The sequence below is a fragment of the Oppia nitens genome, unplaced genomic scaffold (genome assembly GCF_028296485.1).
Source record: "Oppia nitens isolate AA-2021 unplaced genomic scaffold, nextdenovo-longstitch-racon4-pilon3 scaffold6_pilon_pilon_pilon, whole genome shotgun sequence".
In the NCBI taxonomy this organism is placed as follows: domain Eukaryota; kingdom Metazoa; phylum Arthropoda; class Arachnida; order Sarcoptiformes; family Oppiidae; genus Oppia; species Oppia nitens.
Window position 1 is genome coordinate 1,932,306 of NW_026533250.1, and position 122,450 is coordinate 2,054,755.

The following is a 122,450-nucleotide window of genomic DNA, read 5'->3' on the forward strand; positions in this document are numbered from 1 at the left end:
TGTCAAGATTGTGATCCGAGAAACACATAAAATGCCATTTATTACTAAATTATAACATTAAGTGGCCGTCAAATTACAACTGCTTCTCAAATATAGACGTTTTGATGAAAATTCAATTGTAATCTATATAGTGATTATTCACTCAAATTATTATAGATTTATATTATTATTTCTTATATAATTATAATAAAATGTTTGTTTATTTAGTAGTTTTAATAGATTTATTAATCAGTTGTTTGGTTGCTCTTATTTATTAAATCTTTTATTACTCAATATTTATGTAATACAGTAAATAAAATAGTTATTTATATTACATAAATATTTTGTAAATTAAAATTATTTTATTAACTTATAAACTACAAGTTATAGTAATACAGTTTCCTCTTTATAACATAAAGTATAATTGTATTCAAACTATTTAAATATTTATATTTTGTAAATTATTTATAAATTATTATCATAATTTTTATTTAATTTAACTAAAATATTTATAACTATAATCTAATTTATATTGAATTGTTTAAACATTTTTGATTAATTATATATGGTATATAATTTATAATGAATTGTTATTAATAATAATTTTAAAAATAATAAAATATTATTGTAAATTATAACATTTTATACTTTACAAACTGTAATATTAGATTTAAATGATATTAGATATCATTTATTAAATTATTAATAGAAATTAAAATAAATTCTAAAAATAATTATTACTTTTTATTATCTTTTAATATTTTAAAAATTGTATTTAACTTAATTATTTTAAATCAAATAACATATATGACAGCAAAATACAATAATAATATTAAGTTAAAGATTAATAAAAAAAACGTATTTTTAATATTGATATTACTTATAAATTTTAACAAAATATATTAATACATAAACAAGTAATCAAATATATTTATTTATATACAATATGATAGAAATTTAATCACTAATAGTAAACATAATATCAATGATAACATGTCATACATTATGTTTAAGATATTACTTAATGAAAGTAAAACTCAATTATTGGGTTTTCATTTTGTTATTGTATTTCAAATGAATATTTTGATGGCTTTTTGATTCAAGAAATGAAATGAAGAGTTGTTTCTTAGAAAACGACAAAATGTTTTTCAATCATTTATAGGACTTCTTATTATTATAAAAAGTTTGCTTTTATGTGGTCATAGCATAACATTAGTAAATCATCTGAAAATAACATCAAATGCTACTATTTTCAGACCTATTACTACACTAAATCTTTACATTTATTTATTACTAGTAATATAATACTAAAGTTAATAATAGTTAATGGAATTAAAATTTAATATTAACTTAAATCCTATAACTATTAATATATTATTATGAAATTATATTATTATTATTTTATTATTAATTAAATAAAAGATGAAGTTTTTTAAACTAAAATATATTATAATAAATTGTTATATAAATTATTGTACTGTTTTAATAATGTATTTATTTTATTTCTATAATTATCAGCTTCTTATTAAAAAATGAATTTTTAATATTACATAATTATATATAATTAAAGTTTTATAGATATTCTCAGTACTGTATATATTTAATAACATAAATAATATCATATATACTGAATATATTAATATATTTTTTCAATATTCAAATAATAAAGTAATTGGAAATATTATTTAATATATTAATTAAGATAATATATATATATATATATATATATATATATTGGATACTGTTTTAAATATATTTAATACTCTGAGCGAATAAATTTCGGTAATAAAAACAAAATTAATTTGAAAGAAATGTTATTTTTATTTAATTAATATTGAAAATAATTATTAAATAAAAAATGTTTAATATCTTTAAATTTAACAAAAATATTTTTTTAAAAATAATTGTGTCTATTAAATGAAGTAATGTATTTTAAACATTTTATTATTTATTTTTACAAATAAATCAGACATATTATATTATATATTATTTACACGTAGTTTACAAGTTATAAAGTAATAAACTAATAACAAATACGCGATTAGTATTTGTACTGTTATTACAATTTGACATTTTATAATGATCATTTAATAGCAAATAATCTTAAGTTTATATATAAATAATAAATTTTAATAAACTTAGTTAAATCTAAAAAGAATTGTTAAATATTCAAAAAATATAATAATAATAATAATATCAACTAAATAACAAAAAAAATAATTTGATATTTTATACTAAAGCTTGCCTAACATTTCATATCAAACTATTAATAATAATGTTATTAGCATTATTATTAGAGATGGGCAAATAGAAAGTTTCTAATAAATTTCTATAGAAATTTAACTTTATTGTTATACTATGGGATATCCATATCTATAGCTATTGTAATAATATATAAATAATGAAACATACTACTACTCATATAACATTATAAAGATACACTACTATAAAAAATGAGATACCTATTTGTAAAATAATTATAATTATTTAATAATAATCATTTTATTATATATATATAAGAATTTAAGATAATTAAATAAATTAATTGTTACTCTAATTAATAATTAAAATATTAATACTAATATTTAGTTATTACTTGTAAAAACAATGTATTGTTACATAATAAGATATATCGAGAAAAACAAAATTAACATGGGGATCCCATAGATAGAAATTTCTTTTAGAAACTTTCTAGAAATTTCTCTTTTTTGCCAACACTAATTGTTATACAATATAATGTTATTATATTATACGATATTTTTATTTAATACAGTATAACTTTATTATAGTTTTTAAAATTTTTTAAATAAATTAATAATATTATTATAAAAACATTATTACATTTATACTTAATAATTTTAGAGAATGCTACCATATATTATTTAATTATAATATCTTTATTAAATTTAATATATAATTTTATAGAAGTTTTTTTGAGATTAAAAAATGTCTTATTTATTAAATTTTCAAAAATAAGATTTAAAAGTATATATATTTAGAAAATAATGGATATATAATGAGTTAATAAATAAAAACCCAAATATTTCCTTACCTTTAAACGATATAAACATCAAAAAGTGTTATATTTTGATGTATTGATAGGAATATTCATCGTAACTCTGGTTTTTAACATAGAATTAATAGAAAATGTTTTTTAAACACACAATTGTACTGTTAGTCTATGGAAAAGGCAAACACACTTGTGTTCAATTGGTTTTCCACTGCAACTCAGATAACACACACATATAATGACACAATAAATATAGTAATAATAATACAGAGCAGAATCGGTTCCACAATTACAGACAATCCAATGGTTAAAGCATTCAATATTAATACAAAATCTTCAACTAAATATCACACGTCATGGGTATAGCATATATACATTGGGTACCAATGCATAAGTGCTTATATACTGTTAATAGTTTACGCTTTTAACAATATGTTTCTCAATTTAGACTTCAAAAATAGTTTATATTTAATTTGATTTTAAGTAAAAATATTTCATTTTGTATTTATTTTATTATTGTAAAAATTGGCAATCTATTTTTGTTATAACAATAATATAATAATTGAAAAAATATATTTTAAATTAGTTTACAATGTTTACAAAAATCTATTTATAAAATCTATTAAATATCTATTATAATTATATTAATTGTTGAATATATGACCAGAAATGATGATTGTAAATAATATTTTTTAATATAATTTAATATAAATATTCTATTTATATTTTAAAATAAATTGTAATCTATAAAGCAATTTATTTACATAATAATATTCTGGTCAAAATAAACAATGAAAAATGTTTGATTTATAATAAATTATAAAAAATATTATTTTACTATTTTATTTAAAAATAACAAAACAAAACTATAAAAATTTATCTTTATATTTTAATATTTAAAAAAAATATTATTTAACTCGAAGTCATTTAAGTTATTTAATTAATATGTAAACTTTATATTAGAAACTAATTATTAGAATATATATATATATATATTTAATTTAGAGAAGTTTTCAATATGTTATCATAATTTTTATTTTATTAAATTCAATAAAATACATATACATTATACAGTAGTATGTCTTTCATTGTATAATATTGATACATTGTATTCACACATTTATTTTATTATTCATTTATTACATGTTTCACAAACAAAACAATCTTTTTGATGTTGTATTATTAAAGAGTTTTGAATTAACCATAAAAACCATTTAAATATTTAATATTATAATTAGTTTAAAATAAAAGAATGAATACTATAAAAATTCCAGATTTATAAAGTAAAAATGTATTGTTATTCAAGCAAATCTTATTTATTTATTTATTATTAATTTATTTTTATAATTATTTTGCAAATTATAACATAAAAGATTTTATTAGATTAAATATTGTTTATATTGAAAATTAGCAAATCTACTAAATAGTCAAATACTATAAATTTTTAAGTGATGTTTATCTTGTATCACTTTATATATAAATGTTGTATTTGTTAAAACAATAATATTACCAATTTATTTGATGATATTGTTTGATTCAAAACACACGACTTGTATTGTAAATTACATTTTACGTAACGTTTAACTGTTTTTCTGTAGTTTAAGCACTTTTTTCTAAGGCTTTGAATATATTGATTGAAAAAAAATATTATAATAACATGAATTTTGTTGTTAAAACTACCGATTTTTTGATCAAAGATTTTAAAACTTCAAAAATGTTAGAAATTGTTAATAATAAGTATTACCGTATAATTACCTGTAGATTATGTTATAAAAATTTATGTTATTGAACACATATATTTATTATGTATAATTTTTTTGATTTATGTTTTTTAATGTAAAACTTTTATTTTAACGCGCTAACAACAAACGTGTGCCATCGGCACAAATCGATGTATACCTTTGAATCCTAAAGTGTGCCGTCGGCACAGAGCAAATCAACCAATCAGAATTGATCGAATTAAATTTAAACTATAGTTGATTTTAAAAATTTATCCATATGTTAATAAAGATTTATTTTATGTATGTCTTTAATAAGCAATTATAAAATGTTTAAATTTTTTCATTTATACTTAGTCACAAATTATAAAATGGGAAAAAATAGCTGAAGATGGTGATAATTAGATCCAATTATCATCTAATGGCAAAAATAGCTGAAGATGATGATAATTAGATCCAATTATCATCTAATGGTAAAAATAGCTGGAAATACTAATAGCAAATGTATAATTTTAGATCACAAGCTGATTTTACCATTAAATGATAATATGATCTATTCCTCAACTTCTTAAGCTGATTTTACCATTAAATGATAATATGATCTATTCCTCAACTTCTTAAGCTGATTTTACCATTAAATGATAATATGCTCTATTCCTCAACTTCTTAAGCTGATTTTACCATTAAATGATAATATGATCTATTCCTCAACTTCTTAAGCTGATTTTACCATTAGATTATGCTTATGGGATTTGCTAGTATGAGTTAACAATTTATTAATGACTGTGAAACCGTTAAACAATTTAAATTATTTCTAAATTTTGATTGGTTTAGTATTAATTCAATATCGCGAGCTATAATAATCGGGAGCTAAGGGTAAAAATAGCTATATTTTACAGGTCTAAGAGCGTTAAATTCAAATTGGTTATTCTATTAATTTTAAGACTATAATATAAAATTAATATAATTATTTGTAATTACACGTAAATATTAATATTATGATTACATTATAATTAGATTTTTTAAATTATCATAAAATTATTTTTATAAAATTATTAAATAACCGCTTTTTGTTTCTTCTAAATCTTAATAAGATTATTATGTGGTTTATATTATATGATTATAAACTTAATAGTGTATACACTAAATATTTTATAAATTTAATTATTTAATTTTGTTTTTGTTACTCTTATTTGTTTATCTTTGTTAAATTAAAAGCTACATTAATTTAATATAAAATAAATATATATTTAAATATATTTTAGAAACATTTTTCATAAATAGATATTTTGTAACTTATAATTATAGAACTTATATATACTGTATATAATTTAATCAATAATTAACTCTATAAAATACTTTAATGATTTAATGATGATTTATTTTAAATTATAAACAATATATATATATATATAATCATTTAATATCAAATTTCTACTTATTATCTGACATTTTAGCAAAATATAAATGTTATTTTTTATTAACTTACAAAATAAATAGTATTACAAATAATTATTTTATAAAAACATTAAAATTTAATAAAATTTGTTAATTAAGATTAAACTATAGTATATTTAACTAAATTTTAAATTTTTAAACAAATAACTATCTATTATACATACTTTATTTAAAAATCTTTTTATTTAGATTCTAATTCTACTAAATCTACTCAACTTTTATAATTTTTTATTATAATTTGTCCAATAAATAAACTTATTATTAAGATTAGTCTTATTATATTTACAATAATATATTTTACATTATACATTTGCAGTAACTTTAATTTAAACTTTTTAATTAAAATTAACATTTGTTATAAATTAAATTAAAAGAAATTAAATTTTTTAAATAAAACATTACATTATCTAAGTTTTTTATAATAATTTTTTTTAAACTTAAATTTCATTTTATTTTGAATTTTGTTGATTGACCGAAGGATACCGTTTCTATCAATACTCGTTAAGTACTCATTCAACGGTATCTGACAGTCCTCTCAAAGATTGATAGTTTTTTTGTCTATTTTTATCGGACGACAGATTTATAATTTGTATAAAAATAACAAACATAGAAAAAGTTTTAGCAATTTAATGTCTAAATAATTTAAACAAAGTATAAATTAATTAACATATTTATATTATATTTAACAAATAATATTGCAATAATATATATATATAGTATTAATTTATTTAAAAAATTATTTTATTCTAATTTTTATTTTCAATAAAATTAAAAAATAATAAAATTATTATTATTCACTATTTTATTATTAAATGGGAACATAAGAAAAAATCTTATTAATGCACAAAATTAGCATAAAATTTATTATGAGTCGACAACTTTTAATATTAATATATTACATTAATATTTAAGTGAAAACTATCATAAAATATAACATAAATTTTATGGATATAATTTACATCTGCTAAAATGATATTTTCTCATGTTTTTGCTAAATATAAAATTATAGTTTTTTAATTTATAGTTTCATCAATTGTTAATGTTTTCAAATCCTTAACTAATAATGCAATTAATTAATAATAATAAAAAGTCACAAAAAGTCATATCTTATAGTATAATAGAAGGCTTATTATACATTATAAATATTATATACATTATAGAATAATTGTAAATATCTCTGAAATATTTCCAGTAATATTTATTAGTCAAAAATCTAGTTTCACTTAACTTATAAAATTATAAAAATTGATTTTGTAGTTTATTAAATAATATGTATCCATCAAAAAATCAGTATATAAGTCATTATTAAAGCATTTATTTTAAACGATAAAGAATATTATTTAAGCATAAGGTATAACCAAACAATAAAAAAAAGTTGTAACAAAAATAAAATAATAACTATAATATAAGATAAATACTATTTATAAATGATATTCTTAAATAACTTCAATAATGAATAGAATTTCTCATCAAAAATATACAATTGTGTTGTAAAGTGTCGAACAATCGATTTTTTAACGATTCAATTGTAATACAATTGGATTCTTATTGAAATCCAACCAAAAAAAAAATATTTTTTATCTATAATTCAATTCAATATTCTAATACATGTTTTGTATTTTTTATCACACAATCACATAAAATTGAAAAAATATAAAACAATAACAAATTCATATCTATAAATATTAAAATGGGATGCATTGAAATAAGTTATAATGATAAATTAAAAGTATTATTATTATTATAATTAATTAATAGATTATATACTGTATTATTGATATTAAATATTAAGTTTTAGTAATTTATTTTTTTATCTTATTCTAAAATTATTATTTTATTTATACTAAAGTTAAGTAATTATTAGTAATTTTGTTCATATGGTTATCAAATAATTTGAGTTAATATACTGTAAACATATACAGTATTTGTATCACCCGAATCCATAAATTTATTGTTTATATTAGCCATATTAGACATAATGTTGTAAATGTCCATGGGCAATTAATCAATTTGTTAGATATAATACTTATGACACGTTTGAGTGTCACATATGTTTACGACAAGTCTAATAATAATAATAATAATAATAATAATGAAGATTTGAAGCTTTAAAATAACACATTAAACATGTTTGCTATTTGAGTTGAATACTAAATAAAATGATAATTTACTACAGACTCTACTGAGATATTTATATTCAGTTTATAATACTATGAATTAGTTATTTATATAAAATATTTACTATTAGATTATATAATATATACTTTATTATAGATTTTATGAGTATATATCTGATAACCAGAGACATGATTTTCTAGTAAAAATTCACTTTGATTTTTGAGTGTCATTTCATATAAATACATTTTTAGACAAATCTCAATATATAAAACAAAATGAGACACAATTTATGTTCCTATAAATCCTAGATTTAAGTGTTAGTCTTAAAAAAGTCCTTAATTTTCATTTTTAATCATAAAAGTCTTAGAAATGAAGTATTTTTAAAAATTTATATCAAATTAATATAAAATGCTTATTATTAGTGTATTGATTAATAATTTTTTATACTCTATTAAATAGTTGTTATAATAGTTGCCAAAAAAGCCAAATAGTTATTTTCTTATAAATATTTCAACTGATATAATAATTATAATTCACTTGTTTTCAGCATATTTACAAAAATGATTTATATAAATAAACTAATTATTTCTATTGTTAACAAGTAATATGAGTTAATAACAGTTTACACATTTTATATAATTTATATAACTATTACTTTTTGTTTTTACATATATTTGTGCAATATTTTACAATTTAATGCTTATATTTTTTTAAAAAAATGAAATAATTATTTATGTTTTTATAGTTGTTAACCCAACAAATAGTTATTTATAGTTATAATAAAATTTCGGAAATAGCGTCCACTGGTCAACTTCGGTGGATATACTAAGTCCCAGTTATAAGCGTTGAATCGACAAAATAATTTTTTTAGTTGGAAATCAAGACACTAATTATTATATTAAAGTTTAAACAAACCAATAATTTAATATACAATTACTTATAATCTATAATTTTGTTTTACATATTTACTATAAATATTATTGGATAACATTTATAATTTTTTAATAACCTAATAATATACTAATAGATTGTGACTTTTACTGAAAAATGAGTAAAGAATCTTAATCTATAAATAACGGATAATAGTATTCTATGACTAAAAGTTTCGACTAAATAAATGTTAAATCAGTTTATTTTTATACAATATCTCATTCGCGTAGATTTAATTGCGTAAAATTAACAACACTAGCTGTTAATCACCAAAATTATATCGATATCTTAAACTACTTGTTTACTGATTGCAAAGTGTTTTCAACTTAAGGTAAATAAGTTTTTATTATTATATTAAAGTGTATATTGTATTTTGTTTTATTAAATATTATTTAATAAAATTATTATACAATTGTAATTATTTTATATTATATATTTAATTAATGTATTAATAATTTATGTTTGTATTAAAATTTAAATAAATTAAAATTAACAAATTATATGATATTATAAATAAATAGATAATATATTATAAAATTATAAATAGTATAAAATTGATATATATATATATATATTTATAGTAAATAAATAAAGTTATATTAATAGAAAACTAGTAATGAGTTAAGTAAAGCCAATATGAGATTGGTCAATTTGCTTTTATAAATAAAATATGCAAATTACATAAAACATTAAACTAATCCAATGCATTTAATGCATTCAATTTTAATGCATTTATAAATTATATATTAAATATATATAATATTTATAGATTGCTTTAAACTTAATACATAACTCTATTTTTAAGGGATAAAAGATAAAATATGTAAACATTTATAAAAGTCATATTTTATATGCATTAATATTTATAAATATATATATATATATATATATATATATATATATATATATATATATATATATATATATATATATATATTATATTAAGTACACTAAGTACATAAAATACAGAAAATAATATAAAAACGGCATTTATTACACTTTATATTATATTGCGTAAAGATTTTGCTTTTAAAGGCAAACTGTTTTCAAATAATCATAATTTACTCGATGAAAGTTTTATTGAAAAACTATTTCAAATTCAATTTGATTTATAATTATTATCATAATATGAATGATATTGTAAATCAAAAATACTGTATTTATTTTCATCAGCAAAATATATATATAAATAAATAATATGTGAAAAGCAATATTCCCTTCACTGTAACTATGAAACCATTGAACTAATCTTTAATCCAAATCTATAATAATATAGTATATTAAGTTTTTATGAGATAAATATCTAAGATATTAATATACAGTATATTTAAAATCAACATAAATATTAATATACATATTATACAGAATAACCCGTTTATAACAAAATTTTTATTACAAATATAGAAATAAATTCATAAATTTAATAATTATAAAAAACAATATAAGTAACAATCAATTGATATCAATGGGTCTTAAATTGAAATTAGAAAAACATTTGAATTCATTTCCTAATTTGCGGTTATGTTTGGGTTCAAAGTGATGACATTCTTGCAGATGTAAACATTCATCGATGGTGTGTCTCATGACAGAACCCGTACAGAGGAGTATCTTATCATTAGCTAAATAATTGATTGTTTCGCTAGTCTTTCTTAAGCATTCATCCGAAAGAAAAGGTGGATCAGCAATGACCACATCAAATGACCGTTCTGTAAATCTGTCGATAAATGAGTTATCCAGTGGTTGATTGTAATCATAAAAAACATAATTTGATGGATATTTCATTTGAAACCGTTTGTCAAACTCAAATAAAATCAATTTTATCGATTGATTAATACTGTCTTTAATTAACTTTCGATACAAACAATCAAATAGTGTCGGACATGATATACAAGCGATTGACTTCTCGGTCATCTTTTCCGACTCATGACTACTCTGCAGATTCAATGCGTGTATCACTTCATCAGATAAATAGTTGGCCGTCTCTTCCGAGTACCAGAACTGACTTAATTGCTGTCAATAAATGACTTTTTAATATAATCAACAATAAATCCATTCAATAGTGATGTATAACATCACCAGTCAATACCCAATTCTCCTCAAAGTCTGTCTCTTCTTTATTACCACTATTTTGTTTGGCATAAGTTTCGGTGTAAAACTCTTTCAAAGCATTCAAAGTGTGCTCCGATAGCAACAAATCGGGATCAGTTGTGACCGTTATATTGTCGACACTATCTTCAGCTGACATTTCAATTCAATAATTAAATTTTATTAAATACAAGACTCTTTGATATTTAAAAATCCAAAGACGTCTTTCAAGTGTTTATTGACAACAATTGAAAGCACGTGTAGTGACTGTCACGCCATCCGAAGGAAGTGTTAGTATTAGTAATAAACCGGAATTTGTGGCAAATATTTCAGAGTTTGACTTTAAATTTATTAATTATTAGTAAATTAATAATTTATAAGATTATTAAAATAAAATTTATGAAAAAATATATTTTAAAATCAATCAAATTCTTTGATTTTTGTCACAATTATGTCAAACATTTGTTGACATTCCTTAAGATGTTTTTCAATATTGTCTTTAAGATCAGATTGAATCCAATAATCTTTATTTTTGTCAATTAGAAGGATCACAGAATTCAACGCTAATTTAGAAGACGATAATATCCTTAAAGCTTTAGTTGTGTCCATAAGAGAGCATTTGATATATTCATTAGCGAGAAGTAAGCAATGATTCAATATATTGACCATTAATTTGGGATCTTTTTGCCAATCATTTGATTGAACAGCACATCTGTGACACTTTTGTAGACATTGTATTACTTTTTCGCTATCATTCACTTTATTATTCATAAGTAATTTAGCGTAAAGTCTCCATATTTTAGTCGACCCATTACTTGTAGCTGATATCCGTCCAAACAATTCTTGTGCCTTTGAAGCCAATTTAGCGGCTGATTCACCGTTTCGATCATTAATACCGCCACAGATAGCAGAGATCAATATCTCGGCAATAGAGTCGTCAATATATTGACCTTTGATATCAATAAGTCGGTGCCACGATTGAATCACTTCAGTAAAAGCTCCGATATCGACACAAACAGCAATATAATTGTCCCAAATCTTCCACTCGTCATAATTGCATTTAATGGCTTCTTGTAATGTTTTCCACGAACGGAATTTTTGACCTAATTTTATATAAGCTTTTGAGAGGTTATTCCAGGCCTCAAAACTGGAGGTTTCAAACTGAATATATCGTCGATAGCCAGTAGCTGCTAACTCATAATCTTCGGTAAACATTGCGGCGAATGCTAGTCTCGACCAGACATCTGATTGCATTGAATTTATTTCAAGAGAAAGTTTATAATATGGTATGCAATCCGAGTACTGTTTCTTTTGGAAGAAATGGTTTCCTAAACATTTCTGAGCCCTTGGAAACTTATGGTGCGATAATTCCCACGATTTTTTGTAAAATGATATGTCGTCCGTTACGTCGCCTAACAAACAATACAAAAGTGGAGTTTCTTTTTCTTCAATTAGTTCACGTATTACAGCCTCTGCTTTGTCTCGACGACCAATTCTGTCATTATATTTATAACTAATTAATAAAAAAAATCTATTTTAAAACAATAATACCTTTGATAACAATCAATCACATCGTCCCATAAATTGAGTCTCAGATATATATCAAGAGCTGACTTATAGACTCCGAGTGAAACCAATATATTTGCTAAGTGTCGCTCTGTTATCCAAAATGGGTTCGTAGGGGAGGCATAAAAATGGTCGGATCTCTTAGCAATTTGAATAATAGTTAGTTTAGATTCGCGGACAGAATCAACTAATTCATTGATTTGTGTCATTGAACGCTCAACACGTCTTCGTTTGTTTTTTTCAAGAAGACTTCGCATCAATAGAGCATTTGTCATAACCGACCAAATCTTAGTCTTTGAAATTAAAAATTCTAAATAAGAGTTTACCTCTTCTGCTAACAGTTCATCAGATGGCGAACCAATTCGTTGAACAGATTTAATATATGCCAAAATCAGTATCTGTTCCGATGGCAGTAAAACTAAATTATCTAAATTTTCATTGTCTTCAATCGCTATAAACTTAATCTTCTCGAGTAAAGTGTCGTCATTTAGAGCCATATTTTTCGGTAAATCAATAACTGTTTCAGACGTTTTTGAAGACCCATTTATACCACTGTTTCTATTGATTTCAATCTTCAATTGCGCGACCGGTTTCTCTTGAAATTGAGTCCTTAAACCTAAAGCACCGATGAGTCCAATCTTAAGACCCGACAGTTCTCTAGCCTTCTCTAAATTACATTTAATTCTTTCAATATCTCCAAACCATAAAAATATATTTAATAATTCATTTAATAATTCAATTTTCAAATGTAAACCAATATTATTATCATTGGTATCAATAAACTCTTGTATTTTCTTTGAATCGGTTAATAATTCATTAAACAATGAGTCGGACGGCTCTCCGATTGTAATTTGATGAATGAATGCGGATCTCATTCGCCATAAAATCAACGATATATTAAATTTATCACTAATCAGGTCTTTCATTTGATGGAAAAGACATCGCGATAATCGAAGAAGTGATACATTTCTAGCCATTGAATAATAGGTTTGGCCGTCGATATCAAGACTATAATCACATTTATGTATCAATTCTTTAATAAATTCAATACATTCATCAAATTCAATGTCTTGTGTTATGAAAGACACAAAATTGTCGAAAACATATAACTCGAGACAAGAAATACCAAAAAAGGTAATTATCTGTAAAATCTGGTCTCTCTTGACATTAAACTTGGACTCAATTGATGATAAATTATTGGAAAAATCATTCAAATTTATGTCTCTTAAGATATCTTTAACAATAGATCTGTTCAAAAATGAACAATATTTGTGTCCAATAATATCATCAATTAATTGTTGTTCCCATTGATGGCAATCGTTGGCCACTTCTTTGAAGAGATGGACTTCAAGTGAACCAATTGTTTCATACATTTTGAGGTCAATTGATATGTCTTGAAGTGATGTTCAATCAAATCAATGCTTAAACAGTGAATCACATAATAAACACGTTTTGATGACAGAGTCTGTATGCGAGTCACGTGACAATCATGTCGTCATTGTTTGAATGCTTTTACTTTACAAAACTATTACTCCATTTATGTCATTACTAGTTAACTACAAGTAATAAAATGTGTATCAATAGTTAACACGTGCAACAATACTTACGCGCTTATAGTTTATTATAAACAGTATATTTTATTTAATAAATTAAAATTATTAATAATCGCATTAAAAAGTAATTGTTTGCGTGACATAAATATGACACAAACATTGAATAAATTATATAGTAGTATAGATTAATCAAATAAATAGTTTATAAAGTTATATAAAGTTATATAAAGTTATATAAAGTTATATAAAGTTATATAAAGTTATATAAAGTTATATAAAGTTATATAAAGTTATATAAAGTTATATAAAGTTATATAAAGTTATATAAAGTTATATAAAGTTATATAAAGTTATATAAAGTTATATAAAGTTATATAAAGTTATATAAAGTTATATAAAGTTATATAAAGTTATATAAAGTTATATAAAGTTATATAAAGTTATATAAAGTTATATAAAGTTATATAAAGTTATATAAAGTTATATAAAGTTATATAAAGTTATATAAAGTTATATAAAGTTATATATTTAATTAAGTTATAATTTTGTTTTAAATAAATAATATTTTAAATATTCAATAGTTTGCTTAATAGTTGTATTTTAATTATATTATTAACAATTATTTAATAATACAAATATTTATATTATTGACTTTTTAGTGATGTATAAAAAAATGTTATAAAAGATGATAAGATATTTGATGATACAATCAGTTAAATCCATCAATAAGTTGCTGTCTTTGGTCTATATTTGTGGATCAATTGGTTCACATATCCAACTTATAAACCAGGGTTGCGTAAGGTTTTCTATATCAGTGGGGTATAGGGGGGGGTAAACAATTTTTAAACAACTATTTTTGCCAAATTTAATTAAATACTCTATAAATTCAGTGAATAAAAGAAAATCTAATTAATACTCTAAAAATATTTTATTAAACTATTAATATTTATTTAACGTTATGTTGGTATCAGTATTGCAAGTATGGGTAGATATGGGCATTGCCTTAACTGCGGTGAGACATGGGAAGCTTGCGGTCAATAATTATCTCGAGAACCGTTGGTCAGATCTTGCGGTCAAACATATAAAAGTTCTAGAGAATAAAAAGTTAGAAACTAAGGTCCACTTGAAAAAATTTTAGGTCCACCAGGGGGCCCACAAAAAAATAAAACATGAAAAATTTGTATTAAATAAGTGGCGGTCAGGGAGTATCTCGAGAACCGGTGGTCAGATCTTGCGGTCAAACATATAAAAGTTGTAGACAATAAAAAAATAAAAATTATGGTCTACTTAAAAAAATTTAAAAACCCTCAGGAGACCCACAAAAGAATTTTAAAAAATCTATGAAAAAAGTGGTATTCAGTAAATATCTTGAAAACCAGTGGTCAGATCTTGCGGTCAAACATATAAAAGTTGTGAAGAATAAAAAGATAGAAACTAGGGTTGACATTAAAAAATTTTAGGTCCACCAGGGAACCCACAAAAAAAATAAAACATTAAAATTTTGTACTAAAAAAGTGGCGGTCAGTAATTATCTCGAGAACTAGTGGTCAGATCTTGCGGTCAAAAATTAAAAGTTGTAAACATTTATAAATTAAAAAAATGGTTAATAAGAATAATTTTTGGTCTACCAGAAAACCCATAAAAAATATAACATTTTTTTATTAAATAAAAATATAGGTTTTAATTTTTTGTGAGGTTCAAAAAAATTTAAATTTTTTTTAATTTAAATTATTGTTTACTTTTAAATTTTTAAAAACTTTTAAAGGTTTGACCGAAAGATCTGGCTTCTAGTTTTTCAGATAAACAATGATCAATATTTTTTTAATACAAAATTTTCATGTTTTATTTTTTTTGTGGGCCCCCTGGTGGACCTAAAATTTTTTAATGTCAACCCTAGTTTCTATCTTTTTATTCTCTACAACTTTTATATGTTTGACCGCAAGATCTGACCAATGGTTTTCCAGATATTCACTGACCGCAGCTTTTTTAATACTATATTTTCATGTTTTATTTTTTTTGTGGGCCCCCTGGTGAACCTAAAATTTTTTCAAGTGGACCCAAGAGTCCAAGGGTCCGAGATTTTAGGTATCAGATCAGGTACGAGTCCGAAACTTTTCGCTCTCTAATACCAACCCGTATTACAAGTGCTGATATACTGTATATAGTGTATGCATTTGGGAATGTATTCGGTTAGACAGGTATTCGACTGATTAGTTTATATTAAATATCTGATAAACCATACATTCAATTTAAAAATGACCAAGAACATAATTGTAGATAATAGTCAACTATTTTATGTCAATGTTATTATCTAGTTCGTTTTACAATCAAAATTGACCAATTACAATAATGTTGAGTATAATATTATCTACAATTATGTTCTTGGTCATTTTTAAATTGAATGTATGGTTTATCAGATATTTAATATAAACTAATCAGTCGAATACCTGTCTAACCGAATACATTCCCAAATGCATACACTATATACAGTATATCAGCACTTGTAATACGGGTTGGTATTAGAGAGCGAAAAGTTTCGGACTCGTACCTGATCTGATACCTAAAATCTCGGACCTGACCTAACATAGGGTACAAATTTACCTGACCTGACCTGACCTGACCTGACTATGTCTGTCCGAAAATAATTTTATCAAAAAACAATTTTATTCATACTATACACACAACAAATTTCTCTAAATTAACTTTAATTACTCGGAATTAACGATAACTTATAGTAGATCTAACTTAGATTCTAATAAAGTTAATATTTTATTATTTATTAGATCAAAACCATCATCTTTTGTAATATTTTATGTTTAATTTATACAAATATTTCATAAATAATAATTTAATAAATTTTGTGTTTGATTGTCATATTTTGTAATAATTGTCGTTTAAATAATGAATAAAAAATTTTCTGACCTGACCTGACCTGACCAAAAAATTTTGGTGTTCGGACCCGTACCTGACCTGACCTGAGCCCTAACTTTTACCTGACCTGACCTGACCTGAAAAATCAGGTCAGTTTTCAGTCTCTAGTTGTTATCATAATAATTATTATAAAATATTTTAATTTTCATTTACAATTGATATCACGTGTCACCCGAAACTCAGGTCTTTAAGCGGCAGATATATGTTTGGACACCAATACAAGTGTCGCACATTCAGTGCTTATATAACTTAATAAACTATTTATTTATTTATCAAAAAAACTTGAAGTTTTGTTTACTGAAATCTATAATGGCTTTTTGAGTCTGTCTGTCTGTGTGTGTGTGTAGCATTTCATTTTGCGAATTTTGAAATTCTGACTTCAGATTCGGTTAGAGGACTACTAATAATGTATTGAAAAGTTGCATCAAAATTTTGATATCTCTTCGGGAACATAGAAAAAATGGCGGCCAAAGTAAAGAAATTTTTAAGAAAATTTTTTTAAAGTATAGATTTGAATAAAGTATCAAAATCAAGCATAAGAAATATGCATTAAAATTTTGATATCTCATCGGGAACAGAGAAAATGGCGGCCTAAGTAAAAAATTTTAAGTAAAAATTTTAACTTTTAGAATTGTATAGGTATAGAGCATCAAAAATAAGATATAATAGCTCAAAATTATTTTTATAATTTTTCATAAATGGCGGCAAAAAAATAGAAAATTTTATTCAAATTTTAACGATTAGAATTTTATAGAGCATCAAAAATAAGATAATAGCTCAAAATTATTTTTATTTTTACAAAATATAGTTGCAAAAGTATTATTTTGGCATACTGAAATATTTGATACCCAACATGACTATTGTTGAGTATATTTTGTCATACTGAATCATTTGATACTCAACATGACTATGGTTGAGTATATTTTGTCATACTGAATCATTTGATACCCAACATGACTATAATTGAGTATATTTTGTTATACTGAATCATTAGATACCCAACATGACTATAATTGAGTATATTTTGTTATACTGAATCATTTGATACCCGACATGACTATAATTGGGTATATTTTGTCATACTGAATCATTTGATACCCAACATGACTATTGTTGAGTTTATTTTGTCATACTGAATCATTTGATACTCAACGTGACTATTGTTGAGTATATTTTGTCATACTGAATCATTTGATACCCAACATGACTATGGTTGAGTATATTTTGTCATACTGAATCATTTGATACCCAACATGACTATGGTTGAGTATATTTTGTCATACTAAATCATTTGATACCCAACATGACTATAATTGAGTATATTTTGTAATACCGAGTCATTTGATTATATGTCTTAAATCAACTGACAATTAATTGGCGAAGATAATATTTTATGTCGTCAAAGTTTTTTTTCTGATAATGCTTTCTAGCATTCTTAACTGGTTTTTTGTTTAATACCAAATTTCATATAAATAAATAAAAATTCGGTGCATTTGGTATCATAATTGGTATAAACATGTATTATATAAAAATTAATAGACGTATTAATAATGACTAACTGATAATAATTGTAATAATATCTATTTGTGTTATAAATTGGTAATGTCTATTTAAATTACAATTAATAATAATGCAAAACAGTATTACAAATATATATCATATTTTTTTAAGAAAAGGTAAAAATACATTTAATAACTAATACAACTGAATATAATATAATTTTTAATCATTGATTGCATTCACATGTTTAACACAACTAATACTGTTTTGCCTAATATTATATTTTTGCTAATTTTTATATAATAGAGTTATTTGTATATATTTACTGTTATTAATAGTTAAAAACTATAACTTAAAGCAAAAAATCTGCAGTATTTAGTACTTTATATTCTATTTTTACAGTTTTAAGTTATAATATTTAATTATATTTATATTTACTAAAAACACAAAATATTTAATTAAATATATTTTGATTCACTATATATTAAATTTAATACACAGTGTATGTCATCAGTGAAGACATTTCAAGTGGTGATGAAATGCAGTATAACTTATAGTGACGTCACTTATACTACACTTATATATTGACGTAAACATTGAAAGTATGTTTTGGTTTGGATTTAATTAGACTTTTTTGATGACATATGTTAAACAATGTATTTAAGGAATGAATTAATTTTAATATAAAGAATAGAAAATACTAATATCAACCAAAATGGACATCAATAACGTGACTAAAAAAATAAATAATTAGTAATATTTAATATATTGTTTTATATTATTAAATAATATATTATTATAAAAAATATTTTATAAACTAAAAATACCGTATTACCTCAAATAAAATTTTTAAAAAATATAATATTTTTATTAAAATAAATATAAAAATGATACCGTATTACCTCAAATAAAATTTTTAAAAAATATAATATTTTTATTAAAATAAATATAAAAATGATACCGTATTACCTCAAATAAAAATTTTTTTAAATAAAATATTTTAATTAAAATAACTATTAAATATATAAACGTACCGTATTACCAAAATACAGTACATATTGGAAAAACACATTATAATTGAAAAAACACATATGTGTTGGTAATACGGTACATATGGGAAAAACACATTATAATTGAAAAAACACATAATATGTGTTGGTATTACGGTACATATGGGAAAAACACATTATAATTGAAAAAACACATATGTGTTGGTAATACGGTACATATTGGAAAAACACATTATAATTGAAAAAACACATATGTGTTGGTATTACGGTACATATGGGAAAAACACATTATAATTGAAAAAACACATAATATGTGTTGGTAATACGGTACATATGGGAAAAACACATTATAATTGAAAAAACACATAATATGTGTTGGTATTACGGTACATATTGGAAAAACACATTATAATTGAAAAAACACATAATATGTGTTGGTATTACGGTACATATTGGAAAAACACATTATAATTGAAAAAACACATAATATGTGTTGGTATTACGGTACATATGGGAAAAACACATTATAATTGAAAAAACACATAATATGTGTTGGTATTACGGTACATATTGGAAAAACACATTATAATTGAAAAAACACATTATAATTGAAAAAACACATAATATGTGTTGGTATTACGGTACATATTGGAAAAACACATTATAATTGAAAAAACACATAATATGTGTTGGTATTACGGTACATATGGGAAAAACACATTATAATTGAAAAAACACATAATATGTGTTGGTATTACGGTACATATTGGAAAAACACATTATAATTGAAAAAACACATAATATGTGTTGGTATTACGGTACATATTGGAAAAACACATTATAATTGAAAAAATATATTATTTGTTGGTAATACGGTATTAATTATTATTTTTTATTTTATGATAAATTATATTTTTTTATTTTATAATAAATTAATTTTTTTTTATTTTATAATAAATTATTTTTTTTATTTTATAATAAATTAATTTATTTTATTTTATAATAAATTAATTTATTTTATTTTATAATAAATTATATTATTATTACATTATTTATGTTTAAAAATGTGTGAATCAATGGTTTACTAATGCATTCCTTAATAGCAAATCAGTAAACCATTGATTACTAAATTAAATAAAAAACAATTCAAACCTTATTTGAAGCCATTGTTGTCGTCAATGTGTCCACTGATGTCTAATCTAATGATAAAAAATAAAATAATATTTAATTAATTGTTAATATAATTATTAAATGTAATTAAACTTACCGTTGATTTCGTTCCCAATTGTGTTGATCCGGTGGTTGTCTTAGTTGTGACTAAATTGTGTTTTTGCGCCAAATTTTTTGACTAATTTAACAATTGTTTATTAGAGGGCATATCAATAGCTCACTGATGAGCTATTGATGACAAAAATTGATTAACAAATAAACAAATAATTAATTGTTTTATAAATCCATTCCTTATTAACACAATTCCTTAAATACATTGACTTTCATATTTGACGCCTAATATTCTTCCTGTGACTCATTTGTTGTCTATTTAAGAGATTTTTATATTTTAGTCGACATTTTTAAAGCCAAATCAGAAAATTTGTTGAGAAGATGTACACCACTTCTAGTGTAAGATTTGATACGATGAGTGGTCACAACCAGAAGTTGTCCACATATTCACAGATCGAGTTGAGTGTTTCGGCCCGAAAACTGATCAATCGGGACATTACCTCAAAATCAGATCCACAATGTATTTTGTATATAAGACATGGATTAAGTGACAAATTTATTGAAATCGGCAGAACAGAAGTGATTAAAGACAATTTAAATCCCGATTGGATCAAGAAGTTTGACATTCAATTCAAGTTTAATGAAAGCCAACTCTTGAAGTTTGAACTTTGGGACTTTGATCCCATCTCTGGCAATGAATTTTTGGGTCAAATTGCTGTCGAGTTGGGCGCTATTCTGGCCAAAAACGGTGGAACTTATCAACAAAAACTAACAACTGGTGGACGACAACCTCGAAGATTTGGAGGAGAATTATTGATCAGAGCTGAAGAATTGTCTGCCAATAAACAAATTGCTTTGATTTCATTTTCGGCCTCCAATTTAGATAAAAAGGACTTTTTAGGTAAATCTGATCCTTATTTGACACTTTCGCGAAGCAATCCCGACTCTACCTATAGTGTGGTCCATAAGACTGAAGTAATAAAAAATACATTGAATCCTCAGTGGAGACCATTCAATATAAAAGCCCAACAGTTGTGTGGAGGAGATTATGAAAGGTCTATCAAAGTAGACTGTTATGATTGGGACGAAAACAGTGCCCACGACTTGATTGGCACTTTCGTGACAAACTTGAAACGACTGTCTGCCGGCTCATCTCAAAACACTTATGAGGTATGTATTGAAATCTATTAAAAAATTATTTATTTGTTAATTATTTTACTTTTCAAATGAATATTTTTACCAATTCTTTTAGTTAATAAACGAGGAAAAGAAGAAACGTAAAGGAAAGTCATACACCAACTCAGGTGTTGTTAAACTGAATAGTATTTCCATTACACAAGAAGTCACTTTTATAGATTATATTCGCGGCGGAACTCAAATGCATTTTGCTGTTGCTGTTGATTTCACGGCATCTAACGGTGACCCACGAGATCCACGCTCTTTGCATTTTCTTGACTATAGTGGACGTCCCAATCAATATGAAATTGCTTTGAGATCTGTGGGCGAAGTTATCAGATCATATGATACACAGGGATTGTTTCCGAGCTATGGATTTGGTGCTAAATTACCGACCGGACACGTGTCACATATGTTTCCCTTAAATAATAACACATCGCATCCCTATTGTCGAGGCATTGAAGAAATAATTGGTTTCTATAAGTCAACTTTAAATGCTATTACACTTCATGGACCCACCAATTTTGCACCAGTTATTAACAATACCACTTCAATAGCACAACGATTTCAAGATGGAAAGCATTACTTTATTTTATTGATCATCACTGATGGTGTTATCTCTGATATGTCCGAAACAATCGATGCTATAGTAAACGCCTCAACTCTGCCCTTATCTATAATTATTATTGGTATGTATTTTAAATACATTTTTTATTTAAAAATTGTTATTAATTTATAATTGAATGTTAATACAGGTGTCGGAAATGCCGATTTCAGTGCAATGGACTTTCTTGACGGCGACGGCACTACAATTGTATCGCGAGGCAGACGAGCCGTCAGAGATATCGTACAATTTGTACCATTAAATCGATATGTTAATAGCAATTGGCAACAAAATCAGTTTGAGTTAGGAAGGGCTGTATTGGCTGAAATACCGACTCAATTCTTGCAATTTATGAACTCGAAAGGCTTTAAACCATCGCCACCGGGTCAGGGATCAGTACAGACCGGTATATTTCCAGAACCAACCGGCAATGAATCGACACCTATTTATCCATCAATTCCTTCTGAACCAAATCAATCTCATTTTTCACCAACAAACCAGAAGGGTCCGGCACCTCCTCCTCCATCAACATTCGGTTCTTATGGTACACCAACAGCTGGTGCGCCTTATCCTCCAAACACGACGTCTATGTCTTATCCCAATATACAATCTGGTAACCCTTATCCACCAAATCCTACACAATACCCTCCCGGAAACCCTTACCCACCAACTACTACAGCTTAATACCCTGCAGGAAACGCTTACCCTCCGACATCTACACAATACCCGTCTGGAAACCCTTACCAACCAACTGCACCCACCCAATACCCTACTGGTAATCCATACCCAAATATCGGTCCTAATCCTTATCCAAGTCCAGGAAATTCTTATCCGCCGACTGGTTCAGGCTCTTATCCCTATCCACCAGCAGGTAATTCTCCATATCCTTCCAGTACCACTAATGCCCGACCTACTGCACCACCTAATCCCTCATATCCCTCCTATGGTGGTCCCAATCAACCTAGTTATCCACCGTATTAATTAGTCTTTTAATAAATGCTACAGTCATGACAATAATCACAAATGATTAACCGATCAAATATATTAATACGACTGTGATATTAATTGAGCCATAAATCCATAAATATTTACTAAAAAACAATTCAAATTAATTGAAAATTTTTTATTTCAAGTTTATCTCTGATGCCAATTAAGTTGCTTTAAACTTAAATATAATATAACCAAACTTAACTAAACATGTTTTTTAATTATACAGTATTTATATTATTTGTTAATATTGTTGTTGTGTTGTTGCTGCCAATATATCTCAAGTCAAATAAAGATTTACCAATAAATAAATTTGCATTTAATATATTTACAAATCATCTAAAAATAATTTATGATTTTGATTGAATAAGCATCACAACTAAGGTAATTAACTATTAAATATAGCAAATAAATGGATATTTGTTTTACTTTATGATATTTAGTTTACGTGAATCCATATTATAAGTTCATTATGGCTTAGTTGATATTAATGACCGGATAGTATATGAAACCAAATATCAAATAAAATATAAACTATTTTAATAATATTTTTAATTAATATTTAATATTAAATAATTCTTTAAAATAGTGAATTTAAAAATGATTCATATTTTTGGGTTTAGTTTTTAAAAGTGAAATATAACCTAAAAGACAATTCCTAGACATTTGACTGTTATAAGAGCCCTCAACTCATATGATTTATATCAAGATTTTTAATTAAACTTAGCTGACATTTGACTGCTATTTTTATGTACAAACTCAGGAGTAAATCATATAATTAATAAAAGAATTTTGAAATATCTTATATTTCATAAAATTTGTAGTTATTATAATAGTTAATAATTGATAGAAAATTTAAAACATTTTGCCTATGATTACGCCCACCATAAGCATCAAGAATGCTATTGCCAGCAACTGTGGAGTCCAAACTAGACCTCCATTATATGCCAACTTATGCGACACATCGGTCGGCAGCGCCTTATTGTCACCCGATATCTGAGATATGATTCCACTGCGAATCCTATGTTTTAATCCGTCCTCTTTTAACTGCAAATTCTCGGTCCGAATAGACGCCAACTCTTCCCGTAAACGTTTGTTTTCGTCCGCAAATTTTTTCTTATCATCAATCGATTCAAAAGGTTCTTCAGCAATACTCTACATTAATTAATTCAATTAATAAATTTATCATTAATTTTGCCATCAAATAATAAATCTTATAAAAAATTAGCAAACATTAATATAATACTAAATTATAAATACACTAAATAAATAAAAATAATAGATAATAAATAAATAATACAAACAAAATAATAAAGTATATAAATATTTAAAATACGTTTATAAATAAATAATTTAAATATTAAGTAAATAAAAATCGGACGACAAAAGCAGTAATAAAGCCACAAATAAAAGCAACGGCCACAGGAATTATTTCAATGATTACCGCAGAGTTGGTCGAAATGTGCGATGTATTGAGTGGCAAAGCATTGGTGGCCACAGAACTCGAGCGGACATTCGTGTCATTATCAGTGGTCGACATATCAAACACACACTTTAATTTCGAGTCCATTATCGCTTCGGGATTCACTTCTTTCCACTAAAAAAACATTTATAATAATTATAATCATATTTTGATATAAAAACGATTTATCAATTAGTAAACAACTCATACGAGCACATCTTGATTGACATCTCCTTCGGGAGCAAACATAGTCTGAACCATAAATTTATGTTTATTTTTATCGTTCAGATTGTCTAAGTCTACGGGTTGTAACATAACGGCAATAGTTGTGTTGCCGTACGCTTCGATCAGACCATTGTTGGGACGAACGCAGTACCTCTTGGGCGCCGTTGTCTTCACTTTGAAACACACCCTACGGTCGCTTGGATTCGTCAGTTTTAGGTATGAAGTGACCACATCTGTAAACGGACCTAATAGTAGACATAATGACAAATAATATTAGATATCATGTCATCAAATGTGGAACCGATTCAGTGATAATATGGTTTTACAAAACTCAAGTACACATAACGTCACGTATTTGTGAAGCAAATGCATTGAATAGTCATTGTTTGAGTCAACAATGTTTGACATTATGTGATGACTCGGTTTACATCAAATCATTCATTTAGACAAACAATCGGTTGATTATGTCATCGATGGACATACCTTTGAAATGTAGTTCCACTTTGGGCTCAAGTATGAGCACCTGTTCCTGTTTGGACATTGTGTGGCACTTTAATGACCAACTCGTCACTTGTAAACAGTGGTTATGTCTTCAAATGAGTCAATGAAATGACAGACAGTGTTTGTGAGGCATTAGTAATGCATTACAGCATTCAATGCATTCAATCGACAAATCCGTTAATATTAATACATTCAACACAAGTCTATGTATAGAATGCACTGCGACTGCGCATACATTCAACAAATCATACAAACATAACAAACACACGCTTTCATTGCAAACACGTTGTGACCGCAGTTGACATTAAAGTGGTCACTAATTGGTCTCACAATGCGTCCCCTAACCGATGATGAAACTGTTGTACTTTTTGAAAAACTCACCAAATAGTAAGTTAACTTTTGATGGCAAACATTGTTTCATTGAATGATTGATTTTATAGTATTGGAGATAACGTACGACTACTTATCTCCCGACCCGACGGTGTCTACTGTTTTCGTCTACACTCTGATCGGGTATTTTACTGTTCAGAAAATATGATAAAATTAGCCTCAAATGTGGGTCGCGATAATCTGGTCTCATTTGGCACCTGTTTCGGCAAATTCAATAAAAACAAAAAATTTCGTTTACATGTGACGGCACTTGACTTTATCGCACCGTATGCTAAGGTATATAACATAACTGAGTACTACTTATATACTTATCTTTAATATATATATATATTTAATGATTAAAATAATTAGAATAAAGTATGGCTTAAACCAAATGCTGAACAACAGTTTCTTTACGGTAATCACGTATTGAAGTCTGGTTTGGGAAGAATTACCGAAAGCACCGGACAATATCAGGGCGTTATTGTCTACTCCATGAATGATCTACCGCTTGGTTTCGGTGCGACCGCTAAATCTGCACTCGACTCTCGTAATGCCGATCCTATGACTATAGTTGTGTTTCATCAGTCAGACATTGGAGAGTATCTACGAAATGAAGATCATCTCGTATAATGTGGTCATCAATGCATTCATTTTATTAAAAAACAATTTTATTTAATAAATTTTAATATACAATACAAATTAAGTGATCAATTTTATATTTAGCATTTAAAGAAATTAAAATATATAAAGTATATGGGACTAAATAAATTAATTTTTAGAAAATAAAGATAAAATATTTGTTTTTTGTACTAAATATTTAAAAAAATTTTAAATCCTTTTATAAATCGTGTGTTAACTTATAATTTGGAAATATCTAACTTCTGAAAAAATTCGCATTAATAGCAAACAAGTAAATGTATAGATATTTATAGTTTAAACTTTAAAGTGCAGTGTTTTAAAAAGTACTGTAAATACAACACAACTTCAGTTATTTTTATATACCGATAATTTAATACAGAAATGACAAATTAACTCAAAACAATTTTACTATCAATTTATTAATAATACTAAAATTTTACAATTTTTAAAAAATTATTTTTAAATATACATAAAAATAACATCGGGTTAGTTAATGGTCCCAAATATTTTGGCTTTAAATTATAATTGTGTAATAAAATTCAATTTAAAATTATAAATTCAGTTATGAATAAAATATCAAAATATGTATTTCAATATTTCTAGCGATTCTATATATTAATCATAGGAATAGATATCGGTTGGACTCCTAATTGTGGACTTCGTTTTTGTTTGCACGTGAAGTACAACACTGTATTAAATACATTACGGTAATTATACAGTATTATGCACGCGTGAAATAAATTTATTTATTTTAAGTTATAGAGTCTATAGACTAATATCTATCATAAGTTTAGATATTTCCATTATCTATTATTCTATCCATCCCTTGCTTTATTCCTCACAAACCAACCCATCCCACACACACACACACCACTTCCTAACCTCACACCCCACCCCCACCACCACCTAAACTAAACCAAACAAAGATATTATAAGGCATTTATTGCACTATAGAAACGAAGCCCACAATTAGGAGATAAGCCTAGATATCAATCCAAATCATAATAGTTATCATTTTGACAAAATAATAAAATATTTTATTAAAATATACTTATATAAATATATACTGTAATAATTTTTATAAATAGCACAAAATAATTATAAAATTAAATATTTACAAAAAGGTTTTAAAAGATTTTTATGATTTTCATTCGGGGAATTAAGCGAAGAAATATTGTAAGTAATGAAACAGTTTTAGATTAATTATATACTGTATTAATTACAGTTGATATAACATTTCTGAGTCTAATTTTAAATATCAATTTAAATGTTATAAACAAAATATTTGATTTTAAATCTATTATAAATAATATATTATTAAAATTTATAAGAATTTGGTTTAAATATTGATATATTCTAAAATTTAAAAAACCCATATTTTAATTATTTTAGACATATTTTATTAATTATTTTTAAATTCTTTTAAAATTATAATTCACTTATTATAATAATAACAATTACAGGAGATTATAATTAATAAAAACAGTATTATAATAAAAATATTTAATTTACAATATGATTATAAAAATCATTTATTTATTTAAAATAGTGTACAGTAGAATAAATACATTTCAATTAAAAAATAGTAATATTTGAGTACATTTTAAATGTAAACTAAAATATAAACATTTTTTAAATATTGATAATCATAATTAACAATAATATGTATTATATTGAGATCAAAGTTTTAACTTTTACTAAATCATCAGAAATGAATTCAATCTAAAAATATTATATATATATATATATATAAAGATGAGATAGTTATTTGACTTTAGTTTTAGATAATTATTAGACTCGTAGTCATTGATGTTTAAAATTACTTTAAATAACAAGTTGTATATTACGTTATGTGTAGTTCATAATTATTTATCAAATTAATTTCAAGGATTTTTGTTTTAATAAAATTTACTTTATGTTTAGCTTTATTAGACAAATATATTGTTGCTTTAATGTTGAATAGATTTAATAATAAAAATAAATTTTATGTTTTTAATGCATAATAATTACGAAAAATGAGTGATCAAAGTGATAGTATTTCAGTCAGAAAAAGACGGACAAATGAGTCTGAAATTACTAAAAATGTGTCCAAAAATTTTAATGATTTGTATTTATATGACCCGTAAGTGTTTAAAATAATATAATAAAATAATATTATTTGTTATAAAAGTTTAACATTTATTTAATAAGCTGTCATACAATTCAAGAATCATTGCTAAGTAAACCCAACTCTGATATCAATTCACACGGATTTCTTAATTTAGCTCTCATTTTGCTGGTATTTATTTGTTTTAATTTAAAAGCATTTTAACATTTATCAGTTTCTAAACATTAATTTACTTAAAATATTTTAACATTTTATTTGTACACAAAAGCATTTAACAAATACAGTAGTTTTATAGTAAACAATACTGAATATAATGTGTTATTAATTATTGCATATTTATATTTTTCTAATTCTAGACCTCGATTTTATAATTATTTTATATTTTTTTATAATAACTTATAAATAAAATCGTATGATTACACAATATATAGTAAACTAAAAATACAATATTTAGTTAAAGCATGTGTGTGTGTGTGTGTGTGTGTGTGTGTGTGTGAGAGAGAGAGAGAGAGAGAGAGAAATAACGGTTAGTGAGGAAATTGTTAGTACTATTATTATATAGTGTTTGCTTTGTCATGTTATAGTAATGTATACATTTAGTAATGTATATCCCTAGTTGTAATATTTTTAAAAATTTTATAATAATTTATTTTTAGTATTAAAAGATACAATAATTTTTATAATAATTTTGTAAATTATTGTGTAAATTGAAATAAATGTTTTGATAACAACTATACATAATATTAATAATATGATGTATATTACAGTACAATATAGACTATTGTATTATTGAAACCACTTATCAGTGTTGGTCACCACAAATGCTTTCATAGAATACTATATTCTATTTACTTTTTATTTGAATGAATAGAAGTACTATAAGTATAACAATAGATTTGTTGGGTTTGAGTTGACATATGGTTTGGCATTATATTGAATGTATATTACAGTATATTTAGTGTCAAATTTATAGTCATTCAAACTATTCGGACATTTAGTTTAAAATAAAATTTACTTAATTATTATTATTTTGTTAATTACTTTATGTTAGTTGTGATATTAAAATTTAAATATTACAATATAATAGGTTTATAATAATAACTTAATATCTAAATTATATATTAAGTAGATTTTAAGTATTAATTCAGTGAATAATTAATGAATTATATGATAGATATTATCCAATACAAGAGTGGCCTTAAATAATTTGATAACATTTGGAGTACTCGTCGATCCATTCAAATGGATGCAAATATTTGTTGAAAATCCTTTACAAAGACCGACATTTATATTGATTTTAATGCTTAATATATTTTCAATTATTTCTGTATTTATTGAGAAATATGTGGTGATTAAGAAAATTAGTGAAAATAAAGCTAATTATCTTATTATAGCAAATATTTTTGCAATTTTAGTCACACCTTTAATTGTCAACATATTATTTGAATGCAATCTATTATTAATATCATTGGTTTGTGCCGTATATTCAATAGTTATTTTAAAGTTAATATCATATCATTGTGTAAACCATTGGTGCCGAACATCAACCAAATATGGGAAACCAATTACAAGTCCTATTAAAGTACGTCAAGAGTTCATCAAAGCATTCATTAATAACAATAAAGTGATTAAATATCCCAATAATATTGGATTCATAGATATGTATTACTTTTTGTTTGTTCCCACACTTTGCTATCAAATCAATTTTCCTCAAACTTCACGAATACGTTTGAGATTTATATTATTGAGACTCATTGAAAACGTAAATAAAATACATATATTTATATTAATTAATTATCTAATAATTATATAATTTAAAAAATATATATTAGCAATTATTTTTATCTATTTAATATTTAATTTATGTTAAACATTAAATTTGTAAATATATAATTTATTTATAGTACAGTACAATTATATGATTATTATGTTAGATTATTTTTAATGTTATTAATTATTTTAATAAAAATATTTGTAATATACTGTACTCTATATAGAATATATTTTAATATAACTTAAAATTATTATAAAATTTTCTATATTTTTCAACCTATAATATGATTTTTCCATTGAGTTATGTAATTGCGATTCTTTAAGAATTTTATATAATATGCTGTAATTTCTTTAAAATATTCACAAAAAAATGATTTAATAATTAGTTTTAAAATATTAATTTATTAAAATAGTTAAATTTTATTTAAAAATAAACTTATTTTTATTTATTAGATTTATGAATATTTATTGAATTATACAATAATTAATAATACTTACATTTTATATTACAAAATTGTTAGATTTGTTATTATTAGTAACTTTAAATATATGATTTTTATAAGAATATACTTTATAATTATTTTACTATAATATTAAATTATATAATATAATATTAATAAGAAAAATATATTATATATAATAAAAGTATTGTAATATTTCTTAATTAATATTAACTAATATTCAGGCGGTTCTCTTGCAAGTGATAATTGGTTTAATTCAACAGTGGATTATTCCGGGCGTTCAGAACTCATTAGAGCCCTTCAATAATATGGAATATTCAAAAATATTGTCGCGATTGCTATTATTAGCCGTAATATTTTAATTACTTATATAATATATTATTTAATTAAAATTTTTCATTAAACTTATTAAATTTAATAATAGATTCCCAATCATATTGTTTGGTTAATTTTCTTTTACTGGTATTTTCATTCAATGATGAACTTAATGGCAGAAATACTGAGATTTGGTGACCGAGACTTTTATCACGATTGGTGGTATGCATTATACTGTGTATATATTATATTATATATATACGGTATTTTAATTAAACTAATTTTTAAATATATTTTTAAATAATTAAATATAATAAGTGTTTATAAAATAAATTTCAAGAAATTGCACCAACAATAAGGAAACCAAGACTTTTTCAAAAAAATATACTTTAAAAAACTTGAATGAATTTTTAAAGAAATTATTTTAAGCATTATATCTTATTTGCATTAAAACTACTTTAATATATTTTAGACATTTAATTAGACTTTGACTAGATTTTCTTCAAAATATTTTTTTAGAAAATTTAATGTAAATAACATGTAAACAACAAAAAAAAATCTATATTTTTATTGTAGAAAGCAATGAAATTTTGTGAAATTTATTTTAATAAACTCTAGTATTTTTTGTTAGTTTAATGTTTTACTAATAATTAGGAATTCCGAAAGTGTTGATCAGTTTTGGCGAAACTGGAATATTCCGGTCCATAAATGGTGTAAAAGACATCTTTATAAACCACTTCTAACTCGTGGTTTTACCCAATTTCAGGCATCGTTAGCCGTTTTTATAGTGTCGGCGTTTTTTCATGAATATATTGTTTCGTTACCTTTAAAAATGTTTGAAATTTGGTCGTTTGCGGGAATGTTATCACAAATTCCGTTTACTATATTTGTTTCACTATTAAAGGGAAGAGCGGCTAACTGTGCCATTTGGCTGCAACTTATCATTGGACAGCCTCTCGCTATACTAATGTATTATCACGACTATTATGTTACAGAAATAATTAACCAAAATGTGACTGTCTCATTTTTATAATAGTTCTACATTTTATATTATATCTGTATTTTATACTTTTTTTTTTAAATAAAACATATATTAACTATTGTGACTAATCATTTGTTAAACATAAAAATCAAGGTTTTATAAGATTATTAATTGCTGTAATTATCATATAATTAATATAAATATTTAGTTACACAATAAATTAGTTGACATTGGTTAGTGAATATAATAAATATTATATACAATAAATACTTGTATTATACAGTAGACAACTTTTAATTGTTAACTATTTAATATATTTTGTATTATATAATATATTTTTTAATTTCTATATACTGTAGTATTAGGTATATCATAAAAAACAAATTTAAACTTAATTTAATGAAAATGTACTGTAATTCAAAAATATTATTAATCTTTAGTAATATTCCTAATTAATTGTATAACTTATATATTGAATCGTCATGATTACCATTGAATATATTTATAATAGTGATTTTTAATTTGACTATAATTTATAATGTTGCGAACATCACTTTTTGATAAACATAGTGTTTATAAATATCAATTCATATTTTGGTATTTGTTTAAACGTTTAATTTATATTATGAAAAAATGTCAATAGATTTGTCAATTATTATAGTGATATGTATCGCAAGTTTATTACTATTAATTTGGTTTATAGTTTGTTGTATCTGTAAGTGTCTGTGTTGTGAATGTTGTTGTTTTTGTTATCCAAATGAATCACTCGTTTAAAACATGAGAGAAAACTAGTTTATCGGATCATTAAATTTGATTTTAAGTAAAGACAACAATCAATTGCTTCATTTATTGATCCATCGATTGACTGTAAAGTTATATATATATATATATACTTACAGTATATACTGTATATATACCGGTATATATACTTTCAAATGGTATGTAATTTGATGAGACAATTGCCTATTTGTCTAACAAAATAAAGTGATTCCTTTGACAGTTAAAGAATGTGTATATAAATTACAAGAATAAAGACTAAAACTTTTTTATTGTTTCCCTTTTGTGTATTTCTCTTATTAAGCATATATAAGATATGTCAATAAGTAAAATGTAGGTACAATACACTCAATCTAATCGTATAGAAAATAAATATACAGAAAAAGAGACCTATTATTGAATAAGCAAACAGTCAAACATTTGTATTTGTTATTATTGTCATATCATGTGTTTGCACAAACCAAATGCTCCTCAATATTGAGATAACCTATTGTCAGTGTTTTGAGAGGGAGAGAGAKAGAGAGAGAGAGAGAGAGAGAGAGAGAGAGAGAGAGAGAGAGAGAGAGAGAGAGAGAGAGAGAGAGAGAGAGAGAGAGAGAGATTCTAGTGTCTGAATCTGTAAATTAAATTATTTCATTGCATTTATGCTAATATATCACAAAGTTTTGCTCTATAGTCGAGAGATTTAGTGTTTATGACACCGATAGTAGTGATACGGTTGAAGTAATTCTAGGTATTAGTAGAGATACTTATACTAGTAATACATATAGTGTTATACTTTTTAAAATGTAATGTTTAGAGTTGATCCCTATTTTGCGTATTGATAGCCGTCTCGGATGCGCCACTTTGTTAGCAATAGATTGAAGTGAAAGCCGCCACTAAACCTATTAAATCCCTCCACAGTTTGACATCGACTCGCATTTAATCGATTTGTGTCTCCAGAGAGAGTCCCATCTGCGCCAAACCAAAACCGGGATCAACCTCTTGAATGCCTCTAAATTCAATTTTCTTCATCACTATTGATTCTCTCTCTCTCTCTCTCTCTCTTTCTTTCTCTCTCACCTCACATCTATCCTCCCTCTCTATCCATATCTTATATCTTTTGAGTAATAGGTATTTCAAAGTAATACAAGACTAATAACAATGAAATGAAGCACATCTTCTTCATTACATGTTTTTTAAGAGATAGAGACAATCAATTACATAAAAAAGATAAAAACATTATATTATAGATAAAAACAATATTTTTTATTTAATTATTATTGTTTTATATACAAACACTATTTTTATATGACAAAACAATTATTTATTATTGCTGTCAATTTTATTACATTATAACATTACTTTTATGTGAATTGAAAATTGATTTTTATAAAATTATAATAAATTTAATGATTTGTATATTTATTATAATTAGGAAATAATGTTTGACTAGAAGAGAAACTATGATTATTATTATTACAATTCATGAGATGGTCCTAACATTTAGTGGCAAAAAACTGTTTTCAGAGCTAATCTCTTGTGAGTACTATATGTGCGACACGTGTACTCTTCAGATGGGTTTACCATTTGATGGTATGACTTGCGAAGAGCCACAGGCTATGACTATAGAGGAAATAAGTTATCATAACATTACAAATATTGTACTGCACTTCACTTGATCCCATCACTAGTTAATATACAGTATAAATAGCACTGAGAGTTAAAGTATAGTTAGTTATACTGTATATGAATTTAATTATATAAATAACACTTGGAGTGGAGTTAAGCCAATCAACACTTACATCATTGTCGGCACTCTTTGATCGGTTGGTTTCAAACATATTATTTGACTTTTATATGATTTGCTTTTGAAATTTTCTTCTTCATTTCAAAACAATTATAATATTTTACATATAATTCTCTTTCGGATTAGACAATCAATAAAACTAAGCGTCCAAAACATGATTAAGATATGCGATGTAACAGATGGCCAGTCGAAGGATCTCTATTTTGGATAATTTCTTGTCCGGTGGTAGGGTTGGCAAGAGGTGTCTCAGATGTGAAAAGGCAACATTAAAGGCCTCGACCCGAATCCGCTCTCTGGTCGCGTGAGCCAACCTATACTTCTGAGTGGCTCTTCTTCGGCGACGTCTTTCCTCACGAGTCAGGTGTGCCATCGGTGTGGATGTGTTACCATTAGTCGAGTTATCCTCATTGAGAGCACCAGCACTGGACCCATGTCTGGCTTTGTATGACTGAGTCTTTCGTAGGCTTGTTTGACGCATCTGTTGATGTGCTTCACAGTTGGAGACTATAGATGATGGGCTCATCATTGTTTGCGCTCCAGTGGGTGACGACCCCATGTATATACCATATGGCACTGGCGTTGTGGGCACACCATTCAAATCGTCACACTCTTGTCTATTATCAGTACATCTTCTGGAAAATGACATAACATTTGTGTTGACATTAAAATTGGTTGAATTACTGTTCTCTATATTAGCTGTCGATGTCATGTCAAAGGAGTACATCTCTGAAGATGTGTCGCCTAATTGGCAAACAAAAGCAATTTACTGATACATCCGCTTAACATATGGCACATCACTTTCAAACTATTAATTATTATGATTAGTCACTTAAGTATAAATTATATACTGTATAATAATATTAACTATACTACTGAATAATTGACTTTTTAACACATTTAACCGCAATTAACATTTCAATTATAAGTTTGTATTATAAATAAGATAAAAAGTTAAACTCAATTGTCTACTTATTTTCTTATATTTACTGTTATATTAAAGTAATTCATATCTAAGTTTAGTTTGCGATAAAACAATTAATAGTAAGTTTTCAAATATTTATTTAATACACTTTATATAAATTGCGCTTAAATTATTATATAATTTTTTTATAAGAGGTTTGATTTAATGTTATCTTAATTGGGATGAAATTAGATTATATATTATTATGGAAAATATTATATAACACTATCATAAATGTCTAATACTTAAAAAGCGTGAAAATTAATTTTCAGTCAAATGTGTTGTTATTATAACTTCAATTGTCTTTTTATATTTGGCCGAAATTGCCGTCAATATCACGCATTTGGCGTGTCTTCAGTTAATGAGTTGTTCGCTATTGGTTTTAGTGGTGATCATCAGCGGTGAGACCAATAGGCGAACAATATATCGACTGAAGACACGCCAAATGCGCGACGAGTGATGTCATCAATAATATATTGATTTAATGTAGAGTACAGTATAGAGTGGTATATAATATATATAATGGTTTGGTTTACTTCAAACCACAGCTTTCAAGTGAGTCATCCCATCTCTAGTTTGTAGTGTAGTCTATGAACCGTAAAAACGGAGTAAAACTTTTCTGTTTGGTTTGGATTACAATTTAATTTTTCAGATTTTAATTACATTATAAAGACATTTCAAGTTATACCTTATTATCATTTTTTAAGAATATTGATAATATTTATGTTCAAACTTATAATAGATTTATTTTTATTAATTATTTTTATAAAAATAAATTTAATATATTAAAATCCAAAATTTCTTATTTTATAAAATTAAAAAACTTTGTTATATTTAATATTATAAGTTAGAAATAATTTATCTTATATTAGAATTTATTAATAAAATACCGGTATACAAATATAAAATATGATTAATTATAAAAAAATATTATTTTATGTATTTTAAAAATTTGTTTAATAGTTATCTTATGAAATTGTATATCAAAATATTATATTGTATCTATATTTTCAATATAACCATAAAATGTAAAAATTAGTTACTTTTCTTAAAACTAAATTATTGTTCAACAAAAATAATTTGTAATATTTTTTAATTATTGAAAAATCACAGATAATAATAATTTTCTATATTTATAGCCAAAAATTTTCATGGATTCTATAATACCTTACAATACAATGCAAGTTATACGTCATTTAAAGTTTTAAAAGTATACATTAAACTTTAATGATTAAAGTGTAAACCATTTAGTCAGGGTTGCGAAAAGGGGTAAGGCCATCTTACCCCCTGAGATCGATTTTTAGGTTTTACCCCCCTGGGGGCAGTTTTTAATATCTAATATGATTATCTAATATGAAGTAAATAAATGCCTGTCCTGGCAATGCCTAAATAGATGCCATAAATGCCTGGCATTTTGGGAATCTATTTTATTGCCACATTAAATTGCTAAAATCAACTGTATTTATAAAAATAATATAATTTTTTGTTTTTAACGTGTTAATTAAATTTACAATTAATATACTTATTTCCAATGATATTACATTTTAATTAAAGGTATACAAAACAAAAATACAAACAAATATATCGATAAAACAATGTTTTATAAATTAATTAATAATATATAATTAAAATAATAGGTGTCACCACATGAAAATAGATACCCAGGGCAGGCATTTGGCAAAATTGGCATCTATTGTTTATGCCTGCCACATTTAAAACCCTGAATATGATACTTAATAATTATAAAATTGTTTCACTACCTAAAACAAAATCTTCTAAACTTGAATTTGAGTTCTATTAATATTTTAATATTTATATTAAATATTTATTTTATGTTTAATCTTTAATTATTGTATAAATTAATCAAGAATATTATTAGTATTACATTTTTTGTAATGTAATTATATAAAAAAATAAAATATGATTTTATATTTATTTTAACAATTCAATGATATAGAAAAATAAAAATTTGTTTTTAGATTAAATTTAAAATAATAAAAAAATTTATAGGGAATTTACTGGGAATTTATTGAGAATTTATTGGGAATTTAATGGTAATTTAATAAATTTTATACGCAATTTAATGGGAAATTACTGGGAATTTACTCAAATTTGGTAGAAATTCTCGTTTAAAAACGCAATAAAAAATTGTTTACCCCACTCTATACCCCAAACTTTTTCAAACTTTTTGCTATTTTACCTCCTTCTATACCCCACCTGAAATAGAAAACCTTTCGCAACACTCCATTTAGTATATCATAGACTATATCAAACATTTACAAACTTATTAATATGTCTAACAATTAGATAAACTAAACAATTTAGAAAAAATGTATTAAATATTTTATATAATAAATTTTGTGTAATTTTAAAAATTTAGACAAAACATTTAATTATTAATTTTTAATAATTACTGATTTAATGATTATCAATATTTATCCAAAATAAAGAATTTATTTATCTTTTAATTAGTTATAATTTATTATTACCACAAAAAAATTGTTATAAAACTATTTAGGGATCACTCGAAAAATTGACAGAAATTTCATGTTTAATATCTTATTTAAACTTATAATGCGTTAAATTTTGTTAAATTTTTTAGTTTAATCCATAACTCTAGTGATATAAATAGTAAAATATTACTAAATCAGGTAAAAAGGATCTTAAAAACTGTTTTTATGGTTAATTAAATTATGTTAAAAATACATTATTTTATAATTTTATTTTGGATTAATCTAAATATATTAATTGATAAAGTAATTAATTTTAACTTTAATTTTAATGAAAAATAAATTGATTTATATATATTGAATCATTTTATATCAATTTATTGTTAGATGAAAACTCTTAACTTAGAGATACTGTATAATACAGCGAAGTTAATCACAATATAAGCATTTTTTAGCGATCAATATTGACGTCTAATATACTTAAAATGTTTAGCTTTAAAATTAACTTAAATAATTTGAAATACTATTAAAATTTTAATTTAAATCAAATTGTTTTCGTTTAAATCCAAAATTTATTGTAAACTTTTATATAGATTTTACTAATTATTTGATGTTAAAAAACTTATTAACTCATTTTTAAATATAAATGTCATGTCATGTTTAATAATAATTAAGTCATATTACCTGTCAATCAAATTTTATGTCTCAGTTATATCATTAATAAATTATGAATAAATGATAAATTAAACGGTATTTAATACTTATTTATTAAATTATATAATTATTTTATATGTTTAACATTAGATGTCACTTTAAATACTTTGATACTATATTTTAAGATTCATGAAAAAGTTACATTACATTAGTAATACAGTATTTATTTTAATAAATTATTATATAATTTGTTAATTTATGTAAAAAATAAATTTATATTTAAATAAAAATGTGTGACAAATAGTGAGTAATTTTTTTAATGATGTCATACACACTATATATGATATGATAATTGGCTTATAAATGCAATAAACTATTTTGAGTCACATCTAAATTGATTATTAGACGATTTGCAATGACTTTAAAAATTATAGTGATCTTGAAATTAAAAAAAAATAATAATAAAGAAATCTAAAAACAAGTTTTTTATTAAAAATTTTAAATTCAATATTCAATAACTTTCACTAAATAGTAAAAAAAATGTTTTTCCTTGAAATAACTGACTAAACAAAGGATTACTGTTTTATTTATACATTTAGTCCTTGACAGAGACAGAGACAGAGACAGATACCCTCCAGTACTCATAAATTGTGGTTATTTTACAAAACACTGGATTAGTATTAGTATTATTTAGTATTTTTTTTGTATTTAAATGAATGTAAAAATAATAAATTATATAAATGATTGAGTAAATGACAATAACTTTAAACTAATTGAAGATATCATTTGACAAAAATGATATGTCAGACATGAATCTTAAAATAAGTTAAACTTATAATCAGTCAGTTATTTAATGCCATGAAATGAAAGTTAAAACAAATAGATATATAACTGAAATATATTTTCCAAGAATAGCTGTCGTTTGATATTCATTGAAGAATTGATCCGAAATATAATGCCTGAGGTGTTGTTGAGTGACAAATATAATGACAAATATAGTGACAAATATAGTGATGAAAAAAATATCAGATAACTGTTTAATTAAATTGTCAAACAAATCTGTCCTTTCATTGAATAAATGATTTAATAAATAAAAAAATGTTTGTTATTATGTTATTATATTATTTTAATTCCAAATTCGTTAACAATTTTATCTGTTTTTGCTATCTTTTAATTAATATTTTTATAAAAAAATATATCATAAAGAAATTATTTATATTTTATTATTATTCTAATATTTCATTTTCAAAAACATGTATTTAAAAATATTTGAAAACAATAATAATTATTTATTTATATACATATAATAGTAAATATTATAGTATATAAATTTATTAATAGTAATTGCTTTTATGAAAGGAAATAATATCATAATTCAAAAATAGCAAAATATAATAACATTTATTTTACCATATTTTGTAAAAATTAATTGAAATTTATCTAAACATTTGTATATACATTACTACTATTAAATATATATAATCTATGAATGAAAATTGTTTTCCTCCAAATACTTTACTGTATATATAGTATATAATATATACTGTATATTATATACTGTACTTAATTGGCATATATTGTATAAAAATACATACACTTTATACAGTACTTATAGTACATATAATAAATGCATTTAAACTAATATTTTCTAAAAATATTTATATTTTGCTGAATGTTTGACCCGTTTTAGTGAAGCAAACAAACAATTTTTATGATATGATGTCATTTCATACAAAGTGATGGCATATGCGCTGAAACATTGCTTCCGTTGATATATTGGATGACTATTATAGACAAACTGCTATATCAAGGGTTATATCAGTTTTAGTGCCAAAACGGCCCTTAAATTCAAACTAACATTCATTTGATAATCATTTGAAACTTTTGTTTGAAAGTCTGTATATCTCTGGGTTTGTGGTGAGGACTCACTGACGAGTCTACGCATTGGCTCTCAATTTAATGAGTTGTTTATGTTATGTATGAGTTGTCTCCTGTTTTAGGGTGTGCTTCGTTAGCAACACTTGTATTCATTTGACTAAAATTACTATTATTATTGTATTATTGTATTATTGTATTATTGTATTACTATTTGGTAACCAATTTCTCAAACAAACTCTAGAATTCTTTCAAAAGCTTTTACTATTTATTGAATGTAAGCATACATTCAACGCGTTTGCATTGAATTTGTGTTTCAAAGTGAAGGCGTCTCAAAATATTTTCAGTGAATTATTATTAACTGGTATTTCAACTAAACTTTAAACAACAAACAATCACTAAACACATTAAACTATAATTTTAACTAAACTTTTCTTTTCAAGTCAACAACAGTTAACATTGTATTGTTTGATACAATCTTTTTTTTGTAATTTAAAACAACTTAATATCAATTGATTTTTATTTTTATTTTCATCAAAAAACCTCATCAGTAAGTTTACAAACATTAAAATATTTTTTTTAATTATTTTATTTTTAAATATTTTTTTATTTAAAATATAATAATTGTGTAGTTAATTGTATGCAAAAATGCCTCAAAGCAAACATCTAAACTATTATGGATTTCTGGGCCTTTTTGTTGCCGTAAGTTATCCTTTTATTTTCAAATATTTAATCATTTTGTATCAAATTGTTTTGTATCAAATTAAATACCAAATTAACATTTCATACCAAACAATCGTTTATTAATATTTAACTAATTTTAAACAAAATGTTTGTAAATAATATTTATTATAACAGATAACTGCTTTTCAGTATAATTAATTGCTTTATTTTCAATTTACTTGAAATATTAATTATAAATATGTTTATTTGCTTATTTTATTATATGTTTGGTTTGAAAATTTATACAAAATTGAAATATATTATTTTAGAGCATATTTGTAATAAATTATATTTGAGAAAATATAAGCAAATAAAATATTATTGAATTTACTAAACATTTTTTTTTGGTAATTTTACAAAATACTATAAAATATACTTAAAATTATCTATTTGTTGATAAAGTATGAGTCAATAAAAAAAATAATATTATTGGTAAAGAAATCAAAAGCTGTAGTCCATAATTAAAAGTATATAATATATGATATACTATATATCATAACTATATTTTATGTAATAAATACATATAAAAATAATGATAACATATGAATAATTTGATTATTGATATTATAAAATAATCTGAATTTTATTATTGAAAAATATTTATAACTTTTAACAGATAATTAGAGTTGGCAATTAAATATGTTTATTAATAAAATTAATTTGAATGTCACATAACGTAAACAGTATTGAAATTAATTTGTAAAATTATTGGGACAGTTAGCATCTGTGGCATCGTTTTTCATACTGAAAAACAAGGATTGCACGATAGGAAGGGGTGAAGATTATGCCGATTATCTCGAGATTATTCAGATAACCGGAACCATTACCGGTGGCGTACTTTTTATACTCAGCTTCTTCAACATTGCCGGTGTCTTATATGACATTAAAATCTTATTTTTTGCGGCTATCGGTAATTAGATTTTTTTTTTAAATAATCTATTTATTATAACGTATTAACTAATGATTATTTTACAAAAAAATAGTTGTTATACTGGGAGTGGCGGGTGTTATGTTTTGGGGCGCATATATAGCGTTTACAGAGCCATGTACTGGATCAATTTTGGGAATCAACTCATCTTTATTTGAGAAAAATGCTGTCAATGCTAAAGATGGACATAATATAGCAATTTTGGTGTTGGATGTGTTGGCCGGTCTTATGCTTACATCTATTGGATTCACATTTGCTAAACGTCTATAACTTTAAAGGATATCACTTATTGTGTATTCATTACTATATTATATATTATATGTATATTCTTTGATTTTTTCTCAATGTATTTCATTTTATACATAAATTAATTTCAAACATTTTAATTATACTTAAATTTGAATATTTAATTACTGAAATAATTTTAAAACTTAATTGTGATGTAATTTTATGTGAATACAATTATAAGATTATCGTCCATTCAAGCAAAAGTGCAAGTATTATATAAAAGTGCTTTAATTATATTAACTCGCATTTTAACTAAAACCTCTTATAGACTACTATTAGTGATAGCAATAGCATAGAAGCCTTATATTTGGATATTTAGCTACAATAGAGCATATAGTATGTAATATATAAATAAATACCATATATACTAAATATATATATATAAATATATATATATATATATATAAATCGATATTCTTTGCGTTTTTGGCTTCTGTTAAAATAAATAACTTATAATTTATTATTATATATAATAGTGTTGTATTAAAGCAAACTATTATTATATAATAATAATAATAACTATTGAATGTACAGTATATTACAATTGCTTTACTTCTGTTTTCTATTTTTATTACATTCGAGATATTATTAAACAATATATAAGAATATTCTGTGAATTTTGATTACACGTATTGTATTTCAAACAAAATCTCTTTCATAGACATTAAATCATAGACTCACAACTCTTTATAAAATTATTATTATTTAATATAATAATAATATGGTAATAATATTATATGATTTAAGACTCAAAGTATAATCACTGTTAAACTTTTATATAATTTTTAAGCTTTTAATAATTAAGTTTCTTTTGTCATATACTGAATTTAATATTTTTAATCGTTAAATAAACGAATGATTGTCATGTATTTTATTGTAATTACATTATAATGTACTGTATATTCTAACATTTTCAATTAATTGCATTTTATTGTTGTATTAAATGTGAAACTTTCAAAATAAATTTACCATTTAAAGGTATAGCTTATGATTGGGGGGTCTGAGAGCTAAACATTTATGGTGTCGTGTGGGCACACTTTTTGGAAACGTCTAAAATAATAAATTTTAACAATTAAGACATCTATCTATGTTTGAAGTTATTTAAAAATATTATTTAATTTGTATTAAAAACTTATATTCTACTCATATTAACGAATGCTTATCAAATTATTTGAAATATTTATTTAAACATAAAATTATACTTAAGATTATTCTCTTAATAAATTACATAACAAATTGTAGTGTTTATACTGTAGTGTAAAATATAAATCATTAACAATTATTGTATGCACAGAATAATTTACCAGTAACAATTAGTCAGCAATCTTTATAATTATTTTATTACATAAAAATAATATTAAAAGTGTATTTGATTATTATAAAAAATATTAAAATTATTATCATTAATATTATTATTGAAAATATTAAGTTTTTTATTTTTTATACATGACATAATCAGTATGTATAATAAGATTAGCACATAATATACATAAAAATATATAATATACTGTCGTTGCTATTAATAACAATTTATTTAATAATTTGTATACATTAGACACAAATAAAGCAAAATAAATATCAATTTTTATTAAAGTAATGCCATAACATTTATATCATCACTAATAATAACAAAAAGAAATCTATTTTTAGCTAACTTTGCAAAATATGATACATTGAGAGTTAATAGGGATTTGATCGCGTGATTAGTTTGCTCTTTGAATTTTAGGTCAAATGTCAAACAGTCTTAAAATAGTATAAAACATTACAGTATTTCAGTTTAAAATATTAAATCCATTTATTAATTTGTTTTAAAAGAAAGCTGAATATTAAATAAATTTATATTTAGTTTTAAACAATTATTAATTATTAAATGCTAAGTTATCTAATACAGTGAAAGTCTAATACAATATTATATATAATATTAGGATTGTTTACGAATATTAAATATGTATTCTCTATACTTTAATAATTAATATATTTATTGTAAATTTATATAATATTGCAATCATACAGTAAACCTATACTTATACACTGTAACTAATTAAGATTAATTAAGATGTTTGTGATTATTAATATATATATATTAAAAGTATTTAATGTTATTTAAATTTATATGTAAACGTAATGATTGAAGCTTAGACTTTGAAACTTTAAAATAGAGTATCAAAAATTTATAAAAAAAAATAGTAAGCAATAACAATAACAATTACCATAATTTTAGTTTATATTAATTTTTACTTAAATAAAACAATTTTCTAATTTTATTTTTGTATTTAAAATTAATTAGTTATTGTTTTTTACTTTATTACCTAAAATAGTTGTTTTGCTGAATCCAATAAAATTATTTGAAATATACAATTAATATACAAATGCATACAAATATGGTTGTAAAGGATGTGTAAATTAATCTATTGTACGTTTAAATGTCAAATATGTTTACTCCTAAGGTTTATTGTGTCAATATTTGACATTTTCAATATAATATTATAATTTTAACGACAATAAAGACACACAAAAGAATTTCCTGTAAATTAATTTTTATTTGATTTTATGTTCATTTTCATACAATTTTTATTTGCTTATATAATTATAATGTCTATAAGTTTTAAATGTCAACAATATTTTATTTAAACTAATTTTTTAATTTAATTAATTTCAATTTTAAAACACTGTTTCTCTTATTAGTTATGATATAAAAAATTAGTGACAAGAATACATCTTAGACTTTCCTTCAGTAACTTAATAATAGATTTTTTTAAATATAAATATTTTTGAAACTATGGCACAGAATGTAAGTCCAGTGAGTGTCAAATCTTAAAATATTCAACATTTAAATTATTGAAAATCTCTTCTGAAAACTTTAACTTTCTATTCATTTTAGACATCTGTTAAACAATAGAAGATATGGATTCCTGAGATCACATCCTTGTTTCGCATGATTTCAACAAATATTTTATTGAAAAACAATCTATTTTTAAATTATTGAAATTTTTTTTTATTGTAACCAATAAAGTAAGCTTTATATATCATTTATATATATCATATATTTTTATATTGTATTCTTAAAAATATTGTTTACATTAGTGGTGTTTCTAATATAGACAACAAATACTACATAACATTATATCAATACATGTGTTTGACTCTATAGACAGGCGTTAATGATAATTAAATCACTAAATTTTTATGAGATTAAATTAATTCATTCATTTACTTGTGATTAATATAATAAAACATATCTTTTAAATTAAATATCATAATTCATAAAAATTATAAAAAATGATATATCTATGGATACCTGAATACAAAGTGAAAATATTGATTAGAAACGTATAGATGATGTGTTTTGCTGACAACAGTTTCAATGATATTATAATTAAATAAACGTTATCTTCAAAACATTATCAATCAAAGTTAGTCATCACTTGCTGTACTTCTATGCGATTGCGGTCCACTAACACTAATAGGACTGTTAGCACTCGTACCACTCTTGAATTGTGACTGACATATAGGACACGGACCTCCCAAATGAAGGTCTAGCTGTAGTGTTGCGTTATGTTTGATGCCGTAATCACTTAATGTACGTAAATCAGCCAAATCTCTGCCATCCATAAGCAATCGTTGATCACATGGTGAGATACCCTCCTGTTCATGAATCTTAACCTTTACTATTTCGATGGTCTCACTTGGATCGACTTGTACTTCAATTGTCTTATTCGACAATGTTTTGACAAATATCTTCATACCATCTCTAAGTCTAAGAACCAGATGTCTGAGAGATTCTGTGTGTACGTTATAATAACTTAAAGTCTTATGATCTTCAAGTTGTAGTCCAGCAAAGAACAGCAACTGATGGTCGATAGGAATGTCTTCCTTCGAACTTATCTTTGTTTTTACACTTTCTATAGTGTCATATGAAAGCACATCCAAACTAATGACAGTTCCATAAAATGTGATGTTTAGTGTCTTGCCTTCACTTGTTTGAGAGGCGGCACAAACAGTTGACAAAGAAGATGAAGAACAATGAGGATGAGGTGAATGAGGATATTGATGCAAATGATGGAAGTGTTGATCACACATATCTTTCGTTCTTTTACTGGGTATGTCTTTCCATGAGGTGGTCGTCGGTCTCTTTCTTCCAATGCCATGACCTTTGGACAAATGACAATCATCGTCGTCATCATCGTTAATGTCAATCTGTTTCTGGATCTGCTCTAAGGTGTGTTGCAATCGATTGATTTGATCATTAAGTTGAATGAATTGTCTTTCGTGATCACTAATACTTTCTTCATGTGTTTTCTTTGTATTCTTCAGTTCACTGATCTGTTCCTCATGAATACGTTTACAACTCTTTAATTCATTGATTTGTTTCTGTTGGCTGTTAACCAATTCACGCAAATCAGACAAACAGTTGTGTTCTTCGACTTGATTTCTAAGCAAAATGAGTCCACAGCCCTTCTCGCAGATGATTGGTTTATATGGATTGAAATCACATTCATTGCAATGAGTTTGCAATAACTCTAATTTTACCACTGATTTGCACCCAAACGATGCTATTAATTGTTTAATTAAATATTTAGTTTTAATATTTTTTCAAATATTTGTTTAATAGAGAATAATGTAAACATGTTGTATAGAGATTTAATTAAATTTTATTAATAATAATCAATAGCTTATATATTTAATAAATCAAATGTAAACAAACTAAAAAAACTACGGTAATTATAAATCAAATAATTTTGAAATCATTTTAATTATATAGTAATCGTATCCTTTCAAAAAGTTATTGTAAACGTGTGCAAATAATTTATAGTATTATTATTACTCAATTAATTAATTAATTAAATATATTTGAATAAATAGGATAATGGATTTTAGCAACAGTTTCAATGCTTTGAGGACAATCACATACTGGCTAACTATAAGATACTAAGTAATCAATGAATAAAATATAAAAATTAATATTTTCATTACAACACTATCTCAATGCTATTTATTTATGATTTTGTGATAACTGTATAAATATGTATACATTTATTTATATCATATATGTTGAAACTGACTTTAAAGCTTAAATAAAAGTAAACCAAATGAGACATTAATATAAAAAATAGTTATGTAGTAATTGAAGTAGTATTTAGTAATTATAATTATGATATAAGAAAATCCTTGTTATAAAAAAATTGTGTCATTTTTTATATGATAGTAATAATCTAAGTATTATGATATGGTATAAGATATTATTTTTATTATTAATTGATATAATTATAATAAAATTCAGTGAAACGATAAAAAGTATAAATAATGTAAAAAATATCGATTACAAACCATATTCACATTTGATGTCCAATTTGGCCAAAAAGTTACGTAAAACCCGTGGCGCAGGTTTCAGGTTTGTTGAGTTGAGTGGCTGTCTATCGACGGGACAATTGTTTTGTCTTTGAAGCCATTCATTGATACAATCGTTACAAAAGGTATGCTCACAATCGGGTGCCTGAACTGCATCTTCAAGAACTGAACAACAGATCTATTGGTTGGACAACAAACAAGTCGTTACAGACAAAGACAATCAATTGATTGTTATATTCAATTGCTATGACTTACTGGACATTTGAGTTCGTCGTCCACTTCGGTCTCAAATCTGATCAAATCGTAACCCATTTGTCGATAGTTTTGTAGCAATAGATGTGATCACTGTATCAATTGGTTTAATCACTTGAATTAAGAATTACTATTAAATTGATTTCAATAAAAAATTAAATTAAATTAAATCAAAACAACAAAATAACAGAATTGAAGAGTCAGTCAAATCATCACATTTTTTGGTGATATCTGTAGTCTTCATACCATATATTATATGATCAATGGTTTGGTATTTGTTGTCAATTCAGACCAATTGATGACAAATACAATCCAAATATCTTTTACTTTAAACTGATTTACTTTATATTGCATTCCCTGTATTCACTCTACAATACTATTCAATACAATAATACATTCTATTAATAATACACTACAGTATAGTCTACTCAACACTTCACTCAATACAGTCCACACTTTTTCATTAATCATTTGTTCAAAAACAACGTTACGGGTAGTTATCCACAAAGGATCAAATAATGTTACTCCTATGGTATCAGACAATTGGGGGACAATATGTACTAAAACTTGATATACATAAAGTACAGTGAAGGCTATGTTTAAAGTTACACTATTTTTGTATTACTTTATATGCGATATATTTTCTATTAATATAGTATTAACTGATTGTCTATTGAAATAATACTACACTATTGACAATACATTTCTACTGTAGACTAATCTTATGACTGCAGTATTAATACATTACAGGCATTACTAGTCTGTGAATAGCATAGCATTGATTTTGATGGGAACGGGAGGCCCAACACTATTGTATGACCACTGCTTTACTATGTATTTAAACTTTAATTATATAACTCTTTAGTAAAGCAATCATTAATATGTTTGCAACGAAACGACAAACTTTATAAAAGTACTGATAGTTGTATTGATAATAAATAATATGATATACATATATGCTCTCAATTATTGCTATCAATTGCTTTTCAAACCGGTCTCAACACAAACACAACTGAATTAATATTTTTTTTCAATCAGTTTATAAGATTTTATATTATTTTAATGTTGAAAGATATGATTAAATGGTTGACACAAACTAGTGATTCACACGATTTTTTAAGTCAAATACCCATAAGTTAAATGTTTAAGTAATTTATTATTTGATATATTTTTTTGGAGGCGCCCACTATCTGTCATAAGCTAATTGTTGAGGTCATCATTGATTGCTTTGATTTAATCCACACTTTTAATGAGTTTAAGTTTAAGGTGTGATTAAAAACAACATATGTTAATGAATATTACATAAAATGTTATGCAATTTAAATAATATTTTTGTATTGCTTAATAGTACTGTAGTTTTATATAAAATTGATCCAATGTCATTTTTGTAATAGGGATTACTATTTACAGCAACTTGTTTTTTAATGACATACATATACAGTATAATACAATATTGTTTATTACAAATAATAGAAATACTGTACTATATATACATATATACTGTACATAAGGATATTATACTCTAATATACATTAATATCATTGTACTATATATTGTGGTATATGTATGACTCGTTTTTTCAAAATAATTAAGTAATTATTGCAAAGTACTGTACTGTATATATAAATATTACAAATGATATTCAGGAACTCCTGAAAGGAGTCCGTATATGCATTCTATAAGTCTGTCGGTCTGTCTGTCTGTCTGTCCCACATAGGTCAGTGGTTCGAATCCAGGCTCTGCTACAATTTTTTTTAATTTTTTGATTTTTTAAGTTAAGGAGTTCGTATGGAAATGCTTTTGAAGCATTCTCAACTGGTTTTAAAATAACATTTGTACAGTACATGTACTGTACACTCTAGTTATTATTGATATAAATACATCATATATTGTATATACTATATACGGTATATTATATCCATAGTTATACATTAAATAGATAACTATTATATAATTTGTTTTTCTATTTGTTAGAAGCAATAGCTTGTAGTCTAATATATAAATTATAATCAAATGTTTCGCTGTATTGTTGCCAATAAAATAATGTCAATCAATGTAATCCCTTGTGAGTCACATTTGATTACTATTTCTATATATTATTTATTATTATTTTTTTGTTTAACAATTAACATGAATTGTAAGATAAAATATTCATATTTTAGTAGAAAATTGTATTAAAGCATTGAATCATCAAATAGTGTGATAAAAAAAATAAAAAAATGACTATATTTAGAGTTCGGGAAAATTTCCCAATTATTTTATTTTATATAAATTTTGAATATTATCACTCAATCTATGGAATTTATACTTATTTTAAAATATTTCAATAAAATTTTATTGTTGGTATTTAAGTTTTAGTACTTTTAGTTTAGTTTAGTTTAGTTAGTATTAGTATTAGTATTAGTATTAGTATTAGTATTAGTATTAGTATTAGTATTAGTATTAGTATTAGTATTAGTATTATAAAATATATTTGATCATCAAAAGGGTTAGAAAAATAAAATAAAATATTTCGTTATTATTCTGAAAAATTAGAAGCATTTTATTTACTAACTTTCATACCTATTAAAATTACCCCCAATTCTAACTATATTTGAATTAATAACATAATTGCGTGTATAATATACTGTAAATACGGTACTGTATTATAAAGTATATTTGTGTGTTGATGTAAGGTATGTAAACTATGTATTTATTTCTTATTAAATGATAATAATAATAATGGTGTAAAATATCTCAAATTCTAAGAGTTAATATTTAATTATTTGTTAGTGATTTGTTATTTTTAAAATATAAAATTATTATAATTAATTGCATGTTGCTATTACCAAGGCAATCTTATTTTATAGAATTTTACAATTAAAACATGTACCGTAATTATGAATTAAAATGGGATAAACATATACATGAATTGTAACATTAAATTTATATTGAGAATGGCTAACAGTTAGACAATATAAACTACTGTATAATTATAACTATTAAATTAAAATAATGTTAACTTATTTAATAGGAAATGTATTGGACTAACTTTTATTTTTACCGGTACTAACACTTTCCAATAATAGTCTACCGGTAATAGAAAAATATTTAGTACTTTATAACTACCGGTAATAATATTTTATATAAAACTCTATATCAAATCAATTTGTTTTAATAAATATAAGATTAGCGCAAATATGCGAAAAAATATTTATAAGATAAACGCTTAATATTTTACTTTATTTAAAATATTGTTATAATATAAATAAATTTACATTGATAATCCTAATTATTAAATATAACAAATATAACAATACATTTATCGTATGGGAATCGGTGGTGAAGAATAAGCAGATAAAGAAGCGGCTGAAGACAAACTTGAATATGCAGTGTCTGTGCCGTAATCTGCAGTGGATTCGGGTTCGGCATTATTCTTGAGTTCCTGTAATGTATGCAAAAATCTTGTCGACTCATCTCCTTTTGGTGTCGATAATTGCTGTTTTATTATAATCATTACCATAAATATAATTACTGTTTATATAAAAATCAAAGTCAATGTCATACCTCTCCCACATCATAGATCCAAATCTTGCCGACATCATCGCCAACAACCACTTGATTGCCGGCATTATTCCAAACAATACGATTTAAGGCTGGATTTCCGTCAACTATTGTCGAAGCGGTTGGCAATTCGGTATCGTTATTAAGATTCCATAAATCGATTCTTCCGATACCATCAACACTTGCAAACAATGCCGGATGTATTGGACTCCAAGAAACATCATACAAATAATCACAATTGTCCTCAAATGAATACAATGGTTTACTCTCTTTAGTTGACCATAGTTTAAGTGTCCAATCAAAGGATGACGTAAGAAAAAGATGTGAAAAATCAATTTGTGAGAGCGCTGAGTGACAGTCGACACTAGTAACAGGTCCCTGATGTCCATCAAACACATCTAAAATACCGGCTTTGGTTCCGTGACGGCAAGCGGTATATACTGATCCTTCTTCGCTGCCAATTATGAAATTATTATAATCTCCTAAAGGAAAAGACATTGAAGACACAGCAACAGGTCGTGACTGCTTTTGTTGACTCAATTCCATAGTGTCTTGTGGTTGGGATAACATGTCTAAGCTCCAGGAGCACAGCTTTCCATCAGTTGAAACACTAATCACATTGTGTGAATTGGGTGTTCCGACCACTTGAATACAATAAACAGGATGAGTGTGCGCTGACGCTGATAATGGACTCCTTTGGACTGGTGTTCGCTTATTAGACCGATTATCCCATAAAACAATTTGTCCGGAATAAGTGCCGCCAAGTATTAAATTTGGATGAAATTTTGCAAAACATGTGGACATTACCGGTGATTGACAATGAAATATATATTCTGGAGTAGACTTTTTAAACTTCATATTCCAAATAAGGCAAACACCGTCCGGTTCATTGGGATTGTCCTCATTGTTATTATATGAAGCAACAAGAAGTTCGGGATATTGTGTCGACCAATCAAATGAAGTGATAGTACGACCCTTACACCATCGCTCGTCATAAAAACAACGATTATATACTAAACGGTTTCCACTCTTGTCTTCGCTGTAATTGAGTTATAATTTTAGTTTTTTTTTAATTACATGATAAACGCGTTAACAAACCTTTCATAATCTTCACGAGCACCGGTATAGTCGATAAATATATCGGATGGTTCATTATAATACAGTGCTCTTTCGGTGACCCTAACTGCCCGATCCATAAACTTTTTGAATTCCTCTTTCATCATAATATGTCTTTTCTCTTCTTCGGTATACTCTTTCTTTACCGGCTTTTTCTCCTCTTCTTTGTTAATCTCTTGCATAGTCTGTGCCGGTCTGACCGGTTCGACGTTCGGTAAATTGGAAGACCTATTGTATGATTGCGGTGGTGTTCCAAAGTAAGAGCCATCGTTTTCATCTTCACCAGGAATGTCATCATATGTGAGGACTATTGAAATAAAAGAAATATTTAATATTATAATTAACGGTAATTATAATTAATGAAACAAATTAACAAAACTTTTCCTTCCAATCAATAAAATCATAGAATAATCAAGTCTTCAGGTATTAGAAACTTTAACCAAAAAGTGTAGAGAAAATGTTGCAAATCATGCATTCAAGGAATGGGATCAACAGTAGTAATAGCAAAGGATTGATAGGTTTAAGGGATGTGTAATATTGAGTTAGACATACCTTGGAACTCGTCATCCCATTCTAAGACATTAAAATTATCTTTTTAGTGACAATTCAATCGAGTTTTTGAATCGATTTGTTATAATGAAAGAAACAAAGAAAATATTTGTAAAAGTATGGGACAATTGGCACCACATCTCGATATTATATCCAATCAATTAGAACTTAGCTTTTAATATAAATAATAAACTAAATCTAATTCAAACAATACATATCTAATAAAACAATAACCACTGTATTTATCGTATATTTATTAAAAGCCATTTTCATACCTTCGTCCCAATGAATCACTGATTTTGTTGTTAAAGTGTAAAGAGTGTGAAAAAGTGAAATTAGATGCGATTATTATTAGCAGTCAATCAAATCAAACAAAATTATTATTAATTATCATATGATTGGTGTGTGTTTTGATGGAAGGAAAGCTTGGATTGCATTTGTTTTTTGTCAAATGAGTTAAATTAAAATATCAAATCAATACGTATTATAATCAATAATAGATACATACCATAGTAGTCGAGAGGACCGCCTGTCAAACAAATCAAAGACAATAATATTAATATTTTTTAAACATTTTATCATTTAATCAATTATAGAGTTAATGAAACAAATGAAACCTTTCTTTGATTTTTGATTTCCAAACGGAGAATCAAACGATGCTTTTAGTAGTGATATTAAGATATAAATAAAGATTATAGTAATGAGTATTACAAAAGTACTGAAATCATTATTAATTAATTGCAAGACATTTGTCACTCAATCAGTACCTCCTCTATCGGTGTTGTGGCCAATAGTTTGTGTTTGCTTCTCATAAGTGACACTCTCTTTGGGAGCAATTGATGTTTGATTCAAATTAACGATTGAAAAGGTTTTCCTCTCGCCTGAAGCTAATTGAGCTGTCGATTGATTTGTTGGATCTTTTAGTGGTGAAGATAACTGATTGACATCAAGTGAAGACTTAGGTTGTGCACTACGGATGTCATCTATAGATTACATTACAAATTAAATTCACTCAAAACAGTGGCAAATAATTTAGTTTACAGACACTCATGAGTTATCATATATTATGGCTATAATTACATGCAATTTAATATATAAAACAATTTTATAATAAAACCCATTATTTAATGCCTAAACCCATTCCCAACCCAACCCTACATAACCGTCAAATACATCAAATAAAATATTCAAATAATATGATATCAATGGTATTACCATTAGTTTGTAATGAAATCCCAATATCCTTAAGAATTTTGTCCACTTCTTCCAAGTCCTTACTCGATCTCTTAGTGTCTGATTCTTGACTCTCTTTCTCCCGAATCCTTCTGGCCTTCTCTTCCTTCAGTTGTTGTAATTTTAATCTCTTCTTCTCGAGTTCAGCCCTTCTGTCGGCCATATTGTGTGAAATCAATTAAATTATCACTGATTTGGTTATTATTATTATTGTTGTTGTAGTTGACAGACAATGACAGTACAACTCCTATTAAAAGCTTATAATAATTATTAGATATAAATAAATGAGTGATTGTTATAATAAATAGTGTCAATAGTTATCTGTTAATTGCCGTAAATTCGGACCTTTTTGTTCAATGAGTAAACAAATTGTCAGTATTTTCTGTGTTTATGTTAATTATTAATTGACATCAAATGTGTCGCCAATAGTGTTAAACATATGAATGAAATGCACACTAAATGCATAATTTTGTCGTCAAATGTTATGAGAGGTCGCTATCAGTGTTCAGTGTTTAGAATATTTTTTAATTTATTAAATAACATTAACAAACTGTTTCAGTATAAGCAAAACCAAAACAATAATGGCAGCCACACAATTATACCTTATAATACAGTAGTCTATGTATATACGCGTAATATTATTAGGTATAATGCTTAGGGGCGGAGTTTATACAAAACATTAAGTATTTTTTATGTATATATTAAGTGTAATCTATGTGTTTGTGGTGTGTCTGCTATTGTTTTGGTTTTGCTTGTATTGAAACAGTTTTTTGCTTTATATTAATAGAGTGAGTCATTCATCACTTTAAGTCACTATCACTGAAAAGGCGCGTCTTTTAAGTATATTATTCATTAGATTAATCATATAATTAACTATTAATTTATATTTTTATTAATTTATATTTTTATTAATTTTATCCAATCATATAAGTCTACTATTAATAATATAATATAAAAATTTTATTTTAAATTCAATTCAACTGCAATTATGACTAATTATTGTCACCAATACTTCAACTTTTAAATAAAAATAAATTATTTTAAATGATTAATAAAATTAATATAAATTAGATAATCATTTAATAACTAATTTTGAAAATGTTAAAAATACAATATTCTGCATAAATGCTAATATTATACTACAGTAATATAATTTACAATAAAAATTATCTTATTTAGTACTTTAGTTATTTATATATAAAATTCATACAATAATATACATATGTTTCTATAAGTTAGTATCATGATCATTTTACAATAATTATTGACAATTATAATATTTTGAAAACTATAAAACATTAAAATCTGTAAATTGTTAAATATTTTATGTATTTTATACTAAATACTATAATCTATATTTGAGAATATTTTGTAAAATCATTTGATGACAAAATATAAATACATTAATTAAAAATATTTAAATACTAATGCATTACTTGATACCAAAATTAATAATAAGTTGGAATTATTATAAATTATTATAATTATTACAAACTTAATTAAAGTAAATATTTTACGATTATTATTATATTTCAAACTGAAATCAACGTTAATATTAATTTATGTCAATTTTACTAATAATATGATATGAATTTATATTAATATCCCTCAATAAATCATTTTTTCAATAGAAAATTCTACAAAATATTAATGAAAATCTCAACCATATATTTGACGTGAAATTCAATTCATTAATAATTTAATCGCTTTTTATTAATAATAAAATTACAAAGATATTAATGAAATTTTATTTTTCATAATAAAAATTATTGTTTTATTTAATCAATAAATAAACAAAATACAATATAATTTATTACATGTGTTAATATTTGATAATTATATAATCAATAGATTTAATGAATTAATGTTTGTGTAAATTAAGGAAATTTCCATAAACTTCTAATGTGTTCACTGATATTTATATAATAAAACTAATAATTAACTGTTAGGTACAGTAATTGAACTTAATTTATAATATGATATACATCTATGAGATACTCACGCATGTATTAAACATTTGAGATAATAAATATTATATCAAATAAGTTTAATAAGTTTTAAAATATAGTTTTTATGATATAAAAAGTGTAATATTATTTTAAATATATTTAAAGTGAACAAATTTAATTAAATTATATTTTCAACAAATAAATTCTGTATTTTTTATATTTTAATGATAAAATTAAAAATATTTAATTCAATATTGACTTAAAGATATTATTATGTAATATTAACTATTGAAAAAACATCAATTGCAAATTTTAAAAATTTATTTTTAAGTTATAATCAAATTAATGGATTAGCTATCATTTGTTTTATTATAATACAATTTTTATTTTAACAATAAAAAGAAATTCAAAATATTTTAATATACAAAATATATTTCTTACTATAATAGTTTTAAAGTATTTTTTTATAAAAAAAATAATTTTTTATTACTTAAACATTAAATTACCGTAGTTGTATCAACAAAAAAACAATTTTTAACTAATAAAATAAACAGTTAATAATTGATTGATTATTAATTACTAGTGATAATGATAATTTGTAACAACTTATGTTATTAATTTAATTTTATCGATAATAAATCATTTTTATCGGATATTAATGTCGTTTCCGTATACTAATCTAAGTTATATACAAAAAATTAATTTTATATTAACATAAGTATTTTGATATACTGTATATTGGATATTTAATCGATTTTATTTTTTATTTATTTAATTTATATAAACAATTTTTTATTATATATTTTTAATTTATTATTTAATGTTAATATAAAGTTTCCTATTAAATATTAATAATACTTTATATTAAATATATATATATATTCCTATTCAGTTATATATTTTAATGTATATATAATACTAATATAAATTTATGTATGCTAAATAATAAAATTGAAAAATAAATAACAATATGCTATTTTAAATGTACAGTATATTATAAATTAAAATTGAGACTTCGTTTGATTATTATGATTATTTTTTTCAATATCATTATTGATTGAAAAAACTGTATTAATTTGAGGCAATGTTTCACTATTTATATTATCAATGCATTTATCTTTAGGCCACGGAAGCTCTATGAAGAAAAAGTAGGTCCAAACACCTACTATGGCACCGATTACAGGCCCAACAATACCACCCGACCACCAATAGTTGCCATTGAGTGCACTAATATATCATAAAAATTAATAAAAATTAATAAAAATTACTGAATATTTATGTAAAATAAAAATATATATTACGTGAAGGCATGTTTGCCGTAGATAACCATAGCCGAGAATATTCGGGGACCCAAATCACGCGCGGGATTTAGTGGCGCGCCTTCGTTGCTGTTAAATGCTATGGCGTGACAAGTGATTACAAATGCCAAACAAAACGGTTGTAAAGGTTTCGGTATATTTAAGTTTTTCTCATCAGTTACGGCACAGACAGAGAATAGTAGAGAAGCAGTTCCTACGACCTGACAAATTGAACGACTCATTCAATTAGTTTATAATGATTTATGGGTCACAGCTATCCCTCCATTTAATCAATGAAAATATAATACCTGATCTATTATAGAGCCAAATAGTGTTACGTACTCCTGTGGATATGTTGCAAAAAATTTACCGGTACTTAAATTATGGCCATAGGTTTGCAATTGGGTATTATTTCTAATTAATATGTGATTATTTTGTAACTCTATTACATCAATATATACATAATAAATAATTGCCGGTGCTATTATCAATTTATATATAAAAAAAAATTATTACTTTCAAACTTAAATCTTGTATAAATTGAAATACCTATTATTGCTGCCAAAATTTGCGCCAATATATAGGGCATCACTTTTTTCCACTGAAATTTACCAATTGTTGCCATTGCAACTAAAATAGTATATTAATTTATTAAACATTCATATATTTATATAAATAAATTAACAACTAAAAGCTTACTTGAAACAGCAGGGTTTATATGACCACCTATAGTACATATAAAATAGCAATAAGTTATAAATATTATATATTATTATTAAATGTTGTCAAATATTGATTAAAAGTACCGGTAATATTAAAAGAAGCACAAAGACCCACAAAGGCTCCAAAACCCCAACAAATATTAGACGACCAAAGATCAGACCTAAAGTTTGGATCATTTTTTGGATTATTACTTGTTGTCACTCCAGCTGAACACCCAATTAACTAAATTAAACATTTTATTTATTAAAATTTCAAATATTTTAATTAAAAAAAATTAAATGACTAACCATTAACATAAAAGTGCCGATAAATTCAGCCAACAATTCTCGTAATAAACATTTCCAATGAATTAAATCATTTTCGTTATTAGTTTTGTTAACTTTAAAAATTTTCATATTTTATTTGCAATAATGAGTTGTTTTTTTTGTTGAAGTTTTCACACTTATAATGATTTTACTTATAATGTAAAACACTTCTATATGTAGTTTATATGTAATAGAAAAAACATCAATTAATAGAGTATATAATTGGCTAAAATCTTTAAAACAATTACTGTATTAAAGTATATGATAGTAAATAATTTAATGACATTTTATAGATATTGGGCTATCATAGAGTATAATAAATAATAATTGATTTCTTATCAGAAAATGTTATATCAATTTATATATATATATATATATATATTTCTATTTTTATTAATCATATTAATTAATACTTACATATTAACAATTTTTTAACTTTTAGTTAAAGTGTTACAATTTAAATTTTTTTGGTGATAATAAATAAAACTTACTAAAGCTAATAATTTTTTAAAATTTTTATTTGTTTCCTACTAATATCAATTAATGTATATGTAATCTTTACACGTGTTTGAGATATCGGTTACTAAAAGTCTAGTATTTTAATTGCAATTTGCAAATAACATATTTTGATGTTTAAATAAAAATTTTGTTTATTTTATTTTAAATATATTTGCAATTAATATCAATTAACATTGTATAAATATATGATAATATTTATAGATAAAATCTTGAATAATATTTGTTGTAATTTATAAAATATAACAAAATTATTTATTAAATATAAATATTATAATTATAAAATATCAATAGTTAAACAGTATTAAAAATATCAGCAATTAATATAATTTAAATAATTTAAACAAAATATAACTATAGATTAAGCAAAGTATCAAAATTAATATAAATTTAACTTATTTAGATTAATTGTACTTATTTTATATTTATAAAATGTTTATAAATATTAAATAATTAATTAATTAATTAAATAATTTGAAAATAATAATACTAATTTAAACAAATCTAACCATTTAATGACTTATGATTACATTTTTATGCCTTAAATAAGTTGTCAAATAATAAATCAACTCTACTGTATTATAACATTTTATAATTAACATAATTTATTATTATTATTATTATTATTTGCTTTTAAAATTTATATGAAATATTAAATATATTGTTAATTTATTTAAAAAATAACTAAATTAAATAAATAACAAAATTATTAGGTCAAAATTAGAATCGCACAATTTATTATTATTATTATTAAACTAGTTATGGTTAATAATTATTATATTATCTTTCAAATAATTTATATCAAAAATAAATAACTAATAAATTTTTCCAAAATAAACAAAAATATGATACATATAATGGCATAGAAGTACTAATAAAATATTGTCAATGAATTAATAAAGAGATTCACTAATAAAGTATTTATTTATTTATGTTTAGTAATAACTAAACAAAAATAACTAAATTATCGATTGTTTTCTTTGATTAAATAATGATTAATATTGTTTGTAATTATATAAATTAATAATTCATTAATAACTTTTAGTAACATTATATTGTATAAAGATAGTTAAATATAGACAAACAAAACATATAAATATATCAGTAATTTATCATTTGATGACTTATTTGTATCAAATCATATCATTTTAACACTACTTTAATTGGTGTTCAATATTTTAATGTCTTGTCTTTCAGCTATAAATTAATTTTAATAATAAGTTTACATAAAAGCGGCTTTCCTTTTGTAAAAGATAAACTGTTTTGAAAAATATAAAGAATATTATTATATGTTAACTCTAATACTAATATGTAGATTATATACTGTATATCAAGTTATATCATATAAATTGTTTTCCAGACAATTTTGTGACCTAATTATTAATGATTTTTGAAATTTAAAAATAAAGATTTGTCTAATTCTAAGAAATTTTAGCAAAACAAACACATAAAGTCATATATAATGATAATCATAAATAAATAATGAAAATTAATATTTGAATAGATTTTTATTATATAGTGTATGATCAGGTAGAATTTCATGAATAAACGATCTATAATTATAATCCAATAAAAATATTACATTAGAATAGTTGAAAATAATTTTATTGTATTAATTAATTATAACTATTAAAAATTTTATTGAAGGGTATTAAACATAAATTATAATAGATAGAGGGGATAGCCCTAAAAATATCAAAACATGACTATTCTGATCACAATATATTCTGTATATAATTTTTAAAAAATAAAGTAATTTTTTAATTAATAATATTTTTAAAAAACAAATATTTCTATTACAGTAATTGTATTTTATATGATTATATGTTTAAATATTAGATTTTTATAATGCTTAAAAAATATAAAAAAAAGTTCATTTTAAACAAACTAAAACTTCAATGACTTGTTAATGAAATCTATTTGTGTGTCTATATTTGTGTCTTGCATTTTATTTTAGAAATTTTAACATTTTATATAAAATATTGAAAACTAAAAAAGATATTTTTATTATTTATTTTAGTTAATTAATAATTATATTTTAATATACTTTATATTAATTACGCATAAATTTTTACAATTTTCTCGCGAATCCATATGTTTCTAATATATTGATGTAATGGAAATTTTTTTTGACATATTAACTATTTTGATTGATTTGTGAATTAAAAATAATTGTTTTATATTAAATGTAAGTAATTGAGTATTGATTTATATTTATGATTAAAGTATTAAGAGTTTTATTAGAAAATGCGTTAATCATTAAATAAATTTATTATTTTATATCATATAAAATTTTATCATTTAATACAAATACTTAATAAAATAAATTTATATTAAAAGCAATATTAATATTTTTAATTCTTATATCCTATTTACCTTAAAATTCATTTTAGTACAAAAATACTACAAGTAATACTTATAAAAATTATTAGTTTAAAACATAAAATAAAAACTAAATTAATAATTTTGTCAAATATTATCGAAATCTTTATATAATGATTTTTATAATCCTTTATATCAAAACTTTATTACTCAAAAAACAATTGATAGTTATTTATTTTTTATAATAGAATGAAAACCCATACTAATTATTACAATATTTATATATTAATATTATTTTAATTATTAAATAAAGATTTTACAAATTATATATTATTTTATAAAATTATATAATATAACACATTTTAGAAACAATTAAAAGGAATACAAACATATTATATAAATATATTATTTATTATTTACAGTTATTATTATAAAATTATTGTACTATTACAATACTTACCTTATTATTCATAATTATTTTTTTATTTAAAAGAATTTTAAATAATTTTAATTTCTTTAACATTAAATAAATTTCTTTAATTGTACTGAAAATGTCAAACAAAATCAAACAAAAACTGTTAATAAGATATACAGAGTATTAGATTTATTATAAAATTAAAGAAAAAATTATAAATACTTAAAAACATTGAAGTATATCATACTTTCAAACAATATGAGCATGAATTAAAGCACAGGTGTGCAATATATTCAAAAGTCATTGTTATTTAATATAATATTTTATCAAATATTAGATTAAATAAAAATTATTTATTAACTGCAATATTGTTATATTATAATACGTATACTGTATAATATATATATAGTAAGATTAAATTTTAGTTTATCGTCAATTAATTATGCAATTTATTTACGTAAATTACTTGAAAATCAATTGAAAGTAAGTCAATAAATGTCACATTATTATTATTATCTAAAATGGTAAATTATACTTTTTAAAATTATTACTACATCTAATTATTAATATGTTTATATAATAGATAACAAAAAATAATATAACATGAATATTTTCTAGTACTTGATATTTATTTATAATATTATATAAATAAATTTCATTTTACTATTGTATGTTATTATAATAATTATTATTTATAAGTTGTTTTGTAATAAATATTAACATAATTAATTAAAATAAATATTAAAAAACAATATATTAGAATTTGATAATTATCTATTTTAAATGTAAATTTTGATCTATTATTAGATACAAGTTATTTTGAAAATAAAATTACTGTATATTATTATATATAAAAAATTTATATAATATAATGTCTGAAATGCTTTCGAAAATTAATGGAAATGAATAGAAAATTCTTGTGAATAATTCATAGCAACAATAATAATAAAAATGTATTTTATTTCTTTACAAAACAATACAATTGTGAATCGTTTGAACATTGCCTTCAGTGAAGAGACCTTTTTTGATAACATTTCGTTTTTTCTCATGTCATGCACTGAATCTAAAATATTTGACTTTAATTTCAATGGCATTTACTAACCATTTGTTGAAAAAGAAAGATAAAGAAAAAGAAGAAGAGAGAGAATGAGAGTCTTTGTTATTATTAGATTCTTTGCTTAAATTCTTGAATGTTAACTATTGCTATGAATTTTGACTTTTAGAGTATTATTGAAAAAATCAATAAAAAATTAACAACAAATTATATATTTGACCAAATGTCTCATTTTTAACTTTATAAATTTATAATAAAAATATAATAAAATTGATAAATATCATAATAAATATAAATATAATTTATATTGAAAAAAGTCTAATATATTTAATATATTGAACTATATATTTTTGACACTTTTATAATTTTTATTAAGTACATATTTTAAACTATGATGCAATTAATATATTTATTTTAATTAAAATCCTAATATTAAACATAAATAAATTTTATATTCTAAATTACATTATAGCTAAAGTTTATGTCACAATTGTCTAACTTTATGTTTACTAAAAGTCATTTTATATAAAAATATAAAATATAAGGATATTATGTTTTATTGTCTTTTTTAGGAGTATTTATGGTTATTATTGTATAGTTTGACTTTTTTGTGCTATAATCCATTTGCAGTAAACTTAAGCAAACTTTCTTATAAATTTTCAGTGTTAAACAAATCAATTTGTTTTGTACAATGAACTGAATCATTGCTTAAATAGTTAATTCCTATTTAATTGCAATATATTAAGTATTGTCAAACAAATGAGTTCATGTGATTAGTTTGTGCGCTATTTAATTAGTATTCATTATGTATGTGCAAACAAATTGATGTTCATATAACTAATGCTTAAAATGAATTTTATATAACATATAATGTAATTATTTGGTTTTAGGTATAGACTTAAATTATATGGATATAAATATAATGTCATTATTTGATGTGAAAAGGCATTAAACTGTCGGTTATTTAAGTGATTGATCGACACAACAGATATTTCTCAAAATATATACTGTATATGTATTTAAAGTTATTACTTCTACATTATATTTATTTTATATTACAAATATTTGCAGTTATATATATATATATATATATATATATATATACAGTACTGTTTTATCTTTATTGCACTTTGTTTTCAGTGTTTAACATTTGATATTTTATACCGATATATTTGATATTTTATGTTCCTATAGACTGACCAATCATTTATAGCTATTAAACGTTTGATATATATAATTATAAATTGTCTATATTTTTAATGTTACTCAAAAAATGAAGCAAAAATTTTCATCTGAATGATTGAATTTTTGATTTAATAAACTGTAATTAATTTTTGTCTTTACTATAGTATTATAAAAATTATTATTAGATTAGAAAATTATTTAAAGAATCATTACTTAGAATTAATTATTATTGGTATATACTGTATAAGTTTAATTAATGTTAGTTTAATTACATTTATAGTATAAAATAAATATTACGATAAAAAATATTTGTCGAGAAAAAAATAAATCATTGTATTTAACTTTGGAAAAAGTGAAATTAGTAAATCTATTGATTAGAATTAATATATTAAAAGTTTAACATTTATGATTAATCATAGTTTTTTAGTTATTGTTTTCAAAAATTGAAATACTGGAAACATCTTCGATAATTAGCTTTTTTTGTATAAATTATTTCAATTTTTTGAACAAATAAAAGTCAAATATTTTTAATTTTTTTTTTAAATTTATTAAATTCCTTAATCAAAATTTATTATAGATATAAGCATTATATAACAAGTAATGACCGTTTTAGTACATCAATTTTTACGTTATTATTATGATGCAACTAATAAAGATAAAAATGTGATTCTTTTTAAATAAAAAAGGTCGATTATTTATATTTACATTTTACAATTATTTGAATTTAGTTTTTCTATATTTTACCAATTATTATCATTTTAGTAAAAGACATTCAAATTTGACTAAACAAATTTTTTAATTATAGTGATTATTTAAATGTTATAATAATAAATTCCAATGTGATAATATTTCATTAAATAATATTAGCCTAGATGATTGTTCAGAAAAGTTTTCAAAATTTTAATATTAATATTTAAAATTTTATAATAAAATAATTGTCAGAACTAAAGCTAAATTGTTTAGCATTATATTGTTACATATAATTGTTAAAAATCTAAAGTTATCATGTTATCCGTCTAACAATATACTTGACTTTAAATGCCACACTGTTAGAGCTAGATTGTTTCTTCTTAATGACAAATATATAAAAATAAATATAATGACTTTTTGTAATTTGCTGAATCATGTACTATATCTTATAAAATTATGTCTAACTTTTTCTTTAAGTGAGATATATTTAATTTTCTTTCATGAATAGTATGTATATAAGTATCTACTAATGATAAGTAGAATTATAAAAAACAAATTTATATTTAAGTAGATAATTTTATCTTAAAACTAAAAAATTTTCGTTATGTGTGATAATTTCAACATATTTTATTATTTGATTGAAAATATCTATCAATTTTATAATTATTATATCAAATGACATATATACTAATATATAATAAATAGTTTATATTTAATATTTAAATTTTAATAAAAAAAACAATTGAATTAATCTATGATGCTTATTTTATTTAAAAGTATGTGATTTAAAGAATTTAAAAAACAATAAAAGAGTCTGAATATAAAGTTATTGTTAGTTGTAAATATAGTCCTGTTAGTGTACTTTAAGATTAATTTTAAATTGTATTTTTAAATATTTGTTTAAACAAATTACAATTAAAACTATAACATGATGTAAAAAATGTCATTTTTACTTTTTTGCAAAAAATACATATGAAAAATTTTTAAAAATGACATTGTTTATTTACCTAAATATTAGGCGATAATCAATGAAACAGATGTAAATTTTATGATTTTTTATCATTTGTAGTTTTCGAATAAATTAACTTTAAAATTTGTTTTAATTTCGGACAGTTTCAATTGTAGAATACTTATATATTGATACACTTGTAAAAATTTAATTTATTTATTTAATATTAAATTATAAATCATTATTTATTTCTGATTATTTATCAATTATATGACTAAACAATTTTTAATTGTTGTAAATGAAATATGTAGTTGTATTTGAAAGTAATTTACTCATATATCTAACCTTAGTTAGTATGCATTGTATTTCTATTGTATTTCTATTGTATTTCTATTTTATTATATATTGTATTGTATTATCAATTCTCTTCATTCGTTCAGTATTTTCTGTGGTCTATCTTAATGTGTGTGTAATTCAGTTGCGTTTCAGTAATTTGAGTAATACTTGTCTTTCACTATCTCTTGTTGTAAAAGTCGAGAGAGAGAGAGAGAGAGAGAGAGAGAGAGAGAGAGAGAAAGAGAGAGTTGTACTATAAGAGTGAATAGAAAGAAATAATGAGAGAAATAGAGAGGTAGTATGTATGTAGAGAGAGAGAGAGAGAGAGAGAGAGAGAGAGAGAGAGAGAGAGAGAGAGAGAGAGAGAGAGAGAGAGAGAGAGATCCAAGAGTTTGCCTTAAAAGAAATCGATCGGTTTGTATCTCATATAAGACACAACACTACTAAAAGATACTTTAATAGATATATTCAAAATAAACACTAAAACAAACAAAATTATTTACAATATATAATAAAAATTAAGTAAAACCAAGTTATTATACTTATTAAATATTATATTTTTGTTAATTAATTTCTGTATAATTTATAAATATAAAAGTTATATTAATAATATTTATAAATTATTATTAGTAGTTATTATAACTTTTTATATTTTGTATTATTAAAATTTTCAATTACTGTCTATGTTAATTTATATTTTTAAATTTTAACAATCTATCTAAATATGTCTACATGTATTTTATAGTTTTGAAATTTAAATACACAAAGTAACACAAAATTATACATAATTAAATCTAATTTTGTTAAGAACTAAATAATAATAATACTTGAATTTTTAAATTAGTTTACAAATAAAAATACTGTAATAATGTTTAAATTATTAACTACTAAATCAAATTTAATCAAATTAAATTTAACATTATTATTATACAATTACGAATGTATATTCATTTTGTTTTTTTTAAATATAATATAAACTGTATTAAATTCAATTCAAAATATATTAAAGTGACATATAATTTATTTTATTTTTTTCACATACAAAATACTGTATAATATAGTAAATTTTATGAAATAAAAAGTTGCATTTTAAGCAAACAGTTTGCACAACAAAAACACAATATTCTACATTAATATGATATATATTTTATTTTTACAATATTCTTCTTTTTAATTTAAAGACTTATTTTTTTAATTTAAAGTAAGCTTCAATTTATTATATATCAATATATTAATATATACACAATATATAGCTACTGTATTATATTGTATTTATATTATATTACGTTATAAAATATATGTTTGATATATTTTTACTTACGTATACCATATTTATAGTGTAGATATTTACCAATTTAAGCAATTTAAGTATCCAAACACAATATATCTGTTTGTGTATTGAGTTTAATATTGGATTACATCGAGAATAAAGTAAAAGTGAATTTGAAAGCAGGTATTAAAGATCATCAATCATTAAATGCCATTTTTTACCACAAGAGCTACCATTTATTGCAGTCAATGTCTGTCTAATCGTTTAAAACTTTAATAAAATAGATTTCAAACACAATGTAATGCAATGCTTGAAAACACATTTACATATTATAATAATTGTTGTAAATAAAAAAAATCTGTTATATATTATACATATATTATATCTGTTATACAGTATATATCAACACCAATGTATTAAACAAATAAAATTAATTTAGTTTATTTTATTAATCTAAATATATTTTCTGTACCCATTTAGATTAAAGTAGCAATAATTATTATTATTATTAGAAAATTAGTATAATATTATTTAATATAATAAATTATTATTATTATTGATAATATATCATATATCTATGTAATATAACTTTAAAACGGTTGTAGTAGTGCTATAAATTGAATTGTTAACACTAATTATGATTGTTATTTATTATTTTTGTTGACAATATTTATCAAAATAAGATAAGCACAATTATACTGTAAATTATAAAATAAATTACATTACTGTATATTATAATACTAAACTTAAATAAATACATTAACATAAACGTAAATATATTTTGCATTAAAAAGTGCTGAAAAAATTTATATATAGTTATAAAAAGCTGTTCAATTAACTACTGTATTTGACAAACAATGTTTTCAAATTTTAGACATGTAGTTAAGTTTACAAAATATAAGTCCATATATTTAACTGATAACATAAATTTAAAAATTTATAATTATTACTCTCTAAGACCTACTGAATAGTCCACTGACAGTAAAATAATGTAAGAAATATCAATATTAAGTGTTAGTTGTTATCAGTTTGTGACCCGTTTGTCAATATATCGTCTATTGTATGGTATCTTATAAAAGAAAAATGTATTTTTATTTTAATAAATAATTTTAATTTATTCTTCCTTTTAATTCTAATTTTAATCTTCCTTTCAAATATTACTTATTTTAATTATATACAAATATATATTTTTAATTTAATAATAATAATTATATTTATAAGTTAGTAAACAATATTTAATTTACACCACTGTATATGTTATAAAAATATATTATTTCAAAATCATTATATACATTAAACAGTATAAATAACTAAAATAATTAAAATAGAAAAAATAAATATTAATGAGTTTTATAGTAAAAATAAATGCATTTATATTTCAAGAAAATCTAAATTGAAGACTTATTTGAAATTAATGAAAATTGACATCACTTACAGTAGTAGTTCACCACTTAATTTACATTTAATTTGCATTAAAAATTTTAAAGAAAAATAACAAGGAATTGAATGAAAATATAGGGAAAACATGTTTTCTTAATTATTATTGAAAAACACGTCTAAACCATCTTAATAATTGTGTTTTATTTTCAAAAATTAAAAAAATATTTTATCGTTTTTTCTTATTATTTTAGTAATTAAAATTTGAATAACTAATTAAGGCTTTACTAAAATTATGCAAATAATAACAAATGTATTGTTCAATTTTTAAAATTTTTTTTAAAGTAGGCTTAAATATAATGAATTTCAACTATATTATAAAGGATACAAAGTTATTTTAGGCTTAAATTTTATCAAAAGATACAGAGATATTACTGCACTAAAGTAATGTATAAAATAAAATATTATAACAAAATTTGTTATAAAAGTACAATAATTGTATGGTTTTGTTGTGTTATATGCAATGAAATGAGTGAATGAATAGATGAGTGAAAGCAATAGATATATATATAATTGGAGTGGAATTAGCACTGAATTAGCACTCGTTATACAACATATTGAGTGCTATTCTTTCATTTATGTGACTAACAATTGCCTAAATTGTTGTCTTATATAACACTATACAACATATAATATATATATAATATATCACATATATAATACATGTTTACTGATATATGTGGTTTGTGTTGCAATGAAATCAATATCCAATTATTTTTCGTTTGCGGTCAATGATAGATACAGTAAATAGAATAATTTATATGAGGTGTATATATATTCTCTCTCTCTCTCTCTCTCTCTCTCTCTCTATATATATATATATATATATATATATATATATATATATATATATAGAGAGAGAGAGAGAGAGAGAGAGAGAGAGAAAGAATTAGGTTTAGTGACAAATATTAAGTAGAATTGTAATAAAATAGTAATATAAGAGTGCTTTAGGTGTTGTAATTGAGATATTTTCATCAGAAAATATTTCCCAAATTATAGAGCAAAAAGTCAGCAAAAATTGAAACAAAATTCAAGTCAAGTCGTAAACAGACGTCTTGTGAGACCAGAAGCTGATGTCAAACAATAAATCTTGTAATCCTAGTGTAACTGTAAAGAGAGTCAACTCGACGAGGAAAGGGATGCTATGATTTAACTTTATCTTTATTTTCTGTATGACATTAGGATCGATGGTGTAAATCACAAGAATAGACATAAATGGACTCAAACTTGAAGTTCACTACAAGATATAAGATTCACATGAAAAGTGAGGACAAGTAATGAAATGAGTTAATGCTGTATATCTGTGACCCAAATAACAATATATACAATATATAGATATATATTAACATTAGATAAGACTTAAGAAGATCTAACTTAATCTCACAGTCGTTGCCTAACTCTTAGTCCTGTAGACTATGTTATATAATATAACTCATTATTATTGTGTAATGTATTATAAAGTTAAGTCTACTATAATAACCGAAAATAGCAATAACTTAATCGCATTTTCGCTTATTTACAGTTTATTAGTTTTGAATATACTATATGTTATTAAAGCCATTAATTACATTATAGTGACCTTTAATGTCGGTTACAGCAAACAAAGTACAATACAATATATAAATTATATACAGAATTTGTTACCAAAAGTCATACATTTTTCAAATATTTGTTAACGTTATTATGGATTTTTATATAATGTATTATAGTTTGAATTTTATATTTTCCATTTAAGTAAAATGTTTATAGAAAAATTTAAACAATAATAATATATTATCAAAAATACAAACATTAAATCATAAATATTGCATTTTTATGTTATATAAATTATATAATACATAAATAATAAAGTAAATTATATGTATACTAATATATAGAATATTTTAAACTTTGTAGTAATTTTTGTTTGGCTAAACTTATTGAAATTATAAAATATTATTACTTAAACAAATGTCGACTCAATAGATTAAAAGATTGTGAGCAATATTTTGAGCAATAATAATACAGATTATATTTATTAACAAATAAAACATACATATACTAACATATATAATTAATAACATTAATTTTATATATTTATTTAAACATTTACATATAGTAATATAAATATATAACTGTTATTATAAATAATATAGTTATTGATATAAATATAAAAGATAAATAAAAAACGAGCTTTTTATAAAATAATTTATATGAAAAATAATAAATATTAAATTTTTAACAAATTAAATAATTGAATAAAAAAATAAATAAATAAATTATCAATAACGGGGGCATTCAGTTGAAGTGATGGTAAACTCTGTCTCATAATTGCTTAAATTGGAGCTCTGGTCGCGTTTGACGCCATGAGAAGGTCTTCTTCTGAATGAACTCTTCAATGTTTGGCATTCAGAAGAATTAGTGGATCGGATGTATTCATATGTGAATCCACTAACCATTCCTGAAATAAGTGGTGCCAACCAATAAATCTACATAAATATTAGTTTTTTCTATAATTAATATAAGATATGGCACTAATGTTTATGTGATGTGTGTTTTAATATATAAATAATTAACCCAATGGTCAGTCCAAACTCCTTTTATGAGTGCCGGTCCAAATGATCGCGCAGGAGATAATGAGGCTCCGGTATGTCGAAACTATAGCCCAAATAACACATTTATCTTAGTTTATATAATAGTATAAATTACGAAAAAAAACCATAAATAAATATATGTTAGAAATATATATATATATATTTGTTTGTATGTATAGCTATAAGACAAAAAATCATATATAAATATAGTTATATATCAATATAATGTTGGAGTGGAAGGCTATTGCAGTTAAGTTTAGATATTTAGAAATAACGGATCATTAAGTCAATTACGGTATTACTTCCCAATACTAAACATCCATATAAGTAATAGCACTGCCATTACTCTTAACCAACAAAAATTATAGTCTTTTCCTCAATTGTCTGTCAAAAATCATTATATTTTATGAAAAGAGAGAAAAATATAGCAAACTTTTGTTTATTCCTTCAATATATTTGCTAATGAAAACTATTTATTATACAGTATTATAAAAATTTACTATATTTTTATATTAAGATAAAATACTTTATTTACAAATGAAATTAAATGTGGTAACAATAAAGAATTTCATGTTTTTCAAATTTAATTAAATAACTAAATATTTTATTTATTAGTAAATATTTATTTTTACTATTTATTTTAAAGAAAATATTTGCATAATTTGCAAAAATGATACAAAATTAATATAATGCTAAATACTATTAATAAAAGCTCTGAAATGATATATTCTGATAAAAATTCTTTGCGTTCCTATAATACAGTAATTGTGTTATTATGAAAAAAAATCAATTCAACAAAAAGCTATTATTATATTTGTTTTATGACTTCAAGATTAATAATCCATTGATTTTAGATTCATAGCTATATGTATTACAAATTTATGAATATATTATATTATATTAAACGGTCGAAGTTTAAAAAGTGTGATAAAATGTTTGAAAAATTTCTCGTTTTAATCAATTATTCTTTGTTTGTTTGTCTTTATACTGTACTGTATATACTGTATAGCATTGAAATGAAAAACAGTCAAAAATAGAAGTACTAATAGATAGTCAAAAATATAAACAATGAGAGGACTATCTATAAAATTGTAGGCACTTTCCAGCTTATGTTAAGTACTGTTTCCAATGTTCAGCACTTATATAGTAAAGTGCAGTGTTTTTTCGTTTAAAGCCATTATGTGTTAGATATATGTGCTTTAAAAGCGCTACAATGAATCACTTTTTGCATAATAATTTGGACATTACTTTACTGTACAATAAAAGATTGTCATTAGTTTTTGTATTAAATGAATACTACTGTAATGTATTTAAATAATATATTTAAAATAATAATTTGTATTTAGTATGACTATCAGCTTTATATACCATATAATAACATTATTTAGTGTTATTTTATATCACATTTATTCTACTGATTTATTCTTATTTAAACAAAACTTAGTTTTTGGCTAATCTGACAAAATTAGATAATAATACTATTAATAAATATTAAAAATGCAAACAAAACATTATTTTAATTAAATATCTCTACTTTGATTTGCTTTTATTTAGTTTTTGGATTTTTTAAATAAAATTATTGAAATTAGCTAAATAAGCAAGAATTGAATTTATTTTGTTATAAACAATTTTTCAAAAGTTAACTATTTATCTGTATATTGAAAATCAATAAGTTGTTCTCAATAAACTAGAATATTGTAAATGATATCAATTAATAAATATTTTTCTGGCAACTATTTTTTTAAATAATAAAAATATTCATTTATAATAATTAGCACTTTAAATTCAAAGTTAAAATTTGTTTTTAAAAATAAAATAAATTATTAATCAATGTTTATGTTTTATAAAATTTAAATTATACGAATGAAAATTAGAAAATATAATAATAATTTATAAATAGATAAAAAATATATAATAATTAAATGAATTGTTGTTTAAATATTAAATAATATAAGACTTACAGAGAAGAGATGAGCGACAGAATAAGCAAAACCAATGGATAAAGATTTAAATCCGGCGTCACTTCGCTGTGGATCAGAATTAACAAGAAATGTCAAAACAACTATAAAAGTGGATAAAAACTCGTAACCAAACACTTGAGTTGCATTCAAGTTTTGATTGGGAAGTGTTAGACCCAGTCCTGAATGCAACCGCTCTTCACTAGTGAGTAAACCATATATTATGGCCGAACCCACAACTGATGCTAAACACTGGACTATAATGTATAAAAAGCATCGAAATATAGTGAGCCGTCGGGTAACTAATAAAGATAGTGTTATAGCAGGTGTCATATGACAACCACTCACATGTCCCGTACATTGTATTAGTGTGGCAGCTGTCAGACCAAACACAAGTGCTATTTTAAGCTCTAAAACTATAGCTTCAAAACTAGTCTCTGAACTATTTTGATATTCAATTGACGACACATTAGTCATAAACTTAGGAGGAAGTGATGTATAGCTCATACAAGAGCCACACGTGAAGACAATGAAGAGAAGAGTGGCCAAGAATTCAGTTCTGACTGCTTTCCAAAACTGATAACTCGAGACCTCTTCTTTGAATGAGATCTCTTCGGGCAAAGACTCGATATATCTTCGCATTACTTCAACGGCTGATCTGTTGTTACCGTTTATATTATTTGTGATCACTTCTTGAGATTCCATTATTTATTTATTTTTATAATACTTTAATACAAATATATTTCACAAATTTTATATATAACTCATATCTAACTATATTTCATATTTTATTTACTCCACTGTATAATTCATTTAGTTTTAACTTCACAATACATATATAAAATAATAGTTGTATTACAACACACTTAGCAAACAGTACGGACAGTACGGTTAGAGAACCAACAGATAACCATAAAGTTTTGCCGACAGACGCAGTGATGTCCGTATCGATGGTAACACCGTTTTTATGGGTGCGCTCTCTTGACTTACTCTATATAATAGTCTTATTGATTCAATAATTCCTAACAAATAGTTTTCATTTAATAGAAATTCCAATATTTATATTTAACAATAGATCACATATTAATAATGTTATTTGAGTGCCATTACTATTATAGAGAATCAAATATCATCTAATACTGTATAAGTGTCTAATATCATATATATTGTATAAAAAATTTATATTTATATAAAAAAATTAAGATAATTTTAAAATTTATATAAAATATCAATTTCATTTGATTTTGCTTTAAAACATCATTTTATAATTATAATTATTTTAATTAATTTTTTATATATAAAGTACTTTACTTTACTGTAATTATATTGTAATAAAACTAAAACATTTTTTAAAGAATATAATATTTATTTAAAATATGAGTTTTGATATAAAACAAGGATAACTTTTTAATTGAATTAAAATTAGTAATAAATGTTTTTTTTTTAATATTATATTATTAATATATCTAAAAAATAAATTTCATTGTTTAGTCAAATGTTTAGATATATAATTTATTTTTTTTTGTCAATTTATATGATACAACAAATAGATTTTATTTTTAATTTTAATTTTTATAATATCAAAGTAAAAAATATTATAAATATTTTTTAATCAAATATATATATATGAAAAATAATTAATTTAATTTAACTAAAAATACTTGATAAATGTATTAATAAATTTTATATCTTGCTTAAATTGTATTTAATTATTATCATTTTAAATAATTTTTTGAATGTAGTATTTTTAAAAATCATAAAATATATTCAATTTTCTATTTATTTTATGTAATATATTTTTATTGTACAAAACATATGTATTTTTGTAAATTTACTAAATACAGGATTGTCTATATTTTCAAATACAAATAGTATATATATATATATATTTATAAAAAGTAATTTACGTATAATTTATATATAAGTCTTATATAAATTTATAATATATATACACATTATATTTGACAAAACTATTCCACTTTGTTATACTTCAAACATTTTCCGACTCCAGATGTGATATCAAATAATGAATTCTCAGAGATTAAAAAAAAGTCTAATAAATTGTTTGTATTTCTAAATTAAAACACAATTCATTTATCTAAATTGTCTAACAATTCATTGATAAACATTTTTGGAGAAAACATTTAACTTTTAATATTTTTTCCTATAGTACTTATCTCAAAATCTTTATAAATAATTAAATAATAATAATTATTATTGTAAAAAATTTTAAGCCATAAACAAAACAATGAGATTAATGAATTCCCTTTAATAACATTATTATAAAAACTAATATCGTGTAAAATAATAGTTTATAATATTTATTATTATGATAATATCAAAAACTAATTTTTATTATATAGTTGAAACATAAGTTATTATTATAAGTGTGAGTGTAATGGTTATTATATTATAACAAATTGCATTAAATAATATCAACTTTTTGGATGAATTCATTTCAATAAACTTTATATTATATAAAGAAAAAACAATTTTTAAAAATTTATTGTAATTGAAAACTAAAATGTGTTATTGAAAACTACAATACAATGATTCAACTAAATTATTAAATTTTTACAAAAGTTTTCTTTGAGTAATCATTAAATTGTTGAAATATGAATACAAATATTAAATATTAATATAAATACAAATTATTGTTACTTAATTAAATATATAAGAGTTAAATAAACAATTAAGAATAGCATTTATTATTTTTTGTGTTATACATTGTAAAACACCATAATATAAATTTATGTTTATATAATTTTAGTACAATTTGAATGCATTTATTTGATATTATATTTGTTAACATATTTTCCATTAGAAATGAATTTAAGACATAATATTGAAATGTATATATCGATGGATTCCTTTTAAAGAAAGCTTATTTGTGATGTAATACATAAACTAAAAATTGTTAAATTATTTGAATGTACAATATTATTAACACAAAACTAAATAATATTTATTTGCATAAAACATTAAATTAGCATAATTATTATGGTAATTATTAATTTAACATTTTATTGATTTCAGAGAAAATGTATTATAAGTTTGTAATAATTTGTCACATAATAAAAGGCATTACTTAGAGCTTGAAGTTTGTTTATGACATCTCTTTACTTACTTTAATGTTTATTGATTGATGAGAATCATCCCATTTAAAGTAAATGACATAAAATTTTTATATTTTCAAATATACTTTATATACATTATTATATGTTATATTAGTATTACTAAGTGTATTTGCATTTTAATAAAACTGCCATGGACGAATGTATAAAATTTATTTATAAAACTTTAAATTTAATTTGACCTAAATATATATTTTATTTTTGTTTTTAAATTTCTATTATTAAATTGCTGTATATATTTGTAAATATAAGACAACTTATATATTGTTTCAATCAATATTATTACCCATTAAAATGGTAAAATTCATATATTAATATATTAGTTATTATCAATTTTAATTATGTTGAAAATACAGTATATTAATCTAATATAAATGTTCATATTTTTAAATATACAAAAATATGTATCAAAGTTATGTTAAAACATATACAGTTAAAACTATTAACTATTTATATAAACAATAATCTAGTATTAGTTCTAAAATTTGTAAATACAAAAAAAACATTAATTTAAACGCTATAGTTATAAAAATTTTATAAATATATAATTTAAAAGAAATGAATGCAATATCAGATACAAAAGGAAAGCATAAAATAAAATATATTTAGAAAAGAGAGAACAGAACAGAAAATCAATACAAGAAATGCAATTATAAACAAAATGCCTTTCAGTTTGAAATTCTTGTGAAGAAACTAAAGAAAAAAATATAAATTACTAACGAGTTTGGGCTCAAAAAGTAAAAAAATTGATATAATTTTTTTGTTCAAAGAATACAATACAACTAATGTTTGGGTTGTAAAAAGTTATTATATATTACAATAAATTATAAAATTCCTTATCGTCGTTACATTTTGTATATATATTTTGATATACAACTCTATAATTTAATTTTTATTTTAGTGTATTTTTATGTTATATTTCATAGTGAAGGATAAATTAAATATTTTTTTCAAAGAAAATTTCATTTAATTTTTTTGTGTTACTGTTTTTTAAAAGGACATTATTTTTAGCAATACATTAATTTATTTACAGAAAATTTGAGCGTAAAATCAAATAAACTTTTCCTGAATTAAGAATTTATTGATTGGAAAATATATAAATATTTTTTTTGAATCATACATTAAATTTAATGTTCAGATAAATATCAAATAAAGCATTATTAAAGTAAATTACATTTAATATGTTATGAATGAATAATAAGAAAATAAAATTTTTGATAAAACGTTGTTTTAGTGAAGTACAGTATATATTTTAAAGTTTAATTATATGATATACTGTATATCATATAATTAAACTTTAAAATATATACTGTATATCATATACAGTATACGGTATATAATATAATTATTTTTTTAAAGATTGTTTTAAAAATTTGAATGTCAAGAAATAATTTTTAAAATATTTTATTATCTTATTTATATAAAATATTAAACCAAATGTCAAGGATTGGGATATAGTGACAGGTATTTAGTTAATAATAGCGTTGAGTGTTAAGCACTTGTCAAACATTACCGGTTAACCAAAAAAATCGTAAAAATTATTTACTTAACTTATAGTGGAAAAGTCAACACAATTTTGTATATTTATATATCTAATGACATTTTGTTTAAATGACAGACTATTTTTAAAATGTCATCATTTTATGTTTAATTAGTTAAAGAGTTAATTTATTTTATACGTTTAAATGCATTTAAAATCAAAAAACTTTTTTTTTTGTTAATTAATTGAATATTTTAAAGTCAACAAATAATGTAAATATAAGTATATATTAATATAGATTTTTCAGTGTATAAAGTATTTTTTCTTTAAATATTTTGCTGTTTCCGGCAATAAAATATTAAAATATAAAATATAGTAATTGTAATAAAAATTTGTCTATTATTTATAATATATTAATTTATTTAATACAATAAATTATTAAAATAATTTTTTTAGTTAAATATTTTAACACAAATAATATTTATTAAAAATATATTTAAATTATATTACATTAACAATAATTATTAAAATAGTTTTTAAAATGATATGAATTGCAATAATAATGTTAAGAAATTAATGATGATTTAGTCCATTGTATAATACATTTGGTGGTAACAAACATAACAATAATAAAATCAATTTAAATGTATTTGTTTTAGACGGTTGTCCTTTGAATAACTTATTTGGCCTTTGAATCTGTTTGAGTATAAAGTGAAACAAACATATTATTAAAACTTGATTTTGAATAATAAAATATATTATAAAATATTTCAAAATTAAATCCTTGATTTTATTTTACGCTCTAATTCTTAATATTTGTAAATAATTCTTACATTTTTGTAATTATTTTTTAAGTCCATCCGCTCCGGCATCTCCTCCATAGTCTCCGCCGTCTATGTTTATGTCTTGACCCCCACCATAATCTTGGCCATCACCGCCTAATCCTTTATCATAAAAATTAATTATTATAAAGTTTTTTTGGTGATAAAGATAATAAATTATTTTTGTATGACATACCTCCTAGACCTCCATCTAAATTCTCAAATCCTTGAGTTCCATCATTTTCACCAATTCCTTGATTACCGCCACCCAAACCGCCCAGATTAAGACCTCCTCCCTGACCACCTCTATTTCCTCCTCCAAGTCCTTTAGATTATAATGAATATTAATTAAACACAACGTAAATATATTTAGAATAAATTTGATAGCACCTAATCCTCCTAAATTTCCGAGTCCACCCAATCCTCCTCCTCCTCCTTGTTGCCTTTGTTGTCCACCTCCCAATCCCTGTCCTAATCCCTGCCCTAATCCTCCTAGTCCTCCCAAGCCTCCTAAACCAAGTGCCTGTCCTAATTGTCCCAAAGCACCCAATGGATTGCCACCGCCTCCTAATGCAGCCAACGGATTTTGACCTCCCTGACCACCACCACCTCCACCAAGACCACCGAGACCTCCAAGTCCTGCAAGAGGACCAAGTCCACCGCCTCCTCCTCCTCCTCCACCTCTACCACCACCAAGATTTCCGAGTCCTCCTATTATTAAATAATTTTTAATTTAGTTTTATATTTAAAAACAATAATTTCATAACAAACCTAAGCCGCCGAGTCCTCCTCCACCACCTCTTCTATTACCGCCACCAAAACCACTAAGTCCTTGTCCTGCAAGTGGACCTAATCCTTGACCTCCACCTAAATAATCAAATTTTGTCAATATTTACAATAAGTTTTTAGATTTAACAGTAAAATAAACTTACCACCCTGTGCACCCCCAAGCCCCCCGCCTAAATTACCTAAACCTAAACCACCCAAATCACTGAGACCAAGATTTCCAAATCCTAAATTACCTAGTCCCAATCCGCTTAAAATATCTCCTCCTCCGCCGCCGCCGCCACCTCTTCCCTGTCCATTGACTTGAGTTATAATTAATAACGAATTTATTAAACAAATAAATAATATCTGAAATTTAATAATAAATTTTTTTTAAATTAAATTAAATATTTATAAAAATTTAGTATCATATAAAAACTTACATTATGTTTCATTTTTAATAAATAAATAAGTAATGTTTCACTTTATAATAGTTAATAAATTTATTTGTTTGTTAATAGTATAGTAAATAAAGTTATAGTCCTTTTATAATCTGTAGACACATGAGGTTTCAGTGAATTTTAAAGTATTGCATATGTTTTTATATGAGTCTATCGGTTAGTCTCGGCCTCAGAGGAAACACACATCAGTGATGAACATGACTTCACATTTTCTTTTACATAACGATTGTCGCTGTCTTTCATTCATTAAATATTTTCCCAAACATTTTAAACCCATGTCTTGCCGTTTTGTCATAATTGAGGAAACTGTAGAGTAAACGGATATTATCAATGGCACCAATGCTTAAAACTTTCATATTTTTATAAATATTTTATGTTATGTATATATTTTCACTAATAGGTTCAAAAAATATAGTATTACTCTTATACGATAAAACATAATATGAAATCACTTTATCACTAAAAATATGTTCAATTTGTATAAATCAAATAAATTTAATGTCAAGTCAAACACAAATAGCACAGTTAAAAAAAACTAATGAACCATAAAATTTGTTTCATAATTATACAAAAATATTTCTAAAATTTAGTGTACATTTTCAAAAATATGTTAATAATATTATCTATATTTGTGTTATTTTAATTACTGTTAATGAATTAGTGAATGAAAAGTTATTGACATGTAGTAGACTAAGAAAATTTAGATGAAATAGTATTTTTACTTTTTTATCAAATGAAAAAATATGTTAATTATATTAATTAAATAAAGTAAAAATAAAATTAAGTATAATATTAAATTTATCATTAGCTAATTGACTAAATTGCAACAAAATAAGCTTATTTTGCTATTTTATTATATCATCTAGGTAATACAAAATTATATGAATATATTAAAAGATTTTTTGCAACTATTTTTTTTATAAACAATCTGTTTATTTGTTTATAATAAATGTTAAAAAAAAATAATTTAAATATTTAATGTTATTTTAGATTAATTTTTGCTATAATCTTCAAATAAAATATTAAAACTATAATATTTAATTATAAATAATAATCGGAACTATAGATAATTTTATAGGAAGTTATATAAAATTATATAACAATTTATTTCATTCATACATTTAGAAATAAATACTATAAAATATTTATTTTTCAAATATTTGGAGTGTGTTTCCTATTTTCTAAAAAATTAAACATTTTAATGTTTTAATTAGATTTTTCATAATTTTTTTTCAATTGAAATTTACAATATTGCTATTTATTACAGTGTTTGCTATAAGTCTTAATCATATTAAAAATTTTGTTGACTAACCGTTTGTCTGATTCACAGCACAGTTAACTAATTTAACTATTCATTAGATTTTAAACAGTTTTTAAGCATAATTCAAGGATTTGCGAGATTTTAAGCCATTTTTGGCGGAAATAGTTTCTTTAGGTATATAAGTCTACGAGTAATGAAAAACTTAGTTTTTCTCTTTGTTTTACATTTAGTTTAAGTTGTGTTCAATAAGTTTCGAGTTGTAAAACATGAATATATTTTTAATATTAATCGTAAATTTCTATGTTATTAATTTATCTTTATGTCAATCAAATACCAATACTGGTGGTAATAATGGAAATACTGGTGTCAATAATGGTAATACTGGATCAACTGGTGGAAACCAAATAGCAACAAATAATGGTGATGGCACCCAGGGATTTAATCAGGGATATTCGTATAACACAGGTATCCGTCCCTATCAAACTGGTTATACCTATTTCCAGCCATTCGGTGATGCGGCCAACGCTCAAAATGCCAATACAGGCGGCATTCAAAATGCTAATACGGGCGGCACTCAAAACGCTAATACAAAGCCTACTCAAGCGGCCCCACCCGTAGCTGCCGTGAACCCCGGAGGATATCAGCCGGGAGTTAATGTGTTTTCAAATGGTAATCAACCCAACCCGATTCAACAATTCCAAAATGTTCCAGGTATTGTTCACTTTGGACAGGGAGTGCCACCACCACAAAATGTACAACAAATACCTGTTCAAATGCAACCGATCCAAATGGGAAATATAGATTTAGATTCATTTGGTTTGGGAGGCAATAATAATAATAATAATAATAATAATCGTCGACAAAACCAAAACAATCAAATACCTAACATGGGTTCAGATGGTTTTGGTATGGATTTTTTGGGCGGTAATACTAATACTAATAATAATAATAATAATCAAAATATTAATAATAACAACAATATATTTGGATTTCCCGCGGCTGCCAACGGACCAGTATTTTTCCCGACAACTAATTCAAATAATAATGGATACGACAATCTTCCCGACGATCAAAGTCTAGCAAACTTTGCAAACCTAGGCTCAGGTAATAATAATAATAATCCGTCTAATGATTATCAAGATAATGATTTTGGAAATTTGGGTGATTTTGGATCCGCCACACAAAATAGGGGAACGTTTGACGTTTTGCCCAATTTTGCCGACGGATTTTTTAGACGAAAATAAACTATTCATAAGAAATCATTTTTAAAAACATTTTGTATTTTTTTAGATTATTTATAACAAATCATTGTTTTATCATTTATTTAATCTTAAAATAGTTATAAATTCATTTGAGTGTAAGTATTAATTATGGAAATATTATAAAATTATTATTATAACTTTTCATATTACAAAAAATATCATTTTTGAAATGTAAATACAATAATTCATTTTGTATTTTTATTTTAAATTTATAAATGAAAGTTTTTGAAACTTTTGTCTTTAATAAATATGAGTCATTAAATAATTATTTGTTTGAAATTATTTTATGGTTATTGATTTTGTGATTGTAATAATTATATTTAGTACAGTTATCAACAAATCTTATTATGATAACAAAATGTTTTTTTTAATAAAAAAAACTAAATCCTTGAAAAACTTATGTTAAACTTAAAAACAATAATAATAATAATTTACGAATTAGTAATTGAAAGTCACAGATGAAATAATTTATATAATGCTTTTGCTATGATTTTAATTGAATAGTTGCTAAATACAATACTATAATACTGTACAAATTATAATTATAATAATATTAATCAATAATCATTTTAATTTTTACAAATATAAACTACTGAAATAAAAAATGAAACAATTTAAATGAGATTTCATTGTTTTTACTTTTTAATTAACAATAAAATTAATTAGAATACAAAATTATTTATACTTTATTACTTAATATGATATTGTAATTAGTTTGCTATAAAATACAATTAAAAGTATTTTTAACTATTAATTTAAATTAAGAAATAAATTTATAATAATTTTTTAATTACGTTATAACTCAATAACGTTACTAAGTTATACTCAAATTATAACGCTATAAATTTACTCTTAATTTACAGTAGTTTTTAAATAGTAGTACAAGTATTATACAGTATTTAATAGTTTAACTATTGTATATCGAAATATATTATTGTAGTTATATAATAATTACACTAAAATGCAATCTATATAAATATATGAATATATAATCATTGATTTTACTGTACTTTCTGTATATATATTCATATTTGCAAATAAACTAATATTTAATAACTTAGTGTTTTATTTATTCTATTTTTATTGAATTAGTTATTAACAAAAAAACTAAATAATAATAATTAATTGTTAATACAATGATTAGACAAAACCACAAGAAAGTGAAAGGTGTGTCACATAAGTCATAAAAATTCATTATTAAGATCAGGAATAATGAATTGCAATAAATAATATGTTAAAAAAAATAAATTAAGAAAAATTAAGAAAATTATGTAAATATATTATTTTCGGTACCAAATGGTGACAATTAATGGATTTTTGAATATCATTATATTAAACATATAAAAACTCTGGGGTTTGCTTAAAACAAATAATACATTTGGTTTTCAATTGATAAAATAATATTTGAAAAAATATTTTTAAAATGAAATTTATTGTAAGTAATAATTTGGTAAATTGTGAAAATATTTTTACTAATAAATATTTTTATTATTATTAAGATATCACTTATTGCTCTCTTTGCTGTTGCTTTTGTGTTGATCGAGGCTAATGGATATGGATTAGGTTATGGAGGTTTTGGATCTCCTTATGGAGGAATGGGATATGGTCTCGGATATGGAGGTTACGGTGGTTACGGTGGTTACGGAGGCTATGGAGGCTATGGAGGATATGGAGGATATGGAGGATATGGAGGATATGGAGGGTATGGAGGATACGGAGGATACGGAGGATATGGTGGCTATGGTGGCTATGGAAAGGGATTGTACGGTAAAGGCTTTTATGGTGGATTTTATCGATAATAACAAATTATATATCAATTTATTTTAATTGCAGTTATTTATTTACTCTTATATAATTTCTATGAAAAATGTAATTATTATAACAATTTTATAATTTTTAAGTAATTATTAATAATTTATAATTTAAATTCTTATTATTTATTAAAAGATACTTAAAGATTGCTCAATAAAAAAATACTTAATAGCATTGTTTTATGTAAATATCGTATTTATGATTTATTTGTAACATTTATGTCGACATAAACTACAAATTTAAAAAAATGGTAAGTAATATTACAATACTATAATATATTATGTATATACAGTACTTGTTTCACTGTATATTATATATAGTAGTAAATTATTAATTCTTTTACCTTTACTTATACTTATTATTAATAATGACCTATACTTTTAAGGTGAAAACAAAATGTATTTTTTGTGATTCTGATAATATTTAACCACAATTTGCCAAATGATTTTTAAGATAACTTTTACGTAATATAACAATCAAATTTGTGATTATTTGTTACCAAATTTTGGTTGCAATTATATGTTAAATTTCCTTAAATTTCTAATTTTGTAATTTACTCTGTATTTATCCATGTTATTACCCTGAACACAATATTAACAAAATACCTTTTATACTATTTTTATTGTTTTTTATTGTAAATTATATTTTAGTATTATTTAATGAACACTATTATTGACTATTAGATTCTAATAATGATTTGAATAATATTTGCATTTTTACAAAAATTCAATGAAAATGTAATTATAAAGTTATTATAAAAATTAAATTAAAACATAATTTGAATGACAGGAAAATACAATATGTGCGCAAAGTATGCAAATTTATTAAAAATGTCTCAATTTTATTACTTAAATTTGTTAACCATTTTGTGACCCAATGTATAAAGTTATTAAAATTCATGGATTTCCGTTGAATAATGCAATATTTGTGTAACAATTGCTTTTATACAATAACTAAAAAGTATTTTAATATTGTGTGTTTTATTTAGCTGATGAATAGTATTATAATATTGTAAATTTGTTATAAAGTAATAAATAATATGATAAAAATTTTGGTGAGAATTATTGAATTAATTATATGATTAATCATTACTAATATTTAATTATTGTAATGTATTATTAGTTAATTTTAGTTGTGATACTTATTTTGTATACATATGTGGATGCCTTCTATGGTATGATGGGATTCAAGAAAAATATTACAATATTTATGAGAGTCGACTCTCAAAACTATACCTATTTTGAACCGGATTAACCATTTAAGACAATATTTGGACAACAATGACAACTTGGCATCAAATTTAGTATTAATTGATTGTCGTTAAATATGATTTATTTTATAACAATTTATTTTCTAGTATAAAAATTATAATATTACAAATAATTTTTGTTTTATAGTTAACATGATATATAATTAACTTTTTTTAAATAATTGTAATTGAAAAATTAAACTGTGATTAAGATTTTTTTAAATAAAATTTTTATAGCATTAATTATATCTTTGATTTTGTTGAAATTTGTTTTTATAATTATTGCGATTATTTTTCATTTGGTTTGTTCTCTGAAATCTATTATTTCTGTAATTATTAAGTCTGGTATTCCTCATGAGTGCCCCACTCTGTCCAATGTCTTCAGCGTCATCACCCAAAGCTGTGTTTTGATTGTTAGGATTTCCATTAGGATTTACGCCATTATTTACATCTATATTTAATTGTAGATTTATTAATGTTTTTCTAATAAAACATTAACACTAGATTGTAAGCTATAATAGTTTTTTTTAAATTATACTAATCTAATTAAAATTTATATTTTATTAGATTATTAAAAAATATTTAGAAATATATTTTATTATTAAACAAACAAATATACTAATTATAACTTACTTCTGTTATTAGGTATGACTCGTATTAATATAATAAGTGGCCTCTGAAAGAAAAACGCAGACTTTTTAATCGGTAAATCAGATGATATATTAACCGATACATTGGTTTCATTAAATAATGTATTATTTAAGTGATTAATTAATGTATAGTCACATGTTATTGAAAATAATAATTTAGATAATAATATTAGCTTTATTAGTGATTTACAAAACATTGAGATAATTTTTAATTAATTATTTTTATTTATTCATAAATAAATATAAAATATATTTAGACTACCGGTAATTGTAATAAAGCAAATATAAAATTGATTTTTAAGTGTTAAATATATAGCTTACATATATATATATATATATATTTTACATATGATTATACATTAATACTTAATTCAAATAAAAATTATGTCAATATTTGATTACCTGTAATAATAACTTATATTTAATTTAATAATTAATTTTATGCTAAATAATTCACATTAACAGCTAATTAAATATAATGATAACAGTATAAATTTAATATTAATTATAGTTATAATTAATTTTTACAATTATATACATCAATCACTATATATTTAATGTACTATTGATTTATAATTTTGACTATAATTATAAAAAACTTAATTTAAAAAAAAATCTGTTTTTTAAATATTATTTTTTAATTAATTTATAATAATTTGTTTGTTTGTTTAGTAAATACATTTGACATATATCTGTAATAATTAAATTGTTATTAAATAATATAAATGTTTATAAATATTTAAGTAATTTTATGTTTATCTTTGAAATTATTATTAATATGACTATCGATAATATTATCGTTAATATCAATCAGTTTTGTCTTTAAATTAAGTCTTGATTTTTGTACTCTGAGTTCATTCTTCAAGTAATCGATATCTTTGAGCAATTCTTCGTTAGTCTTATCGATATCATTGATGTCTTGAGTCAACTGATCAATGCTTGTCGAGTAGTCTTTAATGAGTCTGAGTCTCTTGAGATGTCGATATCTTTGTACAGCATTTTGTGCGATAATAATGAGGACAACAATGAAGACAATGGACACAAACAGTGATATTCTTGTCTTTCGTAAAGTAATTGAAGCGAAAGTCAAGTCAAGTCTGAATCCAAAGACATTCAACAAAAACATTGTTTTCTTTCGTTTGTATCAATCATTACAACAAACAGACAAACATTCCATTCATTTCATTATTTATTTATATTTATATTTATTAGACATTTATTTCAATCAATAATACAATAATTCATTCGAAACACAATTTAAATTCATTTGACATTTGTTTACATTTTTCCTAAACTTTTGAAGTGTAGTCACGTTTTGTATGAATGAGTTGAACGCATGCGCTGTTAGTCATACTATTCATGTCTTTCATATCCGTCTTTCTGTGACTTCCTTTGCATTGAAGACACAAAACGTGAACACAAGTCATGGTTAGTATCACTTGAAGTGGCCATCAATTGCAACCAATTTAAGTCAATTGATGCCATGCTTTCAATATTTTATTTTAATTATATTATATTATAAGTAAATTGATTGTTAATAATGATTAATATATTAAAAACAGCCGATAAAGCATATGGTAGAGATTGGCCGCATTGCGGTCATCCACTTCGGAGCGAATGCCGGTAAGACTGCCGCCATTGTCGATGTGATCGATCAGAATAGGGCTCTGATTGACGGACCGACGAGTGGTGTGCCGCGACAGGCCATACAATTCAAACGATTGCGGTTAACTCAGTTCAGACTGCGTATACCACACGGCACTTCATCGGCAGTCGTGGCCAAGAAGTGGAAAGAAAATGATATTTCCAACAAATGGACGCAAACTAAACAAGCGAATAGATTACATGCGTTTAATTTGGTGAGTGATTTGTTTGATAACATATTTGATGATAATATTGTGGTAAAAGACGAAGTGATGAACCCTTGTTCGATAGGAATTGCCGACTGAAATAAATGTGTCGATAACCCCAGCTCTCTGATCCGTCTTTCACTTTATTGTCTATAATTTATATCTAAATTGTTTTAATTATACTAATAATTATGATTTTATTAAACAGAAACAAGAGATGACAGATTTCGATCGTTTCAAACTTTACAAACTTAAGCAAAGAGTGCGTTAAAAACGATTATCTGTTATTAAAATAGAAAATAGTTTAACTGTAATGTATGTATGTTTTTCAGGTTAACCGCGCCATTGACCGCAAGTTTCGGGTTCTTAAGGCTAAGTCAACTAAAGAGACGAAAGAGTTGAAAAAGAAGAAAATATTAGAGAAGAAATCGAAGAAAAAGACCGCAAAACCTAAGACAGCGAAGAAATGATGCATTTGTTTGAATGTTAAATAAAATTGATTTGATATTTATTTGTCATTTATTTTTTTATAATATCTAATATTAATCTAAAAATTCAAACAAATTTTTCACATTTTATATGTATTACACGTTTTATTAACTGCCTTCTAATATTTGGTTTCTTTCTACACAAGTGTTACTGCAATTTGCAACTATTAGTGTTGTCTATAAAAGGTCTAAATAAGTGAATATTTTATTTATATTAGCAATGATTGCGGTAAACATTGATTACAAAAATTATTGATTTATTTCATGAATTGTTTGAAGACATAAGTGATTGTCATAAAAGACAAGACAATGGTATGTCTTAGTGGACGCATTGCTTTGGCATCGTTTGTATCATCGCTAACATCTTTGCCATTAATTGCTGTCATTAAACACTTTGTGACATTTGGTGATCATATAATAACTGAATGGTTTGGTGTAATCTTCGTGAGTCACGCTCTTACCACTCATGCCATCCTTGGCTACAGATATTATAGGCGTTCAAAACAACTCTTTGATGTAATTAATTGTCACAAATATTTGACACCAAGTGATTGTCTTTCTCTCATAGGTCTCAATAAGAGCCGGTCTTTTAGGGGAAGGTTTGGCATTGGGATTATGGATGGCATTGTTGGCCACAACCAACTGGTCGTCTATTTTTGGATTATATTTATCTGTGTTATCATTATTTCATTTCAGTGAATATATAATGACTGCAATAATAAATCCCAATTCATTATCTTTGGATTCATTCCTCTTAAATCACAGCAAAGAGTACGGCATTGCGGCCGCCGCTTCTGTTACCGAATTTATTATTGAAACTTATTTTTGGCCGCAAATAAAATTGGTGTCAATAATAACAAATTTCGGTGTATTTTTATGTCTATCGGGAGAATTGATGCGAAAGTTAGCGATGATTACGGCTGGAAGTAATTTCAATCATATCGTACAAAATCGTCACAAATCGGGTCATGTTTTGGTTACTAACGGCATATATAGCTTATGCAGACATCCCTCATATGTTGGATGGTTTTGTTGGTCTATCGGCACTCAAGTGAGTCATTCAACAATTTCTAAAGTAATTCATAACATTTGTTTAATTTAAATACAATACCTATATTTAGCTGATATTATTGAATCCCATTTGTCTGGTTGGGTATGCAATGGTCAGCTGGAAGTTCTTCAAAGAGCGTATATATGAAGAAGAAATTACTTTAATTCACTTCTTTGGCAGAGATTATATTAAATACAAACAAAAAGTATTTTCTGGACTTCCCTTTATATATGGCTGTCAACTAAAAGATTGAGATAATCAATGATTATAAGTCACTTACGATAATCACAAAATATTTAATAAAATACAAATCATATAAAAAATTTAAATGATATAAAATATCACCAAAATTATCATATCCTCTATAAATATTTAATGTAAGACTAGTAGAAATATTGACATTTTATTGATTATATAATTACTGTATTTAAATTGTAAAAAGTATTTATTAAATTAAGTTTAAGGTAACTAATATGTCTCTACAATTAACGTCCACCGCCAGCACCTGATTCAGGGTTAGCCGCGCCTGAGATCAATAAAAATATAACGACCGGAACGATGTACATCCACTACAATATAAGTGATATTAAATGAGATAATCATTGAAAATGTATGTAATAGTCTATAATTACATATTTAGCAAAAAATGATCGGTTGTCTCCTTTGTCTCCCCTAATCTTCTCTGCCTTTTCCTGTTCCAGTCGTTGAACGTATGTCTGTGTGTCCGGTCTGGTCATCAAATAAATGTTAGTCATATTTATCAAAAATTGTTAGTTAAATACCCATTTGAGACATGAGTGGGCATAACGATGATAGTAGTGTTGAAATTAGTCAATTTCGTCGCTAAAGAGCTCTTTATTGACGGAATGCATTGAGGGTTAATGGATGAGACACTCAATGACAAGAACTGACCGTTTGAATCAAGAGTTACCACAAGAATATCAGATAAAAAGGACTCATACAGTGAACACTAGTTAAGAATATAATGGTTAATATAACAAATTTATTGTCATTTTTGTTTCATATCATTTAAGAAGTACTGACAGCTTTGATGAAAGTGGTAGACGTCTTGACTGGTGTGTCGTCGTCCAGAGATTTTACGGCAACTGCTTTCAAGTGATAAAATGAATCATCACTTGAACTTTGCTGTCAATTAAATGATAAAAATATTTGTCAGTTAATCCAATTGTCAGCCGAATCGGTGACAATTTAAAGCATACTTTGAGTGAAGCAATCGATTCAATAGATAGCGGTTCCTGTCGTATGAGTGGACTGTTGTTGACACCATTTATTGTGATCAATGCTCTCCTTTCATAAGACATATCTATAAATATAATCAAATTGTAATCAATATATCATATAATAATATATCATATCTTCACTCACTATCATTGAATGCCTGAAACAGTTTGATATAAACAATATTTGATTCACCAATCATTAAGTCTTCGGCAAACTATGAAAGACAAAGATTTAATCATCAATTTTACAACAAAATCAAAAAATACTAACCGATCGGTGAATTGACACCAAAAGTATATTAAAAATGATTGAAATAATCAAATTATCTCTCATTTTGTCAAATATTTAGTGAAAATCTGATTTGATTTGTCTTTAAAAGTCAAAACTTGTTGTCATTACAAACACATCAATATTTATAACACGTTTTCATAAAAAACGTCAAATAATTTTTAATATTAATTATTAAATATTAATTTTAAGTACAATTAATAAAAATATACTTTAATTATATCATATATTTATAAATTGATTGATTAAAATCTTGATATATTGTTTGAAAAAATAATTTTTACATAAAAATAACTTCAATTAGTAGTATATATAAACCCGTTTGATATCATATATCACTTTAATATTAATATCTCAAATAAAATGCTTTAAAACATTAAAATGCATTTTCAATGACTTGTCTTCATCGGCAAAGTGAAGAACTCTTTGAACTTTACCGCCAAATCGGGTCAATGTATTAAAAAACAAATTTTCTTCTTTGGCAACCCATGTCCTCAATGGACACATCACTTGATATGGAGTGACATTAATATGGACTTGAATTTGAAGTTCAGCCAAATTCTTGAGGACCGGTTCTGCAGTGATCCAAGTGTTAGCACTTCCCGAATGTCCGCCATCTAACCAATACATATCACTTATTGTTGATATCATATCTTTTAAGTTGATATCTTCTAAACTCAAACAAAATGAATATAAAAATTGATTTAAAACAACACATCCTTTGCTGAAACCAATTATCGTTAATTTATTATCTTTTTCAAGTCTGAAGTCAAGATTTAATTGATTGAAACAATTGAGTAGAAGTAGTCTAAAGTGTATTAACGACTCTTTAGTAAAACAATGTTTAGGACATCCAAATGAATTGCTGTCCACGAAGTTATCATAAATAGCGTAAGTCTTAGATCCGAAACGATTGGCGCGAATTACAAACACATGACTTGATGTGAATCTGTCGGCCAAAAGATCGGTGACATTCTCGAGACAGAAGTCAACAAATCCGACATTTTCTTCATTGTTGTCACACATATTGTCTTTCAAGTCCTGAATATCACCGCCGAAGTAGCAGACAATGTGTCGGTTGTGTGTATTATATGTGACATCTTTGGGTGATTTGTAGATAATATCATTGAATCGATTAGCGATTCCTTCTACTGATCGCAACAAAAGTCTTTTAACCATTTAATTTGATCCACAATTCTTTGACCATTCAATCACTCGATGGTTACGTCTTTTATTTACTTATGAATTACAGTAAAATCTCTTAAATGTCAATTTTTTTTATTATTTATTTTAATTATTATTAAATGATATAAACTTAATGTAAGCCTCAAATTAATGGTTAAAATGATGATATAAAGTGATAACAGATATCATAGATGGACCTAATGTTTGAATATATATTTGTCAAGAGTGTCACCACTAATGGTGTTATATTGTAGTCTTAAAGCAATATTAATACATTTGGCGCTGTTTTTTACCACACATTGGATGCTATTATTGGATCAACTCTTTGATTGTTAAGTTGTAACCATTTTATGATATTTACAATGAATGGCATAATATGTAAACCTTTGGCCAAAAAGATGTTAACCGTAAGATCCGATTTAACACTTCTTATGTTTTGTACAATTAAAAGGATTGTTGATATATTAGGTTTGCTTCGAGGGTAACATCGGAAGCGGTAAAAGCAGTTCATTAAAGTATTTGTGCGATAAATACGATAAAGTGATGTCTTTATGTGAACCGATTGATAAATGGCATGACTTGAGAGGTCATAATCTCATAGAAATGCTATATAAAGACCTGACGAGGAATGCCTTTGCATTTGAACACTTCGCTCAACTGACCAGACTTGAGATGTATGCCAATCAACAGCACACCGATGATCACCAAATGAAACCAATTAGACTTATGGAGAGATCTATATATTCTGCCAGATATTGTTTTACACAAAATCTTTTTCAAAGGTTTATCACAAATACTATTCATAAGTTTTCCATAAGATTAACCAATTGTTTAAATTTTTTACTAATTAGTGGAAATTTATCGAAACCCGAATTTATTATATTAGATGAATGGTTCAAATGGTTGTCATCTAAGTCTTGTCTTAAAGTGGATCTTATTGTTTATTTAAGGACATCACCGGAGACTGTATTTCAAAGAGTTAAGAATAGATCCCGTAGTGAGGAACAGGAGATTCCTATCGTAAGTATCATATAATGAATATAATAGTTAATGTTATAAAAGTTATATTTTAAAGGATTATTTGCGATCATTGCATGAATTGCACGATAAATGGCTTTTATCTGATATCAAACAATCCGAAAACTCTCCACAAGTTTTCACACTTAACGCCGATTTACCACAAAAACAATTATTGTCTTTATTGGACTCTCATTTTGATCATATTTTTAAGGGTATTTTAAATTAAGTTAACAACCATTTGTTAGCACTATTTATACTGTATTTTTGTTGTAATCAATACCTGTATTTATAAATTTATTTATCACATTTGTTTTGATCAAAAAGTAATTTTTATTTTAACTACAGTATCTTAATTTGATTCATTTTAATACAATATTACCATTAAATATATTTTAAAAAATATTGATTTAAAATTACTCAAAAATATGATATCTATTACTTGTAAATTACAAGTTGTAATAACATATTTTTAATTAACATACCGTATAATCGTGTTTTCCCCATATGGAAATCAAAAAAATGAAAAATAACATTGCATTTTATACCACCTCTGGTAAATTAAACGAGTCTGTGGGGAAAAGCAAAATTAGGGGAATAGGGAACTGTATTGACCGATAATTAACATTAATCTATTAAAACTGCTATAATTAGATATTACCGGTAATTAATTAGTTATGACAGTGTTTAACAATAAATGACATTTGTATACATTTACAGTATTTTTATATATTATAAATCAGTAAATAGATAACATATTCAAAGGATTTGAAACATATAGATACGTCTAAATACAAGGGATGACAAATCATTTTTGATTAACACAACTATTGATCATTTAGTAATATTATCGATATATACATTAAGGTAAGCATTTTCATAGCATTTACACTAAAAATAAATTTTGGTCAAAACTAACTGAAGTAATTAATTTGTTATATACAGTATTGTACAATACTGTACAGTATATTATATAATATACAATATTATAACATAAACTATTATTTCAATTATGATGAAATACATTTTATATCGATAAGTATTAATAAAATTAATTAAAATTAAATTTATACTGTAAATTATATAAATATTAGCGAAAAGTTTATTTATTTATTTTTTTAATTACACGTTATTTTACTATAATATTAAAGTTTTTTAATAAACTTGAATTGTTTTTATACGCAATTTTACTTTGTTTTTTTTTATTAAATCAGTGATTAATTAAATAGAAATATTAATATATAATTATTTTGTTTAGTGTGTGTCAATTGCTAAATTAAAATGAATAAAAACATTTTATATTTAAATAAATATTTCATTCAGGTTTAAGCAAAGTTTGTTAAATATTTAATTAATTATAAATTTAAAATATTTATACAAAACATACAGTATTTAGTTAGTGTTATAGTATAACTTGTAAATTACAAATTGTAATATGACTTATTATATACTGTATATATATCATACTTTATATAAAATATTAACTAATTAAATATCAGATAAAGATTTTTTATTGATATGAAACTTCCTATTTTATCAATAAAAAAAATTGTAATTTAATTAAAGAATATTTTGTACAAACATTATGTATATATTAAATCTTTTGATGGCTTTACATAAATCAATGTTTTATTTATTTTTATTCTCAAATGAGACGAATTTCCTTTTTTTTTATTTTTTAAGTAATCGATTACTTAATACTTTCAATGTTTAGGACTCTTAAGTCAAATTATTAAGTAAAACATTAAACTTATGTAAATAAATACATATTCAACAACAAAAATAACTTTTTTAGCAAATTAATAGCTTTTCTTATCATTTATACTGTATATTGATCTAAATCTTTTAACATTTAATACCTATCTTATTGTATGTATTTGAAGTTACATGTTTGCACTGGTATTAGAATATAAAATATTTAAAATACAGTATAGTATTAAGTTTATAATATTAAAATAAATAATATAAATTAGAGCTTATTTTAATTATTTGTTTTTAAATTTTATCATTTTAAAATATAAACTTTTCTTATAATAATTTTGTTGTATTTGAAAAAATGTTTTGTCTTAAAAAATTAAAATGTAAAATATTTAAAATTAAATCTAATTTTGCATAGTAATATATATATTGTATATATATATATATATATATATATATATATATATATATATATATATATATATATATATATATATATATATATATATATATATATATATATATATCTGTTTAATACATTTATATTATATAAAAATAAAAATTGTAAGTTAAAAACTTGGAAAAAAATAAATAACAAATTAAATTGTAAGGTATTGTATATATGTAAATATTATTAATATAAAATACTTTCAATATAGAAATACTATATTAAGTTTATTTTAATACAGAATATTGTATTAATTATTTAATAAAATAATTTTAATTACTATGTAGTAAAATGTATTGATATAAGATAATTTTACGCATTAATTGTTATTTTAAATTTATTATATATCAACAAAAAAATCTTATAATAAAAGTTTAATTTTTAAAAATATTTAATGGTATACAAAAATATCTATCTATCTATTAAATATTATAATATATTAGATTTGATTGATTTGATTGATATTGCGATATAAAATTTATTATTCTGATTTAATTTTAAATATTATAAAATTATTTTATTTTTTTATTAGTATATTACTATTAGCATATTGTATTTATATTAACTAAAATCACTATTTTGTAACAATATAAATGGCTTATTGTATTGATACAGATATTTGCTATTTTGATAATTAAGATATTTTTAAGAATTTATTTATTATACATTTAATTATTATAAATAATAAATAATTTTATGTTAACAAATATATTTTAAAATTTTTATTTAAATGATTAAATTGGTTTTCAGTTGATAAAAACAATAATAAGTATTAAATAAGTTAACAACAAATAAAATTGCACTCAAAATGTGATGAATGTGTAAATATTTGAAGAAAATTATTAAACATTTAGAAAAACAAACTTTCTTTCGCCAACTTTAGAGATAACAATCCTTTGAGTGAATTCAAACCAAACGGATTAAAGCCGAGACCAGAGTCTGTCACTAATTGTCGACCCGTGAGGTCTTCAAACTCTTTTTTCGACGCTTCCAATGCTCTGCCGTAAGCAACCCATCGAAGAGCAGATCCATAGATAGCGGCCGGAAAAAACATTTTCTTAAATGAATCCGAATATATCGGAAAACATTCAAATGATGACAACAACAACACGTTTAAGACTAATAAAATTGATATCATCTATAAATGTTTAGATATAAAAAACATTTTTTATAAATACACATTCAATTCAAAGTTTAATATTAGTTATAAAAACTTACTTTAACTTTCATTTTGTAAAGAAATTATTTCAGTCAAGTTTACAAAAAAAAAGTTAAGAAATTTTTTTTAAAAATTCAATAAACTATTTAAGATATGTTTTGTATCAATATTTTCAAATGATTTGTTTTTGTTACCAACATTTGGGTTTTAAATGTTGAAGAATTAGGCTATTAGTGATCAGGAACTTCATTATAGTATCAATAAGATTCAAAAAAGTTTAAATAATTCAATTATAATATGATTTTATAAAATTAAAGCACTGTATGATAGGACAGTCACTAACAGTCCCTTACAAGTGCCGCCCATTTCAATACACTCACATCATTACTCTCTCTCTCTCTCTCTCTCTCTCTATATATATATATATATATATATATATATATTTGTTTGCATTTTTCTCTTTTTCCATTAATAATATAATAAATGTTTATATTAACGTTACAAATATTTGTAATTAATTTTCTATAAAAATATAAAACTAATTAATTAAATGTAAATAAATTGATTTAATTTTATCATTTAAGTAAAACGTTTATATGAAATTTAAATTATTTTACATTACTATAATATCTATATTATAAATTCTAATTTTATAATATTTATTGCAATTTAATTTAATGTAACATCAATTAATTATAACTTATAAAAATATGACATAACCTATAACATCTTAAATTATTTTTATTTTGTTTTTTAATTATAAGTTTATAAAATTATTTTTATATTAGATATCATTTTTTTAAAATTTAATTTACAAAATTAATTATCTAAGTAATATATTTTATAAATTAAAAAGTTTTGTAAGGTTAGATTAAAATAACCTTTATTAAATAAATACAAAAAATTTACTAGATCAATTCTAGATTTTTAAAATAGTATTAAAAGTTAATTTTGTCAAAATACATCAATATATATGTAAACTTGATATTTAAAATATTAGTGATTATAAAAAAGAAATTTTTAATATTCAATATTTTTAATGTGTTGCTAATGTTTACAGTAAACATACTATAAAGCTACTAAAGCATACTATAAATAATAATATTTATTGATTTCATTGAGATTTTATATATTTAAATTTATTACTTAGAAAAGTACTGCAATTAAATTAAACTTTTAAAACATAAAAATTAAAAATACAAAATTATGTATAATTCGTTTTTTATAACAAAATTTTAGGTCACAATTGAGGTTATTTTTGAAATATACTGTATAAATGAACAGTAGATTAGAAAATATATGTCGATTTCTCTTTGAAAACGATTTTCATTAGCTTTTTGTCACATTTTGTAAATATATGACTTTTTATTAATTAAATGATTGACTAAAATAATTAGAAATTAAGTTCAAATTTAGATTTTTGTGTATTTGAAACACAAATGCATTAAGTTATGTTTTAATTTATTAATGAAAAATTAAATATTAAAATTTTAAAAATTAATATTAAATTACTTGCATTTTATATTTAGCAGGAAATATTAAATAATTATATCATATATTATTTATAATTAATTGTATAATTATTTTTAAAATAAAAATCTATAATGTATTAAAAATTTATATAACTTTATAATAATTATATTATATATTAAACAAAATATTATAATAGTATCAGCTATTTAGCATTTGGCTATTATATTAATTTTAGTTTTTTGCATAAATTAGTAATAATATATAAAATAAATGATTAAAAATATTCAATTTCAATAGAATATAATTAATTCAAGTGTTAAAAATATTTATGTAAAGTTTAATTTAATTAAATGGTTTATATGATTTATATTGATTTATATTACTATAATTAAACTAACTATTTATTATTGATAAAATTAATTTTTTAAATATAAATAATGAGTGGTTTAATTTTTAAAATTTATTAATAAGGTATATTATATTAATAATATAATTAACGTTTTGTATAAATATTTATTTTTAGTAATTTTTCATATATTTACTAGTAAAATTATGAACAAATATTTTACATTTGCAATTGATATCTAATTAATTTAGGAAATTAAATTAAATAAAATAAATATATTATATATATATATATTTAATTAATCATTTAATAATATTTTAAGACTTGGTATTTATTGACTGATAATAACTGTAATTTTCAATTTATAAAAAGTTAATAATAATTGAATTTCAATAAATAAAATTACTTTAAAAATTGCTCAAATTGAAATATTGTTGCATTTTTAATGAAAATTTCTATTTGTTTAAAATTATCTAAATTAATAAAGTAATTCATTGTTTATTTTATTTTTACGTTAATTAAAAAATCTTATCTTAACCTTTATGTTAAGCTTATTAGTTATAAGATTAATGTTTTAACTTTTTAAAAACTATTATATTTTGTTATATTTTAAACTAAAGTAGTTTATAATTTAATTAAAATCCCGATTAAACTTTAATATATTTAATTATGCAAAATTATATATATATTAAATACAATTAATTTAGTTTTATATATTATTTATTTATAATATTCATTAATGAAAATTAACAAATGTTATAATAATGTATTTTTATATACTATTATTTTAGATAAACTACAATATTATTTTTTGGCTATAATGAGTTAAATGATTTTATGAATATAATTTTTATAATGTTTATACTTTAAAAATCAAAATTAATAATAATAATTAATACATGTATTAATGTATTGATATTGAAATATCTCACATAATTTAAAAATAAATTGAAAAATATAAAATAATTTTTTGAATACTTTGTTATTTCATATATTATATAATTGTTACTAAATTATAAGTTGTTTATAAGTTTTTAAACTTGTTTTAAGTGAAACGATATAAAAAACAATGTTTACGCCGCAGATAACGTACATTAAGTAATCACATCGTGTAATCAATTTAATTATTTTACAGTTATTTACACAATATATATATTGAAACGTATATGATATATATAAATCAGGGTTAAGCAAGGTTTTGGATTTTAGGGGGGGGTAGACCGGGGTAAAATTTACAAAATTCTCGAAAAATCTTGGGGGGGGTATTGGGTGGGGTAAGATTTTTATTGCATTTTTAAACGGCAATTTTTTCAAAAATCCAAAATCAAGGGGGGGGGGGGGTCAAGAGAAAATTCCCTAATATTCCCTTAAATTCCCGAATATTCCCATGTAAATTCGATAAAATTCCCATAAGTTCCCGTATAAATTCCCAGGAAAATAGGTAAAATTTACAAAAATACTAAAAAAAACTTAAATTTTAACAAAAATAAAAAAAAGTTAAATTTTAACAAAAATAAATATTTTTTAAAAAAATTTTAAAAATTAATAAAAACTTAAATTTTAGCAAAAAATAAAATAATAATGTATTAAATACTTAAAAATAGGTGATAAAGGCATTAATGATACACTGAGTTTTTTAGTATTTTAGTAATTTTTAACTTTTAAAATAATTTTTTAAATAATACTTAATGCTTATAGTTTATAGATATATATTTTTATTTTTTAATGTTATTTTTATGTAAATACTGATTGAATACTAATTATAAAATTAAAAATATTTTAAATTTTTTAGTTAAAATTTTAAAAATTATTAATAAAAACCTTGTAATATAAGTATTTATTTTTTTATTAACTTCTTAAACTATCTCAAACTTCTATTTATATTGTAATATGATTATTCTTTTCAACAAATTGGTATTTTTTAACTTTTTAGTTTAATATTTTAAGTAAAATTATGTTATTTTTTGATGAGTTTTAACGTTATTTTAACTTTTTTACTTATTTTTAATCAATAATTAGAATCATATAAATTTTAAAAACATAAAAACACTTACTAAAATAGTATTAACTAAAATTAAAATTTTTATAAATCTCAAAAAAATTTTCGGCGCCGAAGGCGCCGAAATTTTAGGGGGGGGGGGGGGGTCATTTCTCCTCGTTTTTAAGCGACAATTTTTCCCATTTGGTCAAAAAGTCTGGGGGGTAAAATCCCAATTTCTCGATCTTAGGGGGGGGGGTATTTTGGCCTTTACCCCCCCCCCCCCTTACTTAACCCTGATATAAATATATATTGTTTTGAAAATAACTATTTTTTAAACTATTATTTTTTTTTAATTTTGCACCAATTTTAAATTACCATAATCTATTGGTATATTTGGTGTACATTTTTTATTGTTATAATTTACATTCAAAAGTCCAATGTGTTGCAGTAAAATACATTTAATTACATTGAAATTAAAAAATTACATAATTTATTCAAATTATGAATAAAGAAATAAATTGTTAATTATTTTATATTAATAAAAAATAATTAATTATATATTTTTTAGTTTTCTGTTCTTAATTTATATCTGAATTTCAGGTTTGAATTTAGTGAAAACTAAAACAATTTACACAAAAAAACATAAATATAAAATTATTGAATTTATTAAATTATTTTTTCAATAAGTATCTATTTTCAATTAAAACCATATGAGTATTATTAATGTTATATCTCATTATATTTTGATATTTTATTAATTAATTAATAAAACTACTAAAATAAATTATTTCCCAAATTATTTAAGGTTTAAAAACATATATATAATTTTGCTTAATATCTACTGTATTATTTTAATCTGAAATTACTGTGCAGTAAATACTGTAAAATATAAAATTAGACAAATAAATTGATTAAATTACAAATACAGTAATAACTTATAATATTTTACTGTATTATACCATACAGTACTATTAAACTAAGCAATAATAAAAATGTTATAAAAATTTAACGATGTATTTGAATCTTATTATTATTTATTTAATGATTGCTTAAAATTTATCGCTTTTTAAAAGATATAACTGATTCGTAAAATGATAAGATTTTTATAACTTATAATCTATTTTAGTTGTATTATCACTAAAGTAGTGATTGTGAAAAAATGTCAAACAAGAGATAGTTTTAAAAATTAAATTTATTATAAACTGTGGTACTATTGTACAAAACTTTGTAAATTAAAACAATTTTTATGTTATATTCAAAACATTAATAATACACTGTATATACTGTATATAATTTGATAGTTGAATGAATGGTTTGAATGTTAAGTCAATATTCAATACATAGAATTGATGCGAACGGGTCGGGGATTCTTGATTTTGTCTAAATTTTTGACCACAAAATCATTGATTGAAACGTATTTGTCTCTCATTTCTCTAATCATAAGACACAAAATTAAATAAAATTTTTGGTCTTCTTCTTCAAGACAATGACGATAGTCTTGACAGTGAGGATATCGTGCGATCCATGAAACGACATTTCCTCGAGAATTATGATATTTACCGAATTGTTTTAATCGACTTAAAGCCAATTTTTCTGAAGATTCAATCAGTTTAATGGCTATAGACTGTATGACAACACCGATATTATTTCCATCTTCAACTGTGGGAACCATTAACTGAATTGCAAACCTAAGTAATCGCATATCTTTGACAAAATCCAAAAGAAGAGGTTTCACACATTCAATAAGTTTACAAATCTCTGAATTGCTTTGATTGACTCCATTGGGAAATAGAAATACTCGCCGATCAAGACTTGTCCGCGATATCGGTGTTGTCACTGATGTTTGGATCTCTGCGGTTGGTTTGTCGGGAATAGGAATGTTAACAATTGTCTTAATTTCTTTAATTTTATTAACATTAAGTTTAGTATCAATGAGTTGATTCATTTGAACAATTCTTTTAGGAAATTCATTGATAATCAAAGAATCCAAACTCTTTTTGGTTCTCTCTTTAAGTGCGTTCAGATCTTTGTCGCCAACATTTGTTGAGTTGTCCATTAAAAGCTGTTCCCAATATATTAAATATATATTCTTAAAAATGATTTAGATTTGTTTTAAAACCTATAAATAATAACTGAATTTAGGATAAAAATATATTTAAATTACCGTAAATTAAAATGAATACATTGTTAACATTCGTGAAGTAAATGCACGCAAAAAGTTTTTCAATGCTTTATTTTTTTATAAATTAAAACAATGATAAATAGAAAATTTGAAATGACATTAAATGATCAAAAAAATTATGAGAGATTGACGTTATCGGGTCTGCGATACCAGAACCGGGCCCTATAGTCATCACTACACGTTAGAAATGCCGGTTGAGTTAGGGAATGACAGAACTGACGAATAGCGTTGTTGTGGCCTAAAGACAGCAGTGGTTGTCGTTCAGCGTTACGGGAATCCCAACAACAAAGACTCATTGACTTCTCGTCCGGAAATAATACTAAAAATTTTGAATTTATTTAATAAACAATAATTATTTAATTTTAAAAAATTATTTTTTTATTTCTAATAATCTATTTTAAAATATCAACAAACCGTAGTCCTCTGTGTGATTAAAACATGCCTGTGCTCTATGAGTTTGTTTGCCAGAAGCACCGGCACCTGTATAAGCTATTAAACACCTTGACATCGATAGTTCCCATAATTTAACCATTGAATCCTTTCCACTCGACAGCACATACTATAATGAAAATAAAAATTTTATAAAAAAAATATTACAAATATTTCTATTACTTTGGCATTTCTGGAGAAAACCACAGAACATAATTCAAAGCCTTCGTGAGCGCGAGGAAAGACATTTATACATCTATTGCTCACTCCATCCCAGAGTCTAATATCTCCATCTTTAGATGCCGTCACATACATGGATGCATTTGGAGAGTAATTTATTTGAGTTATAGCACCGTTATGTTGGTCTGAAGGTATGGCTGACACAAAACATTGCGCTGTATTCACGTCGTAAAGTCTTAACGTTGGATGTTGTGTACCAACCAAGAGATAATCACCCGATGGATGAAAAGCAAGACAACGAACTACATGCGCTTCCTTTAAATACAGACATTTGATTAAAACACTGATATCTTTACAATTAAATTATTAAGATATTACTGTCATAATTAAAAATACAGTTTTTCATAGATTTTGTTTTGTTTCATTAAATGACAATAATTATCAGTAAATTATAATTTTGAATGAAATTATTATTTATTGGACAAAAAAAAGCTAAACACAAACCTGTATTGATTTGAGAGCCCTTTTAACCGATGGTTTTGCGTAATCATAGATCTTGACAGTCATGTCATGACTTCCCGATACTAACAATAGTTCTGTCGGATGAAACAAAACACACGACACTTCTTCCATATGATCATAAAGTGTGCGAATCACTGGATGTGTATCCGTTTGTCCGGCTATTTCCTGTGCTTCTGCAACTCCACTGCCTTTAGCTATCATCCTCTCGACATCCAATATCTTAATGGACGCGTCAACAGATCCGGTGGCCACAAGTTGTCCATCGGGTGAGAATGCGCCGGCACGACACGGGCCCTTATGAGAGGTCACGTATACTGTTTCATATTGACTCGTCTGTACTGAAGTTCCTGTCCGTTCAGTTTCAAAGTCAAGATCAATGCCAGCGCCGGGATGTATGACATCAGTCATTATTGAAGAGCTCTCTATTGGACACAATATATCAAAAAACAAGTTATCATATGATATGAGAATAATATGATTTAACAATTTTAGGATTCAAACCATCTTCCAGTTTAAGAGCATTTGCCACTAAACTAATCAAACGATCAGATGGTGGACACGCATCGGTCATCTTCACGGCGCCCGACAATTGCAACGCCAGAGTTTGGTGGCCGTCGTAGAAGAGCTGACTAAAGACACAATCGGTGGTAATCATCGATTCAATCATATCTTTCAATTGATTACCTTATCATTAGTTTGTATAAGTGATCCCTTTCACGGATCCCGACATGAGTTGACTCCCGAATAGACATTTCGGTGATTGTCGTCCACTATATTACTGGTCAACAATTGAATCAATTTTTAAGATTTCAAAACAAATATCAATTTTTTTATTTATTTACATAAATTTCGTTTTATTTTAATATTATTGTATATTTTAATCAAAATATTATAAATATTTTTATATATAATTTACTAATTTTATTAAAATTTAGTTAATATTAAATATATTTAAACAGAAATTATTTATTATTAAACATTTAAAGTATTAATTAAAATAAATTAAAAACTATTAAATTTGACGTAATTTATGTATTATTAATATTTTAATAATAATTTAAATTCAAATCAATTGAATTATCGATTAATGTATTGTTTGATAAAACACTTGTACTGACCAGTGGTCACTCTAGCGGTCACTCTAGCGGTCACTCTAGCGGTCAATCAATTGCCATCACTTTCACCAAAGATTTTGATTGTCATCTAAAATAACTAAAACTATTGATGAAAGAGTTAATTGAATGAATGCACCAAAAGTATAGAAAGGATTTTTAAAAAAGGTATTACTTATAAAAGTATCAATGGATTCAAGTGGTGATGATATCGGTAATAATAATGACCAGAAAGTGACCAAAAGGACTGACTATATCTCTTGGGATGAGTACTTCATGTCAGTGGCTTATCTGTCGGCTATGAGAAGCAAAGACCCGAGCAGTCAGATCGGTGCGTGTATTGTCAACAACGACAATAAGATTGTTGGTATCGGCTATAATGGTATGCCTATTGGTTGCAGTGATGACCTCTTGCCGTGGAATCGCATCGCCGACAATGTATTGGACACAAAATACCCGTATGTTTGTCACGCAGAGCTCAACGCCATTCTCAACAAGAATAGCTCGGATGTGAAGAACTGTACAATTTTTGTCGGTCTCTTCCCGTGCAATGAATGCGCAAAACTGATCATTCAATCGGGTATTAAACGTGTGGTCTATATGTCTGACAAATATAAAGACAAACCAGAATTTGTTGCCTCAAAACGTTTGCTTCAAATGACAAACATTGAGATCAAACAATTCATTACAAATAAAACACAAATTGTTATCGATTTAAATCAATTGAACGCCTAATTCAATCAGTTTTGAAATAATTTCACATAAATTTCAATGTTTTATATTTTTATTGAATTTTACAACTATTTTATATACAATTTTATTATAATTTTTGATTTTTTTCGATTATAATTAAATATTTACAATATAATTGACAAATTATAGAAATTGTAGTCATTGTATAAAAATTTTAAAATCTTTTACTTACCATAAGTTTAATTCTCAGATTATTTTCATAAATAAAGTATTTTTGATAAAAATGAAACGGATTTTGCAATTTATATTCTCATTGAATACATTTGAATATCGATAATAATAATGGATTTATAAATTAGTGTAACATTTCAAATGAAAATCATTATTATATGCATTCAACAAAATTGGGTCAAAATTAAGTAGTGAAGGGAAGTCATAAAGACTGATGAGAAAGAAAGAGAGTTCAGTATTAATACATTGGTTGAGGTGTGCAATGAACTGATCACCTCTTGTAATGGTAAGAGTTGGTCTCCACGGACTGTTCCACTGGTGTTGAGGACATGGATGCCATGAAGTTGTATAGCATCGACCAAATCAAAGATGTTTTTGGGGGTGAACTGTAAGGAATGGTTGTGTCGGTCATTGATCTGAAGGGGAAGTTCATTGACCTAAGATATGGGTTTATATGGGTTTGTATGGGTTGGCAACCTTTACAATGATTATCCCTTTCACTGTTAACAGTCAACGGTGCCAACGGGGTGCCAGTCCTACCATAAATGTAGTGAAAGGATACCTTCGACCTACATATGGGTCAAAAGGGGAACACTTTCGGTGGGGATAGAGTTGAACTCTCAGCACATCCATTGCTCCCACACTACATGTTGGGTGTGTTGTGTGTGTATGTGTTATGTAATACATTGCATGAACTCAATAGTATTGCTATAGTTTGCCAAATATATTGTATATTACTATACTATCTCTCATTTCTTAAAGTTTGATGACTCGCTTAGTCCTCCATATGTATGATCCTATAGTTTGCTGACATTAGTGCTAACTGTGACCTCAATTCATAATCATTTCAATTTCTCATTGGATTTCATTCAATATTACATTCAATATTAACAATTGATTTCATTTGTTAGACACTAACTAATCTTAAATTTGATTAATTTTTATTTCAAAAATATCTCATATGTTTTTACAGTATAATATAGATTATAATAAAGTATTGATATATTATATATACAGTACAATACTATATATTTTTAATTAATTAGCATTTTTTATATTTTACAAAATTTAGCAAATATTATTAATTGCTAATTAATTAATTAACATATTCATCAATTAATAATTAATTAATTAAACATTTCATTAGATTAAATAAATACTTTCTAATAACATTATTATTCATAAATACAATAAATCTAAGTTTTTGAAAAAGTTATTAATATTATTAGGAAATGATTAAAAAATAGTGTATATATAATATAATATAATGAGCTAATAATTTAAAGGCAAATGTTTATTAAAAGATATTCATAGGTTTTCATCAATGATTGGGAGTAAACATAAGGTGTTGACCAAAGTATTTGTGAGCCCAACCCATGTAGTGAACAGTTGTGTATGCAATGCGAGACCAAACCATTATAAGAGATGTAAAAGTGGTGTATGTGTTGCATGAGTTCAACTCTATCCCCACCGAAAGTGTTCCCCTTTTGACCCATATGTAGGTCGAAGGTATCCTTTCACTACATTTATGGTAGGACTGGCACCCCGTTGGCACCGTTGACTGTTAACAGTGAAAGGGATAATCATTGTAAAGGTTGCCAACCCATACAAACCCATATAAACCCATATCTTAGGTCAATGAACTTCCCCTTCAGATCAATGACCGACACAACCATTCCTTACAGTTCACCCCCAAAAACATCTTTGATTTGGTCGATGCTATACAACTTCATGGCATCCATGTCCTCAACACCAGTGGAACAGTCCGTGGAGACCAACTCTTACCATTACAAGAGGTGATCAGTTCATTGCACACCTCAACCAATGTATTAATACTGAACTCTCTTTCTTTCTCATCAGTCTTTATGACTTCCCTTCACTCTCTCCTCACATTTGACCCAATTTTTTATTCATTGTTATTATTCATATAATATTTTATTTGATATAACTTTCACAATAAAGTATTAACAGCTGTTCCTACTATTCATGACATTCTTTTATATAAATGTTCAATAAGTCATATAATAATGATATGAACTTTATTAATATAAATATATATAACATATAATTTTTAAATAAGTTATTTTGTTAATTTTAATATAAATTTATTATTAACAATTATATTTTAAATTCTACTTTTAATATTGTATTTAACACAGTATTAATTTAACATTAATAATTACCAAAGTTAGTAATCAAATACATAATATTAAGATACACTACTATATACAGTAGTATAATATATACCGTAATAATATACTATGAAACTTAACATAAATTAATTTTTTGCAATTAAATTAAAAACTTCGTTTTATTCAATTATTTTATTTAATAAAATATTTTAAATAATTTTTTAATTTATATAATTTTAAATTAGATTTTTTTCTATTATATAAATACAATAGTTATATAACCATATACTGTATATTGAAAAATCTATATAATATCAAATACATGCGCTTTAATACTAAATATGGCAAAAGATAGTCGTATTTGACCAAAAAAATGTCATCAAATGTTGACCAATATATTTACAATTGTCTCCATTTCATTATCAATTTTAATAGTTTACAATTATTATCTTTTTAATTAAATAATATATAATAAAAGTAATTATTGAATTGATTATCAATTAAAGATAATTGTAATCTTAATAAATAACTATTTCAATATATTAAATATTAATATTTTTTGTGACAATTGCTTATTTAAAAATGCACAAAATATTAAAACTGATTTATCAATTATTTTTTTGTAATTAAATTATAAGCATCTATAAAAATTTATTAATATTTAACTAGTTTTATATATTAGATCAATAACATTAAATCATTGACAAGTTGTTTACTAAAATTTGACAATATATAGCACTAAATTGTTGACTAAATTTATTGAATAAAATATAATTAAAAAATGAATTATAAATATTTATTCATACTTTTTAATTATATAAATATATTTAACCAAAATGCGTGGGTATATGCAAAAGCATCAAAGTAAGTAATAAAATATTTAAAAAAAAACAATTTCATTAGTATTGATAAATGTATTGAAATTAATTTCAATGTAATATATTGTATAATTGATTATTATTTAACAGACAAACAGAAATCGGTTTGAATATTACAAGAATATTAAATTCATTTTTTGACGGCAAATATGACAAAAGAGTTCGCCCTAATTATGCGGGTATTTGTAATTAATTGCAATTATTTAGAAAAGTATTCATATTATTAATGATTAATATACTAATTTAAAATTATATTTATTAGGTCCACCCGTTGAAGTGGCCGTTTCAATGTATATAATAAGTATCAGTTCAATATCTGAAGTTCAAATGGTTGTTAAACATAATTTAGAAATAATTGTTTTTATTTTAAATAAATATAATAACTAATAATTAAAAATAATATTTAGGACTTTACTTCGGACTTTTACTTCCGTCAGGGATGGCGTGACACAAGATTATCATTTGAGAGGACGCCTGCAATCGATGCACTTTTTGTGGGCGCAGAGGTGTCCGACCGAATCTGGGTTCCCGACACCTTCTTTGCCAATGAAAAGTCCGCTCAGTTTCATAAGGCAACCACTCCTAACACTTTCATTAGGATTACATACACCGGTGAAGTGTTGAGATCTATTAGGTATTATAGTAATACCTGTATTATTAAAATGATTTGATATACAAACTATTGTATTGTTTTTTTTTTTTTTTTAATTGTATTGCAGACTAACTGTGACAACTAGCTGTGCAATGAACTTGAAGTACTTCCCAATGGACAAACAAACGTGTACTCTTGAAATTGAAAGCTGTATGCAATCAGTTAATACTTTATAACGCAAAACATATTTTATAATTATCTATTATTATTGAATCAGATGGATATTCAATGGCAGACATTATGTATAAATGGGGAAAAGGAAAGGGATCAGTTGGTATGTCTGAACAGGTACAGTTACCACAGTTTACAGTTAGAGGTTTGAAACAACACACTAAAGCAGAAATATTAAGCACAGGTAATGTTAAACAAAAAATACTTAAAATTAAGTCATTTATTATTTAAATGACAAATTATAGGCAATTATTCGCGTTTGGTTTGTGAGATAGAGTTTGTGCGAAGTATGGGTTACTATTTGATTCAGATCTATATTCCCGCCAGTCTTATAGTAATCATTAGTTGGGTGTCATTTTGGTTGCATAGGGTATGTCTTAAATTACTAAACTATTTGATAAATTGTTTTAATTCCTGTTTATATTATAACACACAGAATGCTAGTCCAGCTCGTGTCCAGTTAGGAGTGACCACAGTGTTGACAATGACAACGTTGATGTCATCGACAAACGCAGCCCTTCCTAAAGTATCATACGTTAAAAGTATAGATATTTTTTTGGGCACTTGTTTTACAATGGTTTTCGCGTCATTGCTTGAATATGCGACCGTTGGTTATATGGGTAAAAGGATAGCTATGAGAAAAACCCGATCCCAACAATTGGCTAAAATGGCTGCCATTGAGAACAAAAAGAAGTCGATGGATACCAATCTGGAGCCCCGATCATCCATTTATCCCATCCAGTCGTCGCCATTCAATCCATGTATTCCCAGACCAAGAAATATAAGTGGAATGCCGGTCAGTCAGCCGTGACATTCATATGATATCATTATATTATAACCGAAATAAAACAAAAAATATTTTTTACAGGATATACGTTATCGGATGGTTGAGACCAAAACATTAAGTCGACCGTCAGTTGATTACAATCCTAAGAAAAAAGTATCGATTGTTGCCGAACCTTCGGAACCCGAAGAGCCGGCCACTCCGGGCTCACCGCCGGCTACTCTTCCTTTATTAGGCTCTAGAAATCCAAACACATTGTTTGGTGTCTGTCCGAGTGATATCGATAAGTACTCAAGAGTGGTGTTTCCCGTTTGCTTTCTATGTTTTAATTTGATGTATTGGGTTATATATATGCATATAAGTGAATTTCTCATAACTGATGAACAGGGAGCCAACTGATCCAAAACACTTTTCTCAATTTGTCTCAATTAATACTCACTTTTGTTTGCAAATTGCAATAAAAACTTTCAAAATACTCTATTTCTAGTCATATTATATATAATGTAGAAATAATAACATTAAATAAAGTTTGTTTTAAATGAAAGTTTGATTTTATTAAAAATTAGAGTAAGTCTAACAACAGGGCACAGGATTTACCCCTTCCTCTTCAAAAACAATGTCATCGAGTGATGAAATGGTCAATAAATCCTTTAGTTCTTCTTCAGAATACTGATGATTATGAGGTCGTTGTACAACACAAGCCCTATATCCGGCTTCAATGGCCGCTCTCGCCATTTTGACATCACCGGTGAAATAAAGGATATTATTGGGATTAGGTTCACGTAATTGTGATAAAATAATTTTAAATTTGTGTGTTTGACTTGTATTGTCACCCGAAGAGTTTATATAATTGGCAAAATAATCAGATAAACCGTCAATAATAGATGACCTGAGAAACAATTTTTGTGATTTATCTGATCCCATAGCATATGAATATATCTTAACAAACTGAACACATCTCCACTTATTAAATGCTTTGATCACATCATCAAAAGCGTGTGTCTTAAGTGATAGGTTTGACATCCCTTCTTCCCAAATCATTTCGTAGAGTAAATTCAATTGAGTTTGAGATCGTTTGTGTTTTTTCTCGATTTGCCACAAAATATTATCCTTCACTGACTTTATAACTTTATCTTTGGATTCATTGATATCAATTATAATGGGTATATCGAGTCCACTACTTCTATCAATTGATGTCTGATCTCTCAATTTATTTATAATATCTTTAATTCTTTTGTTTTCCCAATTTGTCGTTAAATATTGCAAAACATTAATCTTAATATAATTTATCAAATCATTCTTAAAATTCAATGAAGTTATGACACCATAGATATCGGTTAATACAATGTTAGGTCTGGAAACTGTTTTCTTTGAATTATCCATATTATTAATAAACAAACTTATAGTTTATTATGAAAAACTCAAACTTTTGTTATATTTTAAAAATAAATTTTAATTATATCTTAAGTTTTAAAATTTCTCGTTTACGCTTACCTTTGAGGACTTAGTTTTAATATTGTTTGCGCGTGCAGTACAACAATGTATTAAATGTATTTTTTATACTATTTGCACGTGAGATGACTCGAATTTATAGTTAATAATTTATACATTAAAATCATTCATAATATGAATTTCATATAATTAACACTTTTTAAACTATTTCTACACACACACAAACACATACATACACACACACATATACACAACACACATATATTAACATACACACACATACATACTACATACATACACACAACAACAACAAAAAGGAGCCTGATTTAAAGTATAAAATCTAAAAGTGTCTAGTACAATTTTACAATTTTACAATTTTACACTTTTAGGATCCCTTTTAAGTATTAATGGTTGTGAGGACTCATTTTAAGTTATCATTTAATTTATGCATTATTTCAGTTCAATGTTCGATAAAATGTCATAAAATAACGAATTAATGAAAAAGTCATTTGCCTTGAAATCAGATTTTTAAAAATATTTTACAATTTTATTTGATATTTATAACTAATTATAATAAAATTTATTAAATCGCATTAATTCTTAATATTAATTTAATTCCAGCAATAATATAATATATAAATTTATATTATTATTTAGTATACAGTAATACTATATTTTTAAATCTAAATTTATTATTATTAAAAAAAATCTTTATATCTAATATTATGTAAAGTACTTATCAATAAAATAATTATTTCAAAACAAAAATATAATAAATTATTTATATTTTATTAAGATTTATTAATTATAATTTATAAAAAATATAAGCATAACATTAAAGAAGTTTATCTTTTAAACTCAATAAATACAAAATATACTGTAAATTACACACAATTATTAAAAAATGCCAAAATCCTTGTACTGATTTGTCGAATAATTTTTAATATGATTGAGTAAAATAATAACTAACATATATTTTTTTTTTATTTTAGGAAATACATAAATACAAGTTATTAAGATATTGAAATATTTTGTAAATTTGCAAATTTTTCTTTAAAAAAAATCCATTTAAATTATCTTCAATTTTCAAAAAAATAAACTTTTTTTAGTTAAAATCAATATTTCAGTTATTTAAATGTGTTTTTGGAAATCTTATGTCAATTGATATAATATTAATCGTAAATTTACTCTTAAATACAATATTTATTTGCTATTATGATTTACATGTTAAACAATACTTAATATTCCAGATTGTAAAAATAAATAAATTTCAAAAATCATATTTCGAAAAATGTAAAATATTGTATTGTATTAATAAATAAATTTTCAATTTATTTCATTATTATATTATGTATGTATTAAAATATTTTTTTGTACTAAATACTCAATTTTATTTAAAATTATTTAATATTTTAGAAAAACACAACCAAGTTTTTAGTCATTGATTATATTTTCTATTTATTATTTTTCATTATTAAACGATTATAATTAAGTGTATTATAAATTATCCAATTTTCTCAGATTATAAAACTTTATTACAGAAAAAGTTATTTACTAATCATAAATTATAATAAATACATAATAACTATAATTATACTGTAATGAGACTAAATAGTAAAAAAACATATGTTTCAAATATGCATTAAATATTTATCTTTTTAAATTAAAAAAAAAACAATAATAATATTATATTTTTTAATAGTATATTAATATTTGACTAAACATGAATTTTGCACAAATAATTTAACAGAAATGCTAGAGTTTAGCAAACTTGTAATATTATTATACAGTAAAGGTATGTCAGGTAAACATTAAATCTAATCATTTGAGACATTTGGAAGGCTTTCAGGATTTCAATGTCGAGATAAATAGTATTTTAGTAAAAATTTTAATCATTTATTTTTTAGTTATCAGTTACTGAATTTCTATGTTGCAAATGTGATTTTGGTATAAAAATTTTCTATAAAAACTTATATTAAGTTTTTAGTTTTATTATATGTCACTCATTTTCGATTAGACTTCACATATATAAATATATATTAATTAAAAACTAATTTTATTGTTTAATTTAATTAAATAATTGTTAAAATGATTGTGTTATTTGCATTAATTGCAATTAATTCGTTGTTTTTACCAATTAATGGGATTTTATTTCCAATTGAATATCGTTTGCCACTTGAGGTAAGTTTTTAAAATATTAGATATGACACATACAGTAGTGATCAATAAATGCCAAATAGGGTCGAGTGCCAGATCCAGGTTCTCCCTGGCCTTTACCACAAAAATGGATCAAATCAAATGAAACATTAACTTTAGATCCAAAGGGCTTTCGCTTTGAAGCAAATATGGTTTCTTGTGATGTATTGATCAATGGTATGAAGAGATATAGAGATATTATATTTATAGATCAACGAAGTGTTAAATCAACAACACTTCCTGTCCTTAAATCTGTTTATATTGATGTCCATAATATCAATGATTGTGGTTATCCCGAGCATAATAACAACGAGACCTATAGTATAGACATCAGCAACAATTCCGTAGCAAAGATCACATCAGTTACTGTTTGGGGAGCTCTCAGAGCATTAGAGACATTCAGTCAATTGGTTTATCAAAATGATATAACAAAAGAAACATTAGTTAACATAACATCGATTCATGACTTTCCGAGATTTTCATTCAGAGCTATGCATATGGACACTGCCAGACATTTTATACCCAAAAAAGTTATTTTAGCCAATTTGGATGCAATGGCTTATAATAAATTTAATGTATTTCATTGGCATATCATTGATGATCAATCGTTTCCATTTGAGAGGTAATATAATATTAAATATATATTAAATTAATTTTAATATTCATTTTTAAGATTAATTATATGTAAAATTGTAAAAAAACAATACTTTTAGTCACCGTTTCCCTGAATTGACTAAAAAGGGAGCGTATTCTCCAAGACATGTCTACACACAAAGAGATGTCTTAGAAATTATTGAATACTCAAGAATGAGAGGAATCAGAGTCATACCAGAGATCGATACTCCAGGTCTAAAGTCACTGTTTTATGTAAACATTTTTACAATAGTTTTTTTAAACAATAGGTCACACACATGCTATGGGAAAGGCATTTCCCGAACTACTGACTCCCTGTTACGGCCAAAAGGGTAAGCCATATACACCCGATTATCCCCACTTCTCTTCCATGGAATTAATAAATCCACTGAAGAATCAATCGTTCAGTTTTATCAAAGAGTTGTTTCAAGAATTTCGTAATCTTTTTAAAGACGATTTCGTTCATTTAGGTATTAATTTTGTATATAAATTCATTTATTTTAATTATTTATTTATTTTAGTGAAAAACAATGAACTATAAAATAATATCATAATTTAAGTTTGATTTTTATTATATTACGAGAGTATATTTAAATATCTAATAATAAAACTTATTATTTTAATAGCTATTTATTAATATAATTCAAGTTTTGTTGTAATATATCAATAATCAAGTTTTTAATTAATTATTTTTAACTCAAGTTTTATTAAGCTATTCTATTTTTATAAAATTATATAACAATTACTAATAATAAATAAGTTAATTGACATATAATCATAGATCTCTATAATTAGATTAAATAGATATCTAAATATTTATACTAAAATTTTCATTATTGATACATTAAGAAAATTGTCAAATTGTCCAATTGTTAATAAATTATATTTACAGTAGTTTATACCTATAAATTATAGCCTATAATTGAAAATTATTTTATTACTTTGATTTATATATAGACTAATTTATAATAAATTAGAAACACGTGTTTGAAAAGTAATTTTGCATTTTAAAGGAATGGATGAAGTGTTTTATGGGTGTTGGGAATCAAACCCAGACATCTCTAAGTTTATGAAAGATAATAATATGACAAAAGTGTCAGAAGTGGAGGACTATTATGTTAAGAGAACTCTAGAAAATGTTAAAGATTTAGGATATAAGACTATGCTATGGCAGGACCCGGTTGACAATGGCGTTAAGGTTTCATTATTACTATTTATATTTAGTTTACTATTTATTCAAATAACTAATTTATAACTTAATAGTTGGCTAATGGATCTATTGTTGTCATCTGGAAAGACAAAAGACTTGATAAAGAATTAGATTTATGGCAAAACTATGCGACAAAGATTGCTAAAAATGGTTAATAAATATTGACAATATATTGATTATAAAAATATAAATACATTATTATAAATAAATGTTTGGATCCAGGTCAACAAATGGTATTATCAGCATGTTGGTATCTTAATTATATATCTACACCATATCCAGATCAAGATTGGGAAAAGTTTTATTTATGTGATCCAGGACACTTCAATGGTAATAGCAATTGTTTATAAATGCTTTTTAATTAATAACATTTGGTATATCTTATAATTCAGGAACTGAAGAGGAAAAAAAATTAGTTATAGGAGGAGAGGTATGCATTTGGTCCGAGTTTGTCGACGCAACTAACATATTGTCCCGACTCTGGTAATCATTATTATCATTTCATTTATTCAATTATTCATTTAAATACTGTATATAATTTATAATAATAATATTTATTATTATAATATTAATAATAATAAATGAAAGGCCGAGAGCATCGTCTACTGCAGAGAGACTCTGGAGTAACAGTAATGATACTCAAGACGTGAACACCGCTCGTCATAGACTGGATCAGCACAGGTGTCGTTTGCTTAGAAGAGGTATACCGGCAGCGCCTATACTAAACGGCTATTGTGGAGATTATGAATGGGATATGAATAATCAGGAGAAGCTCATTGATTTGGGTGATAGGGTTAGACTTTGATTATATGATTCCAAAATTATTGTATCATAATATTGTCATTATGTATCCAATAAACTATTTTTGCAATTAATTAATTCACATTTCATTTTATAATATTTCAATTATTCATTTTATTTTATACACTGAAATAACGAAAATGAAAATTATGTCTGTATTTGTTTAACTAAACGGATCATTGAATCAATAATCATTATAAGTAATATATATATATATATATATATATATATATATATATATATATATATATAAGATATTAAAATACGATATATTACATAAATTTAAATATTGATCTCAATTGAAGTGACACTAAAATATTTAATAAGTTATCAAAGTTTTCCCAAAAGACAATAAGTTTCTCTAAAAAAGTGATTACATTAAATATGTTTGCATATCATTATACAAATAATAATGAGAATTAGATAACATGTTAACGATTTCACTACAAATAAAGTTTCTTTAGGCAAAATAAATGCAATCGATGTGACTGTTATCACACATTTCAAAAGTAATTATCATTAAAATCTGGTTTATGTCAATATATAACTATTGTATCAATTAATGTCATACAAGTAGTTCACAATTTACCAAATTTAGGTACAATTAATGGAAAGATGGTCTGATTGTTGAACAACCGTAACACATAAAGGGTGGTTACAATTAATATTAAACTATTATTAAACAAATACCTGTAGTTTGAATATCATATGAAACTCAAAAGTTTATAATATTTGTAAATTTTCTTAATAGTAATCAGTCTTAGTTTGATTTAAATATGTTTAGTTGTAATAGATTTGCTTAAAGTTTACTTTATTATATATTTTTTTGTTTATATATATTAATAAATATAAATTTAGTTATGTTAAGTAAGTAATCGATAAAATATGTGTTTTATTTGGTTAACACACTATTATATGATATTTGTGCCCAATTTTAGGGAAACTGAAGAAAAATATACTTCGGATTACTTTATATCTATGTTTTTTCATCATATGTTTTATGGATTTACCAGTATTTGGTTTGTTTGGTCGGACACACATTCATCTACATAGAGATAGAGACCGATTGAAAGACAGAATATTTAGGGGCAAAGATTCGTTAAGATATTTAAGAGGAGATCAGTATAGAGATGATGACCGATGCTGTTGTAGGTGTTGTTATGATGACAGATATGATAGACATCACAATAATATTTGGTGAATACTACTGAGTTAATAATTTTTTATTTTTTATATTATATATATATATGTATTTAATAATTATAACTTAAGTATAATTGTTATATAATTAAATTTTTGATATTAATTTTTTATTTTAATATTGTAGGCTACATAAAACAGTATATTCATATCCCAAACACAATGTTAAACACAGTTATCCGCCACATATTGGGATTCATAATTTTTAATCATACTTTTCAAACATTTTTCTAATTTATTATTCAATGTATAAATTACTAAAAATAATTTCATATTGATTGCCAATTCAGAGCTCATATAACTTTTTACTATTGTTTGAAATCTATATACACATAATAAAAGTTATCTGTAAACTAAAATATTTCTAATCTATAATGTTATAATTTACAGTAATTATTAATATATAAAATATAAAATGGTTGAAATTTACTTTATTCAAATGTAAACTTCAATCATTATTTTATTTCTAAGTAATTTTCAAGTGATTGTTAATTTTAATGTAATAGTTTCTACAATATATAATTTATAGACATTATTGTAAAACAGCATTTTTAAACAGATTATTATTTATAGAAACAAATGTAAATAATTATTTTTAAGCAAATATGTAATTATAAACTTTATTAAACTTATTAAAATTAAATTGTAATGCTTAGTTATAATTCATTACTTTTAGACAATTAAAATTATTAAATTTGATTTAATTAATATTATTTTGTAAAAATATGTAATTTTTATTAAATAAATAATAATAATAATAATAATTTCGATCTAAATATTGAGTATAAAAATACAATCACCTTATTTATTATAATACTTTGAAGTAGTTGTCCTATTAAAATTTAGATTAAATTATATTATAACATTATAATAAGATTATACAATAATAATTTGACACCTCCTGATAATACACAATAAAATAAATTATATTAAATTAAAGTTTCAGATTAACAACAAATTATAGTCGACAGCAATCCAAGTCATTAGACTATTTATGTTGAGATCAAACTTATTTATCTGAAAAACTAATTATAATTTTTTTTTATGTTTTTGAGGTTTAGTATCGATTTAGACAGAAATCAAATGTAATGCGAGTGTAGTTTATTAACCCATTAGACCATCTTTACCGACGATTAGACCATCTTTACCGATCATTACAAACAATTAGTGGATTCAGATATATTAACACATGAGACTGGCCTCAAGTATTTGAATAACATAAAATAATAATAATAATGATAATAATATTATTGAATATAAATTATTAATATTTATAAATATTAAATATAATTAATAATTGAATGTAGTTTAAGAGTAATAACTAATTTCAAACATAAAGTTATTTAATTACTATTATTATCAGTATTACTATATTAAATGAATTTTAATCGTAGACTACATGTTAGCACAATTGAGTGCAAAATATAAGTAATTTTTCAGTAATTAACGCAATAATAGGTGTAATTGTACTGAAATACAGAATGTGTTCAACATTGTAGTCATTTTATAATAATTATTATTAAATTGCTTTGCAATAGACATACTATATAATGTATAGTAATTTATGTCTATTGCAAAGCAATTTAATAATACATACGAAACATACTTATACTGTATTATCAATTATATTGGTATTATGTCTTCATATGCTTGTCATACGACTGCATATTCTTGAAATAAAATTATAACTAAAATTATAAATTTTATTTTTAAAAAATAACACCCATTCTTATTATTACTAAATATTAATTATTATTGTATTTATATTGTATTTATTGTATTATTATTATTATATTATTAATATATATATATACAAGAATATATATATAATTTTAATTAATACAATATAATAAATATAACAATCAGGAGATTTTTACTTTAACTTAACACAAACTACTTTTTAAATTTATTAAAATCAAATCCATTTAGTCGATCGTATATAATGGTATATAGTTTATATTTATATACAGTTGATATATTTATATATACATATATTAATTATTATTTAATTTTTCATAATATAAAAGATTTTGTTATGTTAAAAATAAGTTTATAAAAATATTTATAGTTAATATAACAAAATTAAATATAATTAAAATTGCATACTTTAACGATTTAATAAATCTATAATTTAAAATTATATATTTGTATAATACAGTATAATTATTTAAATTTAAAAAATGACAACAATTTTTAATATTAATTTAAATATTACCAAAAAATATATATAATTTTCTATTTTTTAATAATTAATGAACAAAGTATGTGCAATATGAGACAATTTTACTTTAATTTGTTTAATTATTTTTATATATTTAACATATTTTCCTGACTATTATGTAATGCAAACACACTGTTATATATTGTATATTCATAGACAATATTGCTCTGTATGTATGTATAACAGATCAATGATTGCAATACTTCCTTAAAGTTTTAATAATAAAAAATCATTTATTTAATATTGTTTGTTGTTTTAGTAAGTAAACAATTACTACTATATTTTAGGTTTAAAAATGTTAAACAAGAAAAAGAAGTTACAATTGCATGTAAACAATATACTAAAAAAATGTAGACATCATTTAGTAAATTATTATATTGTTTTGTACAGTATTAATACAGTATTACATTATAAAAGTATTATTGTTTTTTAAACAAAATCTGTATATCACAGGATATATATATTGTATATAAACAGGAAATTGATGAAAGTGTTTATACTTTATAATTATTAACAATTAACTAATTGATGGCCAATTGTGTTTGTAAAGTAATAAACTAAATGTATAGAAAATTATCTAAATTAAAGTCTATTAATAGGTTATATTAACAATTGAGTGGTATATTTGAAGGACAAACATTGTTTTATGATTTGCTCTACAAATTTCAAATAATCTATAATATAATCGTAAACTTATATAATAAGGCAATACAAGTGAAACTTATGAAACCAATGACAGCAATATTATATACCGATTACCTGTTGTATACTAAGCCTCAGGCGTTGACAGGTATGGGTTGTCACTTCACCAGTCATTAAGTCTCATATTATTTATAAATAAATTATTTATATATAGAGTATAGGTATAGTATATAATACTTTTTATTGAACGAAACATAGCTTTAGTCAAGTTTTCAAAAGTTTTCAATCAATTTTTATTAAAACAACTTAATATCGAAAGTAAAAATGCAATTATTATTGCAAATAACTATAATATGTTTGAGTCTCAATCATATAGTTTTGGCACAATTTTTCGGTGGTGTTCATCCATTAGCTCCAGAAATATCACCATTCAATTCGGGTTATTATTTGTTTTTTTTTGTTATTTATTAAATTTTTAAGATTTATTTTATATATTATATAATAAAATGTTTTATGTATTTCAAAGAGAGTGACAGTGAAACTCTTCCAATAAGTCAGGAAGAGTTAGCACAGTTAATGGCTCAATCACTTGCAAGTGGTCCGGCAAGAGGTCAATCCCATGGACAACAAATTCATAATCCAACAGAAGATGAATTTGACTCTAATTTTGATGGCGGAGCTGAAGAAGGACCTCAAGAACCAGAAGAAAAAAATGAAAACGAAGAAGACGAAGGCAGTCATTACCAACAACAGGGAGGTCCAGATGATTCAAATTATGGACCCGATAATCAACAACAACAACAACAACAACAACAACAAGGATATGATAACACTCAACCTAACTATCAACAAGAAGGA

At 23.7% G+C, this 122,450-nt stretch overlaps 25 protein-coding genes and 1 long non-coding RNA gene across 30 annotated transcripts; 11 read left to right on the forward strand and 15 right to left on the reverse strand.

Moving 5' to 3' along the window:
- Positions 1-10,638: 10,638 nt before the first annotated feature.
- Positions 10,639-11,569, reverse strand: LOC128962074 (EEF1A lysine methyltransferase 1-like). Its single transcript, XM_054308405.1, has 2 exons — positions 11,300-11,569; positions 10,639-11,223 (listed from the first exon to the last, which is right to left on the reverse strand). Exons 1-2 carry the CDS (start codon positions 11,456-11,458, stop codon positions 10,666-10,668), a joined length of 717 nt encoding a protein of 238 aa, XP_054164380.1. The 5' UTR covers positions 11,459-11,569; the 3' UTR covers positions 10,639-10,665.
- Positions 11,570-11,718: 149 nt separating this feature from the next.
- LOC128962430 (tetratricopeptide repeat protein 27-like) lies at positions 11,719-14,392 on the reverse strand. The gene is made up of 2 exons (XM_054308804.1): positions 12,850-14,392; positions 11,719-12,793 (listed from the first exon to the last, which is right to left on the reverse strand). Exons 1-2 carry the CDS (start codon positions 14,235-14,237, stop codon positions 11,719-11,721), a joined length of 2,463 nt encoding a protein of 820 aa, XP_054164779.1. The 5' UTR covers positions 14,238-14,392.
- Positions 14,393-19,534: 5,142 nt separating this feature from the next.
- On the reverse strand, positions 19,535-21,191 carry LOC128962082 (uncharacterized). Its single transcript, XR_008484636.1, has 3 exons — positions 21,126-21,191; positions 21,011-21,057; positions 19,535-19,582 (listed from the first exon to the last, which is right to left on the reverse strand). It is a non-coding gene; the product is annotated as an uncharacterized LOC128962082 (long non-coding RNA).
- Positions 21,192-21,453: 262 nt separating this feature from the next.
- On the forward strand, positions 21,454-24,234 carry LOC128962068 (copine-9-like). Its single transcript, XM_054308399.1, has 3 exons — positions 21,454-22,249; positions 22,332-22,944; positions 23,011-24,234. Exons 1-3 carry the CDS (start codon positions 21,461-21,463, stop codon positions 23,541-23,543), a joined length of 1,935 nt encoding a protein of 644 aa, XP_054164374.1. The 5' UTR covers positions 21,454-21,460; the 3' UTR covers positions 23,544-24,234.
- Positions 24,235-24,332: 98 nt separating this feature from the next.
- Positions 24,333-26,211, reverse strand: LOC128962072 (vesicle-associated membrane protein-associated protein B-like). Its single transcript, XM_054308404.1, has 4 exons — positions 26,017-26,211; positions 25,519-25,778; positions 25,291-25,443; positions 24,333-25,001 (listed from the first exon to the last, which is right to left on the reverse strand). The coding sequence occupies exons 1-4, from the start codon at positions 26,072-26,074 to the stop codon at positions 24,702-24,704; spliced, it is 771 nt and encodes a 256-aa protein (XP_054164379.1). The 5' UTR covers positions 26,075-26,211; the 3' UTR covers positions 24,333-24,701.
- Positions 26,212-26,261: 50 nt separating this feature from the next.
- LOC128962078 (60S ribosome subunit biogenesis protein NIP7 homolog) lies at positions 26,262-27,163 on the forward strand. Its single transcript, XM_054308408.1, has 3 exons — positions 26,262-26,421; positions 26,475-26,700; positions 26,776-27,163. Exons 1-3 carry the CDS (start codon positions 26,366-26,368, stop codon positions 27,034-27,036), a joined length of 543 nt encoding a protein of 180 aa, XP_054164383.1. The 5' UTR covers positions 26,262-26,365; the 3' UTR covers positions 27,037-27,163.
- A 1,823-nt stretch (positions 27,164-28,986) lies between these two features.
- LOC128962431 (diacylglycerol O-acyltransferase 1-like) lies at positions 28,987-32,734 on the forward strand. The gene is made up of 6 exons (XM_054308806.1): positions 28,987-29,167; positions 29,236-29,323; positions 30,327-30,914; positions 31,611-31,736; positions 31,811-31,923; positions 32,356-32,734. Exons 1-6 carry the CDS (start codon positions 29,061-29,063, stop codon positions 32,732-32,734), a joined length of 1,401 nt encoding a protein of 466 aa, XP_054164781.1. The 5' UTR covers positions 28,987-29,060.
- Positions 32,735-35,258: 2,524 nt separating this feature from the next.
- On the reverse strand, positions 35,259-36,049 carry LOC128962076 (transcription factor 21-like). Its single transcript, XM_054308407.1, has one exon. The coding sequence runs from the start codon at positions 35,971-35,973 to the stop codon at positions 35,389-35,391; it is 585 nt and encodes a 194-aa protein (XP_054164382.1). The 5' UTR covers positions 35,974-36,049; the 3' UTR covers positions 35,259-35,388.
- A 5,082-nt stretch (positions 36,050-41,131) lies between these two features.
- On the forward strand, positions 41,132-43,180 carry LOC128962080 (uncharacterized). The gene is made up of 4 exons (XM_054308410.1): positions 41,132-41,739; positions 41,822-41,891; positions 42,630-42,822; positions 42,896-43,180. Exons 2-4 carry the CDS (start codon positions 41,838-41,840, stop codon positions 43,108-43,110), a joined length of 462 nt encoding a protein of 153 aa, XP_054164385.1. The 5' UTR covers positions 41,132-41,739; positions 41,822-41,837; the 3' UTR covers positions 43,111-43,180.
- A 3,207-nt stretch (positions 43,181-46,387) lies between these two features.
- Positions 46,388-49,309, reverse strand: LOC128962069 (uncharacterized). 2 transcript variants are annotated; one of them, XM_054308400.1, is made up of 4 exons: positions 48,976-49,309; positions 48,733-48,859; positions 48,457-48,655; positions 46,388-47,681 (listed from the first exon to the last, which is right to left on the reverse strand). In XM_054308400.1, exons 2-4 carry the CDS (start codon positions 48,787-48,789, stop codon positions 46,543-46,545), a joined length of 1,395 nt encoding a protein of 464 aa, XP_054164375.1. In that variant the 5' UTR covers positions 48,790-48,859; positions 48,976-49,309; the 3' UTR covers positions 46,388-46,542. The 2 variants fall into 2 exon arrangements, with proteins under 2 accessions (XP_054164375.1, XP_054164376.1); XM_054308401.1 differs by having other exon boundaries at positions 48,946-49,309.
- Positions 49,310-51,938: 2,629 nt separating this feature from the next.
- Positions 51,939-55,609, reverse strand: LOC128962067 (cytoplasmic dynein 1 intermediate chain 2-like). Of its 4 annotated transcripts, XM_054308395.1 has the most exons (10): positions 55,516-55,609; positions 55,153-55,427; positions 54,705-54,920; positions 54,555-54,596; positions 54,446-54,466; positions 54,213-54,230; positions 53,941-53,961; positions 53,371-53,695; positions 52,276-53,311; positions 51,939-52,207 (listed from the first exon to the last, which is right to left on the reverse strand). In XM_054308395.1, exons 2-10 carry the CDS (start codon positions 55,331-55,333, stop codon positions 52,031-52,033), a joined length of 2,037 nt encoding a protein of 678 aa, XP_054164370.1. In that variant the 5' UTR covers positions 55,334-55,427; positions 55,516-55,609; the 3' UTR covers positions 51,939-52,030. The 4 variants fall into 4 exon arrangements, with proteins under 4 accessions (XP_054164370.1, XP_054164372.1, XP_054164371.1 ...); XM_054308397.1 differs by lacking the exons at positions 54,555-54,596; positions 55,516-55,609 and having other exon boundaries at positions 55,153-55,484; XM_054308396.1 differs by lacking the exons at positions 53,941-53,961; positions 54,213-54,230; positions 55,516-55,609 and having other exon boundaries at positions 55,153-55,483.
- A 2,511-nt stretch (positions 55,610-58,120) lies between these two features.
- Positions 58,121-59,595, reverse strand: LOC128962432 (aquaporin-9-like). Its single transcript, XM_054308807.1, has 7 exons — positions 59,428-59,595; positions 59,224-59,362; positions 59,117-59,143; positions 58,967-59,047; positions 58,726-58,898; positions 58,421-58,638; positions 58,121-58,346 (listed from the first exon to the last, which is right to left on the reverse strand). The coding sequence occupies exons 1-7, from the start codon at positions 59,533-59,535 to the stop codon at positions 58,121-58,123; spliced, it is 972 nt and encodes a 323-aa protein (XP_054164782.1). The 5' UTR covers positions 59,536-59,595.
- Positions 59,596-71,880: 12,285 nt separating this feature from the next.
- On the reverse strand, positions 71,881-74,855 carry LOC128962433 (aquaporin-like). Its single transcript, XM_054308808.1, has 3 exons — positions 74,154-74,855; positions 72,176-72,256; positions 71,881-72,087 (listed from the first exon to the last, which is right to left on the reverse strand). The coding sequence occupies exons 1-3, from the start codon at positions 74,853-74,855 to the stop codon at positions 71,881-71,883; spliced, it is 990 nt and encodes a 329-aa protein (XP_054164783.1).
- A 4,502-nt stretch (positions 74,856-79,357) lies between these two features.
- Positions 79,358-81,113, reverse strand: LOC128962071 (uncharacterized). Its single transcript, XM_054308403.1, has 7 exons — positions 80,794-81,113; positions 80,518-80,719; positions 80,357-80,452; positions 79,976-80,296; positions 79,782-79,910; positions 79,598-79,708; positions 79,358-79,460 (listed from the first exon to the last, which is right to left on the reverse strand). The coding sequence occupies exons 1-6, from the start codon at positions 80,803-80,805 to the stop codon at positions 79,608-79,610; spliced, it is 861 nt and encodes a 286-aa protein (XP_054164378.1). The 5' UTR covers positions 80,806-81,113; the 3' UTR covers positions 79,358-79,460; positions 79,598-79,607.
- Positions 81,114-82,338: 1,225 nt separating this feature from the next.
- Positions 82,339-85,133, forward strand: LOC128962434 (CAR1 transcription factor-like). The gene is made up of 3 exons (XM_054308809.1): positions 82,339-82,996; positions 83,087-83,274; positions 84,834-85,133. Exons 1-3 carry the CDS (start codon positions 82,339-82,341, stop codon positions 85,131-85,133), a joined length of 1,146 nt encoding a protein of 381 aa, XP_054164784.1.
- A 3,246-nt stretch (positions 85,134-88,379) lies between these two features.
- LOC128962079 (60S ribosomal protein L14-like) lies at positions 88,380-89,400 on the forward strand. The gene is made up of 4 exons (XM_054308409.1): positions 88,380-88,473; positions 88,608-88,904; positions 89,104-89,157; positions 89,228-89,400. The coding sequence occupies exons 1-4, from the start codon at positions 88,471-88,473 to the stop codon at positions 89,363-89,365; spliced, it is 492 nt and encodes a 163-aa protein (XP_054164384.1). The 5' UTR covers positions 88,380-88,470; the 3' UTR covers positions 89,366-89,400.
- Positions 89,401-89,605: 205 nt separating this feature from the next.
- Positions 89,606-90,687, forward strand: LOC128962435 (protein-S-isoprenylcysteine O-methyltransferase-like). Its single transcript, XM_054308810.1, has 3 exons — positions 89,606-89,899; positions 89,952-90,434; positions 90,505-90,687. The coding sequence occupies exons 1-3, from the start codon at positions 89,693-89,695 to the stop codon at positions 90,685-90,687; spliced, it is 873 nt and encodes a 290-aa protein (XP_054164785.1). The 5' UTR covers positions 89,606-89,692.
- Positions 90,688-90,797: 110 nt separating this feature from the next.
- LOC128962075 (ER membrane protein complex subunit 10-like) lies at positions 90,798-92,088 on the reverse strand. The gene is made up of 7 exons (XM_054308406.1): positions 91,947-92,088; positions 91,821-91,890; positions 91,655-91,758; positions 91,479-91,580; positions 91,217-91,404; positions 91,067-91,163; positions 90,798-91,003 (listed from the first exon to the last, which is right to left on the reverse strand). The coding sequence occupies exons 1-7, from the start codon at positions 92,007-92,009 to the stop codon at positions 90,920-90,922; spliced, it is 708 nt and encodes a 235-aa protein (XP_054164381.1). The 5' UTR covers positions 92,010-92,088; the 3' UTR covers positions 90,798-90,919.
- A 197-nt stretch (positions 92,089-92,285) lies between these two features.
- Positions 92,286-93,221, reverse strand: LOC128962336 (mitochondrial protein C2orf69 homolog). The gene has a single exon (XM_054308711.1). It carries the CDS (start codon positions 93,141-93,143, stop codon positions 92,319-92,321), a length of 825 nt encoding a protein of 274 aa, XP_054164686.1. The 5' UTR covers positions 93,144-93,221; the 3' UTR covers positions 92,286-92,318.
- Positions 93,222-93,377: 156 nt separating this feature from the next.
- Positions 93,378-94,418, forward strand: LOC128962353 (thymidine kinase 2, mitochondrial-like). Its single transcript, XM_054308727.1, has 4 exons — positions 93,378-93,556; positions 93,618-93,931; positions 94,001-94,169; positions 94,225-94,418. Exons 1-4 carry the CDS (start codon positions 93,500-93,502, stop codon positions 94,393-94,395), a joined length of 711 nt encoding a protein of 236 aa, XP_054164702.1. The 5' UTR covers positions 93,378-93,499; the 3' UTR covers positions 94,396-94,418.
- An 8,130-nt stretch (positions 94,419-102,548) lies between these two features.
- On the reverse strand, positions 102,549-103,388 carry LOC128962537 (proteasome activator complex subunit 3-like). The gene has a single exon (XM_054308912.1). The coding sequence runs from the start codon at positions 103,325-103,327 to the stop codon at positions 102,605-102,607; it is 723 nt and encodes a 240-aa protein (XP_054164887.1). The 5' UTR covers positions 103,328-103,388; the 3' UTR covers positions 102,549-102,604.
- A 145-nt stretch (positions 103,389-103,533) lies between these two features.
- LOC128962536 (cleavage stimulation factor subunit 1-like) lies at positions 103,534-105,418 on the reverse strand. The gene is made up of 6 exons (XM_054308911.1): positions 105,269-105,418; positions 105,086-105,213; positions 104,567-105,006; positions 104,066-104,377; positions 103,868-104,012; positions 103,534-103,772 (listed from the first exon to the last, which is right to left on the reverse strand). Exons 1-6 carry the CDS (start codon positions 105,334-105,336, stop codon positions 103,570-103,572), a joined length of 1,296 nt encoding a protein of 431 aa, XP_054164886.1. The 5' UTR covers positions 105,337-105,418; the 3' UTR covers positions 103,534-103,569.
- Positions 105,419-105,655: 237 nt separating this feature from the next.
- Positions 105,656-106,431, forward strand: LOC128962538 (deoxycytidylate deaminase-like). Its single transcript, XM_054308914.1, has one exon. It carries the CDS (start codon positions 105,886-105,888, stop codon positions 106,429-106,431), a length of 546 nt encoding a protein of 181 aa, XP_054164889.1. The 5' UTR covers positions 105,656-105,885.
- A 3,299-nt stretch (positions 106,432-109,730) lies between these two features.
- On the forward strand, positions 109,731-111,636 carry LOC128962436 (gamma-aminobutyric acid receptor subunit beta-like). Its single transcript, XM_054308811.1, has 8 exons — positions 109,731-109,809; positions 109,893-109,960; positions 110,038-110,264; positions 110,350-110,432; positions 110,500-110,637; positions 110,699-110,823; positions 110,890-111,249; positions 111,322-111,636. The coding sequence occupies exons 2-8, from the start codon at positions 109,919-109,921 to the stop codon at positions 111,634-111,636; spliced, it is 1,290 nt and encodes a 429-aa protein (XP_054164786.1). The 5' UTR covers positions 109,731-109,809; positions 109,893-109,918.
- Positions 111,637-111,810: 174 nt separating this feature from the next.
- LOC128962437 (enolase-phosphatase E1-like) lies at positions 111,811-112,627 on the reverse strand. Its single transcript, XM_054308812.1, has one exon. It carries the CDS (start codon positions 112,618-112,620, stop codon positions 111,811-111,813), a length of 810 nt encoding a protein of 269 aa, XP_054164787.1. The 5' UTR covers positions 112,621-112,627.
- Positions 112,628-114,649: 2,022 nt separating this feature from the next.
- Positions 114,650-117,556, forward strand: LOC128962180 (beta-hexosaminidase subunit beta-like). The gene is made up of 9 exons (XM_054308532.1): positions 114,650-114,870; positions 114,930-115,507; positions 115,599-115,732; positions 115,788-115,988; positions 116,532-116,716; positions 116,782-116,878; positions 116,951-117,058; positions 117,121-117,211; positions 117,317-117,556. The coding sequence occupies exons 1-9, from the start codon at positions 114,778-114,780 to the stop codon at positions 117,531-117,533; spliced, it is 1,704 nt and encodes a 567-aa protein (XP_054164507.1). The 5' UTR covers positions 114,650-114,777; the 3' UTR covers positions 117,534-117,556.
- The last annotated feature ends 4,894 nt before the right edge of the window (positions 117,557-122,450 follow it).

Bases quoted from the DNA above. Each gene is read 5' to 3' on its own strand.
- LOC128962074 (XM_054308405.1), bottom strand. From the start codon at position 11,458: ATGTCAGCTGAAGATAGTGTCGACAATATAACGGTCACAACTGATCCC. The intron at 11,224-11,299 runs GTATTGACTGGT...ATTTATTGACAG, and splicing joins CAGACTTTGAGGAGAATTGG to CAATTAAGTCAGTTCTGGTA.
- LOC128962430 (XM_054308804.1), bottom strand. From the start codon at position 14,237: ATGTATGAAACAATTGGTTCACTTGAAGTCCATCTCTTCAAAGAAGTG. The intron at 12,794-12,849 runs GTATTATTGTTT...ATATAATGACAG, and splicing joins GTGATTGATTGTTATCAAAG to AATTGGTCGTCGAGACAAAG.
- LOC128962068 (XM_054308399.1), top strand. From the start codon at position 21,461: ATGTACACCACTTCTAGTGTAAGATTTGATACGATGAGTGGTCACAAC. The intron at 22,250-22,331 runs GTATGTATTGAA...CAATTCTTTTAG, and splicing joins CATCTCAAAACACTTATGAG to TTAATAAACGAGGAAAAGAA. The intron at 22,945-23,010 runs GTATGTATTTTA...ATGTTAATACAG, and splicing joins CTTATCTATAATTATTATTG to GTGTCGGAAATGCCGATTTC.
- LOC128962072 (XM_054308404.1), bottom strand. From the start codon at position 26,074: ATGTCCAAACAGGAACAGGTGCTCATACTTGAGCCCAAAGTGGAACTA. The intron at 25,444-25,518 runs GTATGAGTTGTT...ATGTTTTTTTAG, and splicing joins ATGTCAATCAAGATGTGCTC to TGGAAAGAAGTGAATCCCGA. The intron at 25,002-25,290 runs GTAATCATTGAA...TAATTAATGTAG, and splicing joins ACATTTCGACCAACTCTGCG to AGTATTGCTGAAGAACCTTT.
- LOC128962078 (XM_054308408.1), top strand. From the start codon at position 26,366: ATGCGTCCCCTAACCGATGATGAAACTGTTGTACTTTTTGAAAAACTC. The intron at 26,422-26,474 runs GTAAGTTAACTT...TTGATTTTATAG, and splicing joins TTTGAAAAACTCACCAAATA to TATTGGAGATAACGTACGAC. The intron at 26,701-26,775 runs GTATATAACATA...TAAAATAATTAG, and splicing joins TTATCGCACCGTATGCTAAG to AATAAAGTATGGCTTAAACC.
- LOC128962431 (XM_054308806.1), top strand. From the start codon at position 29,061: ATGAGTGATCAAAGTGATAGTATTTCAGTCAGAAAAAGACGGACAAAT. The intron at 29,324-30,326 runs GTATTTATTTGT...ATTATATGATAG, and splicing joins ATTTAGCTCTCATTTTGCTG to ATATTATCCAATACAAGAGT. The intron at 31,737-31,810 runs GTAATATTTTAA...ATTTAATAATAG, and splicing joins CGCGATTGCTATTATTAGCC to ATTCCCAATCATATTGTTTG.
- LOC128962076 (XM_054308407.1), bottom strand. From the start codon at position 35,973: ATGTACTCCTTTGACATGACATCGACAGCTAATATAGAGAACAGTAAT.
- LOC128962080 (XM_054308410.1), top strand. From the start codon at position 41,838: ATGCCTCAAAGCAAACATCTAAACTATTATGGATTTCTGGGCCTTTTT. The intron at 41,892-42,629 runs GTAAGTTATCCT...TTATTGGGACAG, and splicing joins TTCTGGGCCTTTTTGTTGCC to TTAGCATCTGTGGCATCGTT. The intron at 42,823-42,895 runs GTAATTAGATTT...ACAAAAAAATAG, and splicing joins CTTATTTTTTGCGGCTATCG to TTGTTATACTGGGAGTGGCG.
- LOC128962069 (XM_054308400.1), bottom strand. From the start codon at position 48,789: ATGGGTTACGATTTGATCAGATTTGAGACCGAAGTGGACGACGAACTC. The intron at 48,656-48,732 runs GTAAGTCATAGC...TCCAACCAATAG, and splicing joins ACGACGAACTCAAATGTCCA to ATCTGTTGTTCAGTTCTTGA. The intron at 47,682-48,456 runs GTTTGTAATCGA...AACAATTAATAG, and splicing joins GGACATCAAATGTGAATATG to CATCGTTTGGGTGCAAATCA.
- LOC128962067 (XM_054308395.1), bottom strand. From the start codon at position 55,333: ATGGCCGACAGAAGGGCTGAACTCGAGAAGAAGAGATTAAAATTACAA. The intron at 54,597-54,704 runs GTACTGATTGAG...CACTACTAAAAG, and splicing joins CCACAACACCGATAGAGGAG to CATCGTTTGATTCTCCGTTT. The intron at 52,208-52,275 runs GTATGACATTGA...ATAATAAAACAG, and splicing joins GGATCTATGATGTGGGAGAG to CAATTATCGACACCAAAAGG.
- LOC128962432 (XM_054308807.1), bottom strand. From the start codon at position 59,535: ATGAAAATTTTTAAAGTTAACAAAACTAATAACGAAAATGATTTAATT. The intron at 59,363-59,427 runs GTTAGTCATTTA...TGTTTAATTTAG, and splicing joins TCGGCACTTTTATGTTAATG to TTAATTGGGTGTTCAGCTGG. The intron at 59,144-59,223 runs GTACTTTTAATC...TATGTACTATAG, and splicing joins TGCTTCTTTTAATATTACCG to GTGGTCATATAAACCCTGCT.
- LOC128962433 (XM_054308808.1), bottom strand. From the start codon at position 74,855: ATGGAATCTCAAGAAGTGATCACAAATAATATAAACGGTAACAACAGA. The intron at 72,257-74,153 runs GTAAGTCTTATA...TTTGGGCTATAG, and splicing joins CTGTCGCTCATCTCTTCTCT to TTTCGACATACCGGAGCCTC. The intron at 72,088-72,175 runs GTTAATTATTTA...ATATTTATGTAG, and splicing joins GAGTTTGGACTGACCATTGG to ATTTATTGGTTGGCACCACT.
- LOC128962071 (XM_054308403.1), bottom strand. The intron at 80,453-80,517 runs GTAAGTTTATTT...TTGATTATTTAG, and splicing joins GCTTGGGGGTGCACAGGGTG to GTGGAGGTCAAGGATTAGGT. The intron at 80,297-80,356 runs GTTTGTTATGAA...ATTTAATAATAG, and splicing joins AGGAGGACTCGGCGGCTTAG to GAGGACTCGGAAATCTTGGT.
- LOC128962434 (XM_054308809.1), top strand. From the start codon at position 82,339: ATGAATATATTTTTAATATTAATCGTAAATTTCTATGTTATTAATTTA. The intron at 82,997-83,086 runs GTAATACTAATA...CCAACGGACCAG, and splicing joins TGGTATGGATTTTTTGGGCG to TATTTTTCCCGACAACTAAT. The intron at 83,275-84,833 runs GTTTTGCCCAAT...ATTATTATTAAG, and splicing joins AAAATAGGGGAACGTTTGAC to ATATCACTTATTGCTCTCTT.
- LOC128962079 (XM_054308409.1), top strand. The intron at 88,905-89,103 runs GTGAGTGATTTG...TTTATTAAACAG, and splicing joins GATTACATGCGTTTAATTTG to AAACAAGAGATGACAGATTT. The intron at 89,158-89,227 runs GTGCGTTAAAAA...TATGTTTTTCAG, and splicing joins TTTACAAACTTAAGCAAAGA to GTTAACCGCGCCATTGACCG.
- LOC128962435 (XM_054308810.1), top strand. From the start codon at position 89,693: ATGGTATGTCTTAGTGGACGCATTGCTTTGGCATCGTTTGTATCATCG. The intron at 89,900-89,951 runs GTAATTAATTGT...TTTCTCTCATAG, and splicing joins GTTCAAAACAACTCTTTGAT to GTCTCAATAAGAGCCGGTCT. The intron at 90,435-90,504 runs GTGAGTCATTCA...ACCTATATTTAG, and splicing joins GTTGGTCTATCGGCACTCAA to CTGATATTATTGAATCCCAT.
- LOC128962075 (XM_054308406.1), bottom strand. From the start codon at position 92,009: ATGAGAGATAATTTGATTATTTCAATCATTTTTAATATACTTTTGGTG. The intron at 91,891-91,946 runs GTTAGTATTTTT...TGTCTTTCATAG, and splicing joins TGGTGTCAATTCACCGATCG to TTTGCCGAAGACTTAATGAT. The intron at 91,164-91,216 runs GTATTTAACTAA...TTTGATGACCAG, and splicing joins CCCACTCATGTCTCAAATGG to ACCGGACACACAGACATACG.
- LOC128962336 (XM_054308711.1), bottom strand. From the start codon at position 93,143: ATGGTTAAAAGACTTTTGTTGCGATCAGTAGAAGGAATCGCTAATCGA.
- LOC128962353 (XM_054308727.1), top strand. From the start codon at position 93,500: ATGATATTTACAATGAATGGCATAATATGTAAACCTTTGGCCAAAAAG. The intron at 93,557-93,617 runs GTAAGATCCGAT...TTGATATATTAG, and splicing joins TGGCCAAAAAGATGTTAACC to GTTTGCTTCGAGGGTAACAT. The intron at 94,170-94,224 runs GTAAGTATCATA...TATATTTTAAAG, and splicing joins AGGAACAGGAGATTCCTATC to GATTATTTGCGATCATTGCA.
- LOC128962537 (XM_054308912.1), bottom strand. From the start codon at position 103,327: ATGGACAACTCAACAAATGTTGGCGACAAAGATCTGAACGCACTTAAA.
- LOC128962536 (XM_054308911.1), bottom strand. From the start codon at position 105,336: ATGTCTATTCGGGAGTCAACTCATGTCGGGATCCGTGAAAGGGATCAC. The intron at 104,378-104,566 runs GTTTGTGTTTAG...CTGTATTTAAAG, and splicing joins GGGCTCTCAAATCAATACAG to GAAGCGCATGTAGTTCGTTG. The intron at 104,013-104,065 runs GTAATAGAAATA...TTTTCATTATAG, and splicing joins TTTTCTCCAGAAATGCCAAA to TATGTGCTGTCGAGTGGAAA.
- LOC128962538 (XM_054308914.1), top strand. From the start codon at position 105,886: ATGGATTCAAGTGGTGATGATATCGGTAATAATAATGACCAGAAAGTG.
- LOC128962436 (XM_054308811.1), top strand. From the start codon at position 109,919: ATGTATATAATAAGTATCAGTTCAATATCTGAAGTTCAAATG. The intron at 110,433-110,499 runs GTATGCAATCAG...TTATTGAATCAG, and splicing joins TACTCTTGAAATTGAAAGCT to ATGGATATTCAATGGCAGAC. The intron at 110,638-110,698 runs GTAATGTTAAAC...GACAAATTATAG, and splicing joins AGCAGAAATATTAAGCACAG to GCAATTATTCGCGTTTGGTT.
- LOC128962437 (XM_054308812.1), bottom strand. From the start codon at position 112,620: ATGGATAATTCAAAGAAAACAGTTTCCAGACCTAACATTGTATTAACC.
- LOC128962180 (XM_054308532.1), top strand. From the start codon at position 114,778: ATGATTGTGTTATTTGCATTAATTGCAATTAATTCGTTGTTTTTACCA. The intron at 114,871-114,929 runs GTAAGTTTTTAA...AATGCCAAATAG, and splicing joins AATATCGTTTGCCACTTGAG to GGTCGAGTGCCAGATCCAGG. The intron at 116,879-116,950 runs GTTAATAAATAT...GTTTGGATCCAG, and splicing joins GACAAAGATTGCTAAAAATG to GTCAACAAATGGTATTATCA.